We start from the raw sequence: 144179 nt of genomic DNA on the forward strand, positions 1-144179 counted from the left end.
ACACAGAGAGAGAGAGAGAGAGGCAGAGACACAGACAGAGGAAGAAGCAGGCTCCATGCACCGGGAGCCTGATGTGGGATTCGATCCCGGGTCTCCAGGATCGCGCCCCGGGCCAAAGGCAGGCGCCAAACCGCTGTGCCACCCAGGGATCCCCAACAGTATGGTATTAACACAAAAACAGACACATAGATCAATGGAACAGAATAGAGAACCCAGAAATGGACCCACAACTCTGTGGCCAATTAATCTTTGACAAAGCAGGAAAGAATATCCAGTGGAAAAAAGTCTCCTCAACAAATGGTGTTAGAAAAACTGGACAGCAACATGCAAAAGAATGAAACTAGACCACTTTCTTACACCAGACACAAAAATAAATTCTATATTTTGGCAAATCGAACTCCAATAAAAAAATACATAATCAATCAAAAGGATGAGAGATCTAAATGTGAGAAAGGACAGGAAACCATCAAAATCGTAGAGGAGAACACAGGCAATAACCTCTTTGACAGCAGTTGTGCCAACTTCTTACTAGATATGTCTCCTGAGGCAAGGGAAATAAAAGCAAAAATGAACTATTGGGATTTCATCAGGATAAAAAGATTCTGGGGAGAGTCCAAGATGGCAGGGGTAAGAGACTTTAATTTCTTCTGGTGCCAGGATTTTAGCTAGATAGGTATTAAAGCATTCTGAATACCTGTGAACTCAACCAGCTCTAAAGAAAGAAAGAAAGAAAGAAAGAAAGAAAGAAAGAAAGAAAGAAAGAAAGAAAGAAAAGAAAAGAAAAGAAAAGAAAAGAAAAGAAAAAGCTGTAACTCTACAAATAGAAAAGCGACCACTTTCTACAAGGTAGGAGGTGCAGAGAAGTGAATTTGAGGAGATATGTGGGAAGATAAACCACAGGGATAGGGAGCCTCCATCAACTGGCTACTAGAAAGTGATGTAGCAGCAGAGCGCAAAATAAGAACTTCCGGAAGTCTATTCTGGTGACGACGCCCCTGCCTGAAAAGTGCTCAGGCTGTGAAGTGGGGGAAGAATCCTTGGTCTCAGGATCTTCAGGATCACAGGAGGACCCGGGACCCTGAGTACAGCAGTGTTCCCAGGCATCAGATTTGGGGCAACCAACTGAATCAGCGAGCCCAGGAGTGGGCTCTCACCTCAGAGTTGACATAAACCACGAACCATGGCACAGTTAATGGACTGCTCTCCAAGTAGGGGCCCAGCAAATGGCAGAACAGGTAAGCTATCTCTTTTTCCGCCAGGGAGGAGTGGCATGGGAACACACCTCAGGGATCTGTAGGGTTTGAGAACTCAAAACAGGATTGCATGCCTGAGACAGAAACACTCAGTTAAAGGCTAGGTGACTATGAAGTGTAGACAAAGACCAGGGAAACAGGAGTTACTTACTGCTTTTCCCTAAGCTTTTGGCACTGGGGCTGGAGATTTGGGAGGCCACCATTTTCACTTTCATCCTCTAAATTTGTGAATGGAAAGACTTCAGGGAACAGGAGCCACATAAGCAATCCAGAGAAGATTACTTAGACTGGCCCCCTGGCAAGTGTGGTACAATTTCCAGGGAAAAAGATGCTTGAGAATCAATGCAGCAGTCCCCTCCCCCAGAAGATCAGCACGAACATCCAGCCAGGACCAAGTTTACTGAACACTGAGAAATGCAAAACTCCAGCACTTAGGGGAATATAGCATATAGAATTCATGGGGGTTTTTCCCCCACAATTCTTTAGTCTCAATTTATTTTTTTTCTTTCCGTTTTCAACCAATTTCTTATTTTATCAATGTTTTTTTAAAATCTTTCTTAATTTTCATTTTTACTGTTATATTATACCCTTTCATTGTATTTAATTTTATCTCATATATTTTTTTCTTTAAAATTTTGGGATACAGTTTCTTCTAACAGACCAAAATACACCCAGAATCTAGTGTATGGCTCTATTCTCTTCACCCGTCTGATCATATTCACTTTTTTCTTTTCTTTTTTTGTTCTTTTGGGTTTTTTCTGTTTTGTTAAAGTCTTTTTAAATTTTCATCTTTACATTTACATTCTATCCTTTCAATGTATTTAATTTTGGCTATATATGTGTATATTTACAATTTCGAGATGTAGTTTCTTTAACAAACCAGCCAAAATACACTCAGGATATAGTGTATTGCTCCATTCTGTTCACCTGTCTGTTTACAATCCTTTTTTTTTGTATTTTAATTTTCATTGTTACACTTACATTCTATACTTTTATCGTAGTTTTTTGTACATATAAGTTTTTCTTTCATTACAATTTTGGAACCTAGTTTTCTAACAAAAGTACCAAAATATATACAGGATCCAGTATATTGCTCTATTATGTTCACCTGCCAAATTACATTGTTTTTTCCATTTTTTCAGATTCGAGTATCTTCTGATTTGTTTAGTGTATATGTCTCTGGGGTTCTTGCCATTTTAGTATTTCGCTCCCTCATCCGTCTATTCTTCTTCGGATAGAATGACGAGACAGAAAAACTCACCCCAAAAAAGAGAACAAGACGTTGTAGTGACTGCCAGGGACATAATCAATATGGATATAAGTAACAAGTCAGAATTAGAGTTCTGAATAATGATTATAAAGATACTAATGGGGCTTTTATTTAATTTTTAAAAGATTTTATTTCCTTATTCATGAGAGATGCAGAGAGGCAGAGACACAGGCAGAGGAAGCAGTAGGCTTCTGGCCGAGAGCCCAACATGGGACTCAATCCTGGATGCCATGATCACGAGCTGAGCCAAAGACAGAGGCTCAACCACTGAGCCACCCAGGCGTCCCGCTTGTGGCTCTTAAAAAGCATAGAAGACACTAGAGAATCGCTTTCTGGAGAAATAAAAGAACTAAAATCTAATCAAGTTGAAATAAAAAAGACTATTAACAAGATGCAATAAAAAAATGGAGGCTCTCTGAGTGGCTCAGTGGGTTAAGCATTTGCCTTCAGCTCAGGTCATGATCCCAGAGTTCCGGGATCAAGTCCCACAGCAGGCTACCATATCAGTGGGGAGTCTGCCTTTTCCTCTCCCTCTTTATTTTGTTTCTTAAATTCCACATATGAATGAAATCATATGGGACTTGTCTTCCTCTGACTGGTGTATTTCACTTAACATTATACTCTTGGGCAGCCTGGGTGGCCCAGTGGTTTAGCGCCTGCCTTTGGCCCAGGACGTGATCCTGGAGTCCTGGGATCGAGTCCCACATCAGGCTCCCTGCGTGGAGCCTGCTTCTCCCTCTGCCTGTCTCTCTCTCTCTCTCTCTCTCTCTCTCTCTCTCTCTCTCTCTGCGTGTGTCTCATGAATAAATAAATTAAATCTTAAAAAAACACATTATACTCTCTAGTTCCTTCTATGTTTGCAAAAAAAAATGTGAATATATATCACATTTATCCATTCATCAGTTGATGGACATTTGGGCTTTTAACATAATTTGGCTATTGTTAATAATGCTGCAATAAATATAGGGGTACATGTATCCCTTTGAACCAATGTCCTTGCATATTTTTTGTCCTTGCATATTTTGTATAAATATCCAGCAGTGTAATTACTGGATCATAGGATATTCCTAGTTTTAACTTTTTGAGGAATCTTCATAATGTTTTCCACAATGGCTGCAATCCTATGAGTAGTGTAAAAGGGGTTTATTTTTCTCCACATCCTTACCAACACCTGTTGTTTCTTGTGTCGTTGATTTTTGCCATTCTCACAGATGTGAGGTGATATATCACTGTAGTTTTGATTTGCATTTCCCTAATGGTAAGTGATTTGAGCATCTTTTCATGTCTGTTGGCCATCTGTATGTCTTCTTTGGAGAAATGTCTTTTCATGTCTTCTGCCTATTTTTAAATTGGATTGTTTTTTTTTGAGTGTTCAGTTGTACATGTTCTTTATATATCTTGAATAGTAACTTATTATCAGATATGTCGTTTACAAATATACTCTCCTATTCCATAGGTTGCTTTTTAGTTTTGTGATTGTTTCCTTCTCTGTGCAGAAGCTTTTTATTTTGATGAAGTCCCAACAGTTTATTTTTGTTTTTATCTGTCTGTCTCAGGAGACATATCTAGAAAAATTTTGCTATGGTCAATGTCAGAGACATTACTACCTGAATTATAAATAATATATATATTTAAAAGTTCAATATTGTCAGGAATATTTACATTTGTCCTGGATAAAATATGATGATAAGATACTTGAAAGTATTTTTCAATTAGCTTTATGATCAAATAGGGAGCTGTAATCAGAGAATACAAGAATACAAGGAACTTTTGGGGGGCCTTCTCCCCTCAACTAAAAGGAACTATGTACCCAGAGGGAAAGAGAATATCCCAAATCCACTGCGAAATAATTTACTAAAACATTCCAAAAACACACAGCTCTCAATCTAGAACATAAGAATCTTTTGATTTCCATCTTGGTTGAAAATTATTTTCCTTGATATAAAGTAGGAAATGAAAAAAAAATAAATAAAAATAAAATAAAAAGTAGGAAATGAAAGATGGATAATTGGATTGGTGGGTCAGTCTCTTGACTACAATTCAGATTGCAACCCAATTCTTTGATAAATTGAAAAAAAAACTATCTTTGTCTTACAAATCGAGTATTTACAAAAACAGAAATGCAGCTCTAGAAGGTAATCAAAGCCCTCCAATCTTTTTAACCAATCCCCAAACCTCCCCTATTTATTTCAAAATGCTTGCAGATTTTGTAAAACATCTGGACATAGAAAACAAACCTCCTTCTTGGAGAAAAAATATATCATTTTTCTGTGCCTTTAAGGTGTTCTACCCTGTCTTCTTTAAGAACCCTGAGCCACAGCGGTTGAACGCCTGCCTTTGCCTCCGGGTGATCCTGGATTCCCCGGATCGAGTCCCACATAGGGCATGGAGCCTGTTTCTCCCTCTGCCTATGTCTCTGCCTCTCTCTCTCTCTCTGTCTCTCATGAATGAATAAATAAAATCTTTAAAAAAAAGATGTTAACAGTAAGTCCTAAAAAAAAAACTCATATATATATATATATATATATATATATAAGAACCCTGAGCTATCTCTTTGAAATGCAAACTTCAGGGAAATAATTTTTATCTGAAGGGGGAAAGTATTCAAAAGGAGGCAAATGAGGGAGCAAGATGGCGGAAAAGTAGGGTCCCCAAGTCACCTGTCCCCACCAAATTACCTAGATAACCTTCAAATCATCCTGAAAATCTACGAATTCGGCCTGAGATTTAAAGAGAGAACAGCTGGAATGCTACAGTGAGAAGAGTTCGCGCTTCTATCAAGGTAGGAAGACGGAAAAAAAAAAAAAAGAAATAAAAAGCATCCAAAGGGGAGGGGCCCCACGATGAGCCGGGCTAAGGCTGCGCAGTGAGTGCCCCCAGGACAGCAAAGCCCTGTCCTGGAGAAGCAGGAGCTTCACCAATCTTCTCAGACGGAAAGGTGCTCCCAGGGATTTGGAGCAGGATCCCAGGAGGGGCGGGGATGCCCTCAGGCTCCCAGGGGCACTAACAAAGGACCTGCGCCCGGGGGAGAGGACCACACACCGTGGCCAAGCACCCTAAAGGGCTACAGCATGCACCAAGCTGGGCCCAGGAGCAGCTCAGAGGCGGCTCCGCACGGAGGGAGCTGAGCAGCCCCGGGAGCGCGATTCAGCAGCAGTGCAGGCCCTGGAGCCCAGGGCGCCAAGGGACACAGCCCAGGATCCTGGGCTCCCCCGGGACAGGCAGAGGCTGGGAGGGCACAGGACAGCAAGGACACTCCTCCCGCTGGGCGGCCCCAAGCTGTGCAGATCAACGCCCCCACCCCTGGAGCATCCAGGCCCCTGCGGACTGGGAGCTGGGGTAGTTACTGCGGGGGGTGACTCCAGGGCTGAAGAGCTGGCAGATGCCACTCTTGTTGTTCCTCCTGGGGCCTGACAGGAAAAGCAACCCACACTGAGCCTCACAGTGGCCGAAGGATAAACAGGATAAACAACTCCCACTGAGCCCTGCACCAGGCAGGAGCCTGAGCAGCTCCCCCAGGTGACCACACCTGAGAATCAGCACAGCAGGCCCCTTCCCCAGAAATTAACCAAGCAGCCCTGAAAAGCTCCAGGGGAAGCCAAGGGATTTACAGTACATAGAATCAGAGGATACTCCCCCCTTTTTTTTGTTCCCCCCTTTTTTTCTTTTCTCTTTTTTTTTCTCCTTTTCCCAGTACAACCTGTTTTTGGCCACTCTGCACTGAGCAAAATGAGTAGAAGGAAAAACTCACCACAAAAGAAAGAATCAGAATCAGTCTTCTCTCCCACAGAGCTACGAAATTTGGATTACAATTCATTGCCATAAAGCCAATGCAGAAGCACTATTATAAAGCTACTGGTGGCTATAGAAAAAAAATATAAAGGATTCAAGAAACTTTATGACTGTAGAATTTAGATCTAATCAGGCAGAAATTAAAAATAAATTAAATGAGATGCAATCCAAATTAGAGGTCCTAACGACAAGGGTTAACTAGGTAGAAGAAGGAGTGAGTGACATAGACGACAGGTTGATGGCAAGGAGAGAAACTGTGGAAAAAAAGAGAAAAACAATTAAAAGATCATAAGTATAGGTTAAGGGAATAAAGGACAGCCTCAGAAGGAAAAAATCTACATTTATTTGGGGTTCTTGAGGCGTCGAAAGGGACAGAGGTCCAGAAACTGTATTTGACAAATCATAGCTGAGAACTTCCCTAATTTGGGGAGGGAAACAGGCATTCAGATCCAGGAAATAGAAAGATCCCCTCCCTAAAATCAATAAAAACCACTCAACACCTCGACATTTAATAGTGAAACTTGAAAATTCCAAAGGTAAAGAGAAGATCCTTAAAGCAGCAAGAGAAAAGAAATCTCTAACTTTTATGGGGAGAAATATTAGATTAACAGCAGACCTCTCCACAGAAACCTGACAGTCCAGAAAAGGCTGGCAGGATATATTCAGGGTCCTAAATGAGAAGAACATGGAGCCAAGAATATTTGATCCAGCAAGGCTCTCATTCAGAATAGGAGGAGAGATAAAGAGCTTCCAAGATAGGCAGAAACTGAAAGAATAGGTGACCACCAAGTCAGGTCTGCAAGAAATACTAAGGGGGCCTCTGTAAAAGAAAGATAAGTCCAAGGGAACAATCCACAAAAACAGGGACTGAATAGGTATCATGATGACACTAAATTCATATCTTTCAATAGTAACTCTGAACGTGAGTGGACTTAATGACCCCATCAAAAGGCGCAGGGTTTCAGACTGGATGAAAAATCAAGACCCATCTATTTGCTGTCTACAAGAGACTAATTTTAGACATAAGGACATCTCCAGCCTGAAAATAAAAGGTTGGAGAACCATGTACCATTCACATGGTCATCAAAAGAAAGCAGGAGTAGCCATCCTTACATCAGATGAACTAAAGTTTCTCCCGAAGACTGTAGTGAGAGATGAAGAAGGACACTATATCATAGTTAAAGGATCTATCCAACAAGAGGACTTAACAATCATCAATATTTATGCCCTGAATGTGGGAGCTGCTAAGTATATCAATCAATTCATAACCGAAGTTAAGACATACTTAGATAATAATACACGTATACTTGGTGACTTGAATGTAGTGCCTTCTACAATCGACAGGTCTTCTAAGCACAACATCACCAAAGAAATAAGAGCTTTAAAGGATACACTGGACCAGATGGATTTCACAGGTATTTACAGAACTTTACATCCAAACGCAATTGTATTCTTCTCAAGGGCGCATGGAACTTTCTCCAGAAGAGACCGCATACTGGGTCACAAATGAGGTCTTAACCAATATCAAAAGATTGGGATCGTCCCCTGCATATTTTCAGACCATAATTCTTTGAAATTAGAACTAAATCACAAGAAAAAGTTTGGAAGGATTTCAAACACATGGAGGATAAGGATCATCCTGCTAAAAGATGAAAGGGTCAACCAGGAAATTAGAGAAGAATTAAAAAGATTCATGGAAACTAATGAGAATGAAAACAAAACTGTTCAAAATCTTTGGGATACAGCAAAAGCAGTCCTGAGGGGGAAATATATCACAATACAAGCATCCATCCAAAAACTGGAAAGAACTCAAATGCAAAAGCTAACCTTACTCCAAAAGTCCTGGAGAAAAAACAGCAAATAGATCCTACACCCAGCAGAGGAAGAGAGTTAATAAAGATTCGAGCAGAACTCAATGAAATAGAGACCAGAAGAACTGTGGAACAGATCAACAAAACCAGGAGTTGGTTCTTTGAAAGAACTAATAAGATAGATAAACCATTAGCCAGCTTTATTAAAAAGAAGAGAGAGAAGACTCAAATTAATAAAATCATGAATGAGAAAGGAGAGATCACTACCATCACCAAGGATATGCAAACGATTTTAAAAACATATTATGAGCAGCTATATGCCAATTAATCAGGCAATCTAGAAGAAATGGACGCATTACTGGAAAACCACAAACTACCAAAATGGAGCAGGAAGAAATAGAAAACCTGAATAGGCCGAAAACCAGTTGACCATAAAGTTGAGGGTCCACTTCTGGGTTCACTATTCTGTTCCACTGATCTATGTGTCTATTTTTGTGCCAGTACCACACTGTCTTGATGAGCACAGCTTTGTAGTACAACCTGAAATCTGGCATTGTGATGCCCCCAGCTCTCGTTTACTTTTTTAAAATTCGGGGTCTTTTCTGATTCCACACAAATCTTAAAATAATTTGTTCTAACTCTCTGAAGAAAGTCCATGGTATTTTGATAGGGATTGCATTAAATGTGCAAATTGCCCTGGGTAACATTGACATTTTCACAATATTAATTCTGCCAATCCACGAGCATGGAATATTTTTCCATCTCTTTGTGTCTTCCTCAATTTCTTTCAGAAGTGTTCTATAGTTTTTAGGGTATAGATCCTTGACCTCTTTGGTTAGGTTTATTCCTAGGTATCTTATGCTTTTGGGTGCAATTGTCAATGGGATTGACTCCTTAATTTCTCTTTCTTCAGTCTCATTTTTTTTGTGCAAGATACATCCACGAAGGCAAAAGAAACAAAAGCAAAAATGAACTATTGGGACTTCATCAAGATCAGAGGCTTCTGCACAGCAAAGGATACAGTCAACAAAACTAAAAGACAACCTACAGAATAGGAGAAGATATTTGCAAATGACGTATCAGATAAAGGGCTAGTTTCCAAGGTCTATAAAGAACTTATTAAACTCAACACCAAAGAAACAAACAATCCAATCATGAAATGGGCAAAAGACCTGAACAGAAACTTCACCAAAAAAGACATAGGCATGGCCAACAAGCACCTGAGAAAATCATCCGCGTCACTTGCCATCAGGGAAATACAAATCAAAAGCACAATGAGATACCACCTCACACCAGTGAGAATGGTGAAAATTAACAAGACAGGAAATAACAGATGTTGGAGAGGATGTGGAGAAAGGGGAACCCCCTTGAACTTTTGGTGGGAATGTGAAGTGGTACAGACACTCTGGAAAACTGTGTGGAGGTTCCTCCAAGAGTTAAAAATAGATCTGCCCTATGACTCAGCAATTGCACTACTGGGGATTTACCCCAAAGATACTGATGCAGTGAAATGCCGGGACACCTGCACTCCAGTGTTCATAACAATAATGTCCACAATAGCCAAATGTGGAAGAAGCCGTGATGTCCGTCAACAGGTGAATGGATAAAGAAATGTGGTCTATATATACAATGGAATATTAGCCATTAGAAAGGATGAATACCCAACATTTGCTTCAACGTGGATAGAACTGGAGGGTATTATGCTGATCGAAGTAAGTCAGTTGGAGAAGGACAATCATTATATGGGTTCACTCATACGGGGAATATAAAAAGTAGTGAAAGTGATTACAAGGGAAAGGAGAGAAAATGAGTGGGAAAAATCAGAGAGGGTGACAAAACATGAGAGACTCCTAACTTTGGGAAACAAACAAGGGTTAGTGGAAGGGGAGGTGGCAGGGGGATGGGGTGACTGGGTGTCAGGCACTGAATGGGGCACTTGACAGGATGAGCACTGGGTGTTATATTAATGTTGGCAAATAGAACTCCAATAAAAATATTTTTAAAAATATCTGAAACCCTCCAGCCACTGTGCTATTCAGTGCCCTTTGTGCCAGAAGGGTCAAGCTCAATCCCTTTGCACCCTCTTCTCTCATTCTCTCTCCTTAAGCCTATGCCAGCCTCACTTCCCAACCCCCTGGGCACACCCACATGTCCATGGCACAGGAGTAAGTGGCAATATATTGGACTGAAAGCTTTGCCTTTGCAGCAGCCCTGTTGCAGTCCTCGCTGCCGCCGGCAGGTGACAGCACAGCCAGCTTCTCACAGGCCAAGATTGCAACCCCATGGCCCAAGCCTCCCATGCTCCCACATCTCTCTGGCAAAGGCAGTAAAGAACAAGTCCCACTGCTTACCACCCATGCATCTGATTTGGCCTGTCTCGATGCCCTAAGATCTGCAAGAAGCGTAGAGCAAGATAAACAGTTGAGGAAGTGGGAAAGGAACTGGTGACACTTGAGCTCTACAGAGTAGCCAGGCTTCTCACTGGGGTGTGGTGAGAGGTCAAGACTGAAATAGGAAAAAAAAAAAAAAGACTGAAATAGGGGTGGTGGAAGGGGAGGTGGGCGGGGGGGGGGTGGGGGTGACGGGCACTGAGGTGGGCACTTGACGGGATGAGCACTGGGTGTTATTCTGTATGTTGGCAAATTGAACACCAATAAAAAATAAATGTATTTAAAAAATAAAATATTAAACAATCGAACAACAACAACAACAAAAAGACTGAGAGAGGAAGCGCCCCAAGGCGGACTCCACTTCCAGTAGCTTGAAGCCCCGTTAATGCCTAGTGCTCTGCTCCCACCAAACTTGGAGGTAAGGACTTCAACTCTTCCTTATTAACAGGTACACTGGAAATAAGTGCTGGGAACTCAGATCCTGAGTACTGACTGAGGTAGGGCAGGGATTTTACTTTGTTCAATCCACCTTTAGAAGCTTTTCCTCCACCAAGCCACAGTTTTTATTCATTTGTTAAATGATGTACCAAATTCATTCAGAGCACTTCTCTGATGATCTCAGGAGGTAACGAATGTGAAAAAGCACAGCACAGCTCTTGACACATAGAAGTCACTCACTTTTACCTCATTCCTCCTGACTCTTCAACCTTTGAATGATAGAAATCTAACACATTTTCTGGCATAGGGGGAAGGGTCAGATTCTTGACTTCATCAGCACAAATTATGCTGAATTAGCTACCTCAGAGACAAGACCTCAGGAGACAAATTGGGATGGATAGGAAAGGTCTAGAAGAAATGAGGAGGTTGAGAGTGATAGAAGAAAGTCAGGTGACTAAAAAATTCCAAGGAGAGAAAGAGCCTGCAGAAGGAGAAGATACTAGCAGGAGGGAAAATCCCAGAAAGAGGTAGAGTCCCAGGGATTTGAACAGGGGAGCCCCATGAGAAAAATTGGACCCAAGGGGAAAAATGGTAAAGCCTCAGGGATTTAGAGAGGATGCTTGAGGGGGGAGTGGTGCCACAGAGACATAGGAAACGACAAATTCCAAGAGCAAGAAACCCCATAAACCCAGAAGAAAGAAAAGATTGCAGAAGAGTGGCAGAGCCCGACAGAAGGGAGTACAAAAAAAAAAAAGTAATGGGGTCCCAGGGATGTAGGAAAGCTTCTCTAAGAACAACTGCAGAAAAGAGATAAAATCGGGAGGAAAAGAAGAGTTCTTTAAAGAGAGAAAAACTTAAGAAGGATGGTAGAGGGGCATAGTGACAGGGAACTTAGGGAAGAGAACACAGAAAAGAGAGAAGCCAAGAGATCTAAGTATAGGTGTACCCTGAAGAGATAAGACTACAGAAGAGTAAGGAAAGTCCCAAGTAAAGATCAAAGGGCTAGGGGCCCAGATAAAATTGGAACCCATATGGGGATGTTATTTTAAATCTAAAGGTGGGGGCATAATCTAGAAGTGAGACAGAAAATTTTGAAAAAGTGATTATATATTATACCAGAAAAGGGATTTGGGGTAAGGATTCCAGAAGAAAAAAAGTGAAGAAAAGAGTGGAATTGCAGAAAGGAGACCCCAGAAAAGTGGTATAGCCCCAGGATGTGGGGAGACGTTGAGAAAGAAAAGATCCCTAAAGGGGGTACAGCTTCCTAGATGTAAGGATTAGAGCCCCAGGAGAAAGATAAGAACTGAAAAGAAAAATGAGACCACAGAGAGACAGAGAGTAAATCCCAGGAGAAAGTTAGAACTTTATAAAAGAGGAAGATGGCTGCTAACAAATAGGAGATTTATTTTTAGGATGATGAGAATGTCCTACAAGGGATTATTATAGTGATGGTTATAATTTGATGATTATACTAAAAAACATTGAACACTTTAAATGGGTGAATGTTATGGTATCTGAATGATATCTCAGTAATAGGTATTTCAATAATGTATATATAAACGAGATATGATATAATGTATATCATTTATTTTATATAATTTTATGGTATTCAAATGATATCTCAAGTATATATATCTAATTAATATATATTTTGATGTTATACACAGAGACAAAGAGAGGGGAAGAGACAGATGGAGACATACATATTGTCTGACTGAGGGACATAGGAAGGAGAGTTTCAGAGAGAATTTGGAGTCACAAAAGAGATGGTCCTAGAAATGGAGTGAAGAGATACAGAACCCCAGAGAAAAGGTGCCCTGCAAAATTGGTGGGACACAAAATAGGGCAACTACCATATTTGGGGTCAAATAAATTGAAGAAAGGACTGCACAAAAGGGGTGAAGTCACACAAACATAAGAAAGAGTTTCTAGGCAAGAAACAAAAGTGCTGGGATTGCCTAGGGGGCTCAGCTGTTGAGCCTCTGCCTTTGGCTCAGGGCATGATCCTGGTCTGGGTATCGATCGAGTCCTGCATCGGGCTCCCTGCAAAGATCCTGTTTCTCCCTCTGTATATCTCTCTGCCTCTCTCTGTGTATCTCTCATGAATAAATAAATAAAACCTTAAAAAAAAAAGAAACAAAAGTGCCTAAAAATGAGAGAGTCCCAGGTGTGCAGAGAGTAGACTCTAAGAGAGAAATAGAATTGCTAATAAGAGTTGAAACCCCTGTGATTTGGAAATGGAACTCCAGGGGAGAGGATGAACCCCAGAGATGTGAGGACTGTGACTCTAAGATAGTTATAGGACTTCAGAAAATGGCTACAGCACTAAAGAATGGTTAAAGGTATTAAAAAAAAAAGTGAGGGTAAAGATATTGAAAAAAAAGCGAGGGTAAGACACATAAAAGGCACAAAGCTTAAGAGACTCAGTATAATAAGGGGTACCTCATAAAAATTTGGAGTACCAGAGATATGGAGAAGAAAGAAAGAAAGATGATCTCTGAAAGATGCTCTTCAAAAGAGAGGTCAGTATCCAGAAAAAAGGTGGATTCCTAGGAGAGAAAGGAAATTCAGCAAGCAAGATAGGCCGCAGGGACTAGGGGATGGAGACCCCCCCCAAAATAGTGTAGCCATGAAGAGGCTTTCAGGGAAGAAGTTTCACCTCAGGAAAGGCCGAAAACCTCAGATTGGTCTCCATCTTTTACTTTTTTCTTCCCTGCTACCCCCAACGTGATGGGCTGGGATGTCTCTGGTTTAAAGTTGTGATAGATAAGGAGATCCTAAAAATGGTATTAGGCTAGGCCACAACCCTTTCCACTCTAGCTTCAGGGTCTTATTAAGAACTCCCCTCCCCCTACTTCTTCTTTTTCCTTAGCTCAGGTACACACACTCACCTTAATCTTAAAGGGATATGGACTACTGTTTTAAATGATTTAGGAGAGTCCTTGCTTTTTTCAGATTTCAGTTACTTAGCTACTAGCCTGAGGTTTTTTACCTACTTCTTGAGGGATCATTTTATTTTTGTTTTAGTTACTTTATTAATGTATAATTATTGTTTTTATAATTACAAGCACTGTTATCAGCACATTTCCTAAAATATAAGCCTACTAAGGAGAAGTGACATCATATAACAACACAAAGTCAAAAACAATGTATTATATAGTTTTGTTGAACTTAGATGTGCTGCAATAATTCATTTTTCCCATTTGGGCCTCAGTTTCCTCATTTGAAATTTTCTGTCATTTTGTGATTCTGTAAATCAATATCTTGGTAGATTTACTCATCTATCTCAGAGGGTTAATTAGGGGAGTCAAGGCAGTTACTGGAGATGGGAGGTTCCATACCCCCTAGTGAAGTCTGGAGAGCTTTCCAGGTAGTCTCACTGCCAAATCATACTAGTAGTCCTGGCCGAACCACCAGCATCTTCTGGGAATCCAAGGTTTGGTGCAGACACAAGAAGATTCTGCTTCCACATTGGGCTTTGTGATCTGTTAGTCACTGATGCTTCTACAGCATATTATATCAGTGAGTAAGACAAGTGACTGATTGCTTATGCCTGTTGATGACCACTCAGAAAAAAATTCAGGTGTCAAGGAGGCAGACTCTGGGGGGCCTTGAGCACCCCATTATCTCCAATCTTGACCTCCTAGTCAAGTGCCTTTAGATGGAGTACCAGGAGAACTCCAAGAGTCTTCAATTAGTTTGCCCAGAGATGATCTCTGAAGGATTACACTGTTCCCACAGAGTGCAATGATCTCTCAGTTGCTCCCATTCTACAGGAATCTTCATTTGTTTAATTGGTCAGCTCAGCTAGAATTTTTTTCCAGAGACTGCTGGGTAAATTATTTATCTCCTTGTTCTTTATCTTCCCCACCCAGAATCTTTGCCTTTGGTGGTAGCCACCAAAGAGTAGGAGATCCCTTGGGGGACTGCATTACTGCTGCTGACACAAACACAGGGAGAGAGACCCAGAGGATGAAGGTTTGTTGATGGATTTTATTGGTAACCTAAAGTTCTAGAAATTGTGTAGGTAACATTTTAAAAATATCACTACTTTTTAGTTTACAGCTAAGTACCCTGTGTAAATTATGGATATTCTTAGCTTGACCAGTTCATTGATACAAAATTTTGCCACTAATAAGTATGGATGCACACTTTGCCCTGACCCATGAATGTGTCCTTGTTTTTTCAGTTCCAACCGGGTCCAAAGACAGCCAACACCTTGTGCCCCAGGTATCTTTCTCCTTCCCATCCCCCCAGCTGAGATGACAGATGCCTGCTTTACTCATAGATTCATGGGAGTGGGAGGAAAGAAACTATCCCTCTCCCTGCTTTTACCTCCCAAGGAAAATACCCCAAAGATAAAGTAGAACCCACCAAACCTTCCTAAATGGAAGGAGTAATTAATATTTAGTCTTCAGTCTTTCCAACTTCCTCCCCCTACTGGTCCTACATTTAAGTTAGAGTGAGTCCAAACAACAACTTCATGGATGTCAAAGCTGGAAGGAAACTAGATTGTCTTCATTTTATAAGGAAAACTGAGACTTGGAAAGAAGAAAAGGTTATTTCAGTTATCCTGTTAGTGACAGAGTAGTATATGGAACCTGTATTACCATGCCTTTCCTTCTCAGCACCACCCCTCCCACACCCCACTCCATGCAATTTTGAGGCCTCTCCAGTATCGAACTGATTCATTCACACTGAAATATTAGCTGCCTCGTGTGTTTCCCTTTCCAAGTGGATCACCCCTGAAAAGAGGCCCTAAGGAATCTAGCCCTAAGGAAGGTTATCCTTAATCAAGGAATGAATCTACCAGATACCTGTCAGATCAGGTGTCTGGTATCTGGTATCTGGTAGGAATAGGCTGAGAGAGATTGGAATGGGGAAGTAGAGTGGGGCAGGGTGGAAGGGAACCCAAGCAGGAGGAACATAGACAATGTCTTCATTTTAACTTAGATTTACTAAAGCCCACTCAGCTCATGTATGACCTGCATCACAGTTAACTCTGCACCCCTTTCCCCTACAAAGCCCTGCTCCTGAAGCTAGCCCTAAAACAACTACCTCAAACGGAAGTGAAGGGATTAAAAGCCAAGGTAAACACATACTATTTTATTCTTCACCTACCACACAGTGCTCCAGGCCACCCTTGGTTATTATTTAAAGGTTTTATTATGGAAAATAGGGTTTTCAAGAAGCACCCCCTCACCCATTTTTATCACTTACCATGCCTAGGACTGGATTTTTCTCCCTGGAATTAAGTTCTTTTTCCCCTGGGGTTGTGATACTGTGGGCTGCCTACATAGCTTTCTTTACCAGAGAAGGCTTAGGAGTTGGACAAGGAAATAAGCAGTAAAGCTTTGAAGTTTATGAGTTTTTTTGTTTTGTTTTTGTTTTGTTTTGTTTTGTTTTTAGAAGAGGGTAGTATGCATAAAAAGGATCTACTTAAAGATAGTGGTTTTTCAGAATTCCTCTAGGCCCTGAGTTCTGGTCCATTGTGCATGTCATCTTGGCAGTCTTCTACCCTGAGAACAGGAATAAGAAGGCAAATACTTAACCTTTCTTGCTCTCTGGTGTGACTTCTATGTCAATTATGCCAGTGACTAGTTGTGTGTATGCTCATGGATATATCTGTGACTGTGATCATTTGACAATTCAGTTGCACAAGTCCATGTGTTCATATTTCAGCTAAAACTAGTATAATTAACATTACAGTTTAACTTTGGCATGAATGAAAACAAACTTCCAGGGGTTCATAGGTGGCTCAGTAGGTTAAGCATCTGCCTTCGTCTTAGTTCATGATCTCAGGGTCCTGAGATCAAGACCTGCATTGGGCTCTCTGTTCAGCAGTGAGTCTGCTTCTTCCTCTCCCTGTGTGTTCCCTCTCCCTCAGTTCATTCTCTCTCTCTCCTTCTCTTTCTCTCTTGCTCTCTCTCAAGTAAATTAATAAAATCTTTTAAAAATCCCAAAAACAAACTTCCAAAGACTAAAATGATATGAGACAAAATCATTTATTCTAATTTCCCTAAATACCACAGAAAGGGTCTGTGTGCACATCAGTGTTGGTAGATACACACACGCACGCGCGCGCGCACACACACACACACACACACACACACACCAGATCATTGGGAGAAGACATTTTTATAGGGACATGGCTCTTGGAGGAGGAGCAACAAATGCTGAGTCGAGAGACTGGATCTTTGAAAATGGATTAACTAGAATCCTAGGAAGCTTAGTTCTTATTTTGGCTCTTGAATGATGTGATTTGGGGCAGATCTTTTCAACTCTTCTGGTCTGTTCTTTCTCTCCGTAAACTTGGGCTACTGACCCTAGCTTTCCTTTGCTCAGTTTTGGGAGTTAGGAAGGCAAAGTATACAATACAATACCTGACCTAGAGTAGGGGCTTAATACATATTGAGCTGTTGTTCTGTGGAGGGCAAAGTCTATGTTCTCTACTAGCCACCATATCCCCTTTCCAGCTTTCTCCCTGGAGGAGACATAACTCCATGACCCCAGGGAAGCTCTTGTCAAGGTGACCAAAATGGGTGGTAGGGAGATAGACTGGTTGTTAAAATCACTTTGGGCCCAGAAAGTCCTATCTCCACCAAGTTCACAGCAGGAAGTATTGGCATCAGCCCATTTGTGCTGGAACCTCTGCCCAACTGCATATACAGTGGTGTTATTCCTTTCTGCTTGCTTCCTTGTGATGGTGAAGGCTTTTCTTTAGGACCATGTCTCCAGTACTTCCCCTTCTTTCACCTTCTCCCAGCAATATCCATTCACCTGCTCACTGAGTTTACAAAAAGACCAATAGTTAGACAAGCCATCAATGCAGATGAAGTTGTCACTGCCTCTTCACAGTTTCAGAAGTTTTGAGTAAGGTCTTTTGACTTAAAATAATTATCCTTCTGGATTTTGCTGCTATCTTAACCCTATGAATCCTAGACACTTCAATAGACATGACCTTATTAAGAAAGAAGAGGACATGGCTGTGTCTTTAGATAAATTACTCTCCTTTCTGCCTCATTTTATTCATCTGTAATATGAGGCTGATCACTCCCATTTGATTGCCTTATAAGGTCTCATGAGGATCAATGGTCGTGAACCAAAAAAGCACAGGCCAATTTCTCAAGTCTAAGAAATGAAAATAAACAAAAATGAAGAGTGTGGCTGGAGATAAGGCATAATTTGAGTATGAAATTTAGCACAGGAGAAGGGGCAAGATGGCGGAAGAGTAGGATCCCCAAATCACCTGTCCCCACCAAATTACCTAGATAAACTTCAAATCATCCTGAAAATCTACGAATTCGGCCTGAGATTTAAAGAGACAACAGCTGGAACGCTACAGTGAGAAGAGTTCGTGCTTCTATCAAGGTAGGAAGACGGGGAAAAAGAAATAAAGAAACAAAAGGCCTCCGAGGGGGAGGAGCCCCGCGAGGAGCCGGGCTGAGGCCGGGGCGAGTGTCCCCAGGACAGGAGAGCCCCGTCCCGGAGAAGCAGGAGCTGCACCAACCTTCCCGGGCGGAAAGGGGCTCGCAGGGAGTTAGAGCAGGACCCAGGAGGGCGGGGATCCCCTCGGGCTCCCTGGGACACTAACAGACACCTGCCCGCCCAGGAGAGTGCACCGAGCTCCCTAGGGGCTGCGGCGCGCACGGCGGGACCCGGGAGCAGCTCGGAGGGGCTCGGGTGGCGGCTCTGCGCGGAGGGGGCTGCGCGGCCCCGGGAGCAGCTTGGCGGCGGCGGCTCGGGCAGAGGAAGAGGCTCTGTGGGGAGGGGGCTGCGTGGTTCCGAGAGCAGCTCGGGGGCGCGCAGGCCTGGGAGCACTGGGCGTCCAGACACAGCCCAGGATCCGACCTCCCCCCGGGACAGGCAGAGGCCGGGAGGAACCAGGACAGCAAGGACGCTCCTGCCCCGAGCAGAGCAGATCAGCGGCCCCGCCCCGGAGCATCCAGTCCCCTGCAGACGGAGAGCTCCATAGTTACTGTGGGAGCTAAATCCAGGTTTCCAGAGCTGGCCACCGCCACTGTGGCTGTTCCTCCTGGGGCCCAACGGGGTAAACAAACCCCACTGAGCCCTGCACCAGGCAGGGGGCAGAGCAGCTCCCCAAGTGCTAACACCTGAAAATCAGCACAACAGGCCCCTCCCCCAGAAGACCAGCTAGGCGGACAAGTTCCAGGGGAAGTCAAGGAACTTAAAGTATACAGAATCAGAAGATACTCCCCCGTGGTCTTTTTTTTTTCTTTTTGATTTCTGATTGCTTCCCCCACCCTTTTTTCCCTTTCTTTTTCTTTTTTTCTTCTCTCTTTTCCTTTTTTCTTCCTTTTTTCTTTTTTCTTTTTCTCTTTTCTTTCCTTCTTTCTCTCCTCTCTTTTTCTCCTTTTCCCAATACAACTTGTTTTTGGCCACTTTGCACTGAAGAAAATGACTAGAAGGAAAACCTCAACTCAAAAGAAAGAATCAGAAACAGTCCTCTCTCCCACAGAGTTACAAAATCTGGATTACAATCCAATGTCAGAAAGACAATTCAGAAGCACTATTATACAGCTACTGGTGGCTCTAGAAAAAAGCACAAAGGACTCAAGAGACTTCATGACTGCAGAATTTAGATCCAATCAGGCAGAAATTAAAAATCAATTGAAGGAGATGCAATCCAAACTAGAAGTCCTAACGACGAGGGTTAACGAGGTGGAAGAATGAGTGAGTGACATAGAAGACAAGTTGATGGCAAAGAGGGAAACTGAGGAAAAAAGAGACAGACAATTAAAAGACCATGAAGATAGATTAAGGGAAATAAACAACAGCCTGAGGAAGAAAAAAATACATTTAATTGGGGTTCCCAAGGGCGCTGAAAGGGACAGAGGGCCAGAATATGTATTTGAACAAATCCTAGCTGAAAACTTTCCTAATCTGGGAAGGGAAACAGGCATTCAGATCCAGGAAATAGAGAGATCCCCCCCCCCAAAATCAACAAAAACCATTCAACACCTCGACATTTAATAGTGAAGCTTGCAAATTCCAAAGATAAAGAGAAGATCCTTAAAGCAGCAAGAGACAAGAAGTCCCTGACTTTTATGGGGAGGAATATTAGGGTAACCTCTCCACAGAGACCTGGCAGGCCAGAAAGGGCTGGCAGGATATATTCAGGGTCCTAAATGAGAAGAACATGCAACCAAGAATACTTTATCCAGCAAGGCTCTCATTCAAAATGGAAGGAGACATAAATAGCTTCCAAGACAGGCAGGAACTAAAAGAATATGTGACCTTCAAACCAGCTCTGCAAGAAATTTTAAGGGGGACTCTTAAAATTCCCCTTTAAGAACTCCAGTGGAACAATCCACAAAAACAAGGACTGAATAGATATCATGATGACACTAAACTCATATCTGTCAATAGTAACTCTGAACGTGAGCGGGCTTAATGACCCCATCAAAAGGCGCAGGGTTTCAGACTGGATAAAAAAGCAGGACCCATCTATTTGCTTTCTACAAGAGACTCATTTTAGACAGAAGGACACCCAGAGGCTGAAAATCAAAGGTTGGAGAACCATTTACCATTCAAATGGTCCTCAAAAGAAAGCAGGGGTAGCCATCCTTATATCAGATAAACTAAACTTTATCCCGAAGACTGTAGTGAGAGATGAAGAGGGACACTATATCATACTTCAAGGATCTATCCAACAAGAGGACTTAACAATCCTCAATATATATGCCCCGAATGTAGGAGCTGCCAAATATTTAAACCAATTAATAACCAAAGTGAAGAAATACTTAGATAATAATACACTTATACTTGGTGACTTCAATCTAGCTCTTTCTACCCTCGATAGGTCTTCTAAGCACAACATCTCCAAAGAAACGAGAGCTTTAAATGATACACTGGACCAGATAGATTTCACAGATATCTACAGAACTTTACATCCAAACTCAACTGAATACAAATTCTTCTCAAGTGCACATGGAACTTTCTCCAGAATAGACCACATACTGGGTCACAAATCGGGTCTGAACTGATACCAAAAGATGGGGATCATCCCCTGCATATTCTCAGACCATAATGCCTTGAAAGTAGAACTCAATCACAACAAGAAGTTTGGAAGGACCTCAAACACGTGGAGGTTAAGGACCATCCTGCTAAAAGATAGAAGGGTCAACCAGGAAATTAAGGTAGAATTAAAAAGATTCATGGAAACTAATGAGAATGAAGATACAACCGTTCAAAATCTTTGGGATGCAGCAAAAGCAGTCCTGAGGGGGAAATACGTCGCAATACAAGTATCCATTCAAAAACTGGAAAGAACTCAAATACAAAAGGTAACCTTACACATAAAGGAGCTAGAGAAAAAACAGCAGATAGATTATACACCCAGCCAAAGAAGAGAGTTAATTAAGATTCGAGCAGAACTCAATGAAATCGAGACCAGAAGAACTGTGGAACAGATCAACAAAACCAGGATTTAGTTCTTTGAAAGAATTAATAAGATAGATAAACCATTAGCCAGCCTTACTAAAGAAGAGAGAGAAGACTCAAATAAATAAAATCATGAATGAGAAAGGAGAGATCACTAACAACACCAAGGAAATACAAATGATTTAAAAAACATATTATGAACAGCTCTACGCCAATAAATTAGGCAATCTAGAAGAAATGGACGCATCCTGAAAGCCACAAACTACCAAAACTGGAACAGGAAGAAATAGAAAACCTGAACAGGCCAATAACCAGGGAGGAAATTGAAGCAGTCATCCAACACCTCCCAAGACACAAGAGTCCAGGGCCAAATGGCTTCCCAGGGGAATTCTATCAAACGTTTAAAGAAGAAATCATACCTATTCTACTAAAGCTGTTTGGAAAGATAGAAAGAGATGGAGTACTTCCAAATTCATTCTATGAGGCCAGCATCACCTTAATTCCAAAACCAGACAAAGGCCCCACCAAAAAGGAGAATTAGAGACCAATATCCCTGATGAACATGGATGCAAAAATTCTCAACAAGATACTAGCCAATAGGATCCAACAATACATTAAGAAAATTATTCACCATGACCAAGTAGGATTTATCCCCGGGACACAAGGCTGGTTCAACACTCCTAAAACAATCAATGTGATTCATCATATCAGCAAGAGAAAAACCAAGAATCATATGATCCTCTCCTTAGATGCAGAGAAAGCATTTGACAAAAGACAGCATCCATTCCTGATCAAAACTCTTCAGAGTGTAGGGATAGAGGGAACATTCCTCGACATCTTAAAAGCCATCTATGAGAAGCCCACAGCAAATATCATTCTCAATGGGGAAGCACTGGGAGCCTTTCCCCTAAGATCAGGAACAAGACAGGGATGTCCACTCTCACCACTGCTATTCAACATAGTACTGGAAGTCCTAGCCTCAGCAATCAGACAACAAAAAGACATTAAAGGCATTCGAATTGGCAAAGAAGTCAAATTCTCCCTCTTTGCCGATGACATGATACTCTACATAGAAAACCCAAAAGCCTCCACCCCAAGATTGCTAGAACTCATACAGCAATTTGATAGCGTGGCAGGATACAAAATCAATGCCCAGAATTCAGTGGCATTTCTATACACTAACAATGAGACTGAAGAAGGGAAATTAAGGAGTCAATCCCATTTACAATTGCACCCAAAAGCATAAGATACCTAGGAATAAACCTAACGAAAGAGGTAAAGGATCTATACCTTAAAAACTATAGAACACTTCTGAAAGAAATTGAGGAACACAAAGAGATGGAAAAATATTCCATGCTCATGGATTGGCAGAATTAATATTGTGAAAATGTCAATTTTACCCAGGGCAATTTACACGTTTAATGCAATCCCTATCAAAATACCATGGACTTTCTTCAGAGAGTTAGAACAAATTATTTTAAGATTTGTGTAGAATCAGAAAAGACCCCAAATAGCCAGGGGAATTTTAAAAAAGAAAACCATATCTGGGGGCATCACAATTCCAGATTTCAGGTTGTACTACAAAGCTGTGGTCCTCAAGACAGTGTGGTACTGGCACAAAAACAGACACATAGATCAATGGAACAGAATAGAGAACCCAGAAGTGGACCCTGAACTTCATGATCAACTAATATTCAATAAAGGAGGAAAGACTATCCATTGGAAGAAAGACAGTCTCTTCAATAAATGGTGCTGGGAAAATTGGACATCCCCATGCAGAAGAATGAAACTAGACCACTCTCTTGCACCATACACAAAGATAAACTCAAAATGGATGAAAGATCTAAATGTGAGAAAAGATTCTATCAAAATCCTAGAGGAGAACACAGGCAACACCCTTTTTGAACTTGGCCACAGTAACTTCTTGCAAGATACATCCACGAAGGCAAAAGAAACAAAAGCAAAAATGAACTATTGGGACTTCATCAAGATAAGAAGCTTTTGCACAGCAAAGGATACAGTCAACAAAACTAAAAGACAACCTACAGAATGGGAGAAGATATTTGCAAATGACGTATCAGATAAAGGGCTAGTTTCCAAGGTCTATAAAGAACTTATTAAACTCAACACCAAAGAAACAAACAATCCAATCATGAAATGGGCAAAAGACATGAAGAGAAATCTCACAGAGGAAGACATAGACATGGCCTAGAAGCACATGAGAAAATGGTCCGCATCACTTGCCATCAGGGAACTACAAATCAAAACCACAATTAGATGCCACCTCACACCAGTGAGAATGGGGATAATTAACAAGGCAGGAAACAACAAATGTTGGAGAGGATGTGGAAAAAGGGGAACCTTCTTGCACTGTTGGTGCGAATGTGAAATGTTGCAACCACTCTGGAAAACTGTGTGCATGTTCCTCAAAAAGTTAAAAATAAACCTGCTCTATGACCCAGCAATTGCACTGTGGTTTATGTATACAATGGAATATTACGCAGCCATTAGAAATGACAAATACCCACCATTTGTTTCAACGTGGATGCAACTGGAGGGTATTATGCTGAGTGAAGTAAGTCAATCCGAGAAGGACAAACAGTGTATGTTCTCATTCATTTGGGGAATATAAACAATAGTGAAAGGGATTATAAGGGAATTGAGAAGAAATGTGTGGGAAATATCAGAAAGGGAGACAGAACATAAAGACTCCTAACTCTGGGAAATGAATTAGGGGTGGTGGAAGGGGAGGAGAGAGGGTTTTGGGGGGGAATGGGTGATGGGCACTGAGGGGGACACTTGACGGGATGAGCACTGGGTGTTATTCTGTATGTTGGTAAATTGAACACCAATAAAAAATAAATTTATTTAAAAAAAAAGAAATTTCGCACATTTATATTGCCCCTAAGAATTACAAAGGGTAGATGGAACAGATGGATGAAGGTATGGATATCAGTAGATGTCTAACTTTTTCCCCCTTAGTTGGATCACCACCTGAAATGTAGCTACTTGTTCTTTTCTGAATATTTTTATTTTAAATTTTGTTTTTCTTTCTTTTAAGGTGATTTCAACATGAAACATATGGAGATTGAGAGGAAGTGGGGTAGGAGATGGGGACAGTTAGGGCAAAGCCCTGGCAGTGGGCAGTTCCTTTTTTCCAACCCCAGTGTAAGGACCCTGCCCCTTACATGTATTAGGAGATTTTTTTTATGCTGTAAATGGTTTGATGGCTTGCAACTTGCTATCTTGGAACTGTCCTGACTTCCAACTCTGTGCCCATGGACAAAAGACTCCAAAATCACCCTCTTTGTCCAGGCCACTGGAAGCTTACACAGGCTGGCTGCTCTCTGTTTTGGTAGAAGCCATCCCACCTCTGGTAAGAAGGATCTAGTGTCAGGTGACTCCCCAGGAGCCAATAGGCATTTGGGTGGGGTGGAGGTATGAGCAAAAGAGTCACAGAATTCTTTCTAGGGACAGAAAAACAACTGGTGGGTGATTGTGAACCATTTTCCTCTAAGTGTCTCTCTTTTTTTCCCCATCCCCTTTGGTAGAAGCATTGAATCTTCCTTAGGGATAGACCTGGGAGCCAACTGATGAGACTGGAGAGATCCAGGAGATGCAGGCCCAATCCTCTCTAACACTGCTCATGAACCAAGTGATCTGAGTCCAGTGTCCCCAGCTGGGCCTTGGGCTCCCTCAATCTATATGACAACATTGTGAGGATGCCACAAGGCCATGTGCCCAACACAGAGGAGGGCTCAATAAGTCTCTCTTGAACAGATTCATATATTTGGTAGTGCTTTGAAAATCATAAAGCTCCATACTAAATGGTAGAGATAATTAGACCACTCTGCCATGCAGTCACATAAAGGAAATTTCCCCACCCATTCTCACCCATAATTTGAGATTGGAGAATAGGACGGAAATGGAGAGAAAGAGAAATTAGAAACTATAAATAAAATAATAAGAAAACAATAAATAAAAGAAAAACCTAGGGCCAGATGACTATCTGGGGCCAATAGGTATTTGAAAGGGGCTGTGAGGGTATAAGCAGGAGAGACTCAAAGCTCTTTGTAAGGACAGAATAGCAGAGCTCAAATGAACCTTGGATATTTACTTTAAGGCCCCAGCTCCTGTTTGCCTGCCTCCAGTGATGAATAACTGTTTTCCTCTTGAGGCAGTTTATCCTGATCATAACCAGCTCTGACTGTTAGAAAGTATTCCCTTGTGTTAAACTGATAACTGCTTCCCTGCAGCTTGAAATTCTACCTGTTTAGTACCATATAGAAAAAGTTAATGCCTTGATACCAACTGATACATTCAGTTAGTGTATGGACATTTACATAGGCAGGTGTTAGGGAGGAGTAGATTATCTCATTCTGTATTTTTATGAGCCAGTCAGCACCTCCTTAGGATTACTGAAAGCTCAATAAATACATGTTAAATGAATGAATGACCATCCCTTGGTATGCATGACTGCTATAAACTCGGGCTGAAGTCATTTCTACAATCTCCAAATCTATTAACCTACCTATCAACCTCTAAGCCATCCCATAGGATTCTGAGTCTTCAGTGTAACTACCTGTTTGTTCAATAATTTGGGACCAAATTGCAATCTTACAGTGGGAAGAGTAATCTATTGATAAACCGACATTCTCTTCCACATCCCAAGGCTGATAGAAGGCAAATTGCAGTAATAATTGAAAGTCTAAAGTAGAAGATGACACTTAATCAAAGTATCAAATAGAGGGTTTTATGGTAGCACAAAGGCAGAAGTACTTGAGTCCACCTGGCTGGGAGGGACTGTGGAAGCAGATTCTAAAACTGAATCTTGGGACTCCTGGGTGCCCTTCGACTCAGGGGGTGATCCTGGAGTTCTGGGATTGAGTCCTGCATCGGGTTCCTGCAGGAAGCCTGCTTCTCCCTCTGCCTATGTTTCTGCCTTCTCTGTGTGTCTCTCATGAATAAATAAATAAAACCTTAAAATAAAAAATAATAAAAAATAAAACTGAGTCTTGAAAAGAGCTTCACATAGAGATAAGGTTAAATGATGGGATGTAAAGGGGGAAGGCAGTCCAGATAGAGGGAATTTCATGAAGTCATGAGCAATGTTTCAGGAGAAATGGCAGGAGATTGCAAAATGGCTAAGACTTCCTAAATGGTGTCCCATAATTTGAATAGGGAAGAGCAAATAACCATACCTAATTCAATTTGATTCTGGAGCTGATCCAGAGTTTGACAAAAAGCTGGAACACAAGTAATTGTCATAACTACTCTGATCAGTGCTGTTCATCTTCACTGTTTTCATTTCACTTGTTACCATCATAATGACTGCTGGCATCATCACCACTATTAGGACATTGCTTCTACCTGAGGTGTCACCTTAATTACCAGCATTCCAATCCACTGTGATCCCCACCATTACTTTGCCCACACCCTTTGCCATTAACATCCACCATCCCTCTTGCTATGGCCCTCCTACACAGTCTTTCTCAAATACTCCAAAAGGCTGAGGGAAATATTCTGTCCTTCCAGGGGACTCCTGAAGATGCAACCCAAAACATCTACGTACAAGTCAAAATATCTCTGAAAATTTAGGCTGTGTACTAAATATTAATACAAATTTTGTTTCCTTTGATGTAGCCATGTTATTTTAAGTTTATTTTCCCTTCTCCTAATCTATAAGTAAAACTTCTTGCATGATGTTTTGTGTTTATTCTGCCACTTCGTGTATCCATTAGCATCTGACCCTTTTCCTTGCTTCCATCCCATAAGAATTTATATATTTGCATCTATATGTATCTGTACCTCTATCTATATCAACTGATTGATCAATATAGCTATATCCTAATTTGACAATTGTTTCAGGGGCAGCAGAGCATAACAGTTAAAAGTATAGATCTTAATATCAAATAACTTGGTATGACTCCCACCATATGACTCTGACCTTGGAAGAATTGCTTGACCTCTCTCATTTTGTTTTCTCATCTAAAAAAACAGAACTAATAATACTGCTCACCACACTATATTATTGTAAGAAATTAATGAGTTAGTGCATGTAAAGTGCTTAAAACAGTACCTGGTACATAATATGTGCCTGATAATTTTTTAGGGGATGAGAGAGAATCCCATCAGGCTTCATCCCCAGTGTGGAGCCCAATGCAGGGCATGATCCCACCAGCCTGAGATCATGACATGAGTTGAAAAAAAGAGTTGGATGCTCAAGTGACTGAGCCATGCAGGTGCCCCTGTGCCTGACAATTTTTTAAAACTATTACTGAGCCAATCTAGCCTTTTCAGATCACTTAATATATGCCAGGTACAGTGATAACCTATGCTGTTGTGGGAGAAAAAATGGAGTCAGGTGTGAGACTAATCTTTAAATTGTGGGACGCCTGGGTGGCTCAGAGGTTGAGTATCCCTTCGGCTCAGGGTATGATTCTGGGGTCCTGGAATAGAGTCCCACATCAGGCTCTCTGTGAGAAGCCTGCTTCTCACTCTGCCTATGTCTCTGCCTCTTTCTCTCTGTGTCTCTCATGAAAAATACATAAAATCTTTTAAAAAATCTTTAAATTTCCCATGCCTGGTAAGGTAGGGAATGAGGTGAAAGGGTTCATTACAGAGTAAGAAGTAAAATGTAATTAATATCATAAAAATCAAGTGTCATAAAAATTTGGCATTTAATAAAAATCTTGAAGATAGGATAAACACAGGTGGAAGTGCACCAAATTGAAGGAATCTCATGGACAAAAGAGCAGAAATGGGAAAATACCAAGCACATTAGAGAAACTAGTGTTGCAGTTTGATTGGAGCATGGGATTTTTTGGAATAGTGAAAGATAAGATTGACTTACAACACACACATATATATAGAAAAGAAACTACTAAAAGGGAATTCAGCAACATTGGCACTTTAGTTTCTTTTTAAAAAATATTTTTCAAAATAAGCATGATCATCTTTATATCAAACAAAAACAACAACAAAAAAAACCAAATAGATTTTTTCTTAAAAATGGGGGTGGGACAATTGTGTCAGGTTATCAAAGGGGACTTGAAGGGACCTGTAGGTTAGTACAGCGAATGCCTCATAATCACCAGCTTACCAGTTCTTTCACTGTCTGATTTTGGGTAAATCTGTCCTTCAGTTTCCACATTTAAAATTCATTCATTTATTCAACAAATGTTTATTGAGCACCTAGTATGTGTCAGATATTGTTCTAGATGATGGGGATATGGCAGTGAACAAAACACAAAAGTCTCTGCTCTGTTTATATTTTAAGCTTTAAAATAAAGGTCTTATTTTCACCATGTGAAATCTTCAAAAGTGCCTCCCTTCCTCAGATTCCATAATGCCCTATTAAGGAGATAATTTGTTGGTCTCTATGCCTATCTGCACACCCTTAAAGTGTATCTATTGACATTTCCTCAGCTGCACGCACCTTCAATGATACTCTTTTCCATCGTTCTAAGGATCACTTTCTAAACCAAACAACAAACACACTTTCATTTCCCCAACTGTTCCCAAAAGATCAAGCCATGTGGAAGAGGGTCCAGGACCTGCCTTCATCTACCATGAACACATACCCTATTACCTTGCTGCCCTGTCCCAAATGCAGCTTGGTATTATTTTGTAGACTTAGCTGAGCATTGTTCCAGGCACAGTGTTGGACTGGAAATCATTGCAAAAAATTGGAGTTGTAGATGGGCATCTCTGCATTCATTATAAATATCCAAGTTAAAGAGAAACAGGCTAATAACAAAGTTTGTCTCTCAACTCATAAGAAGCCTCTGAAGGAAAGACCTGGATCCTAGTCTTAATTCTGTCACAGTTTCATTACCTCAAAGTAGGACTTCGTGATGAAAGGCAGTATCCCAGCCAAGGAGGGGAATGTCCCAGAGTGAAAATGCTGAGGGTGGCTACAGAACTCTAAGTCTACAATGTACATTACTAGACTGGTATCATAAAACCTATAGCAGAGCTTAGTAGCCTCAAAACCCTATGGATAAACGGATACAAGATGGTAATATAGGAAGATCTTTAATTCACCTCCTCCCAAGAACAAAAAAAAATCTATGGGTATGAAAAAAATTTCCTCTAAAAAATTCCTGGAAACTAGATAAACATCACTTCCACAACAATAGATTAAAAGGCTGCATCAAGACAGGTAGGAGGGGCAGAGACACACTCTTGCCAAAAACCCCATCTGAAGTGTGGCAACCTATAATTGGGAGCAATCTTAAAAGCATGGACCTTCTCCCTGAGGAGCAAGGAGTTTGTCCCCCACATCAGGTACCACCACTCTTGGATTCTGCACTAGAAAGACAATCCCAAAAAATATTTGCCTCTGAAAACCAATAGAAATATGTCCAGGAGAACCATAGTACTGTAGGGAATGAAGAACCTGCTCTTAGTGTTTACATGCAGGCTCACTCATCCCAGACCCCAGCACAAAAGCAGTAGTTTGAAAAGCACCATGTATGTATGTGAAGACCCACTTATTAATCTTAACATGGGCAGGAACCTGTTTGGACTCTCTCCAGAAAAAGAAGTGTTGGTTGTTGCCATTTTTGAGATCTCATTCTACTTGGCCAATTCTGGAGCTGGCAAGCCCCATTTTGGCAATCTCACTCTAACATGCTAGTGCCACTGAGCAAGCGCCTTCCACCCATGCCACAGCTGTGCCACAGTCACCAAGTGAGTGTCTCACATCCCCACCATGCTGCAGTCACACTACTGCTAGTGAGGCAAGCATCCCATAGCCCCAAAACTGCAGCCATGCCACAGCCAACTAAGTGTGCTCCTCATTCCCCTGCACCATAGACATAGCCCCACCACAGCCAGTAGGTGTGTGCAGCCAACACAAGGAATGCCCCTTGAGTGGCTAAGTCTAGCAGCCAGAGGAAAATGCACCTTTGGGACTCACAGATCATCTCCTACACAAAATCACTTATGTAGGATTAACAGAGGTAGCTATTTCACCTAATACATGGAAAAATATAGACAAATAGGCAAAATGAGAAAGAGGAATATGTCTGAATTGAAAGAATGAGAAAAAAAGTCAGAAAAAGACCTTAATAAAATGGAAATAAGTAATTTAAAAGAGTTCAGGGTAGTGGTCATGAAGTGCACTCCAAACTTAAGAGAAGAACAGATGGACACAATGAGAGCTTCACCAAAGAGATAGAAAATATAAGCAATTATCAAACAGAAGTCACAGAGCTGAAGAATACAATAATTAAATACACCAGACACTAGACAAATACACTAGAGGGATTCAACAGCAGATTGGATGAAGCAGAACAGATCAGGAAGCTGAAAGACAAAGCAATGGAACCCACACAGACAGAGGAGCAAAAAAGAAAAGAAGAGTTATAAAAAGGAAAGATAGAGTACAAGATGGTGGCATAAAAAGATCCTGAACTCACCTCTTCCCATGGACACAATCAATATACATTTATATCAATTCCTCATGAAGAACTGAAGGCTGATTGGACAGCTTCTGAAGAACAAATGATAGAGGGACCACAAAGAGAAGAGTAGGTGAGATGGAGACATGGTAATGACAGGAACTTCACCACAGTGCACTTACCTGCAGTACATAGGGAGAGAGATCTCTGAGAGGCCTGTGCAGACTTACTTGCACTGAACCACAGTGGAAAAATAGTGGTTTAAAGGGTAACTAGCAAAGGGCAAGGTAGCAAAGTGTAGGGGTCCTCCTTTCATCTGGTCCCCTTAATTTAGCTAGATAACTATCAAACCATCCAAGAACACTATCAATTCAAACTGAGATGTATGGAAAGAATGCCTGCAACTCTATAAATGCAAAAGGGACCATTTTTCTCAAGGTAGGAGCACAGAGAAGAGAAACCTAGGGGATATATCAGAAAATAAACAGCAAGGGGAGGGAACCTTTGTAAATTGGCTCCAGGAAAGTGATAGAACTCTGAAGCTCAAAATTGGAACCTATAGAAAGCTGCTCCTGTGAGACAATTCCCTACCTGAAAGGTACTCAGCAGTGAAGTGGGACAGAATTGCAGGTGGGGCAGTGGGATGTCAATATTCCTGGAGGCACAGAAAGAACAGGGATGCCTGAGCCAGAAGAGTTCCCAAGAATTGGAGCAGGGAAATGGGTTTAGGTCAGTGAGCCCAGAAGGAGGCTCAGCTTGTTTTGCCATAAAGGGCAAACTACATCCAAATCAGGTGACTGCTCATTGTGTGGGGTCCCTGAAAAGGACTGGAATAAAGCAATCCTCCACCTTCCTCTGGGAGAGATGGAGTAGGTGTGCACTTGACTGTGTAAACACTCTCCATGCCAGGGCTCTGTAATGCACAGAAATGGAGTGACCCTCCACTTCCTCTGGGAGGGGTAGAGTGGATGCATGAAGGAGTGGGCAAAGGCTTTATCTGCCTTAGCCCTACAGATCGCACAAATCTGTGTCTCTGCCTGTCCCTGGGGAGGATTTGAGTGGTTGGGCACCACAGAGTTTGGCACACACCAGGATCTCTCAGTTCCGGGGCTGGAGATTGGGGTGCAGCCATTTTTATGCTCACCCTCTAAAGAAGCAGGGAAAGCCTCCAGGGAACAAAAGCCTCACACAGCAAACAGCTTACATTGAGCTGGCACCTCCACCCAGGAACAGACACATGAGAATCAGTGCAACAGGCCTCTCCCCCAGAAGACTAGCCGGAAGAATAGGTGAACAACAAATTTGCTGACCAAACAGGACTGGAAAAATCCAGGGTTAGGGGAAAATAGTATATAGTACTTGAAGGGGTTTTATTTTAATGGTTTATCTTTCAGTTTAAAAATTTCAAAGTTTTCTTTCTTCTCATTTCGACTAGTATCTTATTTTATTAACTCTTTGTTTCTAAGTTTTTTTTATTTATTTATTTTTTAAAATAAATTTATTTTTTATTGGTGTTCAATTTGTCAACATACAGAATAACACCCAGTGCTCATCCGTCAAGTGTCTAAGTCTTTTTAAACTTTCATATGTTACAATTACATGTTATAGATATAGTCTTCAGTTTTGGCTTCCTATCAGTGTATTCAATTTTATTTTTGTATATATGTTTGCTTTATTTATAATTTTGGAATTTAGAACCTTTTAACAGAGACCAAAATATCCTCAGGAACAAGTGGATCACCTTGCTTTGTACATTCTGTGAGATTATATTCTTTTCACTCCCCCATTTTGCCCCCCCCATTTAAAATTTCTCTCTTCTCTCTCTGTCCCTCTCTCTCTCTCTTTCTCCCTTTTCCTTTGTCTTTTTTCTTTTATTCTCTAGTTTCTGACCTCTTTGGAATTGTCTAGTGTATATTTTGCAGAATACTACCAAACCAAATTCAACAATACATTTAAAAATCAGTCACACACACACAAAAAAATCAATCACCATGATCAAGTGGGACTTCTTCCTGCTATGTAAGGGTGGTTCAATATTCATTAATCAATCGACATTATACAACACATAAATAAGAGAAAGGATAAAAACCATATGATTTTTTGAATAGATACAGTAAAAGCATTTGACAAAGTACAACATCCATTCATGATAAAAACTCTCAACAAAGTAGGTTTAAAGGGAATATACCTCAATATAATAAAGATTGTTATATTAAAGAACCCACAGCTAAATCATACTCAATGGGGAGAACCTGAGAGCTTTCACCCTAAGGTCAGGAATAAAACAAGGATGTCCTTTCTCACCACCTTTAGGTAACACAGTACTGGAAGTCTTAACCACAACAATTAGACAACAAAAAAGAAATAAAAGGCATCCAAACCACTAAGGACAAAGTAAAAATCACTATTTTCAGATGACACAACACTATGTAGAAAACCCAAAAGACTCCACCAAAAAAATGCTAGTACTGATAAACACACTCAGTAAAGTCACAGCACACAAAATCAATGTGCAGAAATCTTTTTTAAAGAGATTTTTATTAATTTATTCATGAGAGACACACACACACACAGACAGAGAGAGAGAGAGAGAGGCAGAGACACAGGCAGAGGGAGAAGCAGGCTCCATGCAGGGAGCCCAACGTGGGACTCTATTCCGGGACTCCAGGATCTCGCCCTGGGCCAAAGGCGGGCGTTAAACCGCTAAACTGCTGAGCCACCCAGGGATCCCCCAATGTGCAGAAATCTGCTGCATTTCTATATACTAATAATGAGGCAGCAAAAACAGAAATTAAGAGAACAATTCCATTTACAATCGCACCAAATAAATAAGACACCTAGGAATAAACCTAACCAAAGAGGTGAAAGAACTGTACTCTGGAAACTATAAAACACTGATGAAAGAAATTGAAGATGACATAAAGAAATGAAAAACATCCCATGCTCATGGATTGGAAGTATAAGTATTGTTAAAATGTCCATACTACCCAAAGTGATCTATACATGTAATGCAATCCCTATCAAAATACTAATAGCATTTTTCACAGAATTAGTACAAACAATCCTAACATATGTATGGAACCACAAAAGATCCTGGGTTGCAAAAGCAATTTGTAAGAAGAAAAGCAAAGCTGGATGTATCATAATTCCAGATTTCAAGATATATTACACAGCTGTAGTGATCAAAATAGTATGGTATTGGCACAAACATAGACACATATATCAATGGAACCGGAAAGAAAACCCAGAAAAGAACCCACAACTATATGGCCAATCAATCTTTGAGAAAGCAGAAAAGAATATCCAGTGGGCAAAAGACAGTCTCTTCAAGAAATGTTGCTGGGAAAACTTGTCAGCTACATGCAAAAGAATGAAACTGGACCACTTTCTTACACCATACACAAAAATAAATTCACAGTGGACTAAAGACCTAAATCTGAGAACTGAAACCATAAACATTCCAGAAGAAAGGACAGGCAGTAATGTCTCTGACACTGGCCATAACAATTTTTTTCTAGATATGTCTTCTGAGGTTAGGGAAATAAAAGCAAAAATTAACTCTTGGAGCTATATCAAAATAAAAAGCTTCTGCACAGTGAAGGAAACAATCCACAAAACTAAAGGCAACCTACTGTATGGGAGAAGATATTTGCAAATGACATATCTGATAAAGGATTAGTAGCCAAAATATATAAAGGACTTATATAAATCAATACCCAAAAAACAAATAATCCAATTAAAAAATTGGGCACAAGAAATGAACAGACATTTCTCCAAAGAAGATAACCAGATCACCAACAGACATATGAAATGATGCTTAACATCATTCATCATGAGGGAAATGGAAATCAAAACTACAATGAGATATCACCTCATATTTGTCAGAATCGCTAAAATAAAAAACTCAAGAAACAACAAATATTGGCAAAGATGTAGAGAAGATGGAATCCTCTTGCACTGTTGGTGAGAATGTGAACTGGTGAAGCCACTGTGGAAAACATTATAGAGGTTCCTCAAAAGTTAAAAATAGAACCACCCTATGATCCAGCAACAGCACTACTGGGTATCTATCCCCCCAAAAATGCAAGGACACTGATACAAAGGGATACTTGCACCCCTATGCTTATAGCAGCATTATTTGCAATAGTCAAATTATGGAAGTAGCCCAAGTGTCCATCGACAGATGAATGGATAAAGAAGTGATGTGATACACACACACACACACACACACACACACAGAGAGAGAGAGAGAGGAATATTATTCAGCCAGAACAAAAAATGGAATCTTGCCATTTGCAATGACATGGATAGAGCTAGGGAATATAATGCTAAGTAGGTCAGTCAGAGAAAGACAAATGCCATGTGATTTCACTCGCATGGAATTTAATAAAATAAGCAAAAGAAAAAAAGGAGAGAGGGGCCAACCAAGAAACAGACTCTTAGCTATAGAGAATATATTGATGGTTACCAGAGAGGAGGTGGATGGGGGAGATGGGTGAAATGGGGAATGAGCACTGGGAGATGTATGCAGTTGTTGAATCATTGTATTGTATACCTGAAACTAATATAACACTATATGTTAACTATACTGCAGTCAAAATAAAATTTAAAAAATTTTAAAAAGTGTTAAAAAATAGTATGTCTTCAGAGTAGTGGTTCCCAAGTCTGTCTACACATTGAAATCATCAAATATACTGATGCCTATATCCCACTACTACAGATTGCAATTTGATCTGAGCATGTGGTCTAGGCTTTTCAATCTTTAATATTCCAATGTGCAGGGATATCTGGGTGGCTCAGCGGTTGAGCATCTGCCTTTGGCTCAGGGTGTGATCCCGGGATCAAGTTCCATGTCGAACTCCCTGCATGGAGCCTGCTTCTCCCTCTGCCTGTGTCTCTGCCTCTCTCTCTCTCTCTCTCTCTCTCTCTCTCTCTGTGTGTGTGTGTGTGTGTTTCTCATGAATATGTAAATAAAATCTTTAAAAATAAGAAAACTTTATTATAAAAACTCAAATAAAATTCCACTGTGCAGACAAGTTCAGGTGTTCTGGCTCAAAGGTTTGTTGCGAAGGATTTAAAGCTCACAGAATACATAGTTTGCTTTTTCCTGCAAGTGTTGATTCACCAAGTAAGTAAGATAATGTGCCAGGTTCAAGACAGCCTAGTAATTATCCGGGTCTCAGTTTCCTCATCTGTAAAACTGGCATAACCCCATTTAGGTTTCAAAACTGATGTGTTTTGTAAGCCATAAGGAACTTCCCAACAGCTTCTTTTTTACATATATATATATATACATATATATATATATATATACACACACACAATCTCTCTCTCTCTCTCTCACTCACTCACACACACACACACACACACACACACACACTCCATCCTCACTTCACACTCCACTCCCCTTTTACAACAGGGCTTAAGGTAATCTTTCATTCTGACCTTCATTGGTACTGCAATAAGTAACAGTAGTAGGAAGTTGGCAAGCCTGGAGGACTTCCCGACAAGAAGACAGGACAGAGCCTAACTATCCCAGGAGGAGTCTAGAGATACAAACCATCCCTCACAAACAACTCTAAAGTCCCAAGTGCAAGCGAGCCACAGAGCATCACATGGTCAATGCAAGGCCCACCTATACTAGAACAGTTGGCCTGGAGCTGTGGAAAGGGCATAAGTGATTAAGACAGTTCTGTGCCCTCGGGTAGTTATTCTTCTTTTTCAAGTCCATTGCCCCTTCTTAAAATGAGGATAGTTATATGCATTCTCCATAGGGCTGAAATGAGGATGAAATGAGACCAAGGATTGGAAGGTGGTCTACAGAATGGACATTACAGTGAAGTATATTATAGCCACCCGCTGATACCACACACACACACAAAAAAATCAAGTTACAGAGAAGTCTTTCTAAATTTTATTGGCACTGAAATAGAACATGGGTTGAGCATAAACCTCTCCAAAAACAATTTTTTAAACCCCAAAGATACACACACACACACACAAAAAAAAAAAACCTGAATACAAAATCTAACCTTTATCCCCAGCCTCCCTGTGGATGTGTTATTGTCCTTAAGGCAGCTAGATTGCCCCACAATTCGAGGTTTGAATTTAGCCAGTATAGGGCATATCACCAAGATAGCATCAATATAATTCACAGCAATGCACATAAGACTCCCGAAGGTCAGGCGGGATGGGGTCAGGGAGGAATCAAAGTCAAGGGCTCTGGGCTAGGGGCACTGCATGGAGGGACAGTATGAACTTTAGGGACTGAACTCTGGGGAGAAGAGAAAATAAAAAGAACAACAAAACCAAATACTAAGTACTTTAAGAATGGACTATATGACCTATGGTGACAGGTGACATCACTAACACTGAAAGTTTATTACAATAATGTTTCTGGCAAAATATTCTTTTAAAATATAGTATATGCTTCCCAGGTATGGGGTGGTAAGGAAATGAGGCCAAAATGATCCTGCCTCAAAACTAAGAGTACATTAGCAAGAAACACAGAAATCATTATTGAATTAGATGCCACTAGAATATATAATTCTGGTAGAGAATAAAAGAGCACACATGAAATAGAAAGGAGGAGGTTACTCCTGTGTTGAGAGAAAGAGGTTAGAGTGTAGAAGGGATCAGGTTAAAGTCTCCAATAGCTCTCTGAAGCCCAGTGTGAACATTTCCCCTCTTTGGCAAGACTCCTGGATAGGGCTGGCTAGGTTTTTGGGTAACCATCCCCACCATTCTAGCTGGAGGTAATTGGGAACTAGAATGCAGAGGGGCAGATCCCAAGAAGGGAAGAACCCGGAGTAATAGTAAGGGATACCTTTGCTCATAGAGTTCACTTGAAACAAGCCTAGGTTCCCATAAGGCATGGGGGAGCATCTTCTAACCAGTCTTGCCTGAATAGAATGGCCAATAAGTTTCTAAGATGTTGCTGAAGTCTCTTGAAGGTACTGTCTCCTCCCATCTCACTGTGAGGAGAAACTGAATTCCTGAACTCAGGGACAAGACTTCTAAGAATTGAGTTTGTAACAGGTCCAAACTGGGAGGTATAGGGAAGAATGACTGAACATCTCTTTAGCTTCCAATCATTATAAAGCCTACATAACTCTAGAAGAAATGGACATTGGAAGGTCTAATCCTAGGTCAATTGACATCCTAGAGTATATACCTAGGGCCCTGCCTCCTTCCCTAAACCTTGTGCTATTCCAATTGTGCAAATCACAGGACCCTGAAAAGAAAGGCAGTTAAAAGGCAGGGATGAGGGCTAGTTTTCAATCTACACCATGCTTCGGTTCTAGAGAACAGTAAATGTGGGGGTATTTCCCCAATCAAGTGGGAAGTGCCTCTGAGCAAGGGAAGTGGTCTCGTCTAAGTAAGCTAGATTAAAATGTGACAGAGAGGGAAGAGAGGGCCCAATTGGCACCATAGTGGGCCATTTATTTGCCCAAGGAAGTAAGTGAGGGCTGAGGGGCTAGGTTTGGTCCCATAGTGGCACTGAATGTTTGGCATGACTCCAGGGCTGCTCTAGTTAGTGGCTTCAGCACAGTGTGAGCTAGCAAGAGTACAGGAGTGTGGGGGCAAGGGAGAAGGGAGGGGAGTCCCTAGAGGCTGGGTGAGCATTACATGGACTCAAACTCATCAATACGCTGCTTGGTATTGCCCTGCCGGATCTGACGCAGGGTCTTGTATTTGTCTCGGCCAAGTCGCATGTTCTCAGCATGGATCATATCATTGGCAGTCTTCTTGGACTCATCACGGGCATTGGCCAGTTCTGAAGTAAGGGCCTGTGAGAGTGTAAGGGATATGAGGTGTTAATGGCTTGCTCTTGCTTTCCCTCCCCCTATTTAACCAGATTCAATCTCTCTCTCTCTCTCTCTCTCTCTCTCTCTCTCTCTCTCTCCCCCTCCCTCTGTACACACACACACACACACACACACACACACACACTCCTTCACTCCTCTCTTTCTACACAAAAACACACACATTTTGAGGGCCATTTTTAGCTCTGTTGGGACTGCAGTGAGGGAAAAGAATAAAACAAAATCTCCACAAACTTAGGGGACCAATTGATTGGTGGTAAGTATTCTCTGAGAGTAGAAAAATGTATCAAAGATTCAGCTAGAAATTGGGTCAGGGTATTTTCTGAGTACAAGAGGTAAATGGAGCATGGGGCAAAAAAACAAAAGTAAGAGGTAGCCCAAGGTCTGATGAATAAGTGATGGATGTCTATCCTTAAAACTCTTGTTAGAAAAAGGCTCCAACTCCCATACTCCATTGAGACAGGCTAACCTAACCCCCATGATGACCTAGGGAATGTGCATGGTATCTTTGAACCTTTGCCCCTGCTGGGATACCTTCAGGTGCTTCTGCACACGTTCATTCTTCTCTGCCTCAGTGGTACGTTCCTCCTCACTGCGGTCCTTGGCCATGGCATCAGCCCGCAGGTCAGCACTGGCCTCTGCTCCATTCTCATCCTGCTCATCTTGCTCATTCTCAGCCGGCTCAGCTACATGAGGTGTACTCATAGCAGTCTTCAGCTCAGCACGGGTCTTCTCCAAGTCTTCTTGTACCATCTGAGCCTGTCCAGTAACAGAGGGCAAAAAGAACCAGCAGTCAGATCAGGCTAACTTATAGCATCCTACATGTGCATAGAATGGCCCAGCAGGAGGCAGGCACCAGGTAGACCAAGTCATTTTGTCTGCCTTTAATTTTTGCATCTGTACAATAGGAGCAATTTACCAACTTCCCTGGTGCACTAGAGAATTCTGGGAAGTATGTGAGAAAGCCTCAGGCTTCTTCTCCCATGCTAACCTGCTGTCAAGGAAGGATAGAAGGAGTAAGGATCTCAAATCTGAGGAATCTAAGGAATCGAAACCTATGCATGTGGGACCCTTTCACATAATGCTTTTCCTCTGGGCATTGTGTCTCACCTTCTGCTGCCATTCCACAGCCTCACTTTCCTTTTTCTGTCGGGCCATCTCCAGCTGGGAGATTCGAGCTGTCAACTCTGCCATTTCCAAGGCCTATGGATAAATTGGAAGGTTGTGAGATCTGAGCCTTCTGGTCCTCAGGACCCAGGTTATCTTCAACCCCAGTTCCCCTGGAGAAACTGCTGTTCCACTTGCATACCATCCTGGAAGCCCTTTTACCACACCTCCTCCAGGAAGCCTGGTGGACCACTCTGATTCCCAGATCTACTATTTCTCATCAACTCCAAAACATTTCCTTATAAGTCACAGATCTGCACCTAGACAACAGACCACCTGAACAAAAACACATCATCTATTTCTTCCTCATCTCTCTATCTCTCTTTCTCTCTATCCCTCCCTCCCCCTCTCTTTCTCTCTCACATGCACTATTGCCCACTGCATACTTAGGGCCTCTGTAAAGCTATGGAGATCACCATGTCACTGCCTAAAGTGCCAGACTCTTTCCTGTTTTCCTAGAATGCTCAGGGGGCTCCACTAAGACTCCTCCCAGGACAAGTATAAGAAAGGCACTGTAGTGTCACAAGGGAATCTAAACAAGGGAAAAGCTTATGCACATCCTCACACCTTTGACATATCTCCTAGAGGAAGCTTCCCCCTGGTAAATTAGGTCTTAGTTCCTACACTCAGACTCTAAACAGTAGAAGAGAAGAGCATATATCAAGGAATTTGGACATAGGTTCTAATTTTTGAGTCAAAAGAGTAAGTAAAGATGAAAGTAAAGATGTTCACCTTCCTCCCCTGAAAAATACATAGACACATAGTCTAAAATGCATAATTGCATATGCTTTTAGAGAAAAAAGCCTTCAAAGAGAGGTAAAAATGGGTTCTCATCCTACTCAGCCACATTGTGTGATTTTTAACAAGTATCTTAAACCTTCTTTAGCTCTAATTTCCTAATCTGGTCATAATATCCCACATAGCTTAATGCCATAGGGTTATTGGGAGAGGAAATAAGAAAGTAAGGGAAAAGGAAAAGTTGCTAGCATAGCTTGTAACACAGAGTAGGTAGTCAATTAAATATAAGTCCCTTTGCTTTTTTCCTTCTTCCCTTTCCATTGTCAGGTCATCAGCTTGGATCCCCAAGAGCTAAGAAAGTAGAAAAAAAATAAGGGTTGGGGAAGACTGTTTGCATCCCTTTCTGGGCCACACCAGTGACTTTATAGCTTACTTCTGAATAAGTTAACTGCTGTGGGCCTGTGGACTGGTACCCTGCTGGAAGAAGCCAGCCCTGCAGGCAGGGGTAACTGAATAGGTAGACAGACAGGGGAGAAAATTCATGTACCACAATCCTGGCCCATTTATTAGTTTTACCAGCTGTTCCTGGGTCTTCTTCTGATCCCGGGAGGCCTGCAACAGGGCTTCTTTGGCCTCTTCAGCTTCTTGACGTTCCTTGGCCAATTTTTCAGCCTCACTCTGGGCACGCTTCCGCTCCTGTTCGAGCTCTAGAGCCCTGCGGGTCTGTTCTTCCAGTTCTGAAAAGAGAAGAAGTGGGAAATGTGGTGAAACATACAGACATGGAAGGAACACCTAGTTTCCTTCCTAGAAATGCTTTACCCAGGGCACAGCTGGCAGAAAGCTCTGGGCACTCCTCCTCTTGCCCCATCTTTCATCTGTCTGTAGCCACATATGGATTATATAGCCTGAGTCTGCAGCTCAGGCAGAAGGGTCTCCAACTTGTAGAGTGAGGCTCTTGGAAAACCAAGTCTCCAAGGTGACTGACTCTAAGTCTCACCATGCTGAGCCTTCTTAGTCTGTTCCTCAATCTGCTTCAGCCTCTCCATCAGTTCCTCCTTTTCCCGTTCAATCTTCTCCTTCTCCTTTTCTGCCATCTCACGTTTCTTCTTCTCATTTTCCAGCAAAGCACTAAGAAAAAAGAAAGGATGGAATAAGTCACATGAAAAGGCCCTAAGGCTCCCTGGCCCTGGATCCTCAGCTCATACCCATCCAATGCACTTAGAGTTTGTGAGTTGGGACTACATTCCCTTATCTCTACATCCTGTTCTCACATCATAGTCCCATGTGCATCAGTATACCCTGTCAGTTTGTCCCAGAGTCAGGAGATCCAACCTGGACTCCCAGCTCTTCTACTCTACTCTCTACTACTAACCAGTGGATGACCCTAGCTATGTCATTTCTTTGCTCTTGTTCTCAGTACCTCTATCTGTAAAATGACCTAATGAGTCCTGCCCTGTCTACCTCATAGTTATAGGGAGTCAGGTTTTGACTTTGTGCTGGGATACTTTGCTTCAAGTCCACTGATCTCTATGGCTAGGGTATCAGTCCTTAGGCCAAATTCTGCAGGCCCTCTGAAGCCCAGCTCTAAGCTCTTTTTCTTCCCAGAATTTGTTGCAAATCTAGAACAAGTATTCACTTTTTCTTGCCCCAAAACTTCTTCCAGGAAGTTGCTTTCTCACCCTAGCCTAGGTATCTTTCTTTATCTGTGCCCTTAGAATATTTGGCCTATCCTTCTCTCCATCCCTCCTCTTTATTATTTTTCTCCACAGCACTTCTTACCATCTTATATATATCTATTATTTGCTTATTTTTTCTGCTTCTTCCCACTAAAATGTCAGCTTCCTGAGGATAGAGATTTTTGTCTGTTTTATTTTTCACTGCTCAATAAATATTTGATTGAAAAATGACACAGCATTTATACCTTGAACAGTATGTATATATTGTTTCTCTTTCTCCTACCAGATTGTGAGGTCCTCGATGGTAGAAAGATCCTGCCAGATCCAGCTCTGTAAGCTGCCCTCAATCTCAGTAATTTTTTTCTGAATAAATAAGAAGTCTGGTGTCTAACCTCTCAAACAAGGACTCTTTTTCTAGCCTACTAGATTAGAAGCCTCCCAAGGCTCCAAACTCTTTATGACAGAGTACCTACTAAACCTTAACGTGCATAGTAATCACCTGGGATCTTATTTTTTAAATAACTTATTGAGGCAAAATTCACATTATAGTAACCATTAGAAAGCAAAAGAAAAATTGGTGGCATTTAGTACATTCACAATGTTGTACACTCACCACCTCTATCTAGTTCCAAAACATTTTCATCAACGCAAAGCAAAATCGCATAGCCATGAGTTTCTTCCTATCTCTCCTTCCCATAGCCCCTAATAACCACCAACCTACATTCTGCCTTTACAGATTTATTTATTTTGGATATTTCATATAAATGGAATCATACGGTATGTGAAATTTTGTGTCTGGTTTCTCTAACTTAGCATAATATTATAGAGGTTCATTCACATTGTAATATATATCAGTATTTCATTCCTTTTTATGGCTGAATAATATTCCATTGTATGGCTATATAATGCTTATTCATTCATTTATTGGACATTTGGGCTGTTTCTACCTTCTGACTATTATAAATAGCACTACTGTGAATACTTGTGTATATGTACTGTTTCAAATTATTTTGAATATCTACCTAGGAGTGGAATTGTGGGATCACATAGTAATTCTATGTTTAGCTTTTTTGAGAAACCACCAAACTATTTTCCATAGTAGCTGAAACATTTCCACCAGCAATTTACATGAGTTCCAATTTCTCCATGTCCTTAATAATAGCTATTATTTTCTGTATTTATTTATTATATACATGTTAGTGAGTTATCAAGCTGTACCTCACTGTAGTTTTGATTTGCATTTCCCTAATGACTAAGGATGTTTTCACATGCCTGTGGCCATTTGCATTCCTTCTTTGGAGAACTGATCACCTAGGATCTTAAGATACAGATTCTGAATCAGTAGGTCTGGAGTAGGGTGTCAGATTCTGCCTTTCTAATAAGTTCCCAAGTTGATGTTACTGTTGCTGAGCCTTTCAGTAGCAAGGAGATTATAGAGCATAGGGGCTTCATAAGGAAAATTCTGGTGGTTCTACTGAATTCCACTCAAAAATCCCTACAGACTCCATGTTTAAATTTGCATAGAGCTTTCTGCTAATGCCACTACACTGGTCGGATAGCCCAGAGCAACTCAGAATCTGTCTAGAAGAGCAATGGCATGAGGGTCAGAGAAAATCTGGAACTATGAAATAACCCTCCCTCCTGTGAGCCTCTGAAATCCTAGGCTTCTAATACCTGCTTCCTGGGGAAGGGGGGATGCGTGAGCCTTTTTTTTTATAAATTTATTTTTTATCGGTGTTCAATTTGCCAATATATGGAATAATACCCAGTGCTCATCCCATCAAGTGCCCACCTCAGTGCCCATCACCCAGTCACCCCCACCCCCCGCCCACCTCCCTTTCTACCACCCCTAGTTCATTTCACAGAGTTAGGAGTCTCTCACGTTCTGTCTCCCTTTCTGATATTTCCCACTCATTTTTCCTCCTTTCCACTTTATTCCCTGTCACTATTTTTTATATTCCCCAAATGAATGAGAACATATAATGTTGGTCCTTCTCTGACTGACTTATTTCACTCAGCATAATACCCTCCAGTTCCATCCACATCGAAGCAAATGGTGGGTATTTGTCATTTCTTGTGGCTGAGTAATATTCCATTGTATACATAGACCACACCTTCTTTATCCATTCATCTTTTGGTGGACACCGAGGCTCCTTCCACAGTTTGGCTATTGTGGACATTGCTGCTAGAAACATCGGGGTGGGAGGAGGGGCAAGATGGCGGAAGAGTAGGGTCCCCAAATCACCTGTCCCCAACAAATTACCTAGATAACCTTCAAATCATCCTGAAAATCTACGAATTCGGCCTGAGATTTAAAGAGAGACCACCTGGAATGCTACAGTGAGAAGAGTTCGCACTTCTATCAAGGTAGGAAGACGGGGGAAAAAGAAATAAAGAAACAAAAGTCCTACGAGGGGGAGGGGCCCCGCGAAGAGCCGGGCTAAGGCCGGGGCGAGTGTCCCCAGGACAGGAGAGCCCCGTCCCGGAGAAGCAGGAGCTGCACCAACCTTCCCGGGCGGAAAGGGGCTCGCAGGGAGTTGGAACAGGACCCAGGAGGGCGAGGATGCCCTCGGGCTCCCTGGGACACTAACAGACACCTGCTCGCACAGGAGAGTGCGCCGAGCTCCCTAAGGGCTGCAGCGCGCACGGCGGGGCCGGGAGCGGCTCCACAGAGGGGGCTGCGGGGTGGGAGCGCGAATCCAACAGCGCAGGCCCCGGAGCACAGGGCGCCGGGACACAGCCTAGGATCCGGCCTCCCCCGGGACAGGCAGAGGCCGGGAGGGCCAGGACAGCAAGGACGCTCCTGCCCCGAGCTGAACAGATCACCGGCCCCGCCCGGGAGCCTCCAGGCCCTGCAGACAGAGAGCCCCATAGTTCCTGCGGAGGCTGAATCCAGGCTTCCAGAGTTGCCATAGCAACTGCGGCTGTTCCTCCTGGGGCCTCACGGGGTAAACAACCCCCACTGAGCCCTGCAGCAGGCAGGGGCAGAGCAGCTCCCCCAAGTGCTAACACCTGAAAATCAGCACAACAGGCCCCTCCCCCAGAAGACCAGGTAGACAGGACCTGTTCCTGTTTCTGTCCCTGTTCCAGGGACTTAAAGTATACAGAATCAGAAGATACTCCCCCGTGGTCTTTCTTTTTTCTTTTCTTTTTGATTTCTGATTGCTTCCCCCACCCCCCCTTTTTTTCACCTTTCTTTCTTTTTCTTTCTCTTTTTCTTCTTTTTTTCCTTTTTCTTTTCTTTTTCTTTTTTCTCTTTCTCTTTCCTTTTCTTCTCTCTCTGTCTCTCCTTTTCCATATACAACTTGTTTTTGGCCACTCTGCACTGAGCAAAATGACTAGAAGGAAAACCTCACCTCAAAAGAAAGAATCAGAAACAGCCCGCTCTCCCACAAAGTTACAAAATCTGGATTACAATTCAATGTCAGAAAGCCAATTCAGAAGCACTATTATACAGCTACTGGTGGCTCTAGAAAAAAGCATTAAGGACTCACGAGACTTCATGACTGCAGAATTTAGATCCAATCAGGCAGAAATTAAAAATCAATTGAATGAGATGCAATCCAAACTAGAAGTCCTAACGACGAGGGTTAACGAGGTGGAAGAACGAGTGAGTGACATAGAAGACAAGTTAATGGCAAAGAGGGAAACTGAGGAAAAAAGAGACAGACAATTAAAGGACCATGAAGACAGATTAAGGGAAATAAATGACACCCTAAGGAAGAAAAACCTACATTTAATTGGGGTTCCCGAGGGCGCCGAAAGGGACAGAGGGCCAGAATATGTATTTGAACAAATCCTAGCTGAAAACTTTCCCAATCTGGGAAGGGAAACAGGCATTCAGATCCAGGAAATAGAGAGATCCCCCCTAAAATCAATAAAAACCGTTCAACACCTCGACATTTAATAGTGAAGCTTGCAAATTCCAAAGATAAAGAGAAGATCCTTAAAGCAGCTAGAGACAAGAAGTCCCTGACTTTCATGGGGAGGAATATTAGGGTAACAGCAGACCTCTCCACAGAGACCCGGCAGGCCAGAAAGGGCTGCCAGGATATATTCAGGGTCCTAAATGAGAAGAACCTGCAACCAAGAATACTTTATCAAGCAAGGTTCTCATTCAAAATGGAAGGAGAAATAAAGAGCTTCCAAGACAGGCAGGAACTGAAAGAATATGTGAACTCCAAACCAGCTCTGCAAGAAATTTTAAGGGGGACTCTTAAAATTCCCCTTTAAGAAGAAGTTCAGTGGAACAATCCACAAAAACAAGGACTGAATAGATATCATGATGACACTAAACTCATATCTGTCAATAGTAACTCTGAACGTGAACGGGCTTAATGACCCCATCAAAAGGCGCAGGGTTTCAGACTGGATAAAAAAGCAGGACCCATCTATTTGCTGTCTACAAGAGACTCATTTTAGACAGAAGGACACCTCCAGTCTGAAAATAAAAGGTTGGAGAACCATTTACCATTCAAATGGTTCTCAAAAGAAAGCAGGGGTAGCCATCCTTATATCAGATAAACTAAAATTTACCCCGAAGACAGTAGTGAGAGACGAAGAGGGACACTATATCATACTTAAAGGATCTATCCAGCAGGAGGACTTAACAATCCTCAATATATATGCCCCGAATGTGGGAGCTGCCAAATACTTAAACGAATTATTAACCAAAGTGAAGAAATACTTAGATAATAATACACTTGGTGATTTCAATCTAGCTCTTTCTACCCTCAATAAGTCTTCTAAGCACAACATCTCCAAAGAAACGAGAGCTTTAAATGATACACTGGACCAGATAGATTTCACAGATATCTACAGAACTTTACATCCAAACTCAACTGAATACACATTCTTCTCAAGTGCACATGGAACTTTCTCCAGAATAGACCACATACTGTGTCACAAATCGGGTCTGAACAGATACCAAAAGATTGGGATCGTCCCCTGCATATTCTCAGACAATAACGCCTTGAAATTAGAACTCAATCACAAGAAGAAGTTTGGAAGGACCTCAAACACGTGGAAGTTAAGGACCATCCTGCTAAAAGATAAAAGGGTCAACCAGGAAATTAAGGAAGAATTAAAAAGATTCATGGAAACTAATGAGAATGAAGATACAACTGTTCAAAATCTTTGGGATGCAGCAAAAGCAGTCCAGAGGGGGAAATACATCGCAATACAAGCATCCATTCAAAAACTGAAAAGAACTCAAATATAAAAGCTAACCTTAAACATAAAGGAGCTAGAAAAGAAGCAGCAAATCGACCCGACACCCAGCAGAAGAAGAGAGTTAATTAAAATTTGAGCAGAACTTAACGAAATTGAGACCAGAAGAACTGTGGAAGAGATCAATATAACCAGGAGTTGGTTCTTTGAAAGAATTAATAAGATATATGAACCATTAGCCAACCTTATTAAAAAGAAGAGAGAGAAGACTCCAATTAATAAAATCATGAATGAGAAAGGAGAGATCACTACCAACACCAAGGAAATACAAACGATTTTAAAAACATATTATGAACAGCTCTACGCCAATAAATTAGGCAATGTAGAAGAAATGGACGCATTCCTGGAAAGCCACAAACTACCAAAACTGGAGCAGGAAGAAATAGAAAACCTGAACAGGCCAATAACCAGGGAGGAAATTGAAGCAGTCATCAAAAACCTCCCAAGACACAAGATTCCAGGGCCAGATGGCTTCCCAGGGGAATTCTATCAAACGTTTAAAGAAGAAATCATACCTATTCTACTAAAGCTGTTTGGAAAGATAGAAAGAGATGGAGTACTTCCAAATTAATTCTATGAGGCCAGCATCACCTTAGTTCCAAAGACCCCACCAAAAAGGAGAATTACAGACCAATATTCCTGATGAACATGGATGCAAAAATTCTGAACAAGATACTAGCCAATAGGATCCAACAACACATTAAGAAAATTATTCACCATGACCAAGTAGGATTTATCCTCGGGACACAAGGCTGGTTCAACACTCGTAAAACAATCAATGTGATTCATCATATCAGCAAGAGAAAAACCAAGAATCATAAGATCCTCTCCTTAGATGCAGAGAAAGCATTTGACAAAATACAGCATCCATTCCTGATCAAAACTCTTCAGAGTGTAGGGATAGAGGGAACTTTCCTCGACATCTTAAAAGCCATCTACGAAAAGCCCACAGCAAATATCATTCTCAATGGGGAAGCACTGGGAGCCTTTCCCCTAAGATCAGGAACAAGACAGGGATGTCCACTCTCACCACTGCTATTCAACATAGTATTGGAAGTCCTAGCCTCAGCAATCAGACAACAAAAAGACATTAAAGGCATTCAAATTGGCAAAGAAGAAGTCAAACTCTCCCTCTTCGCCGATGACATGATACTCTACATAGAAAACCCAAAAGCCTCCACCCCAAGATTGCTAGAACTCATACAGCAATTTGGTAGCGTGGCAGGATACAAAATCAATGCCCAGAAATCAACGGCATTCCTAAACGCTAACAATGAGACTGAAGAAAGAGAAATTAAGGAGTCAATCCCATTTACAATTGCACCCAAAAGCATAAGATACCTAGGAATAAAGCTAACCAAAGAGGTAAAGGATCTATACTCTCAAAACTATAGAGCACTTTTGAAAGAAATTGAGGAAGACACAAAAAGATGGAAAAATATTCCATGCTCATGCATTGGCAGAATTAATATTGTGAAAATGTCAATGTTACCCAGGGCAATTTACACGTTCAATGCAATCCCTATTAAATGCCATGGACTTTCTTCAGAGACTTAGAACAAATTATTTTAAGATTTGTGTGGAATCAGAAAAGACCCCGAATAGCCAGGGGAATTTTAAAAAAGAAAACCATATCTGGGGGCATCACAATGCCAGATTTCAGGTTGTACTACAAAGCTGTGGTCATCAAGACAGTGTGGTACTGGCACAAAAACAGACACATAGATCAATGGAACAGAAGAGAGAACCCAGAAGTGGACCCTGAACTTTATGGTCAACTAATATTCGATAAAGGAGGAGGGACGATCCACTGGAGGAAAGACAGTCTCTTCAATAAATGGTGCTGGGAAAGTTGGACATCCACATGCAGAAGAATGAAACTGGACCACTCTCTTGCACCATACACAAAGATAAACTCAAAATGGATGAAAGATCTAAATGTGAGACAAGATTCCATCAAAATCCTAGAGGAGAACACAGGCAACACCCTTTTTGAACTTGGCCACAGTAACTTCTTGCAAGATACATCCACGAAAGCAAAAGAAACAAAAGCAAAAATGAACTATTGGGACTTCATCAAGATAAGAAGCTTTTGCACAGCAAAGGATACAGTCAACAAAACTCAAAGACAACCTACAGAATGGGAGAAGACATTTGCAAATAACATATCAGATAAAGGGCTAGTTTCCAAAATCTATAAAGAACTTATTAAACTCAACAGCAAAGAAACAAACAATCCAATAATGAAATGGGCAAAATACATGAAGAGAAATCTCACAGAGGAAGACATAGACATGGCCAACATGCCCATGAGAAAATAGTCTGCATCACTTGCCATCAGGGAAATACAAATCAAAACGACAATGAGATACCGCCTCACACCAGTGAGAATGGGGAAAATTAACAAGGCAGGAAACAACAAATGTTGGAGAGGATGCGGAGAAAAGGGAACCCTCTTACACTGTTGGAGGGAATGTGAACTGGTGCAGCCACTCTGGAAAACTGTGTGGAGGTTCCTCAAAGAATTAAAAATAGACCTGCCTTACGACCCAGCAATTGCACTGTTAGGGATTTACCCCAAAGATTCAGATGCAATGAAACGCTGGGACACCTGCACCCCAATGTTTCTAGCAGCCATGTTCACAATAGCCAAACTGTGGAAGGAGCCTCGGTGCCCATTGAAAGATGAATGGATAAAGAAGATGTGGTTTATGTACACAATGGAATATTACTCAGCCATTAGAAATGACAAATACCCACCATTTGCTTCAACGTGGATGGAACTGGAGGGTATCATGCTGAGTGAAATAAGTCAATCGGAGAAGGAAAAACATTATATGTTCTCATTCATTTGGGGAATACAAATAATAGTGAGAGGGAATAGAAGGGAAGGGAGAAGACATGGGTAGGAAATACCAGAAAGGGAGACAGAACATAAAGACTTCTAACTCTGGGAAATGAACTAGGGGTGGTGGAGGGGGAGGAGGGGGGGTGTGGGGGTGAATGGGTGACGGGCACTGAGGGGGACACTTGACGGGATGAGCACTGGGTGTTATTCTGTATGTTGGTAAATTGAACACCAATAAAAATTAGTTTATAAAAAAAAAGAAACATCGGGGTGCAGGTGTTCCGGCGTTTCATTGCATCTGTATCTTTGGGGTAAATCCCTAACAGTGCAATTGCCAGGTCGTAGGGCAGATCTATTTTTAACTCTTTGAGGAAACTCCATACAGTTTTCCAGAGTGGCTGCACCAGTTCACATTCCACCAACAGTGCAAGAGGGTTCCCCTTTCTCCATATCCTCTCCAACATTTGTTGTTTCCTGTCTTGTTAATTTTCCCCATTCTCACTGGTGTGAGGTGGTATCTCATTGTGGTTTTCATTTGTGTTTCCCTGATATGCCTGAGACTTAATGGAGGAGGTGTCATCCCTTTACAGCTCTCTCTCTCTCCCCATCCCAGGATGGCTTCATGTCTTTCCTTATCAATATTGACACTTTTGAGAACCTTCTTTGCTCAAGCTCCAGCCTCCACTCCAGTTCCACAGAACCTACCGTTCCATCTGTTTCTGGTGCTTCTCCTCCCGGGCCTGTGCCTTCATCTGCTGTACCTCAATGGTGTCAGGCTTGCGGCGGCGCATGTATAGTTCATGGTTCCCCATGCACAGAGCCAATATACGCTTGTTAATCCGCAGCCGGGGAGCATAGAAGACAAAGTCCTGATGGGAAACAATCAAAATAAGTTTGGACTGACAGGTGAAGGTGATTTTCTACCTTTTGAAAGTATTGGAAGGGTTATTTAGCCCAATTTTCCCATGTTACAGATAGGAAGATTAATTATCAGAGTGGTGAAGTGACTTGTCCAAGATAACAAAGTAGACTAGTAGCAAATCAAGGACTAGAACCCAGGCTTCTTGACACTGAAACTAGTGCTCTTTCCAACAAACCACAATTTCTTTCAGCCTTTGCTTATGAAAGCATTGCATCCTAAAATATCCCCAATCTAATTGAAAGACAGGAACTGAATCTATCTGCTACCTAGGGATCCTGCTAAATCTTAGAGGCCCAATAATCCCTGCATAATACACTGATGAGTACAGTATGGAGGGCTGGATTGTTTCTGTAATCTCATAAAAGCATATCCTAGACAAAAGCCCCATAAATCATTTTTTGGAATAAGGCAAGTTGTAAATATATACATAAATCTGAACATTGATTGTCCTGGTTATTGTTTTCTAAATAAACCCTCAATCTCAGCTGGCTTTGTTACCTACCTTTTCCCAAAACTTGAATACAGCAGCAGTTTAAGAAAAAAGTAAAACCACACACACACACACACACACACACACAGAAAATCCAGTGAGTCTCAGTTTTTTACTACAAATTCTACTGGACCAAGGTTACCAACTAATGGGCTAACTATCAGTTCCTCTGCCACTGAACCCAAACTACTACTGTTTCATATAACTTAGTGTGCAGTAGAAGGAGCACGGGCTCTAGAGGTCAAATAACCTATGTATAAACCCCAGATTTACCATTTTTAGCTGTGTCATCTTGGGCAAATCACTAAATCTCTTTGGGAATTTTTGTTTTTGTTTTTGTTTTTCAAATTCAATTAATTTCAGATGTAGTGCTCAATCATTTATCAGTTGCATATAACACTCAGTGGTCATCACATCATGTGCACTACTTAATGCCTATCACTCTATCTCTTTGAACATTAATTTTCTCAGTTATAAAATAGATATGCTACTACCTACCTGGTAATGTTGTTGAGGGTTAAACACAGTAACATATATAAAGTGCCTAGCAGCAGAAGTTCAGAGACCTTAGGGCTGGAGAAAAATGTTGAGGCCTCATGAGAAGGCTCTGTCTCGGCATGGCCTTTGACCTTTGTTAGACATAAGGTACATCAAAAGAGGAGACCCTTTTCTGTTTTCTATCCTACTTTCAATCACCAGCTTTCCAGTCTTATCAGCTACAGGCAGCTGAGTAGGTGAAAAGTATGGTGAGCATGTTAGAAGAATGACTGGACCCAAAGCCCTTTTTTGTTGTTGGGTTGCTCTGGAGATAAGTCTTGAGAGTACAGTAGCAAAGTTATACCAAAAAGAAAGTTTGGAAGATCATCTTTGGATCTGGACTCCTGACCTTATCTTTTCTTCACAATTAAAAATAAATCAAGTACATATACAGTTTCACTTTGTGGAGCCTAGATGCTTTAAAAAATAAGATGCACTCTTTGTTTCCACTCCAGAGCATAAGGACAGCAGAATACAGTGGCTAAGGGGCAGCATTTAGACTGCCTGTGGCTCTCCCTCATCTATGCTTTTCCTAACACACAGGTCGCAGGATGCCTTCTGGTCATGTATTGTCATCAATGTCCCCTTCCAGTGCCAATCTCCTTTTGGGCCTCCTATTCCCACCCCCCTCCACAAAAAAAATGAGAGAAACATACAATGACATGATTTCTCCTAACATTATCCAGGTCTTGGCAAGTACCTGTCTTGGCCAGGAAGAGGAATCACTTACCGGGGCTTTTTTGTCAATGGGCTTGATGACAAATTTCTTGTCATTGAAAGAAATATTTCTGATTTCACTCCAGGGAAAGCCTATCTTGGGAGTCAGTCTGTAGAGAACAAGAACATCAGGACAAAGGAAAGACAAGAAGGACATGGAGGGTTGGTGGTTTGCCCTCTGCACCCCCAACTTCTTACTTAAGGAGGAAGATTCATTGTCAGCTCAGCCAGTGTTAATCACCAGGTCAGTTGCCAGCATTGAGGGTGCAAAATGGATCTCCTGATACCACAACCAACCTATTATTCCTTGTCCCAAACTCTAAGGTTTGTTTTATTGTATTTTTTGTTGCGGCATGGACCTTGTAAAAATCTCTCACAAGAATCTCTAGCCCTATTTTACTGGGACTCTCTACCCAAGGTTTTAACAGTTGGGAAGAATGTAAACAATGAGCTCCAAGATTAATAAGTTACATGGAACTTGGGATGCCTAGGTGGCTCAGCGGTTGAGCGTCTGCCTCCGACTCCGGGCGTGATCCTGGAGTTCCGGGATCAAGTCCCACATTGGGCTCCTGCAGAGAGCCTGCTTCTTCCTCTGCCTATGTCTCTGCCTCTCTCTGTGTGTCTCTCATGAATAAATAAATAAATCTTTAAAAAAAAGAAGTTACATGGAACAATCATTTATTACATCCAACCTCACCAGACAAAGGGAAAAAGAGCAGACAAAGGGAAAAAAATAAGCAAGTGAGATAAGTCTATATAGCAAGAGGTAATATTGGCCAAAAGGCATATAATCATCCTATAGGAGTGGGATTAATTACAAATCCTGACAGGATGGGTACTAGGCTAATGCTGTCCAATGGAAATATAATGAATGGCACACATGTAATTTTAAATTTTCTAGTAGCCACATGAAAATAAGTAAAAAGAAACAGGTAGGAGTAACTATAAGAACACTTCATTTAACCCAGTATATCCAAAAGACTGTAATTTGAACATGTAAATTAATATTTAAAAAATATTGAGATATTCATCATTCTGTTTTTCACACTAAGTCTTCAAAGTCTTGTGTATAGTTTATACTTACAGTATATCTCAATTAAAGAGTAGCCACATTTCAAGAGTTTAATAGCCACATGTAGCCAGCAACTACCATATTGGATGGTACAAGTCTAGTCAATGCAAGATTTAGAGGTCTGGAAGGTTGTGCAATCAGTTGGGCTGATCCAGGTAGAAACAGGTGGGACCCAGGTGGGACCCAGGAGGTAGAGTCCTACTTCATGATGAACCCTAGGTGTCAGAATAGTCCAAATTAACTAAGAGAACTCTGAGCTATACCTGTCATTCTGCTCGTAGATGTTGAGACCTAGGGCATCCACCCCCAGCCACAGCTCTGAGCCTTTCTTGTTCTTGATGCTGAAGTAGTTCACACCATACATCTCCAGGTCCTGGGCAATCTTCAGATACTCTAGAACAGCATCTTCCCTAAATAACATATTTCAGGTGGGGTGGGGAGAGGGGGCTGTTATAGAGTGGAACCTGTGAATCAGACCCAGGGAGATAGCCTATCTGCCCTGCACTTCTGATAAGAACCTTGCCATTGCGGGGGAGTGGGGGGAAGGGGAAAAAAGGTGAGATGATGGAAAATAGAGCACAACCTAACTTTTGTCAAACAAAACCTGCTGACAGGAGCCTAAGATCTGAGGTTTTCAAGGGGAATAAGGGTGGGCTGACTCTTGGTAGCCTCTGGTATTTTAGCTGCAATGAAACCTCTTATGTTCTTAGCAGAGCCCAAATGGTGTGGTGATGGCAAAATAAAATTTGTTCCCCAACTAGACAATGCCCAATTGATCTGCCATGATTATAGGGCTCCTTCCTCATTTCTTTCTTGGGGAGGAGTTCCTGGTACTCCAGAAGCTCTCTAGGGATCCTGAGGTCCCTCTTGCTTCTTTATGGTAAAAACTATTTAGGCTATCAGTTGCCATCATTCAAAAATATATAACTATATAATGATCCTTAATTTGCCTTCTATCTCTAATTTCCCCTATAATTGCATTCCTATCCCTTTCTTTCCAACATCCTCCAATACCCCCAGTCCTTTGCCTCTTTCCCCCAGAACCTACTCTTATTCTCCCTGCAAAAGCAGTAGAACCCAGAGTTGCTAGGGTAATATTTACCTGAGCATGCCTCGGTGCTCCTCATGCCACACCTGGATCCGCTCTTCCCACTGGTCCTTGTTGAGTTTATGCTGCTCTAGGACCCTGGAAAGACAATAGATAGTAGTTTCAAGCACAAAACCCCAAATTCAGGAGTGAAGGGAAGCCCACTAAGCACTCTGAGGGGTTGAGGTAAAGAAGATATAGAGTCAACCCACTGAGGTCATACTGGAAGTAGACTGAAATTATAGCAGGAGGTATTAAGTAGACATAGGGAGTTGCCTGAGAGGTAGGAGAGATACTAGAATGGGTAGAAAATAAAGACAATGGAAACACCTTCCTTTGTAGTTTTAACCAGAAAATCCAATATTTTGCTGTGGTTTCCAAGTAAGGCAGTAATATATCAGGAGTCTATGCTGACCTGAGGAGCTAAGAGTAGAGATGGGCTTCACAGAGGAGGTGTGACACTCTCTCCCAGATCCTCGTGGGACCAATAGTTTGTGTTTATGAGAAAATTGCTCAGGGATGAGATTACAGCCAGTTACTAGAGAACAGAGAACTGAGTCCAATAACAGGCTCAAGTTCCCAGATCCACTAGATCATAAACAAGACTTGTTTTAAATATGCCATCTCAGACATCAAAGCAGACTCAGAGAGAGTCTTAGGGCACAGCCATTATCCCTAATACCTTCAGGTAAGTTGTGCATACGCCACAGCTCCAATGGGACTGAGGCTCCCAGAATAACTTTGCCTTCCATCCAAAAGCTTATAAAAATGGCCACTAGATGCAGTAGGTAAAAACCCAGAGTTAAAAATTCAAGAGACTAGGGTTCCAGGTCTGGCACCTCAAATGAGCTGTGAGAGATCTGGCAGCTCAGAGTGAGCACCTTGATCTCTTTCCTTAGCCAGGAAATAAGATATGTCTGTCTTATTCATTTTGTGTATTGTTGTGATGCTAAAACAAAAAATAATGAGGTTTGAAAGCTTTCAGCTTTGAAGTTTATAAAAGCAGAAAGCTCTGTACACTCTTTATTAGTATTTAAAGACTGTTGGAGCTCCCTCATATCCCTGGCTTGGGTATTTCTCCCTTCCTCCTGTGAACCTCTGATATAAGAGGTCTAAATTAGAGAAAAGGATTGAAAAATGGAACCAGGGTAGGACGAGTCAATCTGTCTCTGTATAAGCACCTGCTTCCAGAGTAACACAATTCTGTAATTAGGCCAAAGTAGAGAGGGAAAAAAGCCTTTTGAGAGTCAGAGAAACAACAGGGTATGGTGCCATATGCAGATATGTCTCTCTTATACAAACTGCCCCCAAATTTTGAGGTTAGGTTTAAGAAAGCTCCTCTTTGGGGATCCCTGGGTGGCGCAGAGGTTTGGCGCCTGCCTTTGGCCCAGGGCGCGATCCTGGAGACCAGGGATCGAATCCCACATCGGGCTCCCGGTGCATGGAGCCTGCTTCTCCCTCTGCCTGTGTCTCTGCCTCTCTCTCTCTCTCTCTCTCTCTCTCTCTCTCTCTCTCTCTGTGACTATCATAAAAAAAAAGAAAGCTCCTCTTTGAGGGCTCTCCCAACACCATAAATTAGCAAAGGAAAAACCAGTATTCATAAAATGGTCTTCAGACAGACACTAGTAGAAAGGAACAGATATGGCAGTCCCTGTATAATAAGGGTTGGTCAGCCACAGACCTCCTCCTTGCCAGAGCAGATGACTAAAGGCACCACCTTACCTCTGTGGCAGCAACTTGTCTCCAGCCAAGTAGCCAGACTTGTGGACTTCCTTATTAAAGTCGCCATACTTAGACTGGACAGCATAGGAGGCCAGCAGCACGGCAGTTTCAGGTGGGCAGTAAATCTCATCACTGAGAATGCCCTCCTTTACTTGCAGGAAGAATAGGCGCTGTGTGATGTCCTGGATCAATTCCTCAGATACATCCTCAGGGTAGAACTTGGCCCGGAACTTGAAGAGCAGGGGGCTTTCCTTTCGTACATCCTGGGCAGTCACCTGGGAGAAACAAGCGGTTATGGGGTTTCAAAAAATAGACTTTGGTTGTAGGGTGGGGAGAGACACTGAAAGGTCATCAATTTGGCTAATCCCAAAGAGCCAGTGGCAACTGTTCTGGTAATTCAGAAAAGAGATACATTGCTTTCACTGGGAACCCAATCCCATGTCTATAATTGCTTCCTTTTGGGGATTCCTTCCTGAAATGACCTTATACCCAGTGATGGTCATAAGCCTTCAAGCCACCACTATCTGACAATATGACAAATGCCCCTAAACTTTGAGGTTAGGCTTAAGAAAACTCTTCTTTTAAGGCTCCTTCAACACCATAAATTAGCAAAGTAAAAACTGGTATGTATCATTGGGGCCTGGGAATTGGCTAAACGAAAACAAACTAGGCTGTCTTTTAAAGCCTAAAATTGGCTCTTAACAGCTCCACATTTGTCCAGCAAAAAAGTCTCCACTCTTCAGGAAAATCAGACTTTGCCAGAATGTGAGGCACTTATCCCTAGACACAATCAGAAACATAAGCCACAGGACATTGGAAACCTCCAAGGATAAAGTTAGGAAGTTTGAGAATACTGAGATGGAGGAACATGACCATGTTCCTTCAGTAAGACTGCTTGGAGGTGAAGAGCCTGAATATGCCTTTACTCAAATCATCTCATTTGGAGTTATCTGAGATAGAAAATCAAGAAAGAATGGGTTAAATAGGCGATGGGTATTAAGGAGAGCACTTGTGATGAGCACCAGATGTTGTATGTAAGCAATGAATCACTAAGTTCTATACCTGCAAATAATATTGCACTCTATGTTAACTAGCTACAATTGAAATGAGAAGTTGAAGAAAAAAATATGTATGTTAATAAACTTATGTGTAGATGCCTATGGGAGAGAGAAAATCAAGAAAGAGAGAAGCAGGGGACGCCTGGGTAGCTCAGTGGTTTAACATCTGCTTCAACTCAGGGTGTGATTCCAGGGTCCTGGAATCGAGCCCCCATTGGGCTCCCCACAGGAAGCCTGATTCTCCCTCTGCCTGTGTCTCTGCCTTTCTCTCTGTGTCTCTCATGGATGAATAAGTTAAATATCTTAAGAAAAAAGAAAAGCCATTAATGACTATGGTATAAAACAAGCCGAAGTTTAAGACAGTGCTCCCAGGAGAAAGGGAAGGCTCTCTTCCTCCTGGACACTCGCCATTCTCAGTGTTAGAAGTCCAAATGGAAACAGGGTAGGAGCTCTGCCTTAGCTGGGTCCTCTGCCCTTATTCTGATCTAGTGTTCAATAGACCACCCGGTGAAAAACACAGCCCTGGATTTGCCAGCTAGCACATATTACTCCCTTGAATAAGATATGATGGAGGAATGAATTCCAAATCCAACAATGAGGTAAGCAGTTACCTTCTTATTGAGTTTCAGCCAAGTGGAGAAGTTTTTAGTGTCCTGGTATTGCAGACCAAAGAACCAAACTTCCCTCAGGCCAATAGTTTTCACCACCTAGAAAAGAAAACAAACAAACAAACAAACAAACAAAAAACAGCCAATGACTGAATGCCTACTTTGTGCCAGGCATAGAGGACATAAAAGTTAAACTGACGTGATCCCGGATTTTAAAGGACATAAGGTGTCCAGGGTCTGACAAAGAAATACACTTGGGCAGCAGTCAAATGATATCAGCATCTCTCTACACAAAATACTTCTGCTGAGGTAGGAAACAGATTCATCACTTAGGACCACTACCACACACCAATAACTATATTCATTATCCCCTTTGATTTTCACAATAGTTCTGTGATACATTTACAATTAGGCCCATTTTATTGATAATGAAAGTAAGATTCTGAGAAGTGGAGGTTCAGTTAGTGAATAGCAGAGGCAGGTCTGTTTGACTCCAAACCCATTCAAATCCAGTGTTTTCTGCCAATTCTTCCCTCTATTATGCCAGGTGCCTTTCTACTCCAGGATGAATTACAGGCTGGAAGTAGAGATTATTAGTTTAACTCCTATATCTTCTATGTTGCTCCTTTATCTTAGCAACTAGGAATATGCCCATACTCTTCTGAGTCCCATTTACAATGCCCCAAGAAAGAATGTTTGGGGTTTGGGGAGACATAGCAGGCACTGTGGTATCTATATACTCCAAAGATGTGCTATGTCTGGGTGCTAATATGCTTCTTTCCAGCCCTGATTAGAGGCTAGTTGTGATTCCCCTTACTACTCACACAGGTTGAAAGTGGAAAAGAGAGTGTAGAAACAGGGTGAGTATCTCAGTAGCTAAGTGGCCCCTGGTGTTCTGAGCCTCTTAGTTAAGCAGTGGTAGGAAAGGGAGGCCAGCCAGGAGGTGGGGTTTGTTTTCTAGTCCCTGACATTAGTATATTAATGGTTCTGGCTGACAGCTGAACCCTAGCATGCCTACCACTGGAGATGGAGGCAATAAAGCTGACCCACATTCTAATGATGTTATGCTGACAGTCGTATTTTTTATTTTTCTTGAGGGGTGGGCAGGGGAGGTTGAAGAGTGAGGTGAAGGAATTTACCTGGAGATAGAAATAGGAAAGAAGAACCCAATATTGCTAATTTCCTTCCTTGTGAATAAATCATATCTCCCCTCAACACACACACACACACACACACACACACACCTCCACTATATCCACAAAGTTCCTACTATGCACCCAAAGCCAGACCCCATAGTCACTCCTAAGGCTTACAATCTAGAGCTTCAGAGGTCCCAAGGAATAAGTAGCTCGAAACTATTCAGCATCTATTATATACCAGGTACTAAACACTGAACAACCCTGAGATATCTATTCTCTATTTTACAAATGAAGAAACAAAAGTTTGAGGCAACTTGCCTAGAAGACATGAATAGACACTTTTCCATCCAGATGGCTAACAGATACATGAAAAGATGCTCAACATCACTCATCATTAGGAAAATACAAATATATAATAAAAATAGTGAAAGGGAATAAAGGGGAAAGGAGAAAAAATGAGTGGGAAATATCAGAAAGGGAGACAGAACATGAAAGACTCCTAACTCTGGGAAATGAACCAGGGGTGGTGGAAGGGGAGTTGGGCGGGGGGTGGGGGTGACTGGGTGACGGGCACTGAGGTGGGTAACTTGACAGGATGAGCACTGGGTGTTATTCTGTATGTTGGTAAATTGAACACCAATAAAAAATAAATTTATTATTAAAAAAATTCTATATGTTGGCAAATTGAACACAAATAAAAAATAAATTTATATAATAAAAAATAAATAAAAATAAATAAAAATAAAAAAATGAAAAGTAAAAAAAAAGGGAAAATACAAATCAAAACCACAATGAGACACCACTTCACGCCTGTCAGAATGGCTGAAATTAACAACACAAGAAACAACAGGTCTTGGCAAGGATGTGGAGAAAGGGGAATCCTCTAGCACTGTTGGTGGGAATGTAATGCAAACTGATACAGTCACTCTGGAGAACAGTATGGAGGTTCCTCAAAACGTTAAAAATAGAACCATGCTATGATCCAGCAATTGCACTACTAAGTATTTACCCAAAGTATAAAATTATACTATATGTTGGCAAACTGAATCAAAATTAAATAATTCAGATTCAAAGGGGTACATGTACCCTGTTTATTTATTTTTTATTTTTAAGATGTTATTTATTCATTCATGAGAGACAGAGAGATAAAGATAGAGATAGAGAGAGAGAGGCAGAGACACAGGCAGAGGGAGAAGCAGGCTCCATGCAGGGAGCCTGACGTGGGACTCGATCCGGGGTCTCCAGGATCACACCCTGGGCTGAAGGCAGGCGCTAAACCGCTGAGCCACCAGGGCTGCCCAGTACCCTGCTTATAGCAGCATTACCAACAATAGGCAAACAATGGAGAGAGCCCAAATGTCCATGAAATGATGAATGGATAAAGAACATGTGGGAGATATATATATAGATATATATAGGAATTTTACTCAGCCAACAAAAAGAATGAAATCTTGCCACTTGCAATGATGTCCATGGAGCTAGAATATATTATGCTAAGCGAAATTAGTCAACCAGAGAAGGACAAATGCTATATGATTCACTCATATGTAGAATTTAAGAAACATATGGGAAGGGGGAAAGAAAAGGAGAGAGGGAAACAAACCACAAGAAACTCTTAACAATAGAGAATAGGATTGATGGAGGGATGTGGGTGGGTAATGACCTATGATGGGTGATCGATATTAAAGAAGGCACTTGTGATGAGCACTGGGTGTTTTATGTAAGTGATGAATCATTGAATTCTACCCCTGAAACCAATATTTCACTGTATGTCAACTAGAATTTAAATATATATTTTTTAATTGCACACCGCTAAAAAGAGGCAACCTACCTAAAACCATAGAGACTAGATTAGAATCCTGATGTGTATGATTTCAAAACCTGTACCCTTTCTTTTATAGAATGTCCTCTTTTAATTCCAAGGATTCATATGAGCTTAGGAACCCTGGAGTTCCCAAGTAACTAACTTCTTTATCTCTCTTTTGCCCACATATCCCAGCCAGGTAATGAACTTTGATCATTTCTGGCTTTCCACTAGGCTCAGTCAACAACCACTTTGGGGAGAAGCCATATCCCCAAATCCTCAACCTTTATTGCCCCCAGGGCATGCATGATGGTCACCCTCCCTTTCATAGCTTAAATCAGGTATCAAGAAACCTGAGTGAAAGTCTCCCTTCTGTCTCTAATTTGCTATGTCATCTTAAGGCAACACATTTCCCTCTCTGGGCCTTAGCTTCCCCATCTATCCAGCTTTCCCATCTACTAAAATGGTGTGACTTATGGCCTCTTTATTCCTTCACATTTATTCCACTAATTAGGTTATTTGTAAATGACTAAGAAATAAAAAAAAAAGAAATAGATTCCCATTCCCCACCTACCTCTTGCTGACTTGAGTAACTAGGAACATGATTAGAAAAGATAAGTTGTCCACATCCTCTCCAACATTTGTTGTTTCCTGTCTTGTTGATTTTCCTCATTCTCAGTGGTGTGAGGTGGTATCTCATTGTGGTTTTGATTTGTATTTCCCTGATGGCCAGTGATGCGGAGCATTTTCTCATGTGCTTGTTGGCCAGGTCTATGTCTTCCTCTGTGAAATTTCTGTTCATGTCTTTTGTCCATTTCAGGATTGGATTGTTTGTTTCTCTGCTGTTGAGTTTAATAAGTTCTTTATAGATGTTGGATACTAGCCCTTTATCTGATAGGTCCCTCTTGCACTGTTGGTGGGAATGTGAACTGGTACAGCCACTCTGGAAAACTGTGTGGAGGTTCCTCAAAGAGTTAAAAATAGATCTGCCCTATGGCCCAGCAATTGCACTGCTGGGCATTTACCCCAAAGATACAGATGCAGTGAAACGCCAGGACACTTGCACCCTAATGTTTATATCAGCAATGTCCACAATAGCCAAACTGTGGAAGGAGCCTCAGTGTCCATCGAAAGATGAATGGATAAAGAAGATGTGGTCTATGTATACAATGGAATATTAGCCATTGGAAATGACAAATACCCACCATTTGTTTCGACGTGGATGGAACTGGAGGGTATTATGCTGAGTGAAGTAAGTCAATCGGAGAAGGACAAACATTATATGGTCTCATTCATTTGGGGAATATAAAAAATAGTGAAAAGGAATAAAGGGGAAAGGAGAGAAAATGAGTGGGAAATATCAGAGAGGGTGACAAAACATGAGAGACTCCTAACTCTGGGAAATGAACTAGGGGTGGTGGAAGGGGAGGAGGGCGGGGGGTGGGGGTGAATGGGTGATGGGCACTGAGGGGGGCACTTGATGGGATGAGCACTGGGTGTTATGCTATATGTTGACAAATTGAACTCCAATAAAAAGAAATTTTTAAAAAATAAAGCAGATTGCCCTCCATAATCGGTGTGGGCCTTATCCAAAAAAAAAAAAAAAAAAAAAAAAAAAAGATAAGTTGTATGTGGGTTATGTTAAGGAAAGATCAAAAGACTTCCATGATTCAATGGCAAGGTGAGTCCCTGAGTCTAAGATAATAGGCAATAGGAATTCCCTATAAGTTTTAGATGGAGAACATAAAAATGTTCATGTTGAAAAGTGATATTTGCTTTTTTTGCAGAGGATAGAGGGGTAGGGTATGGATATAAAAGATTACTTAATGTACCTCTTATTTCATCCTATATTTAAGGTAGAACCCAATTAACAGTTCTAATGATTTTCCACAGGGTTGTAGAAGAATAGTATGTCTAGATGCAATTGGTGGGGAAGAAGTAATTCAGTCCCAGTAGACAAAGAGGCACACTGAAGATGGACCATTAGGGCCAGGACGCTAGGTCATGGGATGGCAGACTCAGAACAGAACTGGTAGGACAGCAACTGGCCTCTGCCTGTACCAATTGTAGAGGCTCAGAAACCCCAGAATTAAAAAAGGACTAAGGCAGGTACAGACTATGTGGCTGGTCCTAGAGGTTCCAGGAGTGAGCTCCTTCGCTTCGTTTTGCACCATGTTGTCTGTTTCACTAGAAGGATGAGTAGGGATGTAATGAGAAGAATATAACAGGGCCCAAAATAGTTCTAGGATCTGCAGTATCTCTGAGGAGCAGTTGAACAAATAACAGCTAAAGTGATATTTAAAAATATATATTTCAAGATCAGTAGCAAATTTTAATCTCTCTGAACTCTGCCCCTTCCTTTATGAACACAGCAAAGTCAGATGCATATAAATTTTCCACTTCCTTAGGCTTCAGGGCTTTGAGAGATGAGCAATCTCTCTCAGCATCCACTGAAGTCCCAAAGTGAGGAAATAAGGGTGTGGAGGGAAGGAAATATGATGTAAAGTCAGAACTGAGACTGGAAAAAAAAACAAAGGATAAAACAGATAACCCCTAAACTCCAGGTCATAAGGAAATCTCCCATTTAAGCTTCACAGGGTACTGGGAATCATTTGATTGGGCTACTCATGTCTCCACTTGGAAATGAGGCCAAGCTTTGCATGCTTCCAGCTGAGACTTCCACCCAAAAGAAAAGAGAAATCTTATTTTCTAGAGGGAGGGAGTCTCTAGGTCCTTGTTCTAGGAACAATATCTGTGACTAGAGTGACTAGGGTCCTTCCCAGTCTACTCATAAATGGCTCCATCTCTGATTAAAAGGAGAAAAAAGAATCTTTCTTGGCTCCCTTTGACTCCAGAATGCCAACTTATCTGGCCTGAACTACCACTTCTCAAATCTGCCATGGAAGAAATCCATGAGCAGCAGAAAATAATAAATGCGTATACCCAGAGGACAAAAAGGGTAGGGGAACATACGTAAATGGTTAAAGCCAGAATTTCTTTGAAGCTTCAGGTTTAATTTTAATATATCTGCACATTTTACATTTTACTCCTTAAATATCCTTTTTTTATTTTTAAAGATTTATTTATTTAGTTAGTTATTTGAGTGAGAGGGCATGCATGCCCATGAGTGGGGGGAGGGCATAGGGAGAGAATTCTCAAGCAGACTCCTCACTGAGTGTGGAACCTGAAGTAGAGCTCAATCCCACAACCCATGTGATCATGATCTGAATCAAAACCAAGTGTCAGATGCTCAACCGAGACACGTAGGCACCCCAATGTTTTAATGATGAAATAGATAACATCACAAGTAAAACTAATGCTCTAAGATACTGGATCAAATTCTGCCCATAGGTCTGTGTACCTCCTAAAACCTGCCATATATACCTACAGAAACTAGGACTTCAGTGTTTAAGACACTGGCTGTTAATTCTATTGAGCCACACAACAGAAACCCTCACAACAGACTGTGAAGCAGTATAAAGTCCAAGCAGCACAAACTAGAAAACTGAGGTTCAGTGAGGGGAAGAGATTTGCCTCTGAGAAAATCCTCACTATTACTAGGAGCATCTGATGTAAGAAATAACCCTCTTTGTCTCTCTTCTGCACGTAAAGGCTGCCTACATATGAGGTCTATGGAGGGAAGGGGAAATCAGGTCAATTCCAGAGCCCAGAGCCCTCCTCTCCATATCCCCCATGCATCTATATTAGTAAACCAACTGGTGATATAATGGGCCACTTCAGAAGCCCAGAGCAGGATTGGGAAACTGAAGCCTCAAAAGGAAAACTGCATGAAAAATCATGTGCAGACCCCATCAATGCCCAAACACCTGAGGCCCACTGAGATCCCACTACAGTCTTGGCAGTAGCTGCATCAACCACCCTCTTGAAAGCAAATCAATGCACTACTAGAAAGTTCTGGTGGGGGCTGCCACCAATGCTGTTTCTGATACTCTACACTGCCTGTATTCAACCGGCCACCTGCTCTACAGTGTAGAACACACTCAGCTAGGATTCTAGGTTTAGGGAAAAAATTTCCTCCACTCAGAATAGGAACAGACAAAAAAGAGAGGAGGTCACAGAAGACACAGCTGACAAAAGCCACTGGGAAAACTGCAAATGATATATGCCTTGATTCAAGCCACTATACCACTTCCTAGCTATCTGACTTTAAACAGGTCTTTTCACCCTTGTAAGCCTAAGTCCTTCATCTATAAGATGAGTATATTACTATTATAATGATAGATGTTATTTTATAAAATAAAAATGGAAGAAAGAGAAGGAAAGGTTGTTGCCGTCAATGCAGAGTCCACAAATCCTAAGGACTTTACAAGCCAGACAAGCTGCCTGATTTAATGGCTCCCTTATCTGAACTCCTAGGGCAATTTCTACTACTTATTTAGCCCTTAATAAGAACAACCAATATTCGAATGTCTGCTATACACAAGACACTTTACTTATTTGAGGATTAAATAAGACCACAAAATCTCTGAAATTAGTTTGGTTACCATTTTACTGAGAAAAGTAAAGTCCTAAGAGGTTAAATGAGCCATCTAAGGTCACAGAGCTAGATAGCAGGACAGAATTTGCACCCAAGGATGACACTAAATCCCATACTTTATATACTACATCACTTCCATACATAACCTTATCTTAAAGGGTGTTTTATGCTATGTGGGAAGAAAGTTGTGTTGCATTTACTTCTCTCTGCTTCTATAGGATAAGGAACTCCAAGATCCTTAAGGATAGAGATGTGTTTGATAGGTCTAGAGATTTGTCTTGAGACACAGTAGACCTTCAGTCAATAGTGAATCAGTCAATGAACAAATAAGTGAATGGATGCTCTGAGACTTCACCTTTTTTGCACAGCTCAGTATCTTGAAGGAAGGGGTAGGTACAGTTAGAACCACTGGCTGGGGTAGAGCCAAGCAAGGGGTTCTCAAAATGGAACTCATGGTGGTGGCACTGCCTTTTAGTGGCACCTAGGTAATCAAGAGCCCTCTAAAGAACCTCAGGCTTTAGAAGTGGTGGTAAGTGACAGAATTGCTGTAGCAAAATGTGTTCTTTCCATTCCCTAGCTATGTGTACATTCCCAAAGGCAAATGGAGAAACTATGGGCCATACTTCCCTTTCCTACCAGGTCTTGTGTCTCCTCAAGCTATGAATTCCTATTATTCCCAGTTATTTATTACTGGTACCAAAGAGGGTGCTTCCTCTCCAGTCAGCTTCCTCTCTAGTCATTGGCCAGACAATTTCTGGGTTCCAGGATGGCCCCAGAGCTTTTGTCAATTCCTTATAAAGAGTCCAACCCCTTCCTCCTAGGCCCCGATGGCACCAGGAGGGCCTCCTTGAATAATGGGTCTCAAAGGCCAGACAGAATAGACTTCTTCCCTATGACTCATCAAGTTAGAGAGAGGGAATAGATCATATCCCCAAATAGCCTGTGAACACATACCTCTGTGGATTCTCATCCAGACCTGCCTCCAGGGTGCTAGATGCTCAAATCCTTGTCTGAGTTCAAATCTTTTTCTGTTTTTCATCCACAGGATCCTAGCTCTGCCCCATCTGACCTCACAGAAAATTACTGCTCCCTCCTTCCTATGACAGCCCCTCAGAAATCTCAAGACAGAGAACACATCTCCTCTTAAAGTCTTCTCAACTCAAACAGCCTCATTCATGCAGGAATACTATTACAGTGGGAAAACTATAGTTTTATACCCAGAGCTGTATTTGAAATTTCATATTACAACTCACTAACATCATAACCTAGAGAATGTTCTTTTACCTCTCAGAGACATGATCATTGCAAGGACTAAAGCACCTAGGAAAGGCTAGTTCGTTGTAAGTGCTCAATAAATGATATTTTTCAAAACAACACTGATCTTCCAGATAAGAAATCATGAACTTACTGGTTTTCTCCCTTTCCTCTATCTAGTATAAAAGATTCAAGTCTCTCAAAGGTTTTGTTTCGGAAGTAGTTACTTTCACAAGTAGCACACCATCTGTCCAGGGCTCCCTACCATCTGGACTTCCTACAGAACAACACCCACAATACACAAATCAAACCAACACTAGCAAAGAATTATCATGCCTTGTGGCTTTTTGAAATTAATAAGTCTCTTTTTTTCAAGAATTTTTCTACCCTGGGTTCTAAATTATGCCTTCCTCACCCTCCCTCCACAGTTATCCCTCTCCAATGCAACTGAACAAAGCTCCCAATGTTGAAGGCAGGGGATGGCATCATTTAGCTTGAGAAGGGTAATGTATAGAACCAGGGGTCTGGGAAGAAGTCTGAGAAGAGGTCAAAGGAGCCTTTCTTTCTTTCCCTCCCCAGCTCTGGGTAAGTTCTTAGACAACAGAGGGACTCAGAGGGCAAAGGAGAAAAAGAATCAAGAAAGCCTGGAAAATCCATCAAGGTAACATGTGGTCTCAACATCCTGGACAATATCAGACCCCCACCTCACCAGAAACTGGTAGGAAAATGGGATAATAACCATCTAAAGGGATCCCAGCCTCTGGAAATGGGAGCGCCATTTTTACCCCTTGGAAGTCTGGTCACAAATGGCATATTCCCTTGGCCCCTGGAGAGTCTTTGAATGCTGAAAGATTCTGTGGCCCCCATCTGGCTATTACATTATATATAGAACATCCTTTCTAATAATAGTAACTCCCCATAAAGGGACACCCCTTGTGTTGGACATGGGAATGACATGTCAGCATTATCTGCAGGTATGACTGCAGGATATGAAGTGGTGTTATGTCCTAAGTCCTACTATTATTTTGAGGGAAATGTACATAGAGCACACTACCTCAGGGAGAATAAGTTGATTTCCTTCTACTAGGAAGCAAAAAAAAAATGACAGAAACCATAAGAATACAGTGACTAGAATGCAGCATTGAAATCCCAGCCAAATACTGGCTAGACAGAATAAGTTATTTAATTTCTGACTCTCATCATTAAAATAGGGAAGAGATCACTCACATCTTTCAGAGTTGAGAGGAATATTCCATGTGCTAACATTTTTAGAGCATCTAGCACAGAGTCATACCCTGCTTACCTCTCTTTTCTCCCATGTTCAGGACCAAGGATAGGATTAATTGGAGCCATCCAAAGTGCAGGCTGCCAAAATCAAAGTTTGCCTCCTTTGTTATTATGGCAGGAGTCAACCTTTGTTTTGACCTATCTTGGAGGAGCATGTAGAAGAGATTCCCAAGAAGTGGGTCTTGTGGTAGAAACTATTGGGACAATTGGAAGAGGCTAAGAAACAAATAGTTCCTCCCTTACCTGGTCAAACAGCTGTTTGCCAGTGGTGTTGGGCTGGATGGCAAACTCCAGCTCTGCGTCCATGGTGGTTACACGCACATTGATCTAGGATGAGATCAAAAGAGGCAAGTTAGTTGTCTAGCTCTGTGCTTAGCAGAACCTGGGACAAGTGTATCTGTTCAGTCACAGAAGAGGAAACTAGAATGCTAAGAATCTGAGAAACTTAGATATTGTTGGGAAGGAAAGGAGAATATTGAACCAAACAAACAATATCCTGGCCCTGGCTCCCAAAATCAGCTTACAGAAGACAAAAAAACATAGCCACAGAGCAATACTTTTTTTTTACCTTGTTTTCTCCATGTCCCTTTATTTTTTTAATTTCTTTTTATTGGAGTTCAATTTGCCAACATATACCATACACCCAGTGTCACAGAGCAATACTTACCAAGGAGCTACACAAAAATGCAAATCAGCCTACTATCAAGAGGAAGCAAGTGCTGACTATATTTCTTCCAGGAAGCCTTCCCCACCTACACCAGACAGCTCTGGGCCCACAGCATTCTCTTCCCACCTCTGATCCACAGCCTGGATTATCTTTGCAAACACAAGTTAAGAGCAAGATAACACTGGGTTCCAAGCTTAGCACTGTAACTGTCTCAGTCTAAAACCTTGGATAAAAGTCTTATCTCCTTCCTGGCCCCTAGTTCACCTCATCTGTACAATAGTAGTAATGCTGGAGGAAGGGTCAATTACACTAGGTGATGACCATTTCAGTGCTGGTGTCTATGGTTCTATATATGGACTTGTGTTAATACTTCCTGTATTTATGTCTCATTGGTCTCCTTAAGCACAAAAAAAGGAAAGGGGCCTTAGCAAAGGTACATGTGGGTGGAAAAAAGGTGCTACCAAAGTCAAGTCAGCAGAGGGGAAATGGGAAAGGGACAGGCACCAATGAAAATAACAGTTAGCTATGCACACAATTTTATAGGCACTGGAAAAAATACCCTCCACTTTTCCAAAGAGATCCCCTAGCTCAGGTCAATGATAGCTGAAATTTCATAAGTAGATTTGTTTCCTTGGTTGAAAACTTAGTAGTAGTGGTAATAGTAATAGCAATATGCAGTAGCTTTCATGTATGCAGACTTGCTACTCACTAGAAGACTCATGTGTACTATCCCATTTAATATCAACAATCACCTTGTGAAGTAAATAATGTTATCTCCACATTGGAGATGAATAAATAAATATTTGTCTAAAGTCATATCACTAGTAAGTTGGGAAGATGGGGTGTGAGTTCAGATTAAGTATAAACCTCATAATTTAAACTAATACACTAGACCCTTTGTATATCAAAGAGCAAAATATGAAAAGAAATCAAATATTAATTCTTTAAGTTGTGGGACATTTTGCGTAAGTACTCTACACAGTACAACCACAAACTGGCTTGTTATATAAGGTCATATAAGATATTTTGAAGACTATTTCATGGTCAGGGAAAATAACTCAGTAATATTAAGCGAGGAAGGGTAAGCAACAAGATTGTATGAGTTCAATTCTACAAAAGTATGCACAGAGAGATAATCATTGGAATCCTGCCCAAGTGTTAGTCAGGCTTGGTTTTAGGGTGGTGGTGAGTGTGTTCTCCCTTCTTTAAATCAAAAAAAGAAACTGATCTACATTTTCTAAGATACTTATATAGTACTTATACTATTGGTTCGAGACTAAAAATAGAATTATCAAATATGCAAATCCCCATGGAGTGGGTAAGACATTAAGCCTTATCAGTCTTTGACACCTCTGGGTCTTTCCTGAGCATAGGGGTCAGTTAGCAGGGAAGAGGGGGCCAAACAGCTATTTTGCCAGAAGAACAATTCCAATGAGGACCAGACCTGGGGAACAACTTTGTAAATAAATATCACTAGGGAGCCAGGGAGGAAATCTATTTCCAGATTGACAATGGGACAGGAAAGGCCCTGAAGGCAGGAACAAGACAGGCAAGTTATCCCAGTGGGAGACAACGGCAAGATTAGCCACCTTGACTCGGTGTTATCCTAGGCTTCCTGCCAATCCAGTGACCTCTGTAGAATGGGCCTTCATAAGGTAGGAAGAATGAGGCCCAATGGGCTGGAATTTGGCCTCAACATCTAGCTTCAAACCCCCCTTGAGCTGAGTCAAGAGAAACCTCAAAATGCCAATGACTGAGGAGATAGGAAAGAGTGGAAAAGAGACAGTAGGACTTTTAGTACACTGAACTTCATCATCACCTCAAGATTTTTGTGTTACTTAGAGTTACATCTCCAGTACCCAAGACTCAGAAGATGTTAGTTAAATGAGCAATTCTAAGTATGAGAGTATAAGAAATACAGAGATATAGCATAGTCTACAGATTCAGAGGTGAGAAGATTTTATATCTTGACCTTTTTACCGTGCCATGGACCCTTCTGGGCAGTCTGGTAAAGTCTATGGATCCCCTTCCAGAATATTTGTAAATGCATGAAATTAAGTGATACAAAGAAACCAATTATATTGAAATACGCATAAAAATATGTGCTTTTTATTATATTAATTGTCTAGCACTGCACCTTATTAGTTATTACTAGTGTAATTTCAGCATTGTGTTGAGCATAGTGATATTTTGAGAAATATATAACTAGAGAATTGAGTAATGCACTGAATTGCCAAATCACTGTTGTGCACTTAAAACTAACATAACATTGTATATCAACTATACCTTAATAGTAATTTTTTTAAAAGATTGTATTCATTTATTCATGAGAGACACAGAGAGAGAGGCAGAGACATAGGCAGAGGGAGAAGCAGTCTCCATGCAGGAAACCAGATGTGGGGCTCGATCCTGGGAGTCCAGGATCATGCCCTGAGCCAAAGGCAGACACTCAACCACTAAGCCACCCAGGTGTCCCAATAATAATTTTTTAAATCAAAATAAAAATTACATTTCACCAAAAAAATGTGATATGAAAGTCTTAGATTTCCATTAATGACAAAGTCACAGGTACTGCCATTTTTATCACTTTTTTTTGCCTGTATTCATAATTGAAGGAGGTCTAAGTCTCAGTAAGAGGTTAATAAAAACAAATATGTAATTTTTCTCAATCCAAGTTCATAGATGTTTCCCACTTCAGATTATATCCATGGGACCCCGTGAAGGTCTAAGGATTCCAGGTTAAGGAGCTTCCTATTACTCAGCCATTAGAAATGACAAATACCCACCATTTGCTTCAACGTGGATGGAACTGGAGGGTATTATGCTGAGTGAAATAAGTCAATCGGAGAAGGAAAAACATTATATGTTCTCATTCATTTGGGGAATACAAATAATAGTGAGAGGGAATAGAAGGGAAGGGAGAAGACATGGGTAGGAAATATCAGAAAGGGAGACAGAACATAAAGACTCCTAACTCTGGGAAACGAACTAGTGGTGGTGGAAGGGGAGGAGGGCGGGGTGTGGGGGTGAATGTGTGACGGGCACTGAGGGGGGCACTTGACGGGATGAGCACTGGGTGTTATTCTGTATGTTGGCAAATTGAACACCAATAAAAAATAAATTTATTATTAAAAAATAAATAAAAGTAAAAAAATAAAAAAGGAGCTTCCTATAAATTTATTTCAATTCACCCAATATTAATGGAACACTACGTTTAAGGAACTATGGTCAAAGTAGAGCTGTAGGACCAGTCCCTGATCCCAAGGCACTTATTGAATAATAGGAAAACTATTAATATACAAGGAAGACCCTAAGAAATGCCATAACAGAAGAAACCTCTTGTAGAGATAAAAAAATAACAGTTCAAAGTGATATTTGTATTGGTCCATAAGGATAAGCTGCATTTTTTTAAAAAGAGAGATTGCAGGATGGCATCTTGCAAAAGAGGAATACCCAAATGTCCCAGATAGAGAAATCATTATATGAAATAGCCTGGATTGAGATAGGAATGGAGATGGCCCATTTAGAAGCAGGTCTACTCCAGGGTGAATGAGGCCTATCCAGTAAAGAGTAGGCAGAGAGGCTGGGGAGGTAAGTGGAGAGCTGTGAAGGCTACTCTAGAAAGCTGGGCCTTAATTCTGTTGCCAGTGGCCAGCCAGCCTGGAGGTTCCGAATAGAGTGGGGCAAAAATCAGAACAGGATTTTTTGGAAGAAAGTGCCCAGGAAGGAAACTGACAAAAGAGGTGGGACTCCAGGGAAACATTCCACAGCCTAGGAATTCCCTTTAATTCACACTACTGGTAAAAATTTTCAAAGTAAATAAGCCATTGTCAACCACAGATCATGTCAATCACAGGTCATATCAATGTCCCATCTTTAGGGCCTATTTCAGAAGCCCAAATATTTAAGTTAAATGTTTTTTAAAGAAATGTTTCCTGAATAAATCAGTTAGTAGAAAAGGACCCAGTCTGGGTTAGGAATAAGTATGTCATCCAGGGTAGTGCTGTCTATGCTTCCTTTCCCCTAAATAGAGCATGATCCCAGAACAAGGACCCTCCTAAAAATCTAAATACATTCAGCTGAAACCAAAATGGAACCTACTTCTCCAGAATCCCTGCTCAAGGTTTCTGCCATTTCCACAGTGGCTGTTACTCCAGGAAGAAGAGCCTAAGATCTCCTGAATTTCACTGAAAGGACAAATAATCTTAGCTTTAAAAAATTAGAAAGAAAAGCAAACACAAAGGGACTTATATTCTTGCCACCACTTAACGCGGAAGTAAATGTGAATCATGAGGACAGGGTCATAGGTCTGTACTCTCCTGTTTTCTGTGTGTCAGAGGTAGGGGGAGGCAATAAGGGTAAAAACATAGCTGGGGCCTAAAGGTGACAGGTAAAGCAGGAGTCTTGATCAAAGAAGATCCCTTGTTCTCCTTTAGACTAATCTGGAACCCAAGTATGTAACATAAGCTGCATGCCCAGACCCACTGCCACACAGGGTCCACCCACTGCTCACCCTAGGAGGTACCCATTGACTTCCTTTGAGGCCTGGTTTCTGCAATTTCAATCAGAAGAGGGTGGCCTAGTTTGGGAGGCAAGAGCCTGAAAATAAAACCACCAAAGTCAGCAGAAAGTTCCCAGGCAGCCCCTCAGCTTGGCAGGAGTGTTGGAACTGGCCTGGGTGGGTTATTATTTCAATATGTAGAGAATTTAATCCCTTCCAAAGCCTGTCCCTGAGGACCTAGGCATAGCCTGAGGTTAAAGACTGTGTCTCTGGAGAACACTTAAGGGTTTAGGGAACAAAAAAAAACGTTTGGGTGTGGAAGGGACAGTGTCACCCTCTCATATAACTAGCCCTCCCACCTCTAGCCCAAAAACAATACATACACTGTTATTTATTGAACAGTTAAACACAGTTCCCACACTAATGCCCTTCACTGGACACTAACAAACCCATCTCAGTGGCCTGTCATCCAAAGCTCTCAACAAACTGGGATCTCTCCTATGTCCCCACTTGACTGGCCTTGGAAACAAAAATAACCAGATCAGATGCTGCAGCAGCTGGGGTACTTTGGACTCTGGGCCTGGGCAGCATCAAAGAAGGGACCAACTCTCTCTTTCTTCTTTAGCCAGGAACATCCAGGTAAGCAGTCACCAGACCACAGTGAAAACAGGGCAATGCTTCCCCTCACTTATCCCATATCACTGAACTACAAGATAGATGGCTCTTCCTGGAGAGGAGTTTGGGGGAGGCAGAGAGAAAGTAGAGAGAGTCGAATAACCACGAGTAAATTGCCTGAACATGGACATGTAAGCCACAAAGAATTAAAATTACCAGCCCCGAACACCAATAAAAAATAAATTTATAAAAAAAATTACCAGCCCCACTTCATGGATGATGAAACTGAAGTACACAGAGGCAGAGACACCTGCGTGGGTGAGTCAGTTAAGTATCTGCCTTCAGCTCATGTCATGATCCCCAGGTCCTGGAATCAAGCCCAGTGTTGGGCTCCCTGCTCAGTGGGGAGTTTGCTTCTCTCTCTCTCCTTTTGCCTCTCCCTCTGCTTGTGCTCTCTCTTGCTCTCTCTCAAATAAATAATTTTTTTAAAAAAGGAGTATGAAGTACACAGAGGCAGGTGACAGGATGGAAATGAACATTTACTGAATATCAACTATGTGCTAAGCCCCATCACCCACAGTTTCACTTAACATCACTGAAACCAAATTTAATCAGTCAGCAAGTGGGGAAGACTGGTCTTCTAGACATTCCCGCAGCTCCTTCCATGACTCCACCCCACTCTCTGGTCATGCTGATTTCACTGCTGTCTTCAGACACTGCCTTGGCAACTACTTTGGCCAAGGTCCAAACACTCTGGCATTGAAAGCCTGAGCACATCTGGGAAGCACTCCTTGGGAAGGCCCCCTCTCAGGGGCAGAGCTTGTGAGTCAACCCAGTTGGGTCCAAGCTCAATGACCTCACCTGCACCTGCCATCTCCCCATTCTTCTCAAGGGTCCACTGGCTCTAACATTTCAGTGGAGCTACTGGTATGAAGAAGACAAAGGCAAATGGGGGAGGGGGACAAAGGCAGAAAAAGCCTTAACTAGGGCAACTTCAGAACTTCAGTCTCTCCACTGGACAGAGAACAGTCACCACAGTGTTACTCAAACTACCTAATCTACAATATTTAGGCTCCAGCACCCACCATTTCCTGCTGCCAGAACTGAGGCGAGGGCAGGGCAGGGCCGGGCAAGGCCTGGTCTGTCTTGCCTCTTGGGATGACAGCACTGCCTCAAGCAGCTGTTTTCCATAAGGGGGAAAACAAGGGTTGCTTTGAATCTCCAGCCTAGGAGGCATTCTTCCTCTCCACCACCCCCTCCTCCTCCGCTGACTCACTCACTTCCCAGCAACTTAGCCACTGTTGACTTGGAAATGGTACCTGAAACAGTTATGTGTTCTTACCTCTTCCTACCTATCTCTAGACCCTTAACACTGCCGTCAAGACCTTCCTGGGGTTAACCCTTCCTATGCCTGTGCCTTTTCCCAGTAGTTTCTCAAAAGGAGAGCCACATCCAACTCCACCACGCACACCCATATCTTAGTGGATCAGCAGTAGTTCTTCAACCACTTCAATTACTGCAAAGGCCATGGGAGACAAGGGTTCCCCTTTTACTTTCTTTGGCCCAGTCCTTCCCTCCAAAAGCTCCCCAAAAAGCATTGGGAGACAAGGGCATATTGGAAATGGAGTGTTGCTCCACCATTCACCATATATTTGGTGGAGTAACCCTCACATGTAACTAATCTCTCTTAGCAATGAGAACATAACTAGTCACTATGGGAATGGCAGTTCAGAGCGGAGGCTAAAGCTGAAAAGGTCAGTGACAATAAGGCTACCTTAGCAAGCTGCAGCTTCCCCATTAATCCAGCCTTAATTGCATTACCTTCTGATCAAGCTCAGACTGAGGTTGAGTCCCTCTCTCGACACATGAAGGTCAGGAAGGAAACTAGAGCTCAACAATTTGCACCTAACTCCAGGACTTACTCTCAAAATCAGCTCAGCCAGAAGTGCCTGGGTGGCTCAGTTGATTTAAGCATCTGCCTTCAGCTCAAGTCATGGTCCCAGGGTCCTGGGACTGAGCTCCCTGTTGGGCTCCCTGCTCAACAGGGAGCCTGCTTCTCTCTCCCTCCTGCTCATGCTCTCTCTCACTCTCTCTCTCACCCTCTCTCTCTCCCAAATAAATAAGCAAAATTTTTTTTTATAAAATCAGCTCAGCCAAACAATACTCTAGGATCAAATAACACCTACTCCTCTATCCCCACCCCAGCTCATCTCCTTAACTACAGGGGCTATCCCACCAGATCCTTAGCATAGCTATTTCTCCTCTTTATAATTCCTCAAGATTTCAGTCCACTCATCCTAGAATATCATCTGGCTCCTCCAGAATAGCACCCTTTTGAACTTCTCATTACTGTTCACCAAGAGAATAAACAGTCCAGAATCCCAAACTGTCAGATCAGAAAGGAACCTTAGAGATCATTTGGTTCAAACATGCAACATAACAGCTGGAGAAACTGAGGTCCAGGAAAGGAGAGGCACTATTCTCGAGTCACACGGCTGCTAGGCAGCATGAGATCAAGGGTTAAAAAACTGGTTCTTGATCCACTAGCCATTTAATCAGCTATAGAATCACCCTGGCACTTAGAAACAGTAGACACCTCAGGTGCACCACTCCTGAAGACTATGAAGACTATGTAGAGGAGGCTGGCCCATCCTGCTTCCATGAAAATCTCCAAGCTCACATGGCTTGGAAGTCTAGCTTTCAACAGAGGGCAGGCATAACTTTCAGGCTCTGAGACATTCACTAACACTCATTTTAGGGAGACTAAACCTTTCATAACACTATAGAAGAAAACTCAAAGATCCCTTGTTTCTAGGACAGCTTCTTTTGCAAAAACTTGGATAGCAACTGATTGGGAGGTTCCCTGATAGCAGACACAGCCAAGATCTGAGCTGGAGGTTGGTGAGGAGAGGGTGGGATGCAAAAGAGAAAGAGACAGGGAGTTTGAGGAACAGATTTATACCTTGGTAGCTAAGAACAACAGATTCTTCAATTCCTGTAAAACTCTGAAACTGCTGAAATAAAAGGGGACAGGGCCTGTCATTAATAAAGTAAGTCTCCCAAATGAGCAAAGCCCCTCTCTGGGACTACACCCAGGTGGATTTTAGTCTCTCACATCAGTTTCCTGCTTGACCCAGCTTCCTACCTGAAAGTTTCATAAAAAATATTTTCAGGCTGGGAACACAGACCATTTGCAACTGCATGGAGATGCCAGGTCTGCCCAGAGCACCAGAAGAGGGCTCTATTTTCTCTGCTCAGGAACACACCCTAGCAACCTCCGGCATCATAGCTCTGAAGCACACTGGAGCTAATCCAAGCCTCAGCTTGAGTTCGAACTAATACTCATGGGATTTCTGCCCTGTATTGTGCTTCTGGTTGTTCAAAATTGCTGAAGCCAGGATCAATTAACTCTGCAGGCGCAGGAGGAGACCTAGGCCATCAAAAAGCTCTTTTTAACTCTAGTGGTAGAGTAAGGCCAGCTTTCTGCCAATGAACCTTACTGGTAAGCTGACAGCTAAACCCAGCATGTGGGAAACCCACAAAATTGGAATTCTTGTCCCAGAAATAATTGTCTCAGCATTTTGAGGAGTAAAGCATGATATGATAGAAAAAAGTTTTGGAGCTTCTTTGACCTCCCTTTTTTTGAAACTCATTTTCCTAATCTATAAAACAATTCTAATAATATCAACTTCACAACAGGGTTATTGGGAGATTTCAGTTAAAATAATAGACATGAAACTACATAGCACATCATAAGTAGAATAGGATGACTACTAACCCCTCCTTTTAAGACATATTTTTAAAAGATTGATTGATTGATTTAAAAGAGAGTGAGCAAGCATGCAAGATTGAGAGAGAGAAAGTGCGCACATAGGAAGGCCAGAGGGAGAGGGACAAGCAGACTGCCTGCTGAGCAGGGAGCCTGACCAGGGCCCGGTCCCAGGGCCCCGGGATCATGACCTGAGCCAACGTCACTTAACCAACTGAGCCACTCAGGTGCCTCACTTTTTTAGCTATATTATTACAAATATCCAACCTCTCAGAAATGATTTAAAATGAAAATGTGTTAAACTTCAGAGGTCTAGGGCCTACCAAAGAAGATCTCCAGAGAGCCCTTTCAGCATAAAGGATTCTTTCACTTTGGGGGAAAACTCTAAAATGTGATTAGATTTCTAGTCGGTTAGCCATGTGAAGTTCTGCACATCAGGTACACATACACATATCCTTGCATGCATTATTTTAAATGCCTTCCCTATTATGATGAATGGGGATTTTCCCCAAGAAGCAGAGCCCCAAGGAGAGGTAGAACACAACAGAGCACCTATGCTACCCTGTCGTTTTCAGAGGCTGCCTGATCTTCCTTAATCTGGGCTCTGCTTTGTCATTTTCTCCAATTTTCACCAAAATACACAAATCCCCACCCCTTCAATACAACCCACCAGGACCTCCAAACTTTTTTCAGCTGGTATCCAGAAAAATCACAAGCTGAGTCTGCAAACTAGCTTATCAGATCACCTAAGGAAATTTTTAAAATAGATTCCCTGAGCTCACCCACAGAAATATTCCTTTATTATCAAAGAAGGAGGGCCTGGATATCAGAAGTTAAGAACTTCAGATTATTCTAAGGGCCAGTCAGATTTGGGAATATCTGACACAGAACAAAATAGCTTCTCATCGGCTGGAATTATTATGGTCAGAGGGATTCTTGAAGGAAGGAAAACACAATTAGAGAACAACTATAGAGGCATTTAAGCTGCTGGGCCTATTGAACAGCTTTTCAGGGTCGAATACAGTCCACCTCCACAAAAGATCAGCAATGCAATCAGTCCTGTTACTGCCTCCAAACCCCTCTGCAACTTGGTCTCCCTATTTGTAAAATTGGGCAAGGATTATCCTTGCCCCTTGCTACCTAGTATCATCACTCCCCACCACTACAGAGACTATTGTGCACTAAAGCAGTGTCTCTGTTGTAGGAAGAACATAGCTTTATATTCTGAAAACCTATGTGCCAGAATAAGCCATGAGCTCTCCATCTTCCCACCTATAAAGTGGGTATAATGATGCCAATCTGGCAGTGTTGTACAGTACTAATGTGGTGTTTCCCAAACTTAAGTGATCATAAGAATCATTTGGGGCACTAATTTAAAAACTCAAATTCCTGGATCCCATTCCAACTGACTGAAACACTCTAGAAGAGGATCTTGGGAATTAGTGATTTTGCCCCAGGTGATTCTTATCCCTTAGGAAATTTAAAGAAACATCACCTGGCACAGATACTGTTGAGAGGAGATGAGGGGTTGGATCAGAGTTCTGGTCTTCTAAAATGCTGTCTGGTCCAGATATCCTCATGACAAGAACCTTTAAGTTAGGGCTCAGTAGAGCAGGCTCTGCAGGCAGAAGAGGGAGGAGACTTTGGAATTCCAAAACAGAAAGCTAAGTGCTTTCTGAAATGACCAAATGCTCAGGTCATTGTCCAGAGCCTTCCACCATCCTCACATCTAGTTAAGAATCAGACAATGGGAGAAAACAGCTGATGCAGATACCTCACCAGACAAAACACATTGATCAAAATGCTCTAATTAGGGTCCCAATCAAAGCCTTCTTGAGTTCTCTGTCCTTTAAACACTCTATATTCACTCTTTCCTGAGAGAGCTTTCAGGCAAGAAGCAGACCTTAAATGATACTTTCCCATTTCCTAGATGCTCTGGGAACTTGGGAGTAAAGAAGAGACGTGGGAAGGGGGTTCTATATTTGCATAGAGATGTGAGCAGGTTGGAGGGGTGAAGGAGGTCTGAGATAGGTATGATTAATAACGGTGCGCTATACTCAGCTTACACGAGCCCTGAATCATGTGCATCTCTTTACAATTCCTCCCTCAAGGACCTCACATTGGTATCTTGGAATTGGCTACGGTGAGAGTATTTATACCACGGGGATCAATACACCTTACAAATCTTGACTTCACCAGAAAGTTTGTTTTTAAATTATTTACTAGCACATGATACACATGTGAAGTAAGCATCTTTAGCCCCATTTTACAAATGAGGAAACTGAGTCTCAATGAAGGGAAACAACTGCCATCTTCTAGCTGCCTGACCTTGGCCAAAAGCCAGGTCTGTTTGACTAGCAACAAATTCCTGACTCTCCCTAACAACACCCCAAGAGAGTAGGCAGCCCCTCTTGTTAAAAAGGTGGCTGACCCAAAAGGCTCATCCATCAGCTAAAGGCCAAACAAGGGCACTTAAAATTGCCTGGTGCCAAGGAAAGCTAGGGGTAAGACATGAAAGCAACAAGAAACAGTTCCATCACTACCACAGGAGAAAGGCTGGAGTGAGGCAGGGAATGGGTTAGAAAGCTCCAGTGGAAACCATAGCACATTCTTAGGGTCTCTTCATAAATATCTGACAGTGTGGGCTCTTGAGGGAGGCCCCCGTACACTGCAAGTCCATTGACCTCTTGAAGCCTCAATTTCCCTACAAGTAAAATGAGAGTAATAATGTCTATGTCACAGGATTATTGTGAGGAAAACCATCATCTCCTTTACTTATAAGAAAGTAATGGGGCAGCTGGGAGGCTGAGTTGGTTAAACGTCTGACTTCAGCTCAGGTCATGATCTCAGGGTCCTGGGATAAAGCCCTGCATCTGGCTCCCCATTCAGTGGGAGTCTGCTTCTCCCTCTCCCTCTGCCTCTCCCCCTTCTTGTGCTCTCTCTCTCTCTCTCTCTCTCATTCTCTTTCTCTTGCTCTCAAATAAAAAAGTAAATCTTTATTTTATTTTTTTTTATTTATCTATGATAGAGAGAGAGAGAGAGAGGCAGAGACACAGGCAGAGGGAGAAGCAGGCTCCATGCACCAGGAGCCGGACGTGGGATTCGATCCCGGGTCTCCAGGATCGCGCCCTGGGCCAAAGGCAGGCGCCAAACCGCTGCGCCACCCAGGGATCCCTAAAAAAGTAAATCTTAAAAAGAAAGAAAGAACAAACAAACAGACCTGGCTTGGCACTAAGCATGTATTAGATGCTTGATAAATTTTAGTTCTTTTTCTCCTGCAACCTTATTATCCAATCTAGATTCTTCCAAGGTTCACCCTTATACAATAATAACCATAGCCTTATGTACACAGTACTTTACAGGTTAAAAGACAGTTGTTTATACGTATTCTTTCATCAAATTCAATTCTGTATGAAAGGCAGGGCATAGACAAGCCCAATTTTACAGAAGGGAGAAATGGAGCCTCAGTCAGGTAAACAGCAATTTGCTCAAGTGTGAAGGAGACAGGACTAGAACCCAGGGCTTCCCAACTACTAGTATACTGTTCTTTACCCTTCCAAATTTCTCTTTAAAAAAAAAGGAAAAACAAAGGCTAAAAGAAAGTCCGATGGTTTACTTATTGTCATTTATTTTATCCAAGAAATCTAGTGGCCTCTGGCCTCTAGCTCCATCTCAGGTGCTACAAGAGGAACCGTTCTTGGGATGGGAGAAGATCAATACAGCAATGGAGTAGGAACAGTCTTCTTGTGGTAGAGGGAGTTACATCATTATCTAGGAGCAACCAACCAGGTACAATGGGCCAGAAATTGGTCCTGGGTCTGGTCCCAATAACCATGGGATAATCTCCTCCCCTTCTAGGTAGAGTGTCCCCAAATGTACTGGGTAAGTCTTAAAGTCTTAGTCAGTGGTTTTCAATTTTATTATATTCTTAGCAGCTTCTTGCCTCTTCACTCTTCCAAATAAAAAACCACATGCACCTTCAAAGTATGAAGTACATAAAAGCAGAGCTGTTCTAGTTAAAGGGGGACTGCAGCTGCCTAGGCAGCTCAGCCAAATCTAGTTTACAAACCACTGGACTACCAGTTTAGGGAAATGGAGAGGGCTCCAGGTATAACTTTCTAGAATTTTACTCATCTTAACCCTGCCACTGATTCTTTACAGAACTTAAAGGACTCTCTTGGCCTCAGTTTCCCCATCTAAGGTAGTTGGACCAATTGGCCTCTAAAGGCCCTTCCAGCATTGGGATTTGAGGAAAAGGAAGCCCAGCAATCCCCATAGTAAAGAACTGTGAAGAGAGACAATTAAAAGCAAATCCCCATCCTTTTGCCTCAGCCTCTGGTGACTCTGAACTCTTCAGTCAGGTCCTCAAGCACTGGGTAAATGGCAACTGGGCGGGTGGGCAGACAGGCAGGAAAGCAGGCACCCCACCCTCCCTTGCACAGGAAGCTAGCCACATCCTCTTTTCCCCACCCCAGGCAGCACATCTCCAAAGATCCCCAACAGAAGTAGTGGGGGCAGGGAGAAGAAGATGATGAGGCCTGAAAAAAAAACTGAACATGCAAATCACCACAGTATGGTAGGGAGCCACCTGGGGGGAGGGGAATGACTAAGGCCCTGGGAAAGAAGCAACAAAGCAGCCCCATTCTTTACTGGGGTCCAGGTCCCCCAACAAAACCTTTCCAAATGGCATATGGCTTCAGGAATCACAAGGCATGAGCTGGTAGTGGGAAGCCTAGGGGCATCCACTCCTTACTACTGAGTTTCTCCAGCCTAAAGAGGTGTGCTTCATGCACAAGTGTTTACAGTTCCTTCTTAGGGTAAGAACACAGACATGTACATATAAGTGTACACATAAGTGAACCCTTAAGAATACAGGGGCTCCTCATGCCTTTCAAAGCCAAGGAGACAGGTACCAGCCCACATGGCCACACCAACAGCCCACTTTCCCATGCCCTCCCCAAACCCTGTGACTGGGGCCCAGCCCTCTCCACATCCTGTTCTCAGAGAACACATGGCTGGCTGGGGAAAGATAATGTCATTACCACATTTCCCCTCCTTGGAGGAGGCTTTGGTTGACTAGGGAGGGAGCTGGAGTTCTCTGCCTGATCAGGCTAAATAATCTCCAGTAAATCTCCCAGTTTCACAGACAGGGACAGAAAGGATGACAAGTTAACACTGAGAGCACTTTCCATATTACAGGATCCATATGGGTCTAGAGACAAATGGTGATGATCCAAAATACTTCTGGAAAAACTAATTTTCCTGGAAAAACATAAAATGGTGACTTCTACATTTGGAAACTGGAAAACAACATGTTAATGCTCTTCCTTGATTAATGAACCAGGAGGTGCAAAAATACAGTAAACTTATTTTTTAAAAAAATCTCCCACGGGCACTGAGGGGGACACTTGACGGGATGAGCACTGGGTGTTATTCTGTATGTTGGTAAATTGAACACCAATAAAAATTAATTTATAAAAAATAAAAAAATAAAAAAAATAAAAAAAGTCTCTCAAACATTACTCAAGTCATTACATATTGGTTTTAGATGCCCGTATCACCATTTCTGCTAAAGTAGCATGATCTGCAGGCAGTCTTTTTTTTTTAATTTTTTATTTATTTATGATAGGCACACAGTGAGAGAGAGAGAGAGGCAGAGACACAGGCAGAGGGAGAAGCAGGCTCCATGCACCGGGAGCCCGACGTGGGATTCGATCCCCGGTCTCCAGGATCGCGCCCTGGGCCAAAGGCAGGCGCTAAATCGCTGCGCCACCCAGGGATCCCTGCAGGCAGTCTTAATGGGCTCTGGACACTAGGAAAAAGAAAATGACTTCAGATCCATAATAAACAGCTCCCCTAACATACTCAGAGTAAGGGATGGCAAGAGAGTACCACAGCTATAGCTGTTCAAATTGTTCAATTTCCCTTCACTCCTGTCTAACCAGCTGAGTCCCTGGCCCTTCCTTGTCTTTACTTCCTAGACTATAAGTAGCAAAGAATGTGGCTGAACATTCCATCTGAATATTTAGGGAGAATCTCCTCATTTATCCAGAGTGAAGTGAGGACACAGATGACATTTTACAACACAGCATTCACTAAGTGCATACGTTCAGTGCAGCATAATCCTTGGCTAGGCTTTTTTTTTTTTTAAAAAAAAAAGATTTTATTTATTCATGAGAGCCACAGAGTGAGGCAGAGACATAGGCAGAGGGAGAAGCAGGCTCCCTGTGGGAAACCTGATGAGGGACTAGATCCCAGGATGCAGGAATCAGGACCTGATATTTATTACATAGGCCTTAAGAAAATACTAACTTCTCAGCACCAGCCACCACTGGATGTGCTTGAAGCCAGAAGAGTACTCTCATACTTTCCCTAGGTATCTCTGTTTGTGGCCATAGCTTTATAGTCTTCATTTTTGTCATGGTCATCTTCCTGGAAGCAGAGGTGAAGGGACCCCAAATAATGTCCTTGAGCTCTATGAATCATGATTATTTTGAAAAAGTTACAGAGCAGGGATGGCCAGTAAGAGAACTAAGACATAACCAGCTTATTAGTTTTGGTCCCTATATAGATTGATATAACTTCTTTAAAAGCTGGCCTTGTATTTTTTCAGTTGGTAAAACCACATCTTGCCCTCCAAACTACAAGCTCAGCTACCAAATTACTGAGACTGGTAAAAACCATTTAACCGATTCAGCCAACAATACCAGGGGTTTTAGTACTCCTACCACCACAAACATACAATCTTTGCACTCCCTAAAGCTGAGGAGAACATGCATGAAACCACTCACCTTCCAACACACACACACATGAGTTCTTTGGGTAGACTAAGAAGCCCCTTCCCCCACAACCCTAATTTTGGTCTAATTTTTTCAAACAGCAGGAAAGAGGCCTACCAGAATCTCTATAGTAATTACCCAGCAGCCTCCCTAATGGCCCATGCAATAGACATTGTTCCATAATCCAAAGTAAACGCTAAAATTGTACTTAAAATTCTAGTAATATTTAGAAAAGCAAATAGGGCGAACTCTTACCCACTTTAGGTGTTTTAGAAAGGATCTATTCCTCTGATACAGTCACATATATATACATGCTGGCTCCATATACCAACTTATCAGACACCAATATGGATCAAGTCTTGAGATTATTTTAATGCTTGCACATGTGTGTGAAAGTGAGTGAATGAGCATGTGAGAGATTTTTTTTGGGGGGGGATGGGGAGGCAGAAGCATGCAGACAAGTGAATGTGTAATTACCATTCTGTACAGCAAGAGCAGTGATAGAGGTAATCAGAGGGAACTGTGGAAACATAAAGGGGCACTCAGGCCATAATGTAGAAAACAGAAGGGCCGAGAGTTTTTAGAGGAAGAGCTGACATGTCCTGAGATAAATAAGACTGTCACAGGAAAAAAGGATGTTAAACGGAAAGGGAAGCGCATAGTGTTCCGGTTAGAGAAATAGCATGTACAACAAGGACGCAGAGGCAAGAAACACAATGCATGCCTCCAAATGCTACATGTAAATATATAACATGTGAAAACTGTTCTTAAGGTACAAAGAATCCAAGTCTCCTTTCCCCACCTCCACTCTCTCCCTAGAATTTATCGGAAGAGAGTAAATTATAGACCATTTCAACACCACAATATTAGGCACCAGATCACCAGATTAGGGGGAAAGTTGTTCCACAGGCAGAGAGAGAAACTCCTGAAGACAAAGCCAAACAAGGTGGCCTAACATACGACATACAGATAGGAAGCTGGCTCTGTTCTGCACAGCCCCACCAAACTACCAGATTAGCGTAATGAGTACTCCCTACCCTAGCTCCCACAAACCTGGGAGGAACCACTCTCCAGACCTCAAGGAAGCCTAATACAACCCATTCAGTCCATACAGAAAACCTGTCTACCTATAGATAGGCTTGGAAAAGCAACCAGACGAAGATTTCCATTGTACCCACACCCCACCCCACGTACACACACAAAGAGGAAGTGAAAGCTACCAGCACAGCAAGGGCTTGGGCTGGGCCTCAGCCACAGCTGCCTGGCTTCTGCAAAGAGGCGGGGCACACTGATTTCACAAAAAAATTTTGCTGTCTTGAGTAAAGTTTCCTTTTTTTAATTTATTTATTTGTTTATTTATTTACTTATTTATTTACTCATGAGAGACACAGAAAGAGGCAGAGACATAGGCAGAGAGAGAAGCAGACTCAATCCCAGGATCCCAGGACAATGACCTGAGCTGAAGGCAGATGCTCAACCACTGAGCCACGCAGGTGTCTAATCATTTTCTCCTCTGTACATCCTCTCTTCTTTCCACCGCATAACATTCCAGTCTAACCTGGGTCTCAATATAGCTCTTCTTTCCCCCACTCCCTCCTCCTGAGATTTTCAAGGCTCCCAAGAGTTGAGGTTCCTCTTCACAAAACAAGACATGTCCATATAGATTCTCAGTGCTCCCCAATAGGCTGCAGTGGAAGGTACAGTGGGGTTAACTACAAACTGGGCCAGTAATTGGCATTATTGCTTCAAATATCAGTTTCCTCACCAATTAAAAAAATCATACAGAGATAGTGCTACTGCACATGGGAAGCACACTTACAAATTAGAGGCAAAACCTAATCAGGGTCCTAAAAGTTTTTTATGTCAAATAATTAAAGATGGCATAATACCATGAAAGAAATTAAGAGCAGCAGGGTATTTATCAAGCACTTTCAATATGCCAGGCATCCTCCTAGATGTATTTTCACACTTAGGAGCTATTTTCTCTCTCATAAATCCCAAGGAAGTGGGTATCATTATTACCCACATTTTTAAAATGGAAAATTTAGGTTCAGAAATGTTAAATGCCTTATCTAAGGAGGTCATACACCTATAAATAGTAGTTGAAAATGACTATATAATTGACCTACTTTATTTACCTTGTGGCTACCACCCTTCCTTTCTCTCGAATCACCTTGAACAATGCTGACCAGACCCCCACCCAAAAAAGTCACAGGAAAACCTGAGGCAACTTTACTTGGAATGCTCACCATTGTCATGTTGAAACTATTTAAGTTAACTTTACTCACTGACTATCCACAAATATACTTCAATCATTAAGGGTAGAAATATCTTGGGGCACCTGGGTGGCTCAGTAGTTGAGCGTCTGCCTTCAGCTCAGGGCATGATCCTGGGTCTGGGGATGGAGTCCCGCAACGGACTCCCTGCAGGGAGCCTGCTTCTCCCTCTGCCTGTGTTTCTGCTTCTCTTTCTGTCTCTCATGAATAAATAAATAAAATATTAAAAATAAAAGAAACATCTTTGCATATTCCACAAGTCTTCTATGTTGTTTGGTAGAGGTGTAGGTTATTGAGGACATTAGGGAAGGGGAGAAGAGGAGCATCTCTGATGAATGCTACTTACTCCTGTGTGCCCTGTTCATCTCAGGTCAGGAAGCCCGGTGGTTGAGTCTCCCTAGTAGTCTGGAGTTGGATGTGTATCCATAAGCCTAGGTGTGTTTGGGGAAGGGTAATCACAGCAGAAGGGAGAAGAAAAGGCATTCCAGAGCAAATCTGGTTCAACTCCTCTTAAAATTATGACCTTTCCAGAAGAGTGACTCAACCTTGGCACTATACTCTCCCCATTTCAAGATTCCCAAAGACTTGGCATGAATCAGCACAGGTGCCTGAATAGGCATGTACCCCACATAAACACACAAGAGCTAACATAGTGGAAGCCCTCAGAACACTGGAATGTAAGGGCTACATATAGAGCTGGGAATGTCTCCATGTCTCAGTAATCCTGTCACTAGAGTTATACTGTAGTATCATGCCCATAACTCCAAACAGTTTCAGTGTCATACTCCAAAAGTACCAGGATTCCTTCTGTTTAGGCATGATCTCAAAGGAACACAAAGGAGGCATCTTCTCAAAAACCTAGGCTGGATTTTAGGAGGCTCAGCAAAGCCAAAGAAAATGTGGGGGAAAAATAGGAAGAACTAGCTCCAGCTCTTGAGTATAGCTTTGGACTTCTGTGTTTTCGTTTTCAGATCTCCTTAATCTGAATCCATATATATATATATATATATATATATATATATATATATATATATCAACAGCAGCTGCATACTTATCAGATTTAGAGCCATCTGAAATGAAAAGTTAAATCTTACATAGGAACAGTGAGCTAGAAGAAAAGCATTATCTACCAGGTTCTTTTTACCCTAAGGATACAATCTTAATTCTAAGCCTCGTGACTAAGACCCCAAGTGTACACAAGAAGGAGACAGAGTGGTTCAATTAGTAATCAATGTAGAGAGGGCAGGCTACAAATAGTCCCATCTTAAATCAGGATTCAGAGGCCCACCATATGTGCATGGCTCAGGAATGAGGTGACTATAAACCCTCATGAGTTTACAAGACACCTTTGCCCAGGGATGAGCAAACTGCTTCTGTGAGCCACATATGGTCTCTGTAGCATATTCCTCTTTTTTTCTTTTTAACAATGATTTTTTTCCCTTTTTAACAATGATTACTTTGTGAAACCTATTCTTATGATACATACAAAAACAGGACTCACCAACAAGTTTGCCAACTGCTAGGCTCAACCAAATACTGTCATGCTAGTAACTCCACTCACTATCAGTAAGGCCTCAAATCTGAACTAACACCTCTCTTCACATTATATTTTCCATAAAAGATGGGCAGCAAAGGTATTATCCAAAAGTTAGCCTAAGATAACTGGTCCAAACAATCATACACGGTAGGTTACTCCCTTCCTAAGTAAAACAACTGGGGAAAAAAAGTAAAACAACTGGGAAAAAAATAAGCAATAAGCTTAGAGCACTAACCATCTTCCCAAAAGGCTCATTTACATACCAGAAAGGCCCTGGGTCACACTGATTCTCCTCAGTAGTAGGCCCCAGGCCAGAAGCTGAGCCATGGAGTGCCTTGCCCCTAGGCCTCTGGCTCAAACCCCAGGCCTTGAAGAATAAGATGCATGCATGAAGAAGAACAAAAGGGACCTTCCCAGCTGACCTTTAAGGGCTCAAGAAATTAATGGACATGTGTGGCTTGCTTTCCCTCCTATCCCCTTAGAAAAGGTTTAAATAATAAAAAGAAATCAAGTCAGAGATGCCAAACTCAATGGGAAGGAGAGCTAAGAATGAAATTAATGCCAACCACAAAGCTCTAAGGCTAAAGATCCCCATTAGTGGTCAACACTGCACACAAGCCTTTCTCCTCTGGACTAGGTCTAGGATTCTCAGAGTCCAGTTAGTACTTGTCTCATAAGGAAGTGGTGAGAAAAACAACCATTCAGGAGTGCCCACCTTCTCACCTCCCACTCTATGCCCTGGATCCTCACATTTACCTCTCCTGTAGAAAAAAAGAAAAGAAAAACATGTATTTTGAAAGCATGTGTACCCCAAAAATCAACTACTACTAAAAACTATGGACTTCTGGATACAAGGGATACCACTGATGGCCAATGCTCATATGTAGCTCCTTTCTCCCCATTAGCTTCCAGATTCTTCCCTCAGGAGATGGAAGGTTTCTAGAGAATCTAGTTGGACTCAACAGAGGAAACAGGAGAAGAAAATTCAGCAGCTATTGAGTACTTGCAAAGTGTGAGGCAGGGTATTGGACAGTGAGAATACAAAGATTATAATAAGCCCTTATTTCAAGGGGTTCCCCATCTAGTAGTTAAAAAGATATAATTATTGGATCCCACAGAATGCAGTATATATTATATCCACTCTAAAGCTGTGGTCACCTTTCTTCTCAAATGAAAAGTTCCTTTGGAGGCTAATGGGTGAAAAGAAACCAAGATGTCCTCCTGGCATTGCCTGGTTCTCCACCGTCATGTGCCCCAGAGAGGACTTGGAACAAAATCCCCTTTTCTACCATAGAAGAAGCTTATGCCCTAACTGGAGTGTCACACATAAAACAATGAAAAAATAATTACAGAATACATTGTGATATGGTGTCAGGCCTTGTAGGCTATACTTCTAAAATATAGAAGTAGCAGGGGTTGGGGCCTACTCAGGTGTAAAAGCCATCTAGCTGAAGCAGGAAACAAAACAAGCAGTCTTAGGTTCCCAAGCACCTTGCTTTGAACAGAGGGCAGGGTCCCAGATCAGCACTTCTATATGGAGCTGAAAAATGAAGTCATGGGGTCCTTGGGCTCTTACTCACCAACTCCCTATAATGTTCCCACTAACTGAATGCCTTGGAACCCACAGAATTACTCACTTCCCATCCTGTCTTATCTTTTCTCCCTACCACCACTGGTCTGCACATGCCCAGACAGTGAATTCCTGCTCTAAAGAGAGCTGTTTACTTCCCAAATCCCCAGTTACTTTGAATCCCACTCCTTCCTCCAGCACTTGTGGTGGGGGAGGGAGCACATAGCTTCCATCTCATCCAGGCCCAGGGACCAAGTTTAAAGACTGCCCTGTTGAGCGATCAGGGCCACCTTTACCTCCAGCTACAAGAATGGAGTGAAAAGATCCCTGGACAAATCACAGCTAAGTTCAGCTCTATTCACACTGTGTGGGCACCGGCATAGGCCTCTACTTTTCTCAGACTCCATTTTCTTGGATGTAAACTGAACATGCTTTGATTGAGTGTGTAGTTATCAACTCTAGCCCAACATTAGACTAGGAAAGCTCTTAAAAATGCTGATGCCCAAAGCCCTAAGCCAGAACAATTGCCTAATCAGTCTAAACATGCTTCCCAAAGCTGGCCAAGACCAACTGCACAGGAAAGCTAGACTTTCCCAGTGGCTCAGAAGATAAGGAACCTAGCTGGTCCCATGCAAAACTCAGCTCCCTACTATAAGAATAGCAGCTCTAACAGTTAAACTCGACCTTCATTCTGGCACCTAGGGCCACTTGGGGAATGAGTTCAAATTTCCCCCTTTTTCTAACCTTGCTTCAGAACTGCAAACAAAAAAATCAAAATCAAAATGTATTAGCACTAGTAAATTCAACCTCACATGCTCTGAAATCAAGCAAGCATTATGACCTTTCCTTCTTCTAAAGGACCAGGCCTATCTACCATTATGAACTAGATTTTATTTTCCATTTGCCACTTCTGGCCCCTATGGCCCAATTTTAAGGAACTCACATCCTAAACAGAGGGGATGGTAACAATGGAGAACTGTTCTTCCTGCTTCCATAGGCTTTGGCTGCTCTAGTGACACATTCCCATGTGACAGTGTCACATTCCTGAGGGCTTACCAGCTACTTGTGATCAGGAACTATCTGGCCAGGGACTATACTAAACCATCAACTTCATGATGTCATTCTATCACCTGTTTCTGATAGGTTCCCTAAAAACTACCTTTCCAGAGTATCTCTTCCTACCTAGACTGAGTCTTACCACCTTACCTGCCTATCCCTCCACCCAGTAATGCTACTTAACATTCCCAAAGCTTTTCTTTCTTTTTTTTTCCCAAAGCCTTTCTATGAAGTTCTCCCCTCCAAAATCCAGACACACATGATCTCAAGGTCCTGGGATGGAGCCCTATGTAGAGCTCCCTACTCAGTGGGGAGTCTGTTTCTCCCTCTCTCTCTGCCCCTCCCCCACTCGTATTCTCTCTCTCTCTCTCTCTCTCTCTCTCTCTCTCTCCTCTTTCAAATAAATAAATAAAATCTTTATTTTAAAAAATCCAGACATAACTGACCACTTCCAACCTCTCAAAGCTGATAGAGCTGCCTCTTGCCCCAGTTCCCAACAGAATGAGAACTTTGCTGAGATATGGCCACCATCCCCTTACCCAAGGTGGGGCAGATCAATGTCCATTGTTGGTTGAATATAACATTTCTGAGTAAATCACAGACTTTCAGAACAGGGACGGCCCTCAGAGATTAGGCAAACTAACTCCTTATAGAACCACCTATGGCCCCAAAAGGCCAAGATTGCCCTGGGAAGCTAGTGGCAGAGCCCAGACAAAGCTCTAGCTCTTCTATTCCTAAACTAAAAGAGTGCTCTTTTCACAATTTCCCCAATACCTCCATTCACTAACAAGTTTGATCAATGCTCATGATCCCAAGGTACAAACAAGACCCTACATTAGCTAGGTCAAAGCAGTCCCCCAAAATACTCATTTCCTAACAAGCAACATCTATGTGTTCAGAAGTAAGGCAAAACCAAGTAAGTTATTGGCTCAACCAGGTGGAAAGCTCAACTAGCCTTGAAGGCAGTAGTCTGACATTAGCAAGAATGGTGATACAGGATACCATTCTTGCAAACAAGAGTCAGGCCAGGCCCCAGACAAGCAGAACATAAACTGACAGGTGGATATCCATGCACAAATCCCAGTCACTAAAATCCTTTCTAAACTTTATTCTTGACCCATAATATATTAGAAAGAGAAACTAAAGAAAGATTGAACAACTATTGGTATAGAGGAAGAACCCCATGTTTAAACTTGAAACTTCCTTCCTAGCCTTAGAGCTCTGGCTTAACCATGACTAGAGCTTAAGTCCAGGACTTTGTGAAACAACATTTGTCTCCCCTTCCCACACTCTACCTTATTATATGGAGTCTAAAACTAAAGTCTTCTGTATCCCACTCAAGTCCTGTTTCCCTTATTCATTAGCTGAATAATTGTGCAGAGTCCCTTAGCCTCTTTGAGCCTCAGTTTTCCCATATGAAAATATGGGGATAATAATTCCTATCCTGACAAGTGGAGAGAACTAATGAATATCACATGACATAGTAACTGGTAAAAACGGTTTTGATAGCTATGATACCTGTCACAAACATAGAGAATTATTAGTATTTGTGTTGGAGACCTTTTTGTTTTGTTTGTTTGTTGTCCAGGCAAGGGATAAGGAAAGCTAGGAACACTGGAAAATAATTTCAGGACAATGCCAGCCAACCTGTAAAAGGATTCCTTCAATTCACATCTGTCAAGGTTGTTTTAAACAGGGAACTACTTGGAAAGCAGGCACCTCTCCTCTAAACCTGTAACTCCCTCCAAGCTTTCTAACCCACGTATTTCTTTTTCAGAGCTGCTCAAAGCTAGAGGCTCCAGAGGAACTTATCTAGAGGGGTCTCTAAGAGCTCCTTCAAGAGCTCCTTCAAGAGCTCCTCAGTCTTAACACTCCCTGAAAAAGGCTTAATTCCAATACAGTGGGGAAAGGAAAACTGTTCAAACTCACCCTGGAATAACATATGTGCAGTACAATTTCATACGTGGTCTCTTTTACCTCCATTCTTTGAAGGGTTGCCTCCCTCTCAATCCCAGTCTCATAAATTCATCACCCCTGCCTGAGTTCACAGCCTGGAAGGATGGTACTGGAAGTACCAGGAAAGTAGAAGCCTATTTCTTTTCTTATTCCAGAAGCCAAAGTCCATTATTTTCTTTGTGGTTAAGGTCAGTTATCCACATCAACATAAGAGTAGGACCCTATGGATAGCTCAGCAGGAGCACCCTAACCACTTTCTGTCTGGGAAATTGTTTGGAAAATATTTCCCTACCTAATTATTCTTGCTTAGACTGTCAGATTCAAATATTCTTCCTTGGTGTGAATGCTACCAACATTGTGTGAAGACATGAAGAAAAGGGAGTGGAAATTGTCTGTGAACAAGCTGGCCACTCACAGGTAAACAGGATCTCCAAGGTATATAAGAGGAACAACTCCTCCCCATTCCTTGACACTACTCAGTTCCATTCTGCCAGGGCCCAGTGGGTCTACATTAGCTAATTTACAGTAGGCCTCTGGAATTGTTGTTTGGCTTTCCAGTAGATTTAGCCACAGAAGTCTGAGAAAGACAATCCAACTTGACAACAGTAGCCATTAATGCATCTATTCAACGTATATTTGTTGAGTACCTCCTCTATGCCAGGTACTGTACTAGGTACTGGGGATACAATAAGCAGTGGGAAACTCTCCCTGTTCTCATGAATTTTACACTCTTAGTGGAAAAGAACACACTCCTGAGAGTCCTGACTCACTATGGGACCTCAAGCAAGTCCCTTCCCTTTGTTGTGTTTTATAGTTAGGAATCTTCCATGGATTCATATAATTTGCTTCCTTTATAAAACAAAATCCTGGGGTAGCTTGGGGATTTTCAAATGGCCAGAACAGCAGCAAGAAGCCATGGTAGTATGTGGAGAAAACAAAAGCAGACTAGATAGAGCAGAATCTCCATCCAAAGACCTTGACCTGGCTTCGATGGTTCCCCATGAGCTATTTGCCCAAGACAGGTGGGATATTCTTCTTTGATTATATAGTCAGTGACAGACACAGAGACCTGTCCTTCTAACCATGACAAATTTGGAGCCAGAAGGCCTGAAAGGTACCCAGTTTCACTGCAGCTTCCACAAATATTTCCACCTTCCTTGCATACCTTCCACTAAAGCACTAAGCTGTAGGGCTCGCTCAGGGAAACCATAGCATCTCCCATTCTGGGTTCAGAGGCTTAATAGGAACTACACATAGGAAAGAGCTCTAAGAGGATAACTAGAAAAGTTCTAGCATATCCTAGGCCTTCCCTCCTTCCCTTGTGGCCCATACCTCACAGAGCACTTTCAGATGCTTTAGTGGATGAATCTTCACCACAACCCTAAGACGTAGGGTGCTGTTACTCTTTCCATATTGCAGACATGAAACTGAGATCTGGAATGATTTAAGAAGTTTGCACTGGTGGTTGAAGGCCAACAAGACTCTCTCAGCTGCCTCTCCTCCCTATTGGTGCTAATGCATTTTTTCCCTTCTCCAAGGTGTATTTTTTCCATTACTAGTGCCTAGTACCTTCTACCAGGTTCTAATTCAACACTCTTGGATCCCTTGCATACATTACCACTGCTTCTCCTTCTCTATGTCTGTCACTGACTATACATTCTTCAAAGACTTGCCCATCCCTAACCACCTCCACCTGGATAAGAGCCCCTTCTTGAGGCAAGGGAGTTAGAAACTTTCAAGTCCATGAGTTTACTGAAGAAGAAAATCTGGGAACCCAGAGGGTTGCTACACTGCATGGTATGTATCATAACAGAAATTCTTATGAAGGAAGTACAGTCAGCATACAGAGGATGGTACAAGTAATATCACCTAAGAGTATTAAAGAAAGCTTCCAGTGGAGGTGACATAGAGTGGAAGGAGGTAAAGAAGACACACCTGACATTTCAAACTGAAAGAAAAGACATATGCTAGAGCTGAAAGATATAAAAGGCATGACTTGGAAAACCATGATCCCACAAAGCCATAGTACAGCATACATGTGGAGAGGTAAGTCCGGAAAGTAAGCTAGGATGGACCAGGTATCAAATGGGTCTCTCTATATATCATACTAAGCAGTTTACGGGCAGCCCGGGTGGACAGCGGTTTAGCGCCGCCTTCAGCCCAGGGTGTGATCCTGGAGACCTGGGACTGAGTCCCATGTCAGGCTCCCTGCATGGAGCCTGCTTCTCCCTCTGCCTGTGTCTCTGCCTTTCTCTCTTTCTGTGTCTCTCACGAATAAATAAATAAAATCTAGCAGCCATGTCCACAATAGCCAAACTGTGGAAGGAGCCTCGGCGCCCATCGAAAGATGAATGGATAAAGAAGATGTGGTTTATGTATACAATGGAATATTACTCAGCCATTAGAAACGACAAATACCCACCATTTGCTTCAACGTGGATGGAACTGGAGGGTATTATGTTGAGTGAAGTAAGTCAATCGGAGAAGGACAAACAGTGTATGTTCTCACTCATTTGGGGAATATGAATAATAGTGAAGGGGAATATAAGGGAAGGGAGAAGAAATGTGTGGGAGATATCAGAAAGGGACACAGAACATAAAGACTTCTAACTCTGGGAAATGAACTAGGGGTGGTGGAAGGGGAGGAGGGCGGGGGGTGGGGGTGAATGGGTGACGGGCACGGAGGGGGATACTTGACGGGATGAGCACTGGGTGTTGTTCTGTATGTTGGTAAATTGAACACCAATAAAAATTAATTTATAAAAAAAAAAGTTTAGACATTCTTTTCACATATACCGCAATGTTATTAATACTAGCAAATGCTGGGAGTAATCTAAATGGCTCCTAAAAGAGTAATGTAAAATTATGGCACAGCTATTGGATGGAATTTTATAAAACCATTAAAGTGTTCATTTTTAAAAAAACTAAACAGCATTTATCTAAGTTTTTAGTGATATATTAGGTAAGGATAAAGTAGCAGGATTTTTTAATGTATACTATGGCTGCACTATGGAAAATTATATTACATATATGAGCTATGACAAGAAATATACATAAATTGCTATGTTAAAATGGTGGATTTATGGAAGATTTCTTCCTCTACTAAACTTTGTCATATGTCATGTTGGGTTTTATAAAAAGAGGAAATATAAAATTAGCTATTCTTCTTTCATTTGACTCCTCTTTCTTTCTCCCCTTCTCACTAATCCACCTGCTTCCTTACTCTCCCTCACCAACAGTCATTCCAATCTACCATCTGAGAGGCCTCCAGAAAGGAAAGGCTGCCAGCAAGGTGGCTGTACCCAGCAACAAGTTCCTACACAGCCTGGAGGCTATTTCTGCCCAATATTGGGGAAGAATTTTCTACCCAAAAGCACTACCTAGCTCTACCCAACTAAGCTTTCTTTGGTTAAATTGCCCTAGGAACTTGTTCCCAAACAAATGAAGACAAATACCAAGAATACTTCTATCATGCCCTCCCCACAGAGGGCACAGGGTAGGTAAAGATCAAATTCATGGCCAACTCCTAGATGGCTGAATTATAGCCTAGGATCCTTGATTCACAAGTAAGAACTATACAAAATAGTCAGTAAAGAGGAAGAAGATGGGTGAACAGATCCAGCCCAAAACATATCATTTCTAGGACCTTGCTTATGTCCCATCAGCCCATTAGGCCTTGACAGGAAATTCAAGCTCTTCTTTGATCTACAGGTCTAACACCAAAGAAAGCCATATTCACAAAATGCAGGATTAGTTGAAAGTTTAACACTAGGCGTGCAGCAATCTCCCTCACTAGAAATTCCTCCCCTCCTTTCCACCCAAGTCCACATCACCTAGCTCTCCCCATCCAAGGGAAACATAGATATTAGTGACTCAGAGGAAAAGGAAGGGGACCTTAGCAATTTAAGATTTGGCCAAAAGCAATTTCATAGCCCTAAGAAGAGGGATGTTGTGGAGGAAGGGGCTAAGGGAAGTCAAATCAGTTTTGGTTTGTTTCTTAGCCTCCCTCTTCCCTGCTTGAACAATGACAATGGTCTTCTATTCTTCCTGGAGTCACTAATGACCCAAAATAACCAGCAATTGTGGTTTTCAGGCCAGACTCCAAGGCCCTACCCAAGGCACTTAGTCAACAGTTCTCTCTCCAAGAAGCCAGGATGCCCACAGTGACTCTGTAGTAGGTGGATCTAATACCTCCAAGCAGAGCTCACTGAAATAAAGAGGGCTACTTACACATGGATGGCTGGGTTGGGGGGATGATGTTCCCAATGTTATTGTAAAGAGTGGGCAACTTCTCCAAATAGTCGCTGCTGTCTGTTCTGTTACACTCCTTCCAAAAAGCCTTACTATCTTCTTAAAAACTGGCACAAATAATCAGAATGTCAGGAAAAAACAATGTTCTCCTGACAATAAAATATTAATATTAACAATGTTAATATTTTACAGATATTAAAACTATGGCCCATAGAAATGACTTGTCTAAGGTCACAAGGCAGATACTAAGAAGCAGATATCCTGATTAAGTACGTTATTCTTTTCATTGCACCATTTATATTAAAAAGCATTAAGAAAAAAACATCTAGAGACGTGTCTCAAGCCTTAAATGTCAAAATCACAGGTCTTATAACCTAGGGCTAGACTGCTCAGGACTGAGGATGGGAAGCAGAGGGACATTGGACTCATTCCACTCAGGAAAGCCACGTGAAAAGGTTAGGCATACCAAAGGCACACACAAAGAATTTACTAACTGGAAGGCTTTACCTACTCCAAAGGAATAGTTAAAGATGCTGAGACGCCCAGCATGACCCCGCCCCACCCCCACACTCTGAGCCTTTTTAGATTAAGCAAGACTACCCTTAGGCTGTCAGAGATCTAAGAAGTTAGACAGGGGTGGCCAGACTGGGTCACCAGAGCCAGGAGAGATAAAAAAGAATGAGGAGAAATGAAAGCAGGGTGGAAAAATTACATCATTCCAGAGATCTTCCATATTTCTCTCTTCTCTCCCACTTCTCCCCCACCTCCATGAAAGAGCCTCAACCACCTGCTCCAAGCAAGCCCTACACCAGGCAAAAAAGAAAAGTTTGCAGGTGGCACTATATAAACTATAAAGAGAAATGCATTCCCTGTACCAAAAAAGAACGGGACTAGTTGAGGTAGCAAAGGGCATTTGAGGGGGGAGAAAATAGCCAAATAAGGCATACTTAACTGGTAGGGAATTATCAGGAAAGGGTCCAAAAGCTGACGTCTCAAGGAGGAAGCATTTAGTCATTGGTTTCCTCTGGCAACTGGCCTAAGGCCAGGAGGCAAACTCCCAACCTTAGGAAAATGTCCAGGCTATTGCAGAGAGAAATACAAGCAAAAGAGATTTTTCCCCAAGCCTAGGTCAGGCTGTGCTGGAGCCTAGCTTTTCAAGTACCAGCAGAGAGGTATAGTAGAACTCTGAAGCAAAATGCCAGATGTCCTCACTAAGCATATTCTAGATTCACCATGGCCCAGGTGCCAAGATGAGTAAGAAACCTGAAGAGGACTCTGATCTACTCTAGTTACATATTTCTGATATTGTTATAGTTTCATCTTAGAGAAAAGAAAATTTCAAAGGCAAAGAGGTTAAGTGAATTTTGTTCTCAGCAGGGAATTTCTGAGTTATTAACATCCTAGGAATATCTACAAAAATGTTTGGAGAAGAGTTTTGTTCACTTAAAACCCTTGAAGATAGTGGGGTACCTGGGTGGCTCAGTCAGTTAAGCATCCAACTCTTGATTTCGGCTCAGGTCATGATCTCAGGATCATGAGATCAAGCCTCCCATCAGGCTCTCTGCTCAGTGCAGAGTCTGTTTAAGATTCTCTCTCTCCTTTTCCCTTAGCCCCTCTGTCTGCTCATGCTCTATCTCTCTCTAAAATAAATAAATAAATAAATAAATAAATAAATAAATAAATAAATAAATTCTTAAAAGAAAACACCCTTGAGGATAGCAAAGATTTGTACAATTTAACTGATGACACTCAAATTGTCTATTACCTTGACTCCCACCCTACAACTCCGTAACACAGATTAGTCAACCTCAGTCAAAGATTACAACAGATAAGAACTTCTTGGTGTACTTCATCTAACCTTCAGGTTGAGATTTCTGAAAAAGGTTGGGGGATGTGGGAGGGAGTGGTAGACAGCAGATTAGACCAAGACAGCAAAATTAGGAACCTTATCTAAACACACTACACTGGAGAAAAATAAAGCCTTGAGCCTTCCCAAGTATCTTTTTTTAAAGATTTATTTATTTGAGAGAGAGAGAGAAAAAGAGAGAGAATGACTGGGAGGGGCTGAGGGAGAGGGAATATCAAGCAGACTTTGCACTGAGCATGGATCCTAACACGGGAGCTTGATTCTCAGGACCCTGAGCCAAAAGTCAGAAGCTCAACTGACTGCATCACTCAGGCACCCCCCTCTTCCCAGGTATTTAAGGGAGTCCAGAACTAAAGAGAGGAAAGGAAATACTGACCAAGCCTGATAGATATGCATTGTTCCCCCTTCGAGGCCCTGACCCTTGTCACCTCCCAAATACATATCCAGGAAAGGATTTCTTGGGATTATACTTTGTTTTGTAAGACACCAAATGCCCACTTTTCTCTTTCATTAGGCCCTAACTGACACTCTGTAACACAAAATACCTACATGGTCAACAAAGACAATAAAATTTATTTCAGTTAATTCACCCAATTTTAGAAAATCCAAGATGCAGTCTTTCCCCCATAGATCCCTTCAGAACTATTGCCTCTAACTGACCATACAAAGAATAACTTGGTCTGTCTAAGCTTACTTACATGTACTCTGTGGCTCTCCTGGAAACACCTGAAGGCTTCCTTCATTTCAGACAAACTCACTTTCTTTCTAAAAATGATTTTATTTATTGATTTGAGAGAGAGAGAGAGAGAGAGAGAGAGAGCAGCACTAGCAGGAGGACAGAGGGGGAGAAGCAGATGCCGTACTGAGCATGGATTCCAACTTGGGGCTCAATCCCAGGACCCTGGGATCATGCCCTGAGCTGAAGCAGACACTTAACCGACTGAGCCATGTAGGCCCCCCAAACTCACTTTCCAAAGAGCATTAGCCTAGGGTTTATGTCCACATACCAAAACCACATCACTCTCCTACCCAGAACAGCCACCACTCCCAAGGATACACTTCAAAGTCCTGTTCATGTCCCATTAAACCCCCTTCTCAAAATCCATAGAGATTGCCATATAAAATATATTTTTCTCAAAATGTTTTTAAGTGAGCTAGCCCTAAATCTCCAATTAAACAGAAGATCTATGAAGGTAGCAATTGTATACTCCAGTCATTTATTTGTACCCCTTATAGTAAATAGTACCTAGCAACCACTCAATAAATGGTGAGGATGCAACTGCCTGCCTTCTTTCTTATCCATTTTACCTAACACATGGTTGGGTAGTTCGATTCCATAAGTAATTATAATAACTAACATTTGCATCTAACTTATTAGATGCTAGGCATAGTTCTAAGCACTTTACACATATTGCCTCATTTAATCCTCAGAACAACCCTATGAAATAGGTACTATTATTATCTTCACTTTGCAGTTGAGGAAAAATGAGGCATACAAGTTAAGTAACTTGCCCCAGTCTACACAACTAATTGGTCACAGAGCTGGGATTTGAGTCCAAGAAGTCTGGTTCCAGAGTCTGTGCTTTTCTCTACTACTCTATGCTACCCTTCTATGAAGGCCTGAAAAGTCTTTTTTTTTTTTTGTAGCAGTGGGGGTGGTCTCTACCTGCCCTAGGCCTGGCCTATAACACCTAGAGGTAAGTAGTGAGGGTTGAGGCCAGGAGATTCCAGTTTGATTTCAAATGGTTGCTACAGCAGCAAATACTGCCACCAAAGTACTAATGAAAGTACCATAATGTTCTCCTAACTCAAGAAACAGGTCAAGCTGGAGCACTGAGTCAGATACAGAAAGGTCAGAACTCAAAATTTAGAAAGAGAAAGCAACAATTTGGGTGAGGGGCAGGCAGGAAAATAAAACAGTCATTCTGGGGCCCCAGAAAAACTGAGTCACACACTGATTGAAACCTCTACAGCAGAAGCTGTTTAGGGGAACTCCACTGCAGCCATCTTGTTAATGTAATCACCACAGAGCCAATTCTCTGGAAGTCTGTGCCCCCATGGTGAACAGAGTCATTCTTCCAAGGCAGGCAAGTTAGTGAGAGACTACTAACTTAGTGATTGGGAAAGCCAAGTTCTCCTTTCCAACTCTGTGTGATCCTGAATAAGCTGGCTGACTCCTCTAGCTATGAATATATATAAAAGGAATAACTGTACTCCATTAAGACTCTTAGGACAGTTGAGGCCAGTCTCAAGCAGGAAAATGAGGCTAGTCTCCTCTCTTTACCTCCCTTCAACACACACATCTGTTTCATACCACCCACTGCAAACAAAGCAAAAAACTCTTACCTTCCTGGGATGTGCTACAAAGAGTCCCAAACGCACTGTAAGAGCTTGAACCATCCCCATATAAAGTAACTGCTGAGGTCAGCTGTACACACTCAGAAGGACTTGCTCTTTCCATAGCCATAACACTATGGTCAAGTCACCCTAGTACAAAGGTAGGAAACTCTGAGCACACTACACCAAGTGCCACTTAGAAGGAATATCTTAAAAGTTCCTCCCCTATGGACACCTGGGTGACTCAATCCATTGGACATCTGACTCTTGATTTTGGCTCAGGTCCTGCTCTCCCTAAAATAAATAAATAAATCTTTTTTTAATGTTCTTTCCCTACACTGGAGGCCAGCTAATTTGAGTTTTAGTCCCAACCTTATTACCATTCCACTCATATCACTTCCCTTTGCTGGACTTTGCTGGCCTCATCTAAAACAAAAAGGTAGAACTAAAAGTTTTAAGGCCTGGTCATTTGGTCTCTGGTTCAAAACACCATGTGAGAAACCTAGACCATCCAGAATAATCAGCTGAAGTGAAGCTTAAGGCTAAGGTCATCCTAAGTAGAGATGCACTTGAAATGTACCTCACAACAGCTAGCCCTCAGATCACTGGTAGTAGATACCTTGGGAAGAGGACCATTAGCTCCTCAAGGTCTACCAATATCTAACTACCACACTCATAAGGTTAAAGGTACTTTTAAACATGACCTAGGGCAGCTCGGGTAGCTTGGCGGTTTAGTGCTGCCTTCAGCCCAGGGCCTGATTCTGGAGCCTGATTCTGTCAGGCTCCTTGCATGGAGTCTGCTTCTCCCTCTGCCTCTCTCTCTCTCTCTCTCTCTCTCTCTCTCTCTCTCTCTCTCTCTGTGTGTGTGTGTGTGTGTGTCTCATGAATAAATAAAATATTTGAAAAAAAAAGAAACATGACCTAGCAGCTTCCTGACATTTCCATTTCCATATCCTACAGAGGATATACGCTACTGGCAGCCAGTGAAAAGAAAGGGAAGGAAACTCATGCAGTTTTCTGTTTGTCTGAGGCTCTTCAGTCAAATCACAGCCTTCACAATATAATGTCATTTGGTTTCTTTTTTATTCCTCAGTAAGGAAAGACATACCCCGTCCCCCTCTATAAACTTAAGAAGAAACATCAAGGACACTCATTCCAGTGTTCTTGTCAGAGCTACTAATGAAACAAACCAACTCTCCATTCTAAACTCAGCACGCAGTACTATTTTTTTAGTACTCCAGAGGTACACGGGGACAAAGAAGGCATATTCCAGCAAGTGCTGATAAACTGTGTATTCCCAGCAAAGCCTAGCACACTGCCTGGTACATAGAAGGCACTCTAATTTTGAGGGGAAAAATGTCTTAAGAAAAACATACAAATGGGAGGCCTGAAGCTGTATCATCAAGGTACTTAGGGACATTAGTACTGGAGTACACTAAAGTGTACTTATTACTTTTATAGTACCCTCATGACAAACTGGAGAGACTGGGACCCTAAAGAAAGAACTTGCCTAAATATTTATTTCATTTAGATCACTTTATTGAGGACAGGGAAGATGTTACTTTTACATGGAAAGAGAAAAAGAAAAATTCTCAGGTCAGTGTTACTTGCCACTTTCCAAATCAATGGAGTCCTGAGCTACCCTTCAAGTTACTGTACCACAAATCAAAACCTGGAAATGTAAGGTTTTTCAGCTCTATCAAGCAGGAAATGGGAAGGATGAAAAACAAAAGCCATCCTATCATGACAAGACCACCTCTCCACTTGATCACCAGGCTGGCCAAAGGAGACCACCTTTGTACTCTTTTTTTTCCTTTGGGGCAGAAGAGTGGGGTGTGGTAGCAGGAAGAAATGATTATGAGTTGGGAAAGATGTACATGATAAACTCAGTTCTATCTTGGAAAATCAGAAACACACTGTTCCCAGCCTATAATAATGCCAATTCTCAGCTACTCTAGCCATTAAAACACCAATGCTGGTAGTGTTGGTAGCCAGATATTCTCCCTTCTGGAGACCTTGAGTCTGGAAATTCCAGTGAGGGGGACTCCAAGGAAGATACAAAGGAACATAGACAGACTGTTGCCAAGCAACACAAGTAGAACAGAACTCAGAATAAATGTAGCTGTCATCTCATCTTATCCAGATAGAATTGGATTTGGAGTCAGGAAGAAAGACCAGATGACCTCTAAATATCACTTCACCATCTAGTAAAGCACTCTCCTGAAAGGAGGAAGAGAGAAAAGTAAAAATAACACCCTTAACACAAGCAATTGTTACAGGCAGCTAGAGAATAATGGAGAGTTAGCAGACTAGTGGTCAATATCACCTCTGTCACCCACTCACCTAGCAACTTTCCCCTCTACAAAGCTAAGTATAGATTAGTTAGTGCCTTCAAGTGTCCTCCTACCCCACCAGCCCCTCTCTGCCCAGATGGCTATTCAAGAAGCAGCCTAAAGGAAATCCCCAAGATGGTTCCTGCTTTATCATCTATGCTTTCACAAAGGGCCGAATGAACTGGAGGAATAAAGCAGTGAAGAGATGCAGAATCCAGAGGCACCCTCTCTTACATATAACTTTCATTCCTAATCCCTTGCCCCACCCTGAAGTCTGTAGGCAGGGCTGGTTCGAGGGTTAAAAGACTGAGATTCTGCCTTCTATTCACAAAGTACCAGTTTAGTGCCACTCGAGTGGCTCAAGCAATGCTAGGAATGGCAGGAGAATAAATAGCCCACACAGTCCCTGTTAAAGTTTAGCTGAATGCAGATCCAGAAGCCTTCAAATATTTCAAGGAGGTGGACTCTATATCTGCCCACATGGATGGTCCCCTCAACAATCATTTGATCACCTTTCTCTGACCTATTGAGATAGGGGTAAAAATCCAGCAAGTTGAAAAGGTTTTATTTACCAAGACTGATACTCGAACTAAGACCTAGATTCAAGTCCTGGCTTTGCTACTGACATGTTACATTATTCTAGGTCAGCCCTTCCTTATATGTGGGTCTCAGTTTCCCCATCTATACAATGAGAAGGGTTAGACTTGAAGAACCTTTTCAACTCTAACAAACCAAAAACTTAAGGAAACCTTGAAAATTTAAAACAATCTCTTTTTAGGGAATCAGTCCGAAATATTCTGTGATCTGAAAAAAAAATGAAAAAAGGCAGGGAGAGGCAAGGTTTTTTGTTTTGTTTTGTTTTTTGTTTCTTACAAATATCATGGCAGAAAGTGTAGATATCAGTTAAAAAGCTTCTTAATACTGGCTACTAAAGCAAACTTAGGAAAATGGCAAATAGAAGCAGAATCTAAGAATTGGCAGGGAGAGGGTGCAGAGAAGCATGTTTTAACAGATTTAATGGAGGTTGGGCTTACTAAGGGAGACAATTGACTATAAAAGTGAAACCAACCTTCAACAGAGTATGAATGTTCATGGTTCATATGAATGAACGGATTTTATTTTTCCACTATCCTTCCCTATCTATCATACTCCAGAAATAGCCTCGTAGCCTAACTAGTGAAGAAGGAACAGAAAATAGGGAATTTCCATCCTTCATTAAAGCTGGCCTGCAGTGAACTAGTGTATGCCTCTGGATGCATTGAGATGAGGAATGAGAAAAGTAACAGGGGGCAGGAACCTTGTGAAACCCCGAACTCTCACCCAGAGACCACCAAATGCCAATGTTACTTTGTCTATTTTATCTGAGGACCAGGAAGGGCTACGAACAGGGGCAGTTTGCTTTGGCCAGGAGAGAAGACTCCACTTCAAGAACCTAATCACTAAGTCAGAATGGAGGGCCACTGAGATAAGCATCAAAAAGCCTGGGTCCTAATCTTGGTAGGGTCTTTTCTCTTTTTTTAAAGATTTTATTTATTTATCCATGAGACACACACACACACACACACACACACACACACGCAGAGACAGAAGCAGGCTCCATGCAGAGAGCCCAACGTGGGACTCAATCCCGGGTCTCCAGGATCACACCCTGGGCTGAAGGCGGCGCTAAACTGCTGAGCCACCCAGGCTGCCTGGTAGGGTCTTTTCTATAGGCCCAATATATTCATTAGTTAAAAGAGATAAATAGTGGGTTGGGGAGAGGGCGAAAGTTGTACTAGACAGTCTCAGAGGTCCCTTTCAGGTCAAGATTGTATGGTCTTAATAGGCATGATATAATTACTTCTGCTAAAATTTGACCATCTCTTAAACTGAACAGAATGGAAAATTCTCCAAAGCTTTTAGACTATAAAAATTCATCCCTCTCCTTCCAATTTGATTCAAGTTTCAGTCAATCTTCATAAAAATACCTTCAGCATTCAGGTACCTAGGCCTGACCTCAAACTGCTCATTCTCCAGCCTCTCTCCAAGCCCAGGAAAAGGATCACCACACTATCTTCTTTGCCAATTCTTACTGAGATGGGATGATTAAGGCAACTTTGAGATAATTTCCAGGCCTGTCAAGTTGCATTTAAAGATGAGATATTGGGATCCCTGGGTGGCGCAGCGGTTGGGCGCCTGCCTTTGGCCCAGGGCGCGATCCTGGGGACCCGGGATCGAATCCCACGTCGGGCTCCCGGTGCACGAGGCCTGCTTCTCCCTCTGCCTGTGTCTCTGCCTCCCTCTCTCATTCTGTGTGACTATCATAAATAAATAAATAAATAAAAATTTAAAAAAAAAAAAATAAAGATGAGATATTTTATTTATTTTTTCAGGGTTTTTTTTGTTATTTTTATATAACTCTCAGTTATTTTTTTAAAGATTTTATCTATTTATTCATGAGAGACACACACACAGAGAGAGAGAGAGAGGGAGAGAGGCAGAGACATAGGGTAGAGGGAGAAGCAGACTCCCTGCAAGGAGCCTAATGTGGGACTCGATCCCGGATCCTGGGCAGGATCACGCCCTGAGCCTGGAGGCAGATGCTCAACCGCATCCCTCAGTTATTTTTTTACATTTATTTTTATTTAAGTTCAATTTACCAACATATAGTATAACATCCAGTGCTCATCCCATCAAGTGCCCTCCTCAGTGCCCATCACCCAGTTACCCCATGCCCCCACTCACCTCCCCTTCAGCAATCCATTGTTTGTTTCTCAGAGTTAGGAGATATTTTAGAATTGAGGATGAAAGATACCACTAGTGAAGAGAGGTCATGGGTCAAAGTCTGTTCCCAGAGATCCACCCATCTTATTTAGGTAAAACCACCCACAGAGAGATAAACTCAAAAGGAATCCCCTGGAAGAATCTTTGTAATTCTCTGTGTTGGCAGAGACAGTGGACTTTTTTTCCTTCTTTCTCTTTCCAAAACCATTCTCTTTCACTTTAAGTGTGTTGGGGGTGGAGGGACAAGTGTGGAAAAACCCCATATCATAAAACCATGAGCAATTTTTAAAAAGAGAGAATGTAGAAGCACATACTCGTTGAAAATTTGGTGTTTCTAATGGACAGGCAAGAAAAGCAAGAATGACTTGGCAGAAAGGCTGGAATACAGCAATGTGACAACAAAATTCAATATACACCCAAAGAACCAGGCCCCCCACTACTCTCCTCCAGGGACCCTCAGACTTTCTCAAGGCTACTAGTCACTATCTCAGCTCTACAATGCTCAGGCAGTCCTCTAGGGAGAGGGATCTGGAAGCACAACAAGCTGTTTGGCCTTAGGGACTCAAGCCAGGGTGGTCACCAGGCCTTCCTGAACAAGAGAAGGGCCTCAGTAGCCTTTTGGTATGACTTGCACAAAAGCAAGCAGGACTCATTACTCAGACAAACCCCTCCCATGCCCCTCCCTTCTGGGCATCCGGCCTCCCTAGGCCCCAACTCCCAGGAGGCTTCTGCTCTTCTCATAATAGCCAGTGGGGTGGAGATCAAATCCTAGAAGCTACCACCATTCTAGAAATGTGTGGCCCAAGAGGGGAGAATCCAAACCCCACAGTCTGGAGGGGATAGGAGGAGGTAAAGAGACATTAAGCAATAGGAAGAACAGGGATCTGTTGGTGGAAAGAACGAAGAAACCGGTCTTTTACCCTAGGAAGTAGAGCAGACCTTCTCTTCCCAGTGAAGTATTAGTGATCCTAGGTAAAAGCAAACAGCCTCTGATGAGTCCCTCCACAACTCTCTCCTCCACCAACTCTTTCCTCCCCTACTAGTGGGAAACAGCTGGAGCCGCTGTGGGAGACTATGACAAATGTGAGTGGGGGTGCAGAATCATCCCATTGCATCTCCCTAAACCCCCCCCCCTCGCTTCTTGGTTCCAGAGCCCCTCCTGGACCATGGCCTTGCCCCCCAGAAAGGCGCCAGTTCCTGATCTGGAGGAAGTGTTCCTCTCCCCTGCCCCCATAGCCTGTCAGGGGCAAGAGGAGACCTCAGGCCCCTATGGAACGTTCCCTACTGTCTGATCCCACACGCAGGAAACTGGAATCTGAGAAAGAGGCCGGTCCCGCCCAGTCCACACTTCTAGCCCGGCAGCCCCTCACACCCCAGGGCTCACCATAGGATAACTCCATTCTCGCCCCTCCCCAACCCAGGCCTTGGGGAGGGCACGGCGTTCTGAGTGAGCGGAAGGCTGATCAAGCCCCTAACCACAGCAAAAGGCTACTAGAGTCAGCTAGAGTTCCCAGGGCGGCAGCGCACATCCCCCTACTCACCGTCTTAGGCATGGTGACTGCAGAAGTGGCAGAGTTGATAAAGTTCGGCTAGTTGCTGTTGGGCAGCACTGAGCATACAGTACACACAGCAAGGATTCTGGGGGCTGGGGGCTCAGATTGGGTCCCTCTCTAGCGTCGGGACAACTGCTCGGCTTCCTGCTAACGGGCCACGACTTCACAAACCCCACCCAGGAAAGAGCCGCCCCTGTCGCATAGCCGGCTTCTTTATGTGGCCGGGCTTCCGCGCTGCTCCCCGCCCTCGCGCCCGCCTTCTCGCCGGCCGCTGGCCTGGCCCCGCCCAGCCCAGCCTGGCCACACCAGCCACGTGGGGGTCAGGCTGGGCCTGGGCATTCCAAGAGGGACCCCCACCGCCGACCCAGGTCCACTCTTAATCCCACCCCTTTCACAGCCCCTACACCTTCAAATCCAGGCCATCTGGCCCCACCTTCAAGCAGAGCCCAACCCAGGGCAGCACCCTGGCAGAGGTTTACAGCTTCTGACTGCAAGTTTCCACTAATGGGGAGATCACTACCTATAAAACTGTTCCCTCTCAAGACATTTCTGACTCTCAAAAAGTCCTTGTGTATAGCTGAACTCCTTTTCTCTGTGACTTACCCTATGGATCTCAGCTCTGCTCCCTGTGCCCCACAAAAGTCCCCTACTGCCCCTGATAATTCCTTAGAGGTCTGAAGATTACAGATCCCCTCCAAACTTCTCTTCTCTTGGCTACACTGCCTCAGCTCCACTAACACTTCATTCATTCTCTTCTGTATGTCTCCATATCCCTTTTCCCATCATATTTCCTCCCTGTTCTTACTCAATTCTCATTTTCAACAGAAGTTGGCTTCTTTCCTATTTGTCCTTGTTTATTTTCCTTCCTTCAAATCCCAGTCTTCACCTTCTTCAAATCAATGGCTTGATGCTTTATCCCCTCCCCCAACACATTCATGATTTACGTGTTTACTTTCTGATAAGGCTATAATCTCCCAGGTTGGATGCACCCTCCGTCCAAGCCTTTGATGTGTCTGCCAGCAATCATTCTACTTCTTTCAAGGTCACAGAATCCCAGGACAATGGAGTTCAAGATTGTAGCAGTTATCTGGCTAAGTTTGAATTTTACTTTGAAAGTGACTGGTCAGGTTTTTTTCCTCTTGTACATAGGCAACTGTGTGCAGGTATGGTCTGGGTATCCTTTAAAATGTAGGGCACCACATAACTCAAGTATGATAAGCCAACTGGGAGAAGTGGAATGGATATTTGAGATGGGTAGTCAGACACCTGGCTTCTAGTTGTAGCTTTGCCATTAACTCACTCTGACCACTGTGTGGCCTTGGGAAGTCCCTTCCCCTCTCCGGACTTGAGTTTCCCTTTTTTAGCAAGAAAACATTGGATTCATGGGCTTCCAAGGTCCTTTCCCACTCTGACATTATAAAAGGATGAGAAAGAAAGTAGAATCCTTAGAACAATAGATGAGTGTAGCAGGGTTGCATAAAGACTAGCCTTGCATTTGCACTCTGGAATCAGCAGTCTTATTCCCTGCTCCTCTGCTTTCCCAATTCAACACTGTGCATCAATCAGTGTGTCTCAGTTTCTCTCACTGCTGTCAAAATTTATTGATGTGTGCTAGGGTAAACAAAGTTCCCCACTCAACTCATCATCAGGGGAATGTAAATCAAAACTACAAGGAGATATCACCTCATACCTGTCAGAATGGCTAAAATCAACCACACAAGAAACAACAGGTTTTGGAGAGGTTATGGAGAAAAAAGAAATTTCTTGCAACTGTTGGTAGGAATGCAAATGTACAGCCATTCCTGAAAACATATGGAGGTTCCTCAAAAAGTTCAAAATAGAACTACCTTATGATTCAGTAATCATCCTGTGTATTTACCCAAAAAATACAAAAACACTAATTCAAAAGGATACATGCACAAACTATACATGTTTATAGCAACATTATTTACACATAACTGAAGCAGCTCAATGTCCATCTACAGATGAATGGTTAAAGAAGATATAGTATATACACAATGGAATATTAGTCAGCCATAAAAAAGAATGAAATCTTGCCATTTGCAGTGACATGGATAGAGCTAGAAAGTGTAATGCTGAGTGAAATAAGTGAGTCGAGAAAGATAAATACCATATGATTTCACTCATATGTGGAATATAAAAAAACAAGCAAAACAAGCAAAGTAAAAAGAGAAAGAGGCAAACCAAAAAACAGACTCTTAGCTATAGAGAAACTGATGATTATCAGAGGGGAGATAGAGTTGGGAGGATGGGTGAAATAGGTGATAGGAATTAAGGTGTACACTTGTGATGAGTACAGAGTGATGTATGGAATTGTTGAATAACTATATTGTACACCTGAAAGTACTATAACACTCTATGTTAAATATACTGGAATTTAAAATAAAATTTAAAAAATAAAATTACTTTAGATGTATTATACTACTGAAAAAAAACCTCCCTGGCCAAACTATTTTCTTAAGCTGAGCAGTTGATCCTCCAAGGAAGAGCAGCACTTCCCAGGAAGCTCAGAAGGAAGAGCAGCCAATCACATTCCTTGACATTACCATGTCCCTTTTCTCCCTGAAGTTCAAGGAACTTATGGATTTCCTCATTTATTTTCTCCTAAAACCCACAAGGGCCTCAGATTAGACTAAGTGCCTAAAGAGGGAGAGGAAGTTGATTGGAAACTCCAACTTTCATTACTCATTCTGGAGAGTGGAATCCCCCTGTGTGTCATTCCCCATGTCCCATGTCAACACTCCCTGTAACACACAAGAGAGAGCTGGTCAGGGAGTGTCAAGCAGCTGAACATACTATTAAAAGGGAAAGGGGGCACAGGAGTCCAAATGGGGAAAGAAAGATCAGAGGGTAGGGAAGCTAAGGAAGCTGATGGGAAGAGGGGCCAAGAGAGGGTAGGGTTTGCCCTTTGGGGAGGAGAAATGTGAGAAATAGGAGAAAAACATAGACTATCAGAAACTGTGTAGTCCAGTCCCCATTCAGGTTGAGGAAATTGAGCATTGGAAAGAGGAAAGAACTTATCCATGAGTAGGCAATAGGTATAAATAATGGATTCAGGGATAATAGAGAAGACTGAGTTCAGTTAAGCTGTTGTGATAACACAAGCAAGAAATTTTGAAAGTTAGAACAAGGGAAGTAGTCCCCTCTCCAACTTCACCAGACAGAGGCTGATTATGCTGATTACGGTCAAGCAGCTGGACATTGCTTAAAGGGTTACATTTAAAGCCATCTAGCTAGGGAGGGAGCCATCCTAGTTATCCCTCCATCTCCAGAGAAAAGTAGAGGCACTGAGGTGCTCTCTTGTTCTTCAAGATGGCCGGAGAAATACACCTTTGTTTCTTACTTCTTTGTAAAACACTTTATACCTATATGGCCAGAACTTCTTATCTTCCCCCACCCCACTCCCTACCATGATATGTGAAATGAGAGCACAATCTTCTTATGGCCAGAGTAATCCCTACACTTAGGTTTAGATATGATGAGGTTTATGCCACTGTTTGTAGAGAAAAGACATGTGTATGAAAGTTAATGTATATTGGCTACCTTGGGTAAGGAAAGTGAAAGGTATAAAGACACTTGGATTTTCAGAAGATCTGAATTCACAATGTTCAATGAGGAATAGGCAAGTATTTTTCAAGCAGTAAAGGTAGGTGAGATCCAGTTATGAGCAGAGGGTAGTACAGAATCATTCTAGAGCTAGAGTCTAAGGTAGGTGGAGGCATTTGAATCAGAGGATAACAGATGCATAAGATCTGGGCTTTTGGGCCAGACATGAGGTCCAGGTGGAAAGGCTCAGGATTCCTGGGAGACTGGGACTATTATAAAGCAGCAGCAAGTCTGGATATCAAAGTCAAGGAAATTGAAAGCAGGAACTGCATAATGCTGATTTATGTGAAAGCCTATGCCAAACTCAAGAAAGAAATGAGATTGGACTATTGATCACCTCCCACCCCCAATATCTAAACTCAATGCAATAAAGAAGCTTCTGCATTCTAAATACTATTTCTCCTTCAGAAGACACGATAGTGCAGGGGAGACAATACCAGAGAGGAATTGGATAGGGAGCAATCCTGAATTCCAGAGATACATTGGATAAAGAAGCACCCCCACACTCCCATTTATTGGATGGTAACAGTTGAAAGATCCCATCACTTAGAACTTTCTGAGGGCTGCTTTTCATTTTCATCACTGTTGGAAAGTCCTTCTTTACATCTACATTAGATCTTTTCTGCTTCACTCAGCACAATTGCTCTTGGCTGATGCTTATGTAAGCAATTAACTAAGCCTCCAAAGTTGCTTTTCTCCCCTATTCATTTCTTTTCTTTCTTTCTCTCTCTCTTTCTCTCTTCCTTCCTTCTTTCCTTCCTTCCTTCTTTCCTTCCTTCCTTCCTCCCTTCTTTCCAGGAGGCTCCACACTCAGCATGGAGCCCAATGTGGGGCTTGAACTCACCACTCTGAGATCAAGATCTAAGCTGAGATCAAGAGACCAAGGCCTAACCAACTAAGCCACCCTGGCACCCCTCCCCTATTCATAAAAGAGAAATATGGCAGAAATGAGGGCAAACATTAGCTTGAGGCCACACACTCAGGCTCTTTCTCTTACTTCCTTCCACTGGGTCAGTAGACCAAGCACTACGCTAGCTGTACCCTTTACACAAACAAGAGAATAAGCAAAAGAATATACTGCTGTGTCCTCAAAATAGGTCCTCCTGGTACAATATGGCTGTGAGTACACTATGTTTCAGCAGTAGAGAAATACTGTTTTTAAGCATCCTCAGTCTTCTACCCACTTCTTAGAAGTAAAAGCTAAGGTTTGGGTGAAAGGGGAGAAGATACATTAATGAGTCACCTATTGTGTGCAGAGCAGTGAGGAGGACGTTTCAATATCTAGCAAGAAACTGTAGAGGTAGAAATTAGGAATTTGAAGCTTTGAGGAGTGAAGTGACTTATCTAAAAGTCACACAGTTTGTTGACTTGGACAACAAAAACAAGGATTTGGGCCCTGGTTTTGTGAGTCAAAAGGCCACATTCTTTCCACAACCTGACCTGTGATCAGAAAACCCAAGGAGAGAGATGCATTTTAGGATTCATATCACCACTGCACCTCAGTAGTCACACTAGACAGCTTAAGATAGTAGGGAGGTGATAATAAACAGGGGTAATACAGCATCTTGCCAATATCAAGTGCCTGGGAATGTTTATTATTTTTTTTTAATTTTTTTTATTTATTTATGATAGTCACAGAGAGAGAGAAAGAGAGAGAGAGGCAGAGACACAGGCAGAGGGAGAAGCAGGCTCCATGCACCGGCAGCCTAACGTGGGATTCGATCCCGGGTTTCCAGGATCGTGCCCTGGGCCAAAGGCAGGTGCCAAACCGCTGCGCCACCCAGGGATCCTATTATTAATCATATTAATGGACCACAATGAAAGGGAAAAGCTTGCCTCTGGCTTTTCCTCTAAAAAGGCTGGAAACTTTTCAAGAGCTTCCCCCAACCAGCTATTATCAATTCAGTTTGAGCCAGTGTCCTCTTGGAATATGAAAGTAGCCTTGCAGAGAGAGTCTCTCAGTCTCCCAATAGAGTCTTTAGCCCTCAGCTCTACCCTCAGTGACCAGAGACCATATGTGGCCAGATAGCCTGCTGAGTAAATGGCAATTTCCATGAATGACCCACAGTTTACAAATTCAATACACCTAGAAAGAAACTATTTGTCCACTCGACTCATGCCTCCAGCAGTGACCAGGTACCTGGTTCTACCTGAGGCTCTACAAGGGGTATTCACCCTCTGCCTCCCTAGGAGCCCTCCTTCCTATATTTTTTTTAAGAGTTCAGCTTTTTATTGGGCAGCTTATAGAAGTTTAGTTAAAAAGACCAAAGTCCGTATCATCATCAGACTCCTCAGATTCTTCTTTCTTTGCTTCACCTTTTTTTCTCCTCAGCTGGGGCAGCAGTGGTTGAAGGAGCAGAATATCCCATTGGTGCAGCGCCAGCTGCTGTGGTGAATCCACCAGCTCCTACATTGCAGATGAGGCTCCCAATGTTCATGTTGGCCAGGGCCTTTGCAAACAAACCCGGTCAGAAAGGTTCAACATTCACACCTGCTGCTTTAATGAGGGCATTGATCTTATCCTCCGTGACCATCACTTCGTTGTCATGCAGGATGAGGGCTGAGTAGATGCAGGTGAGCTCATAGATGGAGGCCATGGTGAGGGTGAGTGCTGAGCGGGCACTGCCAAAGGTGGTGTTAAGTGGCCAGATGAAGTGAGGGCCTCACCCCAAAGAAGCCTTGGCTTCCTAGACTGAGCACCATAGTGGCAGCTGAGGAAAGGCCTCTCCTTCCTATTGGCACTGTGTCTGTTGGTGGTTTTGCTGTCAGCACTGTCCTCTATGTGCACACCGTTACCATCATTAACTCCCTTCTTCCTGACCCCTACCATCCAGTCACCAAGCCCTGCTGTCTTTCACAACTTCTTCCCCTCATCTCCACTGTCAGTACCCTAGAACAACCCTCACTGGCTTCCTGGTCTCCCTGCCCCCTGGCTGCCCCATCCAGGCCATCCTCCACATAGCCATCCTCCACATGGGCTCCATGATGATCTTCAGAAATGCAGCCATCACCTGTGCTTAGAGTGGATCAGGTGACCCCCTTTCCCCAGCACACACTTAACCTTTGCAGACTTTTCTTCCTCCCACAGATCCCCAGCATACCCCTTCCCCTGGACCCAGGCTACTTCCACTACATGAACACAGTACAGTGTACTCTTGTCTCTGCACAAATCCCTCCTTTGATCTCTCCTGCCTTCCTTGTACTCTCTGCCTCTCCCCACCTCCTGTAGTGACCAAGGTCTTCAGTGCTTATCTGGCTTCCCTCCCACATCTTTTCTTTGTCTTGTCAACTGTTGTTGGTTTTTTTTTTTTTCTTTTCTTTTCCTCATTTCAGGCTGGGCTACAGTTGCTTCTGGAAAGGGATCACATTTTGTGTTCCATGCAGAAAGAACCCAACACACTTCCAGGCATATCTTTGGTGCTGAGGACAAATTGCTCAGCTAGGCCAGCGGAAGAGAGGGATCTGTTATTCTCATGTCTATCCCTGCATGCCTATCAAGTTGTATTATGTCCAGATGTTCCAAGGGCCCAAATTTCCCTTACACTGACTTAAATTCTCCTAGTAGAAGACAAAACTAACAGAACAGAACCTCCTAGTTCTATCCTATCTCATTATTCCTCCCTCCACTTACGACACACACACACACACACACACACACACTCTCTCTCTTTCCCTTTTGTGTGTGTGTGTGTGTGTGTGTGTGTGTGTGTGTATGCACATATGCCAGCTCTGCTACCACTCTACCTTAGGGAAACACATTACTGTTCACAAAGAGGAATTAATTAGAACATTCACTGTGATACTAATATAATTAAGAGAAACAACTAAATGCCCATCACTAGGGGACTAATTATATACAATATACATTATATTATATCCACTCAACAGGATGTTGTTCAGCCTTTTAAAACCATCAACTACCATTGAAAGAACTACTATGACTATGAAGTTACAGAACAATATGAATAGAATGATACTATTTATGAATGAAAATATCCATGTGTTGCGTGATCCCAGAGTCCTGGGATCAAGTCCCGCATTGGGCTCCCTGCATAAGGCCTGCTTCTCGCTCTGTGTCTCTGCCTCTCTCTGTGTGTCTCTCATGAATAAATAAATAAAATATTTATTTAAAAATCCATGTGTTTATACATATGTAAGTCCCCAGAAAAGGAGAAATATGCACAGTAAACTGATACCGGTTGTTATCTCCAGAAAGGGAACTGGGATTAAAAATGAAAGAGAAATTTTTTTCTTCTTTGTGTATATATTTCTATATTATTTATTTTTTTCAATTAGCCTGAATTACTACTGTAATTATATAAAATGGTAAAAAGAAAAAGAAAAAAGAAGCATGAATAGGAGTAAGAAGAGGAAGAGAGGGAAGAAAAGAACAAAAGAGAAAAAAAGAAGAATCTAAGAGAGAATTTGGATAGGTTGAGCAATAGAGTTAGGATCCAAAAAGTTCGTGACAAGCCCAAATAATGGTAAAACATAAAAGTAGAACAAACTGTAATATTTGTGCTGGAGTCCAAAGAGTCAACATTATGAGGAAAAATGGGGGAAATGTGACTTAGCAGTAGCATGGCTAAAAAGATTTCTGTGGTGATGTATAGAATTGTTGAATTACTATATTACATACCTGAAACTAACATAACACTGTAAATAAAATAAAATGAAATAAAATAATTGAAAAGAAAGACCTCTGATGCTTTACTTGATAATAAACTTCATAAACGTTAGCAGTGAGCTGTGGTTTCCAGGAGAGTTAATTCAAACCTAGAAGACTAAGCTCCAGGAGAAAAAGACAGCTCTGTCTTCTTCCCTGGTCATGCCTCATCTAAAAAACTGTATGCCTCTGTAGTCCCCCCACTTTAAGAGGAGACACACACATTGGAGTATATCCATAGGAGAGTGAGCTAGTTGGGGAGGGCCTGAAACCCAGGATGCATGAGAAATAGTTAGAGGATCTGAGATTGTTTGATTTTGAAGGATTCAGAAGGATGTTGCCTATGTGTTTGGACTTGATCATCCAAGTTCAAACACATAGAATGTCACTGTAAGAATGGTCACCTTAAGAAAAGGTGACAGATGGGCTCTATATGGCTTTAAATGACAGAGCTGGGAGAAATCTACAATGAGATGCAAGGAATAAGGTTCTTATCATATCTGTCTAAAACTGGAGAGTCACTGAATAAGTACTGAAGTCATGGGGCACCTAGGTGGCTGAGTTGGTTAAGTATCCAACTCTTGATTTTGTCTCAGATCATGATCTCAAGATTCTGAGATCAAGCCCTGAGTCAAGCTCCACATCAGGCTCTGCATTGGGCATGAAGCCTGCTTAAGATTCTTTCTTTCCCTCTCCCTCTGTCTCCCTCTGTCTCTCTCCCTTGAAAAAAGTACTGAAGTCATAATTGGAGATGTGTGAGCAAACATGTTGGAGGAGCCCACACTCTGGGAGGTTGAGGAAGAGATTCCTATGTTCTAAAAATCTATGAAACCAATATGTTAAACACCCTCAAGTGAAAACAAAGCTAATTTCAAATCATTATCTCATTCACTCCTATGAATATTTAAGTTAGATGGAATAGGTAACAATCCTTATTTGACATATAAGTTAACTGAGGCTCAAAAAAGTGAGGTCACTTGGCCATGATCACACTACAAATAAGAATCTTAAAATCAACAAAAACAAAAAAAAAGGGCATTCAAATTGGCAAAGAAGAAGTCAAATTCTCCCTCTTCGCCGATGACATGATACTCCACATAGAAAACCCAAAAGAACTCCACCCCAAGATTGCTAGAACTAATACAGCAATTTGGGAGTGTGGCAGGATACAAAATCAATGCCCAGAAATCAGTCGCATTTCTATACACTAACAATCAGACTGAAGAAAGAGAAATTAAGGAATTAATGCCTTTTACAATTGCACCCAAATGCATAAGATACCTAGGAATAAACCTAACCAAAGAAGTAAAGGATCTATACACTAAAAATTACAGAACACTTCTGAAAGAAATAGAGGAAGACACAATGAGATGGGAAAATATTCCATGCTCATGGATTGGAAGAATTAATATCGTGAAAATGTCAATGTTATCCAGGGTAATTTACACGTTTAATGCAATCTCTATCAAAATACCATGGACTTTCTTCAGAGAGTTGGAACAAATCATCTTAAGATTTGTGTGGAATCAGAAAAGACCCTGAATAGCCAGGGGAATATTGAAAAAGAAAATCAGAGCCGGGAGCATCACAATGCTGGATTTCAAGTTGTACTACAAAGCTGTGATCATCAAGACAGTATGGTACTGGCACAAAAACAGACACCTAGATCAATGGAACAGAATAGAGAATCCAAAAATGGGCCCTCAACTCTATGGTCAACTAATATTCCACAAAGCAGGAAAAACTATCCTCTGGAGAAAGGACAGTCTCTTCAATAAATGGTGCTGGGAAAATTGGACATCCACATGCAGAATAATGGAACTAGACCATTCTCTTACACCATACACGAAGATAAACTCAAAATGGATGAGAGATCTAAATGTGAGACAAGAATCCATCAAAATCCTAGAGGAGAACACAGGCAACACGCGTTTTTAAGTTGGCCACAGCAACTTCTTGCAAGATACATCTATGAAGGCAAAGGAAAAAAGCCAAGATGAACTGTCGGGACTTAATCAAGATAAAAAGCTTCTGCACAGCAAAAGAAACAGTCAACAAAACTAAAAGACAACCTACAATGGGAGAAGATATTTGCAAATGACCTATCAGGTAAAGGGCTAGTATCCAAGATGTATAAAGAACCTATTAAATTCAACAGCAAAGAAACAAACAATCCAATCATGAAATGGGCCAAAAACATGAACAGAAATTTCACAGAGGAAGACATAGACATGGTCAACAAACACATGAGAAAATGCTCCACATCACTTGCCATCAGGGAAATACAAATCAAAATCACAATGAGATACCCCGTCACACCATTGAGAATGGTGAAAATTAACAAGACAGGAAACAATAGATGTTGGAGAGGATTTAGAGGGAGGGGATCCCTCTTGTTGGTGGTGGTGAGAATGTGAACTGGTACAACCACTCTGGAAACTGTGGAGATTCCTCAGAGTGAAAAATAGAGCTACCCTATGATCCAGCAATGGCAGTACTGGGTATTTACTCCAAGGATTTTGATGCAGTGAAAACTGAGACACCTGCTCCCCAATGTTTATAACAGCAGTGTCCACAATAGCCAGACTGTGAATGAAGCCTCGGCATCCTTCAAAAGACATGGATAAAGAAGATGTGGTCTAATATATACAATGGAATGTTACTCAGCCATTTGAAACAACGAATACCCACCATTTGCCTCGATGTGGATGGAACTGCAGGGTATTATGCTGAGTGAAGTAAGTCGATTGGAGAAGGACAAAACATTATGTGGTTTCATTTATCTGGGGAATATAAAAAATAATGAAAGCGATCATAGGAGAAAGGAAAGAAAATGAGTGGGAAAAATCAAAAAGGGTGACAGAACATGACAGACTCCCTACTCTGGGAAACGAATGATAGGTAATGGAAGAGGAGGTGGGCAGGGGAATGGGGTGATTGGGTGACAGGCATTGATGTGGGCACATGACAGGATGAGCACTGGGTGTTATACTATATGTTGGTAAATCGAACTCCAATAAAAAGTATACAAAAAATAAATAAGCTAAATTCTTTAGAATCTAAAAAAATGTGATGTATTCATACATATATGAATACACATCATATATCTTATGTATATATCTCTATACACTGGTCCACATTTATTCCTCAGTTGGTCAAAGGGTAAGCAAATTTTAAATTTTGGTACGTATCACCAAACAATCCTCAGAGAAATTGTCTAAACTTCCATTTCCATGATCAGTGCATGCAAGTTCTTTTATCCTACATACCCATCAACACTTGGTATCAGTCATCATAATCTTTGCCAATATGCTACACCAAAAAAATCCTCTTAATCTTTATTTTCATTTATTAGTTACTAATGAGGTTAAGCATCTTTTCATATAATCATTTATGTTTCTTCTTTTATAAATCTTTTTATTTCCATTGTTCAATTTTTCCTGAGGTATTATCTTTTAATTATTGGTTTATAAAATTTCTCTGTTTTAAGGATGGCAGTCCCTTTTATGTTGAATATCTTTTAAATTTGTCCCTAGTTTGTCCTTTGTCTTCTGATTTCAATTTTTGCAGCATAAAATATATTTTTGAATTTTTATATCATCAACCTTTATCAGTATTCATTTTGTTATTTCTGTCTTATCCTGCCAAAGTTACAAAAATATCAATCTGTATTTACTTTTGATGCATTAGGCCCTCATTCTAGCTACTAACTCTTTCCTTCTCCAACCTCTGCCCTCCATAATAACTCACTACCTGGTATCCACTCTCCTCTGCTTTCTGCTGGGTGACTGCCAGATGAAAGCTCATAAACTGAGAATATGTTAATAGCTGCCTATATGTTCTCAGGCTCCCAGGTATGCTATTTGTTAGGGAATTCTGGGATGTAACTGTTACCCATAGGAATATCTTCCTTTTTTAAAAAGATTTTATTTTAATTCATGAGAGACATAGAGAGAGGCAGAAACCCAGGCAAAGGGAGAAGCAAGCTCCCCGTGGGGACCCTGATGCGGGACTCAATCCTAGGACCATGGAATCACAACCTGAGCCCTGGAGTCCATAGCCTTCTAACTTCCCAGAAAGAAAGCAAGCTTCCAATTTGGAATACTCATAATGGGGTCGTGGCTCTGCCACTTATTTATTCTGCAACCTTGGAAAATTCACCTTCACTTCTCAGTGTCTCTGAAAAATGGAGCTCATAATACTTGTCCTACTTCCTCATAATGAGCAAGTGAGATAATGAGAGGTCTACATATTTATTACAGCACTTTATGCATGTATTTATTTCATTTGATCCTTACCATAACCCCATGTGGTAAGTATGATGCCTGTGTTACAGGATATGAAACTGGGACTCAGGGCAGCCCGGGTGGCTCAGCGGTTTAGCGCCGCCTTCAGCCCAGGGTGTGATCCTGGAGACCCAGGATCGAGTCCCACATCCGGCTCCCTGCATAGAGCCTGCTTCTCCCTCTTCCTGTGTTTGTGTGTGTGTGTGTGTGTCTCATGAATAAACAAATAAAAACTAAAAAAAAAGAAACTGGGACTCAGCAGGGTTAAGTAGGTTGTACAAGATCACACAGCTATAAATTAGCACAGTTGGATTTATTTTTTTAATAATAAATGTATTTTTATTGGTGTTCAATTTGCCAACATACAGAATAACACCCAGTGCTCATCTCGTCAAGTGCCCCCCTCAGTGCCTGCCACCCAGTCAACCCCACCCCCTGCCCTCCTCCCCTTCTACCACCTAGCCTAGTTCGTTTCCCAGAGTTAGGAGTCTTCCATGTTCCATCTCCCTTTCTGATATTTCCCACTCATTTCTTCTCCCTTCCCCTCTATTCCCTTTCACTATTATTTATATTCCCCAAATGAATGAGACCATATAATGTTTGTCCTTCTCCAATTGGCTTATTTCACTCAGCATAATACCCTCCAGTTCCATCCACGTCGAAGCAAATGGTGGGTATTTGTCATTTCTAGTGGCTGAGTAATATTCCATTGTATACATAAACCACATCTTCTTTATCCTTTCATCTTTCTTTCTTTAATTAATAGTAAATTTATTTTTTATTGGAGTTCAATTTGCCAACATACAGAATAACACCCAGTGCCCGCCACCCAGTTACCCCCACCCCCCACCCTCCTCCCCTTCCACCACCCCTAGTTCGTTTCCCAGAGTTAGGAGTCTTTATGTTCTGTCTCCCTTTCTGATATTTCCTACCCATTTCTTCTCCCTTCCCTTCTATTCCCTTTCACTATTATTTATATTCCCCAAATGAATGAGAACATATAATGTTTGTCCTTCTCCGATTGACTCATTTCACTCAGCATAATACCCTCCAGTTCCATCCATGTTGAAGCAAATGGTGGGTATTTGTCATTTCTAATGGATGAGTAATATTCCATTGTATACATAAACCACATCTTCTTTATCCATTCATCTTTCGATGGACACCGAGGCTCCTTCCACAGTTGGATTTAAATTCAGCTCTGTCTGATTACAGCTGCTCCTACTGAATTCCAGGCACTGTGCTAGGCACTATGGATACCAACATCAAGTCCTGATCCCTCAAAGTGCTTACAATTTACTAAGGGAAGAAGGTGTATAAATAGATGACCAAGTCACAGAGTGATAAATACAATGACAGAGAGACTATGAGAGAATGGAGGAGGGACATCTAATCCAGCACTGCAGAAGTAGAAAAATTTTACAAAAAGGTGGAGCTTGACATGAGACTTGAAGAATGAGCAGCAGTTTCCCACATAGAACCGGGAGGGGGAAACTAATGCCAGGCAGAAGGAACAGCAAGTACACAAGTCAGAAGTATGGGAACATACATCAACCATAAAAATCTGTAGTAATTGAAGCAGTTTGGTACCAAAGAAACAAACAAACAAATCAGCTGGTCAGCACCGAGTGTATTTACAGTCTCAACTACATAGGTGAATTTATGACTATCATCTGTTGAATTTTATTCAGTGAATATTTTATCAAAAACCTATGATGTGATAGGTGCTATATTAGTACAGGGTACAGCTGTGTAGAAAAATCACCGCCCTATGGACCTTACATTCTAATGGGATGGAACTGGAGGGTATTATGCTGAGTGAAATTAAGTCAATCGGAGAAGGACAAACCAGTCTAATATGTAGTAAATTAGATGGTGATAAGTGCTAAATAATAAAGCAAGGGAAAAAATAAGGAAAGAATTTGGAAAAGTAAGTGGAGGCTAAATCATAAACATGCTTAGGCTTGTGTGTCAGGCTAAGGGGTTTTAGATTTTATCAAAATACTGTAGAGCTAGAGAAGTCTTTAAGCAGAAGTAACACGGAGTTGGCTCTTCACTCCAACCTCCACCCTCAAAATATAATAGGTTTCGCTGGCCAGTATAGACACTAGATTGCCCAGGGAGAGTCTGGAAGCAGAAAAGCCAAGCTATTACAACAATCCATGCCAGAAATAGTAAACTAGAGTAAAGGTGAGGGGGGTAGGTCTGAGAAATTCTTTTTTCTCCCTTCCTTTTAAAAGACATTAATAGCACCCTTTTCAGCCTTCTCTATATATACATAATGAAGAGAAAAAGACCAACTGACCTCTAGGATCCCTCTCAGCTGAGACACTGTGGTCTTGGGATTTGAAGCACTTTATTAAACCTCCTTCCTACTCTCTGGCTGGCTCATAATCTATTACTACTCCTCCCCTCTCCATTCAAGACCCACTCTGGGGGCAGTGTTACTACTATTTTCTCAGTAGCTAGGGAAGAATAGAAATCAGGTCTCAGTTCTTTTATCACCTGTGAATCTTCTGGCATTCCAGGCTGAATGGGGGGAGGGGTAGGAGCTTTCTGGTATATTTTGAAAGCATCTAAAAATAGCCTCAAGCCCTCAGTAAGAGAAGCAGGGCCAGGACAGTGACTGAACGTTGGAACTCACAGTCTTTGCCAAGTTCCCACTGCAGGCTCCATCCTCTTACTAAATAAGCCAGTTTTCGCTCCTTCCTTAGTTGTCTTCTTGGAGGCCCCACCCAAGCCTGAAAAGTTCAAATTTAGCCCTAAGTCCCCATCCCTAACTCTCCTAGAAAGGATATAGCCCAAAATATAGCAGTCAATCCTCTCTAAAAGTCCCTGTGGGTTCTGGGATGGTAAAGAAAATAAGACAGGGAAAAGTTGGGACCAAGACACATGCCCACAAAGGTCAAGAATTAAAGGAAGAGACACTGAGATATGAGAAAAATAGAGAAGGAAAGAACATAAGCATAGAAACAGAAGGATAAGAAAAAGGAAAAATGGACTGAGGCAAAGAAGGAGAAAGACTCAGATATAGAAATAAATAGAGAGGGCAAGAAAAAAGAAAAAGAAAGCACAAAACAGATACATAGAGTCAGAGACAGGCAGAGAAAAAGGGAGAATGGGAGCCAGAGAAAAGAGGGGTTCAACCCTTCAACCCCGGTGGCCCAGCAGTTTAGCATCACCTTCAGCCCTGGGTGTGATCCTGGAGACCTGGGATCGAGTCCCACGTTGGGGTCCCTGCTCGGAGCCTGCTTCTCCCTCTGTCTCTGTCTCTGTCTCTGTCCCTGTCTCTGTCTCTGTCTCTCTCTATCTCTCTGTCATGAATAAATAAATAAAATCTTAAAAAAAAAAAAGAAAAGAGAAAGAGGCTCAGTTCTTTGTTCTGTCCTGAACCTTTGCATCATCCAACAGCCTGTGGCTAGAGGCCTGAATTGAAGCCTAGAGGTAGTCCCTATGGAACCTAATTCCTCAGGGGTGGGAGCAGGCAAGATCTCCTAGAGGTATGACCAACTGAAACACGAAGATAAGCATGCCAGTGAGCCCAAGCAGCCTTCATATTTGCATGGTGCTGTCATTAGGCACTCATACCCACCATGTACTGCAGATAGGCCAATAGTCACCCTCACAGTAATTATACAAAAAATGGCCCCGGGGGGATTCCTGGGTGGCTCAGCGGTTTAGCACCTGCCTTTGGCCCAGGACATGATCTTGGAGTCCCGGGATCGAGTCCCACATTAGGCTCCCTGCATGGAGCCTGCTTCTCCCTCTGCCTGTGTCTCTGTCTCTGTTTCTCTCCCTGTGTCTCTCATGAAATAAATAAAATCTTTAAAAAATGGCCCCCTAAGTGAGAACATTTTCCTATTTGATATTTAAAAAGACTTCAAATAAGTAATATCAGAATATTAATAAACTTCTTTACATTGATTTCAATGGTTTATTATTGTTTTGTTGTTTTGTTTTTTTAATTATATAGAAGTAGAATCTACTCATCATTTAGGGCCTTTAAAGGTCTTCACCTGACCTGCCACCATAGTTCTGGATATTAGGGTAAGGTGATAGAAAACACATGCTCCCCTTCTGGGCCTGTTTATATGCCTCTTTTAACTGTCCCTTCTCAGTCATCTTTGCCAGGGTCCCTGAACAAGTAGAAACTTTTTAGCAAAGACCTCTTTTGGGAATTGTGAGAACCAGCTGGGGAGAAAGCAAAGAGATTTGGGCAAAAATGTGAAGAAAAGATATCTGGTTTGGTGGTAAGGCATTGAACCATGTAGGTTTAAAGCCTAACTCTACTTCTGAAATACGGTGTAACCTTTGGTACAGACTTAAACTTTCTGAAACTTGGCCTCATTTTTAATAAAATGGAACTATTACCCATTGTGCTAGCATTCTGGTGAGATTTGCAGACGAATAAGCAACTAGAAACTGTGAGTGTAAGAATATTTCCGATTATTACAAGTAGCTTTAGGAAATGTCAGACCATTAAGGTGAACATAGTGCCTAGTACAGATGAGATAAGTGAGGCTCTCTGAATTTTATTAGGGCAGGAACAAGAGGAGAGAGCAAGAAAGCCCAAGAGAAGCCGAGAGAAAAAACAGGGGAAACTAGAGCAGAGAGTTAAGAAACAGAAATCTGACTTTATTGTCATAATAAGAACTGAGATGTGGTTAATTTTTTATGGCCTTATTGGGCTTTGGTGATGTGTTAGAGAGGAATCATAAATATGTCTAATATGTAAAGAGCTCTTTATAACAGAAACCCTTGAAAAGGGAGCATGGCCAGGCCATTAGGGACCCAGGAAGTAGCTGGCTCTTTGCTGGAAGGAGTCTGGACAGGAACCCCTGAGAGGTGGGCACCATGAAAGTCTCCCACCTGTCCAAATGTTGCTTTTAGGGATTATATGGCTCCTCAGTGCTTCTGAGGTTTATTTTAAATTTTTTGTAGTATATAAGTCCTCGCTTCAACCCTTCCATGTTCTCCCTAGACTCTGGCTTCTCTCCACCTTTATATCCTTGACCTACAGCCATATTAAAATCCTGTCCCCATAATCTATATTCACTCTCTGTCTGAAATGCATCCTTGTCACCCCTTCCTTTGCTTAGCTAAGCTAACTGAAGAATTTAGTTTAAAGATCACCTTTACTGGGAAGTCTTCCCTGGCCAACTTCTATACCCAGTATTGGGTCTGCTTCATGCCTCCTCCACTCAGGAATCTGGATTGACATTATTCCAAAAGAAAATGAACATTTTGAAGGTGGGAACAATATCATCTTCATCTTTGTAATAATAGTGGGAAGTGACTGATCAGGTACATAGGATTTACTTTTATAGTGATGAAAAAGTTTTAAGTTTATTTTTTTAAGTTTTTATTTAAATTCCAGTTAGTTAACATACAGAGTAATATTAGTTTCAGGTATGCAATTTAGTGATTTAACACTTCCACACATCATGAATTGCTCATGACAAGTGTCCACCTTACTCCCATCAACTATTTAACCCTTACCCCCCACCTCCATCATTTTGTTCTCCAAAGATAAAAGTGTTTTTCTTGGGTTCCCCCCCTCTTTTTCCCTTGTTTGTTTGGATTTTATTTTATTATATATATATTATATATAATACATATATTTTTTATTGGAGTTCAATTTGCCAACATATGGCATAACAGCCAGTGCTCATCCCATCAAGTACTCTCCTCAGTGTCCATCACCCAGTCACCCCAACCCCCCCCCCCACTTCCCTTTCCACCACCCCTTGTTTGCTTCCCAGAGTTAGGTGTCTCTCATGTTCTGTCACCCTCACTGATACTTCCCATTCATTTTCTCTCCTTTCCCTTTTATTCCCTTTCACTATTCTGCCCCCTTTTCTCTCTGTTCTTCTTGAGACTCTTGTAATACAAATATTATTATGTTTGATAATCAGTGAGTTCCTTAAGCCTATTCTCTTGTGCATAATTCTCTCTCTCTTTTAAAGATTTTATTTATTTATTCATGAGAGATACAGAGAGAGAGAGGCAGAGACAAAGGCAGAGGGAGAAGCAGGCTCCCTGTAGAAAGCCTGATCTAGGACTTGATCCCAGGACCTCAGGATCATGACCTGAGCCGAAGACAGATGCTCAACCACTGAGCCACCCAGGCACCCCTTCTTTCTCTCTTTTATTTAGCTTCATTATTTCCCATTACTTTGGCATTACTAGGCCAGTAATTCATTCTTCTGCTTCATCCAGCTTGCTGTTACAATGCAATCATCAAGCGTGTTTCTAATTGTGTTTATTGAACTCTTCATTTGTGATTGATTTCTTTTTAAATTTTCTTATCTCTGTGGTGAGGGTCACACTGATGTCTTCTATTCTTTTCTCAAGTCTAGTGAGTAACTTTATGATTATTGCTTTACATTCTCCATCAGGCATGCTAGTTATATCTGTTTCACTTAGATCTCTGGCCTGGACCTTATCTTGTTCTTTCATTTGGGATAAATTCCTCCATATTTACATTTTGTCTAAGTCTCATCCTTCTACTCTGTGTTAGAAAATCTGGTTATGTCTCCTGCTCCTAAAAGTAGTGGTCTTATGAAGAAGATATCATGTAGTGCCCAGGGTCTGGCGCTTCAGGGAGTGTCTCTGGTGTGTGCTGCATGTGCTCTGCTATTGTATTTCTTTTTTTTTAATTTTTATTTATTTATGATAGTCAGAGAGAGAGAGAGAGAGAGAGAGGCAGAGACACAGGCAGAGGGAGAAGCAGGCTCCATGCACCAGGAGCCTGATGTGGGATTCGATTCCGGGTCTCCAGGATCGGGCCCTGGGCCAAAGGCAGGTGCCAAACCGCTGCGCCACCCAGTGATCCTGCTATTGTATTTCTGCTGCTCTAACCTTCAGGCCAGTTGTCTGCAGGGGCTGTCCTTGGCTGCTATGGGCAGTGATTGGTCCCAGGCCTGAATGTGGTAAGTTTTACTTAGGTGTGCTCTGGTCTGCTTGTGAAATAAGACCTGACACAAACTCCACCAGAACTGAGGCCATGCAGAAGTCTCTGGCCCAGAGATGTGTCTGGGGTGTGGTGAGGTCTTCTAAGGAAAGTACTTTCTGTGATGGGACTGAGGCAAGCTTGAGTGAGAAGGGGAGTCCCACAGAACACTGGAACATGGGGTTTTGTATAAGCATAGGCAGCCAGTGCCAATGCTGTTCTCCTTCCCAAAAGTTGTTCTGTTTATGTTGAAGGGTAAGAGGGGAATGGTAATGGCACCAGCCAGCTCCTTTGTTTACAGAGAGGTGTCTTAATGAACACTGCCTCTCAGTGAGGTGCTCGGAGAAGAGTGGGTAATCTCCACACTGTGTGCCCCAGGCACTCTGCAGATTGCTGTTTCCATGCTGTCTGTCCCAGCTTTTTTGCCTGCCTTCTTTCTAGGAGCAGCACAGTGTCCTCCAGGCTCTATCCCAGCTAAAACCACTGATCTTGAAAACTCCAGGCTTCAAGCCCCACTGGCTATAAGAATTCATGAAATTCTGCCTCTCTTGTTTTTCCAAGCCAATAATTTTGGGGAAATGTTCTACTTCTGCCTCTCTCTCTCTCTCTCTGTCTCTCTCTCTCTCTCTGTCTCTCTCTCTCTCCATTCTCCATGACCAGGGCTCCCTCCCCTCCACAGCACCCATGATCTGTTTCTCCCCTAAGCACCATCTCTGTATTTCCTTCCTTCTTCAATGAGGCATCTTCTTTCCCTTTAGTTGTGGTGTTTGTTTTGTCAGTCTTCAGGCCTATTTCTGGTGCATTTAGGATGGTGATTTTTAGTATCCAGTTGTGTTCATGAGATAAGGCAAGCCTAGGGTCCTCCTACTCCACTGCCATTTTCTCTTAATAACCAAGCCATCTTTCAGGAACTTCAGTGGATCACTGGGAGGAAGTTGCTACAGAACTCATCCTCTGAAAGTGTCCAGATCCTGTTGAATGCCTGTTCCAAGTTCTCTGGGGGCTTTCTGAAGGACAAATGCAAATAACTTGCCTCTATTTTGCCTCACAACTAAGACCACTCTAAATGTTCACCTCAGGCTCAGTGCAATCCTGGATAAGTGTTGGATGGACCCACAACAGAGCCAATCTACAAATATTGGGACACATGTTTTGTATTTTGGATTTTTTAAAATGGAAGATGCTTTTTCTTTTGTTGTTGTTTTTGTTATTGTTTGTTTTTGTTTTTAGCTCCTGGCATTCAAGGAAATATGTCAAAACACTAGCCAAACATGAGCTAAGGAAATAGAAACTTCAGAGACCATACATAATAAGGAATTCAGTCTTTCCAAAAATAGTTTGGAATACTCACTAAACATATATAATAGTGCCTTCAGCAATCAACAAAAGAGCAAACCTTGGGGAAGTAGAAAAATCAGATTTCCAGATTTGCCACATTATAATATTCAAATGTCCAGTTTTCAACTACATAAAAAAACCTGTAAGATATATTTTTAAAGGAACATTGTATTTAAATTGCTAAAAAAACCTGTCAACCAAGAATTTTGCAAAACTCTCCTTCAAAAATAAGAGGAAAATTGAGGCATTTACAGATAAACAATAGCTGAGGTGATATGTTAATGCTAGACTTGCCCTATAAGGGAGTCTTTGGCATTGAAATAAAAGGACATTAAACAGTAAGTAGAAATCGTATGAAGAAATCAACATTTCTGATAAAGATCCATAGATGTGCAAACATAAAAGCCAATATTATTGTGTATTTGGCTTTTAACTCTAGTTTTTATTTCCTACATTATTTAAAAGATGTATGTATTAAAATAATTGTAAATTTACATTATTGATTTGTGAAAGCCATAACACAAAGCGACAGAGTTGTATCTTAGTAGAGTTTTTGAATAATATTGAAGTTAACTTGGTAACACTTCAAATTAGATTGTTAAATGGAATCCCCATGGTAACCACAAAATAATACCTAATGAATATACACAGAAACAAAAGAGAAGGAGCTGAAAACAATTTTTCTCAAAAAACACTGAACATACAAGTAGGCAGTAATGGAGAAAATGAGTGACAAATAAGAAAATAGTAATTACATTAAATATAAATATATCAAACTACCCAAAGGCAGAGATTAATGAAATGGTTTGAAAACATGGCTCAACTACATCGTGTTTACAAAAGATTCACTTTATGTCCAAAGACACAGATAGACTGAAAGTGAAAAGATAGGAAAAGATGTTTTGTGAAAATAGCAACCAAAATTAGCTGGTTATGAGTATTAGACTTCAAGGGACAAAGGAGCAAATTATATTTTGGTAGAGAGTCAATCTATCAAGGACATATAATAATTATGAATATATATACACCAAACAATTGAGCCAACAAAATATGAAGCAAACATTGACAAAATTAAAGTGAGAAATAAACAGCTGTAAAATAATAATGAAAAACTTAATATCATACTTTCAATGATAAATAGAACATTTAGACAGAAAATAAAGAAATAGAAGACTTTCATAGCACTGTAAACCAATTAACCTAACAGACATATAGAGAATACTCCACCCAGCAACAGCAGAATGCACATTCTTCTCATGTGTACATGGAACATTATCCAGGATAAGCCATGTGTTAGGTCACAAGAGAAGTCCCAATAACTTTTGAAAAGATTGACATACAAACATACAAACTTTCTTTTCCAACCACAATGGAATGAAGCTAGAAATCAATAACAAAAGAAAAATGTAAATGTTGCAAATTTGTAGAACTTAAACAGCATAATCTTAAAAACAAATGGATCAAAGAATAAGAAAATCAATAATGTAATATATTACATTAGTAGAATGAAAAGAAAAATCATATAATCATTTCAATTGAGGCAGAAAAGGTATCTCACAAAATGACATCCTTTCATAATAAAAAAATAACACTCAAAAAACTCGGAATAGAAGGGAACTTTGTCAACATGGGGAATTATATTTATGAAAAACTCACAGCTAACATCATACTCTGGTGTAAGAGACTTGAAAGGTTTCCTCTCAAAATCTGGAACAAGGCCAAAATGCCGTCTTTTACCACTGCAATTCAATATTGTACTGGAAGTTCTAGCTAGAGGAACAATACACACAAAGAAAGAAATAAAAAGCAACCAAATTGAAAAGTAAAAGAATAAAAGAATAAAAATAAAATTATCTTTATTCACAAATGACATAATCCCACATAGAGAAAAATCCCAAATAATTGGGGATCCTAGCTTAGCGGTTTGGCGCCTGCCTTCGACCCAGGATGTGATCCTGGAGTCCCAGGATTGAGTCCCACATCTGGCTCCCTGCATGGAGCCTGCTTCTCCCTCTGCCTGTGCCTGTGTCTCTGACTCTCTCTCTCTCTCTCTCTCTCTCTCTCTCTCTGTCTCTGTCTCTCATGAACAAATAAATAAAATCTTTAAAGAATCCCAAAGAATTCACAAAAAAAAAACTAGTAGAGCTAATACACAAGTTCAGCCAAGTTGCAGGATACAATATCAACATAAAAATCATTTGTATTTTTATTCACCAGCAATGAACAATCAAAAAAAGGGAATTATGAAAGGAATCCCACTTAAAATAACATATAAAAGAATAAAATACTCAGGAAATAAATTTAACCAACAAGGTGAAATAAATGTACACGGAAACTACAAAACTTTGTTGAAAGAAAATTAACAAGATTTAAACAAACGGAAAACACCCCATGTTAATTAGTATGAAGAATTAATATTGCTAAAATATCAATATTACCACCCCAACAACCTACAGATTCAATGCAATCCCTACCAAGTTCCAACAATCTTTTTTGAAGAAAGGGAAAAGCCAGACCTCAAATTTATATACAATTGCAAGCCAAAAAATTCTTGAAAAAAGTAGAAGGAGAAAGCTGGAGTGAGCTTTTCCCTATTTTAAAACTTACTACAATAAAAATCTTACTACAAAGATACAGTAATCGAGAGTATGGCAATGGCATAAGTATAGACATATAGACCAAAGGAATAGAATTGAAAGTCTAGAAATAAATGCATACAAAATTGATTTTTGACAAGAGTACCAAGGCCATTCATTCAGTGGGAGAAAAATAGTTTTTAAATGGATGATCCTGGTACAATTGGACTTCCACAAACAAAAGAATGAAATTGGACCCTAACCTCATACCAGATACAAAAACTAAGTAAAAATATATCAATGGCCTAAATATAAAAGCTAAAAATATAAAATACCTTTAGAAAAAACATACAGGTGAATCTTCATGATCTTGGATTTGGTATTCTTAAATATAACACCAAAAGCACCAAAATTTAAAGTAGATAAATTGGACAGCATCAAAATTAAAACCTTATGTGCATCAAAATTAAAACCTTATGTGCATCAAACCTTATGTACATTATCAATAAACTGAAAAAAAATAACTTACAAAAAACAGAAAACATTTGCAAATCACATATGTCATAAGGGTTTAATGTTCAGAATATATAAAGAACTCTTAGAATTCACCAACAAAAAGACAAGAAAAACCTAATTTAAAAAATAGGCAAATCAGGGAAATACAAATAAAAACCACAATGGGGGGTGGTGGAGGGGGAGGAGGGCGGGGGGTGGGGGTGAATGGGTGACGGGCACTGAGGGGGACACTTGACGGGATGAGCACTGGGTGTTATTCTGTATGTTGGTAAACTGAACACCAATAAAAATTAATTTATATAAAAAAAAAACCACAATGGGTTACCACCTCACACCAATGAGAATGGTGAAAATTAACAAGACAGGAAAAAACAAATGTTGGAGAGGATGTGGAGAAAGGGGAACTCTCTTGCACTGTTGGTGGGAATGTGAACTGGTGCAGCCACTCTGGAAAACTGTGTGGAGGTTCCTCAAAGAGTGAAAAATAGAGCTACCCTACAACTCAGCAATTGCACTACTGGGGATACCCCAAAGATACAGATGCAGTGAAAACCGAGACACCTGCACCCCAATGTTTATAGCAGCAATGTCCAAAATAGCCAAACTGTGGATGGAGCCTTGGCATCCATCGAAAGATGAATGGATAAAGATGTGGTCTATATATACAATGGAATGTTACTCAACCATTAGAAATGACAAATACCCACCATTTTCTTCAACGTGGATAGAACTGGAGGGTAATATGCTGTGTGAAATAAGTCAAGTTCATTCTTGGAGAAGGACAAACATTATATGGTTTCATTTATTTGGGGAATATAAAAAATAGTGATAGGGATTAAAGGGGAAAGGAGAGAAAATGAGTGTGAAATATCATAGAGGGTGACAGAAAATGAGAGATCCTAACTCTGGGAAACGAACAAAGGGTAGTGGAAGGGGAGGTGGGCGGAGGGATGGGGTGACTGGGTGACTGGCATTGAGGGGAGCACTTGATGGGATGAGCACTGGGTTTTTTTAAATATTTTATTCATTTATTCATGACAGACACACAGAGAGAGGCAGAGATACCGGCAGAGGGAGAAGCAGGCTCCATGCAAGGAGCTCAACGTGGAACTCGATCCTGGGACTCCAGGATTACGCCCTGGGCCGAAGGCAGGCACCAAACCACTGAGCCACCCTAGCCCTGGGTATTATACTATATGTTGGCAAATCAAACTCCTATAAAAAATATACAAAAAATAAAATATAAGCAAAAGAAATTGCAATGACATGTATGGAGCTAGAGAGTATAATGCTAATGAAATAAATCAGAGAAAGACAAATACTGCATGATTTCACTCATATGTGGAATTTAAGATACAAAATAAATAAGCAAAGGAAAAGAGTAAGAGAGGGAAAGAGAGAGATTGAAATCCAGAAACAATTCTAGAGAACAAGCCAATGGTTACCAAAGGGAAGTTAGGTGGGGGGTGGGTTAAATAGGATAGGGATTAAGGAGTGGACTTGTGATAAGCAAAGGGTCATGTATGAAAGTGTTGAATTACAATATTGTACACCTGACAGTAATATAACACTGTATGTTAACTAACTGGAATTAAAATTAAACATACATACATACATACATAAAATATTGAGGCACTGGAAAAAATAAGCAACAATTTGAATATATATTTCTCCAAAAAAGATATAAAATGTCAAACACATGAAAATATGCTCAACATCATTCTTCTTTAGGGGGATATATGAACCAAAACCACAGTGAGGTATTACTTACCCATTAGGATGGCTATAATACAAGAAGAATGGAGTGTGGTGAGGATGTAGAAAAATTAAAACACTTGTGCCCTCTTGGTGGGAATTTAAAATGGTATAGTTGCTATGAAAAACAGCATGGCAGTTCCTGAAAATATTGAAAATAGAATTACCATATAAGCCAACAATTCCAGTTCTGGGTGTATACAAAAGAATTAAAAGTGGAATCTTGATAAGATATTCATATACTAATGTTCATAGCAGCATTGTTAACAACAGCCAAAATATGGAAGCAACCCAAGTGTCCATCATCAAATAAATGGATAAACAAAATATGGTATGTGCACATGATGAAATATTACTCAACCTTTTAAAAAAAGGAAATGCTGACACAGGCTCCACCATGGATGAACCTCGAGGACATTATGCTAAGTGAAATAACCCAGTCATAAAAAGTCAAATGCTGTATGATTCCTTGTATATGAGACATCTAGAGTGGTTAAATTAATTGAGACAGAAGGTAGAATGGTAGTTGCCAGGAAATAGGCAAATAAGTAATTATTGCATAATGAATATAGAATTTCATTATATTGAAATTTATAAGATGAATTTTTATAAGATGAAAAGAGTTCTGGGGATTGTTTGCACAACAATGTGAGTGTACTAACACTACTGAATCATACACTTAAAATTGTTAAGATAGTTAATTTTATGTTAGGTATATTTTATGACAACAATAAACAAATATCAGAAGCTTAAAAGAAAATAGAAAGTAATGTTGGCAAAGTCTTAGAGAAATTCAAACCCTCATACACTGCTGGTAGAAATGTTAAATGGTGAAACCATTGTGGGAAACAATCTGGCAGTTCCTCAAAAAGCCAAACATAAGATTATATATGACCTAGCAATTCTACTTCTATGTATATACTCAAAAGAATTGAAAATAGGGACTCAAACAGATACTTGTATCACCATGTTCAATGCAACATTAACCAAAATGGCCAAAATATGGAAGCAACTCAAGCATTCATAAACAAATGAATAGATAAATAAAATGGGTATGTACATACCGTGGAATATTATACAGCCACTAAAAGAAATGACGTTCTCATACATGGCATAACATAGATGAACCTTGAAGACATTATACCATGTGAAATAAACCAGAAACTAAAGGACAAATGTTGTATGCTTCCACTTAGATGAAATATCCAGAATAGGTAAATTCATAGAGAAAGAAAGTAGGTTAAGGGTTACCAGGGATAGAGGGATTCAAAGATTATAGCGTTATTGTTAAGTGGTTGCAGAGTTTCTGCTTGGGACGAATGAAAATTTTAAGGAATAAAAAGTGGTGAAGATTGTACACACTGAATGTAAATTTTAATGCCATTTGTATACTTAAAAGTGGTTAAATTGGAGATTTTATACACATATATATTATATATATAATATAATCACAATAAAAAATACAAAAAAAGTTATAATAACAGCTATACTCTTACTGCTGTGATCTAGTATAACCATTTGTGAAATACTGACTCCATGCCAGGTACTATTTTAGGTTCTGGGGAAATGGTTGTGAAGAACACTCTAGTCAGAAGAGACAGACAATATACAAACAAATGAGTAATCAGAAAACCTAATTTATAGTCTTAACATTGTTGTGAACTTGGCACTTTGTAACTTCTGTTGTCTGTGACCACTTGAGCCTCTGTCTAGGCCAGGCCCTAAAGACTTAAGTTGTAGAACTATACTTTGCATGCCCATAGCAGTGGGCAGATGCTCTGCAATAGTTTTTGCTCCCCCTACCCTCTATTTTGTAGGTGGCCAATTTTGCCTTGTCCCAGATGGGCTTAAGCCTGAAACTCAAGAACTGCTTTGGAATAGCAGAGCTTAGGCAAAAGTAGAGAATTCAAATGTTTCTTATTCTTCATAATATTCCCTTGGGTCCCGGCACTGCACTGCCCTCACCTCTCCTTGCTTGGTTTCTTGAATGGTTGGAGAGCTCCTGGTACTGTCTTTCCCCTGCTTTTTGTCCAGGCCTGGGTGATTTGTTTTCCAACCATCTCCTCTCATCCTACCTTACCCCCTGTGGCACTCGGAATTCCAGGGCTCCCATTTCAGAGTTTTCAACGTAGACAAAATAATGGGCCAATTCAAGCCCCAGTTTAGTTATCAACTAAGTATCTACGGAGTATTAAACAGGTAAAAACAAACCAAACAAGTCATTCATTCTTCAGTTTGACAGATATTTAACGAAGCCCTGCTCGGACCCAAATGTCAGTAACTATACTTCACAGCCATAATAATGGTAATAATAATACCTTGAGTACCTATTATGTGCAGGACACTTCACATGGATTTATTCACTGAATTTTCATACAAGCTTGTGTAGAGGTGGGGCTTACCCACATTTCTTAGCAAAAAAGCTGAGATTCAGACAGATGTGGCTAATTTCACTAGGGGCCCCAATTCACTTTCCACAGCTCGTGTATCCTCCACACAGTCAGTGCACCATGCCCTCTGCCAACACCTCACTTCAATGTACTCCACAATTTACAGCACACACTGCACACTTCACCCCATGTTCCTCTTGCACATCTCACATATAACATCTCCCTTAGGCATACCTTCTATATCTAGTGTTCTTGAATATCATGCAGAAACTGGCATGCACATCTGGACACTGACACAACTTTTCCTTCCCAACACTTTACACACATATACATATGCCTACCCAGGCCATTTTTGTGATAAGCCGTGTCTACCACTCAAGGATAAACATTTCTTTCAGAAATACACAGTTACACTGTTTTTTGGCAACAAAACTAGGCATAGAGATTCTTCACTCACTCTGCCACATTCCTTTTTGTATCTCCTCCCCTCCCAGACCTTCCCAGTCTCCATGCCATACTGTCATACAGACCCTGCACACAGTCTCATAGTCACAGACAGGCCCAGCCCAAGCCACACCCAGGAGCTGCCCACTCCTCCCCTGCTTTCCTTGTATGACTCTCTTTACCTTGTGACATTTCGAGTCACTTAGCAGAAGGTGTCTGTGCAGGCAGAATTCTGCCCTGAACCTCAGGGAAGGATAGAATGGTTAGGGCTGTGCCTCCTTGCACCTGTACTTGCACCTTGATTCCCTTTCAGTGTTTAGAGTATTTTCCATATATCTACCTTTATGGTGGAGAGGGTGAACCACAGAGTTATCTCCTCTGCCTCCTGTCCTCCAGATACTTGGCTCAGGGAGGAGTTGCAAGTGAGGATTCATTTAATGGCATGGAGGTGGAGTCTTATTCCTCAGTTGTCCAGGCTTTGAAGTAATAATTGAGTATTTGTTCTATGTATACTTCTACCCTTCCCCTTCCTGAAGTTAATCCCCAGTGCGCTATTCTATGGTCTCTTAAGTTACAATGGTGCCAGGGCCTTTCTTTACTGCCTATATGCTCTTGGGTGACTTCCTTCTTGATCCTATGTGTCTATTTCCCCCATATGTCAAATATTAACCAATTATGAGGTCTACCCTATAACTATGAGAAATGGAGAGTACAAGGGGGTGCATATCAGACCTGGTGTAGTCTGGGGGTTTTCTGTGTGGCTCTATTTTTTCAAGGTCTCCCTCTGGATCAAGGGCCCTGCAGAGGTTCCTGCGTATGATTTTAAGCCCAAAAGCAGTGTGTTGTAGTCCAATGAGTAAACTGATAGACTTTGTGGGTAAACTACCTGTCCTTGACTCCTTACTAGTTGTGTGACCTAAGGTGAATTGCTAAATCTCTCTGATCTCAGGTGCTCTATCCTAGAAATGGAGTTAATGATGGTATCTCTTTCAGAGGATTATTATGATGATTGAATTAGAGGATGCAAAAGTACCTGGTACATTGAAAATAATAGATGTTTATTGATTAAATAAATAAACTAATATAGTTCTATTAAGGACCACAGACCCAGTAAATATCAACTATAATCCCTGAAACTCACTGTGTGTCTTTTTTAAAGATTTTATTTATTTATTTATTTATTTATTTATTTATTTATTTATGAGAGAGAGAGAGAGAGAGAGAGAGAGATAGGGAGAAGTAGGCTCCATGCAGGGATCCTGATGTGGGACTCGATCCCGAGTCTCCAGGATCATGCCCTGAGCCAAAGGCAGACGCTCAACCACTAAGCCACCCAGGCATCCCAAGAGATTGGATCTTAAAGTCAGCTTTTCCTGGCTTATATCCTGTCCCTGTAACTTACAGTTACTTAAACTTTCTGTGCCTCAGTGCCCTCACCTGAAAAATGTGTGATAATAATAATACTTCATAAGGTTTTTGTGAGAACCAAATGAGTTAATTCAGCTAGCATTTAAAGCAGATGCCTAGCATATAGTATTTAATACCTGCTAACTATCTATAATAATCATGATGATAATGATAATGATCTCTCAATTATGTCCCCTTTGTCCCTCTTGACTGTGACTGTCATAGTGTGGATTTTCATCTTGCCTAAATCACAAGAGCCTCCTAATGTAGCTGAATTTGAACATTATAGATGTGCCATGCACTGTGTGGAGCATTGTCATGATACAAACATTTATTAGATATGATTCCTAATCCCTTGGAGTCTGGAAAATCAGTATAGCCAATAGCTTCTCTGTCCAACATGGTAACCGGAGCTTTAAGTGGCTATTAAAATTTAACTTTAGATTCATTAGAAGTTAAATGTCTTTGTCACAGTAACCACATTTCAAGTGCTCATGAGTTTGAAGGCAGGCTACTAAGATTCATATCTGGACCTGTCTCTTGCAGCTGTGTGATCTTGGGCAAATTATATAACCTTTCTGAGCCTTTCTTTTCATCTATTAAATGGTCTAATAATAGTACCTATCTTTAAGAGTTGTAGGATAAAGGTGAAATGAGTTAACGTGTAAAGTGTTCAGACTAGCATCTGATACATAATAACACTTAATAAATTATAGTATTGTAGTCTAACAGCAGTAATACTTGTAGTCTAACAGTAGTAATAACAGTATATCACAGAGAAGGAAGTACACACACACACACACACACACACACACAGAGAGAGAGAGAGAGAGAGAGAGAGAGAGAGAGAGAGAGAGAGAACCTCTCAGAGGAAAGTAACATTGCCAGTTGATGCATCTTAAAGGCTAAGAGTTCTGTCCAGCAGTTGGTGAAGTGGAACCATGACTGGAATAGAATTCTGGAGAATCCTTTTTTTTTTTGTTTTCATTTTTTTATTTTTATATATATATATATTTTTATTTTTTTTATAAATTAATTTTTATTGGTGTTCAATTTACCAACATACAGAATAACACCCAGTGCTCATCCCGTCAAGTGTCCCCCTCCGTGCCCGTCACCCAATCACCCCCACCCCCCGCCCTCCTCCACTTCCACCACTCCTAGTTCATTTCCCAGAGTTAGAAGTCTTTATGTTCTGTGTCCCTTTCTGATATCTCCCACACATTTCTTCTCCCTTCCCTTATATTCCCCTTCACTATTATTCATATTCCCCAAATGAGTGAGAACATACACTGTTTGTCCTTCTCCGATTGACTTACTTCACTCAGCATAATACCCTCCAGTTCCATCCACGTTGAAGCAAATGGTGGGTATTTGTCGTTTCTAATGGCTGAGTAATATTCCATTGTATACATAAACCACATCTTCTTTATCCATTCATCTTTCGATGGGCAATTCTGGAGAATCCTAGTTCTACTTCTAGTAGTGGTTCTAGCTGAAACTTTGATATTCATTCTCTATGTATCCTTAGGTACATTGTTTATCCTCATTGGCCTCAGGGTGGTGATTGCACTGCCCTAGATGGTATCTCAGCCCTACCAGTCTCAGTACTCTTCAACGAAAATGATCCTGCTTCAGACTGCATAAAGGAATTGAGATAGAAAAGAACATGGCAGGGCACTTGGGTGGCTCGATGGTTGTCTGCTTTTGGCTCAGGTTATGATCCTGGGGTCTTGGGATCGAGTCCCACATCAGTGGGGAGACTACTTCCCTCTCTGCCTATGTCTCTGCCTTTCTGTCTCTCATGAACACATAAATAAAATCTTTAAAACAAAAAAAAAGAAAAGAACATGGCATATCTGATAGATAATAATTAGAGCTGTCATTCACCAAATGCTAACTCTGTACTGGGCACCATATATACATTATTTCATTTAATTTTCACAACAACCCTAGGAGTAGTCATTATCTTCATTTTGCGAGTGAAGAAACTGAGGCTAGAGAAGTAGAGGTTTAGAAAGGCAAAGCCATTGCCCACTTTTAGATAGGAAATGGTGAGTGATAAGGTAGACAATCAAACCCGGGTCTGCCTGCTACTAACACTACATTTTGAGCCCTTGTCATACTGCCTAGGAGGCTTGATGGGAGAGAGTGGCACTGGAAAGTTGGGTCAGAGTCACTCTAGTATAACTATGGAGGAAGCATGGGAGGAGGGAAGATTGGAAACAGGAAGACCCATTATGAGAGTGTTAAATGTAGTAGGAAGTGATGGGGTTCCTGAACTGGGGCAATAACTTTGGGGATGAAGAGAATGAAACAGGTGAATGACATCACACTGCTACTCCACCACTCTATTCTCAATTCCTTGAGGGTATGAACTGTTGTTTTTTTCATCTTTGTACCCTACCACTGCCTGTGTTGTCTACTGACACAGACATACAGACACAGCACTGTGTATATGAATTACTAGTGATTAAATTGATCAAATTAAATTGAATTTACAAGACTAGGTGACTGATTTCATCTTACGAAAACTCCAAGATGGCTTCTAGGTTTAGGACCTGAATCTTAGGGAGAATTCTGAAGTTTCTTTCCATGTAGTTGTAGAACACTCAAAGTATGTCCTAACTACCTTGCTTTCCCTACCCTAAGGTCAGTTCTTGGCAGGACTCCAGCTAAAGTAAAACCCTTTGGGCTGGGGAAGGGGTTATTTCTCCTGGGGGCCTCCCTTCCGCTTTCCGTGCCCTGGGCAGGAGTCCCTCTTCATAGTATTTGAATTAGAGGAAACAGATAGACTGAGGAAGTGAAGAAAAAACAGGCTGCCTAGGCTCTGCAAGCCAATGTAAACACTCAGTGGTTTCCTGTTGTTGCAGCCCAAAATGTCCCATGACATCATTCCTGGCCTTTCCAGAGCATGCTGGCTTGGCTCAGCCTGCTTACCTGTCCAGGAATGAGTGGCAGTCACCCCCCTTTTTCACCGGGGTCAGATCTTCTGGAACTAGAGGACGTCTCTGGGCCAACTATTCCCCACCTGCCCAGTTGGCCACTTAGGCCTTTATAGTCCTATAAGGCATTGGAGGATATGGGTTGGACAGGCTGTCCCACTTCCCAAAGACCCAGTGGCTTATAGGTCAGAGCAAGATTTCCAAAGCTGGAAAAGCTATTTTACTTCTTTTAATGGAGATTTGGAGTCAAAAGACTGGGGTGAAGGTGTGACACACAGCCTCTGAGATAAGCTCTAACTGCTTCCTCCCCTCTCTACACTACCCAATGGCATACAGTTTTATGTTCTCAGTGTTGGTCACAAATTCCTAGGAACAAAACTGTAAGGACATTTTTGAAACCTGTAATCTAATCTTCCATGGTACAGATGAGAGCACTGAGACCCAGAAAAAGGTAAAATACTGGTCCCAGTCACACATTTGGTTAGTGCAATATAAGCCATCCACTGCCAGAAATCTCAACCTGAGCTTTCTTGAGACAAGATGATATAAGTGCAAGAGCTCTTGACAGACAATTCAGAAACCAGGGCTTAAGCTCTAATTCCTCTTTGAGATCTTGAATAAATTTCTCCTTTTCTTTGGGCTGTGGATTAGCCATAATTCAATTCAACTTAATAAATATTTATTGAGAAACTACTGTGTTTGGTAGAGCTGGTGGCTCCTAGAAATGAGAAGAGAGCATGATGAGAACACTCATCATTTCCAGGTTGGGATGAAAAGAAAATGAAAGATATGGTCAGAATTCTGTAAGAGGTTCTGTCTCTAGGTAGAATCAAACCATAATCAGTCAGGAGCCTGAGGTCCTTCAGGGCTTCATCCCCACCCCATCCCTTCACAAGGAAGCAGAGACCTTTCACAGCACCAAAGTTTTGTTTCCAAAAAGTTTCCCAGTTTGGGCCACATTTAGATTTGAAATACCTTTTTTAACCAATCAAATTCATCACAGCATCGATTATCAAGTGGAATTCAGAGGCACATTTAAGGAAAAGGATGCCTATTCTTGCCCCTGTTCATACCATCTGCCCTTCAGAAGGCAGATGACACCTTCCCAGATCCCTATTACCCACTTTAAACTTTCCTGCACTATTACTTTGAGCTATAACAGCTCCCTTCTGCACCTATCAAAATCCTACAAACATTAACCAGATGGATTTGACAAATATATTCAGAACATTCCACCCTTACAAAGCAGAATACACATTCTTTTCAAGTGCACATGGGGTGTTCTCCAGAATAGATCACATATTAGGTCACAAAACAAGTCTCAGCAAATTAAAATATATTGAAGTCATACCATGTATCTTTTCTGACCACAACACTATAAAACTAGAAATCAACCAGAAGAAAAAATATGCAAAGAGCACAAATAGCTTGGGGGGTAAATACCATGCTACTAAACAATGAAGGGGTCAATCAAAAAATCAAATAGGAAATAGAAATATACATGGAGACAAGTGAAAATAAAAACACAATGATCCAAGAACTTTTAGAGGCAGCAAAAGCTGTTCTAAGAGGGAGGTTTATAGCAATACAAGCCTACCTTAAGAACCAAGAAAAATTTCTAATACAAATCCTAATCTTGCACCTAAAGGAGCTAGAAAAAGAACAAAACCCAAAACCAGTAGAGGAAGGAAATAATGAAGATTAAAGATTAGAAATAAATTATTATTAGAAATAAATAAAATAGAAAGTAAAAAAAATACAACACATCATTGAAACCAAGAGCTGATTCTTTAAAAAGATCAAAAACTGATAAAACATAGTCAGACATATTTTTTTCATAGTCACATTTATTTAAAAAAGAAGACTCAAACAAAATGAAAAATTAAAGAGAAGAAACAACCAATACCACAGAAAAACAAAGAATTGTAAGAGAATATTATTTTAAAAAATTATATACCAACATATTGAATAACCTAGAAGAAATGGATAAATTCCTGGAAATATAAACTCCCTAAATTGAATTCGGAAGAAATAGAAAATTTGGACAAATTGCCAACAATGAAATTGAATCAGTAATCAGAAAACTCCCAACAAACAGAAATACAGGACCAGACAGCTTCACAGGCAAATTCTAATAAACATTTAAAGAAGAGTTAATAAGGATCCCTGGGTGGCGCAGCGGTTTGGCACCTGCCTTTGGCCCAGGGCACAATCCTGGAGACCTGGGATCAAATCCCACGTTGGGCTCCCGGTGCATGGAGCCTGCTTCTCCCTCTGCCTATGTCTCTGCCTCCCTCTCTCTCTCTCTGTGTGACTATCATAAATAAATAAAAATTTTAAAAAAAGATCTCTTAAAAAATAAAGAAGAGTTAATATCCATTCTTTTCAAACTACTCCAAAGTATATAAGAGGAAATAAAATTTCTAAATTTATTCTACGAGTCCAGCATTACTCTAATGCCAAATCCAGATAAAGACACTACATAAAGAGAGAACTGCAGGCCAATATCTCTGATAAGTATAGATGACAAAATCCTCAATAAAATATTAGCAAATGAAATCTAACAATACATTTAAAAATCATTTGCTACAATCAAGTGAGATTTATTCTCAGGATAAAGGTGGTTCAATATTCAAAAATCAATCAAACTGATATATCACATCAATAAAAGAAAGGATAAAAACTATATGATCATTTCAATAGATGCTGAAAAAAGCATTTGAAAAAGTAGGGACACCTGGGTGGCTCTGTGGTTGAGCATCTGTCTCTGGCTCAGGTCATGATCCTGGGGTCCTGGGGTGGAGTCATGCATCAGGCTCCCTATAGGGAGCCTGCTTCTCCCTCTGCCTATATCGCTGCCTTTCTCTGTGTGTCTCTCATGAATAATAAATAAAATTTTTTAAAAAAGTACAACATCCATTCATGATAAAAATTCTCAACAAAGTAGGTTTAGAGAGAACATTCTTCAACATAATAAAGACCTTATGTGAAAACTCACAGGGG

The 144179-nt window shown here is 41.5% G+C and overlaps 1 protein-coding gene and 1 pseudogene across 1 annotated transcript; both read right to left on the reverse strand.

Annotated features, from left to right (window-relative positions):
- Positions 1–36666: 36666 nt before the first annotated feature.
- MSN (moesin) lies at positions 36667–108495 on the reverse strand. Its single transcript, XM_055338802.1, has 13 exons — positions 108263–108495; positions 68688–68771; positions 58466–58561; positions 56797–57071; positions 55090–55173; positions 54251–54397; positions 52929–53025; positions 50955–51118; positions 41494–41624; positions 41073–41233; positions 39702–39794; positions 39126–39350; positions 36667–38555 (listed from the first exon to the last, which is right to left on the reverse strand). The coding sequence occupies exons 1-13, from the start codon at positions 108272–108274 to the stop codon at positions 38391–38393; spliced, it is 1734 nt and encodes a 577-aa protein (XP_055194777.1). The 5' UTR covers positions 108275–108495; the 3' UTR covers positions 36667–38390.
- Positions 108496–114152: 5657 nt separating this feature from the next.
- LOC129517607 (60S acidic ribosomal protein P1-like) lies at positions 114153–114498 on the reverse strand (annotated as a pseudogene).
- Between the last annotated feature and the right edge of the window lie 29681 nt (positions 114499–144179).

Source organism: Nyctereutes procyonoides, unplaced genomic scaffold (genome assembly GCF_905146905.1).
Source record: "Nyctereutes procyonoides isolate TBG_1078 unplaced genomic scaffold, NYPRO_anot_genome, whole genome shotgun sequence".
NCBI classification, from domain to species: Eukaryota; Metazoa; Chordata; class Mammalia; order Carnivora; family Canidae; genus Nyctereutes; species Nyctereutes procyonoides.

What these genes read in the sequence shown, in the direction of transcription:
- MSN (XM_055338802.1), bottom strand. An exon ending in GCAAACAGCTGTTTGACCAG is followed by an intron (nt 58,562 to 68,687) that starts GTAAGGGAGGAA and finishes TTTCTTTTCTAG; the next exon opens with GTGGTGAAAACTATTGGCCT. An exon ending in GAGCACCGAGGCATGCTCAG is followed by an intron (nt 54,398 to 55,089) that starts GTAAATATTACC and finishes TATGTTATTTAG; the next exon opens with GGAAGATGCTGTTCTAGAGT.